The 133350-nt window shown below is 42.3% G+C and overlaps 7 protein-coding genes across 14 annotated transcripts in view; 2 read left to right on the top strand and 5 right to left on the bottom strand.

The window, feature by feature from the left end:
- The window catches only part of trib1 (tribbles pseudokinase 1), an 8082-nt gene extending 6461 nt beyond the window's left edge, over positions 1-1621 (top strand). For both annotated transcript variants that reach the window (XM_030412645.1, XM_030412646.1), the window contains exon 3: positions 1-1621. This exon is cut by the window's left edge and continues 979 nt beyond it. The gene's annotated coding sequence lies outside the window, so the exon portion shown is untranslated.
- A 26515-nt stretch (positions 1622-28136) lies between these two features.
- On the bottom strand, positions 28137-33720 carry lratd2a (LRAT domain containing 2a). Its single transcript, XM_030412996.1, has one exon. The coding sequence runs from the start codon at positions 33175-33177 to the stop codon at positions 32356-32358; it is 822 nt and encodes a 273-aa protein (XP_030268856.1). The 5' UTR covers positions 33178-33720; the 3' UTR covers positions 28137-32355.
- Positions 33721-37222: 3502 nt separating this feature from the next.
- Positions 37223-64286, bottom strand: fam91a1 (family with sequence similarity 91 member A1). Of its 4 annotated transcripts, none has more exons than XM_030412373.1 (24): positions 63817-64286; positions 61601-61685; positions 60903-61054; positions 57775-57832; positions 55703-55770; positions 55452-55565; positions 54884-54974; positions 53575-53637; positions 53184-53290; positions 52976-53014; positions 50906-51018; positions 50357-50466; positions 49784-49893; positions 49603-49689; positions 49386-49515; positions 47188-47336; positions 46129-46263; positions 45149-45262; positions 44122-44194; positions 42404-42550; positions 41862-41981; positions 41553-41676; positions 41352-41421; positions 37223-39624 (listed from the first exon to the last, which is right to left on the bottom strand). In XM_030412373.1, the coding sequence occupies exons 1-24, from the start codon at positions 63886-63888 to the stop codon at positions 39439-39441; spliced, it is 2517 nt and encodes an 838-aa protein (XP_030268233.1). In that variant the 5' UTR covers positions 63889-64286; the 3' UTR covers positions 37223-39438. The 4 variants fall into 4 exon arrangements, with proteins under 4 accessions (XP_030268233.1, XP_030268232.1, XP_030268235.1 ...); XM_030412372.1 differs by having other exon boundaries at positions 49784-49896; positions 63817-64284; XM_030412375.1 differs by having other exon boundaries at positions 39439-39624; positions 41862-41966.
- A 4090-nt stretch (positions 64287-68376) lies between these two features.
- klhl38a (kelch-like family member 38a) lies at positions 68377-76154 on the top strand. The gene is made up of 4 exons (XM_030411501.1): positions 68377-68600; positions 70352-71708; positions 71906-72011; positions 72710-76154. The coding sequence occupies exons 2-4, from the start codon at positions 70353-70355 to the stop codon at positions 72997-72999; spliced, it is 1752 nt and encodes a 583-aa protein (XP_030267361.1). The 5' UTR covers positions 68377-68600; position 70352; the 3' UTR covers positions 73000-76154.
- Positions 76155-77623: 1469 nt separating this feature from the next.
- On the bottom strand, positions 77624-114114 carry spire1a (spire-type actin nucleation factor 1a). 3 transcript variants are annotated; one of them, XM_030412305.1, is made up of 19 exons: positions 113536-114114; positions 108871-108902; positions 94895-95164; positions 92814-92939; positions 90613-90684; positions 90328-90492; positions 90113-90199; positions 89633-89762; positions 87605-87652; positions 87198-87352; positions 83971-84052; positions 83510-83652; positions 82478-82501; positions 81926-81955; positions 80653-80790; positions 80468-80538; positions 79958-79985; positions 79673-79833; positions 77624-79568 (listed from the first exon to the last, which is right to left on the bottom strand). In XM_030412305.1, the coding sequence occupies exons 1-19, from the start codon at positions 113879-113881 to the stop codon at positions 79310-79312; spliced, it is 2367 nt and encodes a 788-aa protein (XP_030268165.1). In that variant the 5' UTR covers positions 113882-114114; the 3' UTR covers positions 77624-79309. The 3 variants fall into 3 exon arrangements, with proteins under 3 accessions (XP_030268165.1, XP_030268166.1, XP_030268167.1); XM_030412306.1 differs by lacking the exon at positions 82478-82501 and having other exon boundaries at positions 113536-114113; XM_030412307.1 differs by lacking the exons at positions 81926-81955; positions 82478-82501 and having other exon boundaries at positions 113536-114113.
- A 2079-nt stretch (positions 114115-116193) lies between these two features.
- LOC115578340 (brain and acute leukemia cytoplasmic protein) lies at positions 116194-120619 on the bottom strand. 2 transcript variants are annotated; one of them, XM_030411251.1, is made up of 3 exons: positions 120190-120619; positions 119791-119945; positions 116194-117595 (listed from the first exon to the last, which is right to left on the bottom strand). In XM_030411251.1, the coding sequence occupies exons 1-3, from the start codon at positions 120326-120328 to the stop codon at positions 117479-117481; spliced, it is 411 nt and encodes a 136-aa protein (XP_030267111.1). In that variant the 5' UTR covers positions 120329-120619; the 3' UTR covers positions 116194-117478. The 2 variants fall into 2 exon arrangements, with proteins under 2 accessions (XP_030267111.1, XP_030267112.1); XM_030411252.1 differs by having other exon boundaries at positions 119791-119915; positions 120190-120610.
- Positions 120620-121691: 1072 nt separating this feature from the next.
- atp6v1c1b (ATPase H+ transporting V1 subunit C1b) lies at positions 121692-129712 on the bottom strand. The gene is made up of 13 exons (XM_030412949.1): positions 129534-129712; positions 127945-128126; positions 127787-127854; positions 127617-127702; positions 127349-127443; positions 126984-127075; positions 126760-126858; positions 126328-126396; positions 124805-124897; positions 124332-124425; positions 123891-123988; positions 122707-122830; positions 121692-122521 (listed from the first exon to the last, which is right to left on the bottom strand). The coding sequence occupies exons 2-13, from the start codon at positions 128074-128076 to the stop codon at positions 122423-122425; spliced, it is 1149 nt and encodes a 382-aa protein (XP_030268809.1). The 5' UTR covers positions 128077-128126; positions 129534-129712; the 3' UTR covers positions 121692-122422.
- Between the last annotated feature and the right edge of the window lie 3638 nt (positions 129713-133350).

The following is a 133350-nucleotide window of genomic DNA, read 5'->3' as shown; positions in this document are numbered from 1 at the left end:
GACCGGCTCGAAGAAGGCCTAGTAGAAGCTTTGGATGTCTCGCAGCAGGCGGTGTCACAGAGTGAGAAAGATGGTTTAGCAGAAGACTGATGTGTCACCCTCAGCGGGGGGACGCTACGAAAGGTGTCTCGCTTGCCAATCTGGCGACGTCTCAGCAAGTGGAAGAGCGTTTACAAATCTCACACCGCGCGCAGAAGGTCGAGGGAAGCAGGGTGGCACTGATGTAAGGCTCGCAGAAAAAGAAAAGCTCACTCGACACTAAGCAGTGGCACCGGGCTGACAGCGAGAGGGACGTTTTCAACGGGTTTTTTTAAGCGTTGAAAGTAAAACGTTTTTTTTGTTGTTTTTTTTCAAAACATGCACAAACAAAGCTAAATGAATCAGATAAAGGTTACATCTGAACAGGAAGTGTGCATTAACAGTCTGGCCTTGCAAAATCTGATTGTAATCAATCTGTGTGTGGAGTTAGCCACAGCTAAAAACTAACACTGACGCTATTGGTGTGAAAGAAAGAAACGCTTCCAGGGGACTCACATGTCTTTGCAGCAACCAGACACGGTTGGATAATTCTCATGCCCAGGGGCATGCTACAGTAGGAGTCCTACGACAAAAGTGGAAATACACAGAATTTCGAATGGCACTTCCTCCTGACGCAACATGCATTATCTCTCAATCCAGTGTTGTTTGTTTCTCTTAAGAAATTTCCAGTGAATGAAGCATCAAGTGACAAAAAGAAAAAAAAAAGGAAGACCTCTCAGCTGTTTTGTTCATGTTTGTCGGAACGTTATGTCAAACCGCGTCGCTTTAACAAAGCCGAGCTGTGCTGAGTGTTCGTGCCCGTATCACTGTGTTTCATAAACTGAACGGCTCTGAATCAGTCGCAGTCAGGCGGTGTTTGATGTCGATTTGTCGGATGATGACTCAACACTCGAAGCGTGTCTGTGGAGAATGGTCCTGACCTTGGCTGGAAGAATCTGTTCTGACTGTTTCACCTCTTTAATGGTACTTTTTTCTTCTCCCCCCCCCCCCTTAATTTGAAATGTTTCGCCGTTGAAAGCTGTGGGGACTAGTCATCATAGTTAGTGACATGATGTACCGTGCTCGAAAAAAATCTGTGCGACAGACAGATGCGGTCCGCAGCCAGCTATCACATTCTGGCACAATTGTTTTGACAATGGTACTAAATCTTGGAAGCGCTGTGCATCAAAAGTTTCGGGTCACGTGGTTAGGCTGATAAAAAAATTTAAAATAAAAAAAAACAGTTGCAGTTCTTTTAAGTATTCCTATTCTTATCTGCTTGAGACACCAGATGGGAGCAAATGTGTGACAATCTGAACTTGTTTCTCACAGAAAAAAAGTAATTTAAGAGATATATGGTTTTCGTTTCTGGTTCATACATGTAGAGCGAGTCACACCTTCATGTGACATGTAGAGTAAACTGACACGGGTGCACAAACTTCATATTGCACTGTGAATTATGTATTTGTGACACAACCTACAGGCTACTATTGGTCCAAACAGGTTACACACAAGAGATATATTCATTGTACAAAAGATGTAAATATGTATATTTGAAATATGTGTGGAGACGTTGAATAAAGATCACATTTTTTCATATTCACACGGCTGTTTCTTATTCATTTATGCCGCAGACACCTGCGCGTTGCACATGCCTCCGAGGTTTTTTTTCTCCTGCAAGAATCGCTCCACACAGCTCTTCATGACCAAGTCTATACACTTTCTCATTTTCCTCACTGCTTTCAATTTCATTCTTGCGAGCGAATAAAAAAAAAAAAAAACTCTCCCTCTCTCTCCATCTCTGCCTCCAACCGTTTACTCTTCTCTGACCTTTGCGTAATGTAACATTTAACTCCTCAAACACACAAATGTCAATAGCGGGTCGGTGTCTTTTCCTGGAATACGCAAAGGGGAGCACACACACACACACACGCGCGCCACTCTTCTCCTCGGCTTCAGGTGGAACACGAGGTCAGCTCATAAAACAGTGAATACCATCACTATTTAAACTCAAATGCGTATATCCTTCTTCATCTCATCCGCATTTGCTTATGAATCATTGTTTGACCTATAAGAGCTTAGCATGTCTCCACCGTCTGTGTGTTATGACTACCTCAGGCATGGCTGGCTGGGGCTTGCGTAAGTGATGTGAGAATGTGTGTGTGCGTGCGGGCGTGCGCGTGCGTGTGCGTGTGTTCATGCGCATACCTGCCTGCATGTCTACATTCGTGTGTATGTGTGCGTGTGAGAACAAGAGTCAGATTACGTATCAGCAGGGTAGCTGGAGTGTCTCAGCTGCTGGGAAGACGCCAAACCGACGGTTACCCAACACATCAGAGCCAGGTTTGCTCCGGGGATGACAAGAGGGCCCCCAAAAGAAGGCGAGTCGTAGGTCAAGTAATGCGTGTGTGCGTGCGCGCGCGTGTGTGTGTGTGTGTGTGTGTGTGTGTGAATGGGTGTGTTTGAGAAGGGAGGTGGTTGTGGGAAAGTGTGTGAGGAGGTTGGTTTTGTTGACATGAAGAGGTCTGTCATTCAGACGTCATTATGGATCCCACTGCTTTTTTGGTTAAGACCCACCCTTCTCCGCGTCTGATTGGTTGAGCGTGTCGGTTGGGTTGGTTAGCTTCAGGCAGTGCCATAGAGAGAAAGAGTTGTGACACAGTTGTGATGTCGCCGCCAGGGCAGTCACGTGGTTCATGTAAGCCCCAATAGTTCCAAAACACAGGCTGACTGTCATGTTCTTCTATGGGACAGACAGCAGCGATTGCGTTATTGAACGGTCAATATTAAAAAAAAACACACACACTCAAAAACTTTTTCAGCTGTTATGGCATTATTACATATTTTTTAATGTCAGTTTTGCATTTTGAGAGGCAGGGTGACAACGAAAAGCTGTGTATTACTTAGATAACTTTTACATTTTTGGAGGGAAAATCTTAGTGTTCATGTTTAACTTTTCTTTTCATTATCATTCATCTGATGAAAGACGTCTCATGATTTTAATTTTAGCGCAACTGGCCTGTATTGTTGATTCCTGTGATTTGGCTTATAAATTCCAATTCAGCCATTAGCTTACCTTTGTGGTAGCACTAAGAGGTCTGCAGTGGTCCGTTCAGCATTCACCAAGCAGCTAGCTCACTTCTTCTGATGAAAGTGGCCACCCCCAGGACCACAAACTCAGAAGAAGAACCAAATTAGCAGCCAATTAGCAGTCCATTAGCAGCAGCCACCGCAACCATCGTCAGCCGCCGTGACCAACAGCAGCCGCCGCCGTGACCGCCACCATCGTCAGCCGCCGTGACCACCACCAGCAGCTGCTTAAGACAGAGCGCAGTAGCCTACATGAAAGAGAGTAACCATGTTAAATTGAACACGGAACAGTACAACAAATTAAGTGCAGCCAACAACACGTCACATATTGAAAAGTTAGTATGTCCCAAAATCCAATGAAATATTAAATGAAATATTTATCACAAACGCCCCCTTATTTCTGCTAGTAGCTAGAACTAGTCTTATATCACACACGTAAGTGACTAATGATGGCTGACAGGTTCAGCAGATAAAAGCCAAAATAAATAAAACCCCTTGATAATAGTGTAAATCCTGCCTGTTAGTTACCAAACATCATTAATATAAAAGTTGCTGGCGATTCATTACCGGACTCTTACGTTACCTTTACAGCTGGTGAAGTCGCGCTAGCTAACTAGCTAGCAGGCAATGCCTGAAAATTGGTTGTAACAACCAAGATAAAATATAGATAATTACGCTGTGCATATACAAATGAAGACCAGTATAAGCATCACAAAGGGCCTCTGATACAATATAGACAGTTGACAATTCAAAAGAGGTCGATATTTCAGCAACTTATCTCTGGAACTATTCGATGCTCAGCAATGTAAGTGAATGAGGTCCAGCGCCCAAATGACAGTGTTTGGAACTAATCCGAGCTCCATAACCCGGAAGTAGGCGGTAAAAACCGCAGCCATTTTTTACAACGGAGGTCTTTGGGAGTGTCGCCACTCTGTTTACTCTATCACTCTGGCTTCAGGCATGATGAGTGACTTTGGTTGGAGTACAGCAACATCAGGGTGAGTTAATCAGAGGCAGAGGGGAACCAATTACAATGTTTGCGTTATTTCAAAGTGTGCTCATCCATTTATTTCATTCATTTAAAAAGCATGTTCGATACTATCATATCTTATTATGTCAACACTTTACTGACGTTAGCTTGAAGATCTTGTTTACCTTTTGGGCCGAAAGTTGTCAAAAACATCAAGACACTTAAACTGCTCAAGACGCCAGTCTGTGTCTGGCCTCCTACCTGCTGATTAAAGTGAAGGGGATTAGCCTGGCACAATGTCAACTACACACACAAAGTTTCAACTTTCCTGGCAAATATTCAATGCTGTGGCTACAAGAATGGTGTAAAATGTCAAGGAGTTATTGTAATTAAAATGCTAGTTGGGTCATAGACTAATGAAAATTACAGCCTAACTGTACCCAAAACGAATAGCTAGTCCAAGATGTCGCTTTTGTATAGATATCAAAGATGCTATCGATGCAAAATTAGCACAGCAGACATCTAAGACAGGTCAGACCAATGTGTTTTACTATATATATGAAAATGATGAGCAATAAAGACGTTTTTTCGGATTACAGATATCTCTAATGTAAATCCAAATTGCCTGTTGTTAGCGTGAAGGCAGCGAGCAGACTGCTAGGTTGGCTCTTAGCAAGAAAAGTAGCGGGATCCATAATAATACATTGTTTTGGGTTAACAAGATTTAATGTTAAAGAAAATGATTTATATGTTTTGGAAAATATGCCTATTTACTTTATTGCTGCCAGTTTGCTGAGAAGATTGATACCACTGAGTACACTTAATGTGAAAGTGGCAGCCAGTTAGCTTAGTTTAGCTAGCATGAAAACTGGAAACATGGGAAAACAACTAGCCGAAATATAACCAATTTTGCAGCAGCTTAAAAGCAGTCTGACACACACGCACACAAAAACACACACCATAAAAATCACAATTTCTTGTTTTTACATCTACAGATACTTGACTCACCTATGGAGTTGCCTCTTTCGTGGAGTTGTGATGTTTAACCTATTTGCTGAGAGGCCTAAGTTTAGCTAACCCTAACCCTAGAGACAGGAAATTTTATCGGTAAAATTAACTGTATCCAAACATTATGTCATGTGCGTTAGGCAAATTTTGTTACATTTTGACGGATACATGCCAGCTGTTTCCCTGTTTTCAGTGTGCTAGGCTAAGATAAATCCCACACAGTTATGTAAGCTGAAAGTTATGGTGAGAACTCTAACAGAGGTCTTATGTGGTGAGAGGTAAACAGAGGTTAGGCTTCAGGAATTGCTGTCAGGTGTATCGTGTGTCTCTGTGTGACCTCATCCTGTCCTTTGGCCACAAGTGGTAAACGTTATCCTTCCTTGTGATCCGGGATCATTAAAAGTTTCCCCACCACATAAACTTTGAAATGACTTCACAAACTTCCTCTTGGATCGCACACGGCGGAGCGTCATCAGATACTTCCTTCAACCTCCATGACCTCACTTGGTACAGTTGAAATTACGGAGAAAAGCAGTTACTCATATTTAAAGGGGTTGTTTCTGATGTTTGAAGCTATTTTAAGGCTGATTGAGAAACAGTGGGGCTGCAATCACATTCATCACCATGTACAATTGAGGAATTTAAACTACTACCATACTGGGAAAGGGTCTATCATGCGTGTCATCCCGCCCTGTTCCTCCCTCAAAAGCCACACAAGGAAGTGAAGAAGCAGATCTGATATTTGACAGTAAACCACCTGGCTCGGCGTCTGCGCTGAGATGATGTTAAGCATTGTTCTTCTACCTTGAACTCTTTGGCACAGGCGAGCGCTCCCTTTGATGCAATGGAAACCATCTGTACCGTTTAAATGACTCCCTGACCTGATTTATGTCACAACATAATCCCTGGAGGAATGCGAGGTATTGTGTTGATCATAGTTCAGTGAGTGAGTCCGAATGCTCGTAATCAGGCGAGTATTTTCGACGGTCGTCTTAAATCACAAAGGCATACCTGGAATTCATTTGAATGGAGTCAAGTTATGATCTCTGCTGCGCCCCTGTGGACCCAGGGTAAACTGCAGCGTTGAGGCTGAACCATGCTGTACTTAAACACATGAAACACATGAGGACAATACTGTTACATTCCTTTAGCTTTCAAAATAAAACATGCTACCATTTTATAACGAGAATAACAGCTTATTGCAATTCCAGACAGGCTAACTGGCCAACAGTCGCAGGCCTTATAAGGTGAGAAACAAGTGGAGAGGAGGTCGGGTGGCTGAGGTCCTATGGAAACTTGTGAGAACACAACTCATTTGACCTTTTATGGTTGATTCTCTAAGTTTCTTAGTGAATAGTTTCTAAGTTATTAGTAAATGGATTTCAGCCAGAATGTTCTGCACCGCTGTAGAGCAGTTGGGCCCAAACCTTTTCCCTCAGGCGGCCAATACGGAAACTTAATGGTGGACCACGAGCCAAAAGCAAACACCTATTATGTTAAGACGGAAAATGTGAGAGTGCTCTGAGAGGCAAGTGAGGAAGAGTGAGGAAGAAAAAAAAAGTCTGATCTAAATTAATTAATTAATCAAAAACTTTATTTGAACAGGACCCTTCAAACAAACCAGCATGCAATTCAAAGTGCTATTACAAGCGACTGAAACCGCGTGGGACTTTAAGAAAACAAAAATGGATTCAGCACACTAACGGCAATGACACATGAGTACTTAGAATAATAAAAGACACAGAGTAAAGATAAATACAGGCAATAAAATTAACAATAAATAAAATACTCCACTTTAAAGTTGATTAAGAACAAATGTTCATAAAATATAATATATCAATAATGATAAACAGTAAAATATAGATTAAACAGAATAAATAGTTTATTAAGTTCCTTAATCTTTTATTCGTCTTGCCTCTCATGGCCCTGGATTTACTAACTTCCTGCACACAGTGTCATTTTAAACAGCATTTGTACTCCTTAAAAAAAAAATCAGCATAAAAATGCATTCATATCATTATGTTTTGTTTTTATTATTATTTTTATCGGGCCGAATCTAACCTTACAGCGGGGCAACTTTACCCTGCAGGCCCCTCCCTGCTGGGAAAACCAGCATAGACCAGCTCCAAAACACAACATATGCTGGTCTTGCTGGTCACCAGCAAGACCAGCATATGTTGTGTTTTGGAGCTGGTCTATGCTGGTTTTTCCAGCAGGGTGGTTTGGGCAGCCCTGCTTTACAGTAAGAGCAGGCTGCAAAGACCACATAGTTATGGAGGAAGTATGTTTACTTCCTCCATAACTTGTGAGTTTCTCTCTTCATAAAACAAAGATTTTTGAAAGTTTTCAAACCTTCATTGTTTACATCCATGTTGACTAGCAAACAGTCACAGTCTCTGGTGGCACATTTCTGCACCTCTCTGCAATTGACCGCCACCTGTCGATCAGTGCAACGGTGGCAAACCGATGGCAGGAACGTGTGTTGGGAACATGCGTAAGAACAAACCGGGGACCCACTTGTAAAAAAAACACTGCTGTATAGTAGTACTACTAGTGTTTAAAAGCTCCACGGGACACCTTTTAAAAAAAAAAAAAAAAGTCTTCAGATTAATCAGCAATCCAAACGATTGTGAGTTTCCGCCCTGGTAATAAACAGTTTGCAAAAGATGAAACAGAACAAAATCATGTTTCTCTGGCGGCGTGACTCTCCACTGGAGGTAAATGGGAGTCTTAAGCGTTGTCTGGGTCAACAGGCTCTTGAGCACAGTCAGGAGGGGAATGAAGAGTGTTTCTCTGATGAGGTTATTTCAAGCAAAGTGGCCCCTCAGGGCTCTGTGTTATCATCATGATTGTTTTCAATCCAGACAAATAAAGCGAAGCTGAAAAACATTGTTGAGAAATTAAAATATGCTGATGACATGGCCCCCGGTGGCCTGATTTACAGGGTTTGATGTCAAGACTTCTGTGACTGATTCAAAGATATGACAATCTATCAATTAATATTTATCTGCCAGCAGAGATCTCCTATTGCTAGATGTGCCGAATCATTTAAGACAAGAAACCTTTCTTACAGGGGCCTCCTAGGAAACAACTTACAGTCCACAACGCCCTCCAAAGTCAAATTCTGACCTTAAAGCTGCTGATTAACTGACTCGCCACCCATTAAAGATTTGCTTCACTGCTCGGCAAGGTCGTCTGTTTCAAGGCCCAGCATCCTACCTGGAAAATATAAATGACGTAGCACAAGCCTGTTCCTCTGAAGTTTAGAAAATGTGTTTGTATTAGTGTTTACATCCTTAAATGGCAAAGGCTCACATTACACAACGCTCACTCCCTCTTGTGTTTTATGGATTAGCACTGTGATGACCTGTTGGAACATGTCCCGACAGGACCAGTCCAGGAGAGGGCAGTGTTTATCATGCACCTGTCCAGGTTATTCTTCTTGTCCTCGTTCACACAATGAACAGGTGGATCAGATGTGATAGATCTTTGATATTATTTGTCCTTTTCACAGATTAATATGCAAGTGCTGAATCTGAACGGGAGCAACGCCTCTGAAATCTACATGACAAAAGCCTATCTGATCACTGAGGGCTTCAACATGATACACCATTTGGCCCTGAACAACAGACAGTCCCATCCTCATGCATCAGCCCCCCCCCCCCCACGTTTTCATTTCAGACAAAGAACATGGAACAACCTCAGATTCAGGTTTTATGAGGTCTTAAACAGCAGCGGACCAGAATTGTTTAAATTGTTTGGGTGTAAAATCACCCATCTGTCTGTGGAACCAATCAGGCTTCCCTGGCCTGAGCTCAGACTGTTAAAGATGTCGCCAAATTAACCAGTCAGAGTAAAAACACCCATAAGATCTTAAATTGTGAAATGCGCAACAGCAATTCTTTTACAGGGGGTCCGCAACCCCTGAGGGTCCTCAGAGCTACTGCAGGGGGGCCAACAAATGGTTGTTTGATGACATCTTGAAAGGTTTGACTTTTTTTCAGAAGCATTGGATATGTCTATAAACAGATTAATATTAATGAAACAAATTAGCAAAGATTCATTTGTAGTGGAAAAAATAAAAACATTCAAGTGAAAGGTCAACCTTTCCTCCCACAGCATTTCCAAGGGGTATTGCAAAGATAACTGGATCACTTTCCACTGTCATCAACCAAAAACAACACAGGACATAAACATGAGTTTATTCATTCATTTAGTCTGTAATGACATGAAAACCGTTAGAAATGTCACCAGGCTGCCAGCCTGACTGGATCATCAGTAAGCCTTCATTTCCCAGAAGATTTCATGCCCGATGGCAAACAAAATATCACGGTGAAAGTGAGCTTTATGGAACCAAACCAAACGCTGACAGTGTTGTTATTGCAGAGCAATTACATTGTGCAATCAACATTTCCTTCATAATGACAAGTTAAAACAAATAATCGTCTGTTGCCAGTTTAATATGCTCAACAATGATGAAAGTCTGCGCTTGACTCTTTATGCAATCATTTGAGCAAGCTCACAGTCTGAACTAAAAGCACACATCCATAACTGCAAACCAGTCAGCTTGTACTTAAGTAAAACTTTGAGGTACTTGTACTTTATTTGAGCATTTTTCCATCTCTGCTACTTCCACTCCACTTCATCTTGGAGGAAAATATTGTGCTTTTTACTCCAATACATTTATTTGATTGCTTTAGCTACTAGCTAATGTGCAGATCACATGTTGCACATTTCCAGATTGTTTTGTCAATCAGATTAAAATAAACAGAAAAATGCAGAAAAATTGTCTGACCTACAGCACACGGAACATGTAAATATATTTAATATCTACTTTTAAATTTGATAGTTTAGTACATTTGATATCAGATATTTTAAGTATTAAGTATTAAATATTTTATAAATATTTCCACGTTATCTTTACTTTTACTCAAAAATGATAAAAAAAAAAAAAAAAAAAGTTTTGTATTAGCTTCCAGTGTACTGAGTTGCATTCAGTCGGTGAGAGCTATGTGAATTATCATCAAAAGCGTGCAGACAGTCTTGTTTTGTAACTTGTTGAGCAACAGGCTCTTACACACCCTCCACCTCAGAAACCACTGGAGAGTTTGCAGAAGGTGACGTGTCCTAACATTACAGCCACGTTACAGCTGCTGTCTATAACTTGTTCATACGTGGCACTATGGGTCGCTCTACACGTCGGTGTAAGCCCTGTTTGATATGCAACAGAGTGCAATTCGGTGTATGTAGTAGAGGGTCCGTGCTCAGTCACTCAGCTAAGGAGTCCTTGACCTAAAGACCCCTGATATAAATTCTTTCTCGGTGTTCAGCTGTTGCACGGAAACCCGGAGCTCGAGTCGAGGATTGGTTGGTATACAAACATCCGCACATCTTACCGTTTTAGTTCAGGTCAGAGTATGTGATGAGCACTTCCTGGCACTAGCCTTGACACAGACTGAGATGAGATGAGTTAAGTTGCACACACATGCACTGTTATGAGTGAGCTACATACATTTTCTGTGAGAAGTCACTTTGGATGGACTATTTACTCAGTGGAGACATATTAATGCCTAAAGAGAGTCTTAGTAGAGTTACAAGAATCAGCTCTTTGGCTACAGTCACTGAAAGGTACAAATGGAGACAGAGTTTAAACTTCTCCCCCCTTTTGTCTTAGCCAGGAGTCAGTTTCCTTCTACTTGGATTGAATGATTTAAACGTTACACTGTCTGTTTTATTCACTGTCTTTCTTTATCAAAGGACATTGACTGGCAGCGTGGCAGTTCTAAGTGTCAAACATACCCGGCATGTTCCCGACATCGTTACATCCATTTAGCTCTGATAGCAGCAGCAGAACAGGAGAGCGACTGCACGTCCTTTCATCCACGAGTTCCACTGTATGTTTTCACCGCAGTTTCCTAGAAATGTGTTATTCTGCCGACGGCTTTGTCGGGCTGCAGCGCTAACAGTGACATCACTGACTCACGGCCGCGGCTAATGGGACCGATGAAGTGAATGAGTGTTCCCTGAAAGCTTTCAGTCATTCATGAAACAGTACAGACGGACAGAACTGAAAAATCTGGTTTTTTTTATTTTTTATTCAGACAGGCTGCATTTATAGTGCCAACTCCTAACATGTCTGGTCGATATAATGCACTCAGCAGAAGGCGAGGAAGCCCCATGAAGAAGTTGCAGAACAATCACAAGCTAGGACAGACAGACGACCTCAGAAAATGTGATCTGACTAAATCTTTTGCGCAACCAAAAGAATGGGAATATCCAAACTCCCCACAGGAAAAGACAAAATCACAATATTTCTCACACTGAAGCTTACGACAACCAGGTCTCACATCAAAATGTGCATTGGGTCCGTCAGTTCACACCCCAAAACGTGGTAGTTTCACAATAATGGCTCTAAAATTGTGAGATTCATGCATTTTATTTTGTCTATTATTTTCTATTGTCCTGTGTCCATGTCACGTGACTGTCGAGTTTCGGCCTGTGAAGCATTAAAATACATTTATGTGGTATTTTTGGCAAGAAACTTTTCTTTGTTCAGTGAGTGTGCATGATCTTTACTTTGTTATCATGAAGAAGTATCCTGGTTTCTCCAGAAAATTGTAAAAAAAAAAAGCAACATTTTCTGCTGTTTGCTATGCTGGCTGCTGTGGACTCTATCACTGAAATGGCGTGGTCTCCTCGTAATTGTTGTCTTTGTATTGTGTAGTTATCAGAGCTTTCACGTTATTTGTGTTGTGTTATGTACCTGTTTGATAATGTTCTTTCAATAGAAAAACGTAGCTATTATACATGTTGACTGGGTTACTAACCGCTACGACACCGTGCTTCCACATTTGCCTTTTGTTCACGTGGAAGAAAATCCTGCAGAAACTCTCTTCTGCTCTGCCGAAATTGCAGATGTGTTGAGTGTTTATTTTGGTAAAATAAAGATGGAAATTAAGATAGAAAACAACGAGACAAAAACAAAATGTTCCCTTCCTCTCCTCTCCTCTCTTCTGCTCAAGTACTTTTGGTATTTTCCTCTCGTGGGAAATATTGAAATGAAGCAGTTCTCTCTGCTGTCATCCTGTGGAGTGTTTTCACTCAGAAAAAAAAAAAGGAAAAGCAACCCTCTCTTGCATGTCACTCATGCTTCAAGGGGCACATGGTAGCTTGTGCTTTCAGGGCTGCCTTGTTCAAAAGGCACCGAGTCAACCTAATTCCCGACTTTTTAGTTTCCCCCCACAGACACGAGTGCTCAAACACAATCACCGCCAATCTCCCTGCAATAGACCCACATCTGTGAGGAGAATAGAAATTAGGCAACTTTTGTATTTTTCATCACCCACGGTACGAATCGGAAATTCAGCCCAGCCAGGAGTTGATTATTTCTTGTGGGAAAGTAAAAAGATCCGAGATTGAAGATCGTGACTGACACCGAAAATGTGTAGGTTCCAAACGTGACGTCTGTACGTTAAGTGTGAGCGCGCAGTATGCACATGTATAAGCTGATTAAGTCCTGAACTACTCCAAAATCATAAATCAGCACTTTTTCTTACTGTTCGCGGTGGAGAAAATAGTGCAGCGGCCGAGGAGATTATCCGAAAATTAAACAAAGAGCACAGTGTAAAGGGGATTTGCTCTGCCACACGGCGCCGCGTTGACTAAACGAGTATACAGTGGCTGCGGCTGCGGATTTTGCAGTCTTTCATGCCACTGAGCTTTTGTAATGATTCTTATTCTCCCAAAAAATGCTCATTAGCCAACTTGCTGCTCACTTCGAAGCCCCGTGGATAAGATGTTGAGCACATTGGTCCCATTGTGCGTCGGGGGGGTATACAGATCAGTCATAGCCAACGGCTCGAGAGGAAAAGAGCTGGAGTGCCACAGTGTCCAAGTACCTGGAATTCACATACGTATCTCACATTTATGCCGCCCACAAGTGGTGTATACTACTTTCATTGCACTTTTTACTCTACCACAGTTTACCGGTTACTAGTTGCAGGTTAGGATTTTTATTAATTCATATTTGCAACAAAAAAGAAAACGAAAAAAAGAAACTTAAAAACTAATAAAGTTACATTAAAACTAATGACTAACTGAACTGAATCACCCGACAGTTTATGGAAAAGTTCAAATTGGCACCTGACAACTAGCTAGGATGATTTAATGTGGAGAAGAATTTGCATTGAGAAACAGTCCTGCGAAAGAATATCTTCCTTTCTGACTTTCAGTGAGTTTGAACTGTACCACGGTGGCACAATGGCCTCCTTCCATTCTCTTCCATTCACTCTGAGTCCCTCAACGGGCGGAGCAGGGAGGTTATGAACGGGGGGCTGGGGGGGGGGGCAGTGAAAGGGAGGTAATCTTTCGCAACTTTGCATAGCATAAAGGCTTAGCTGGAGATCAGCTCACACTCTTCGGCACGCACGGTCGAGTAACACTAGCCAGCCCACCGTTCGCTTTAAAAGGAAAGTTGGTCGCAAATCAGAGATCTGAGAGGATGTGGATGAAGCAATAAATTAAACATGCGGAGAAAACACAAATACTGAGTTTTTCACAGTCTCAAACTGGGGTTGTGTGTGTGTGTGTGTGTGTGCGTGTGTGTGTCTGGCACGGGGTCGAGGGATGCTGTGGTCCATTTATTTACTGCTTTTGCACATGACAGGCAGCTGCTGCGTTCGTGAGTCAGCGGGTGATGGATGGAGAGGCAAAAAAGAAAACCAACAAAAACACTCACACATAGGCTGGAGGAATGATGGACAGATGGAGAGAAAAGCAGGACAGGAGTTTAGAGGGCTTGGAAGGGGCAACAGAAAAAAAAGAAATGCAGCAGCAGGATGTGGGGGAAGATGAAACAAGCGCTCGCGGGGAAAGGGGGAGAGAGAGAGAATAAGAGAACGGCGAGGAGTCAAGAAGGGGTGTTGGGGCAAGCTGGGAGAGCAGTTTGCATGGCTCCACTCTGCGGGTGACTTTAATTACTTTTCAGCGTCGCTGCCTTTCCTGGTCATGAGCCGCATGCTCCGATCACCAGCCCCTGATTATCTGGCCTTTGTGAGGGCCTCTGCCCGCTGTCAGGCCGTAATTACGTTTTCACTGGAGAGCATCTCAGCACGTCAGAAAGCTTACAAAGCCATTATCCGAGTGCTCTCCTTCTCCGGGGGTTTGAAGTGCACGGTGCGGTGGAACTCAAAGGTTAAGGCCGGTTCATACATAAATTGTGTTAAATGATGTTTTTCATGGATTTAAAAAATATATATATATTTGTGTGTAATTATTTGCTTTTCTATCCATTCTCAGCAGGTTAGGGTTAAAAGCGAGTCACTTTTCAAGGCTGGCAGCCAACGAGAGGGTGAAAAGAAAAGAAAGGGGAACCGTTTGTGAAAAAAAGGGGAGATGATTCATAATGAGACGGCAAAATAAAGCTTCCGACCGTCCAGCCACTGCAAAAACACTTATCTACACACTCAAGCTTCCTCTAACAAAAGGCGAGCGCTGCCTCGTGCTCCCGTCTTCACCATGTAAGCAATGCAGTGGTGCCATAATGAATATCAGCCTCGCAGGTGAGAATAAAGCACCTGTTTCCCGGTCAACACAGCTGTCCCCATGGTCACCATGGCCGAGCCAAATGGACGCAAGGTGTTTATGTGTTTCCCAGGTGCTTTCTCGGCGACTCGCCAACCTCGCTCTCGCCCCACCCTTCAGAAAACCCCTCCACGTTCACGCGTTTCTCTTTCAACGTGAGTGCGTTAGCATGCCGCCATTCGAATTCAGCTCAAATCACACATTTCTGCTCATAAACTGACTAACCCTTTTTCGCCTCTCTTCGGTCCATCTCTCTTCCCATATCCCCTGTCAGTGATCTTTGTAAAGCCGTATATCCCTGCCATTTGCTTCCCTCTCCCCTGAAATCGCTCTCCACTGAACCGAAAAAGAGGGAATGAGATGGCGTGAGGAGAGGGAGCTGCAGGTGGCTATTGAAGTGTTGTCCAGCCGGGCAGCCCACCTCCAAGCGTCCGCATCCCATGAGCTCACCATCACCTGCGTATGTCTGAAGGTCGCAGCTCTCCAAGCCATCGCACGCAGCTGCCTCGGGCCCTCTGAGCCCCCCGTTCTCATCTTGCAGACCAGCGCCTGCCCGCTGAGCTAAATCAAAAGAGCCGGGACAGACCTTCAATCGCACCAAAGTCGAAAAGGCCCTGGGTTTGATTGTGCAACTATCAAGAGCGGAGCTACGGAACATCTCTGCAGGGTGCTCACCAACGTGCTATCCGTCCGTGTTGCCTTTTCTGCCTTCTTTTCATGAGAAAGACAGCAGAAAAGAAAGATTACGGGGAGAGCAACGAATAGCAAAGGAAAGTGGAATAGCCTGGCAGGAACATGCAGAGAGAGGAGCGACTGATATACATTCACAGCAGGATTACATTACACATCAACATTGCTCTGAATAAAGACAAGTCGAGGAAAATAATATATCGGATGCCGAATACATCATTTGTTTCAATTTGGGACAGATTCAACTTTTAATGACGACATTCCTCCACAATTCACCAGCTTCAGGCCTGAATATTGTGATCCTGCGTCAGATCCAGTGATTCTGTAACTAAGTCCGACTGCAGACGCCTCTCTCTCTGAGAGACCCTGACAGGACCTTCCTTTCATTCTGCCTGCCAGAACCCCCTGCCACGTGACAAAGAGGAGGTCCGCCTTTAATTAATAGAGTTATGACTTCAAGGTTTCGTAACATAGGACAGAAAGTATTTGTCGGCGGACAGAGGAATGTCAGTCTCCCTGTGCACCTTGAGGCCATGTAACCACTGAGCAAACACCACTGTGAGGATAAAACAGGATTTAGGACCAAGCAGAGGTCAAGCTGGAAAAGTAACCCATACAGGTTGTGGGTTATTAATAAACATACAATCTTTCCAGGAAGTTGAAGACAAAAACGAATGCAGAAGAATTTCTTGCCCAGGGCTCAAGATATGATAAAATGCCATTATAAGTTACATTTATGCAACTTTAATTGAATTGTTTGCCAGCAGAACAAGGAGAAGACAACACTGACATTTTAATAACCCATAAAGCCAATCAAAAACCAATGATTTGGTGTCATGTTTACGGCCTCTAGGTATATATTAGTCACAGCTAAATTCTCCGCTATGTTCACCGGCTAGACAATGGCTGTCTTTACTTTAGGTAGATCGTACAGTGTGTTTATCAGAGCTGCGACCCAATCACAGGATAAATGTTGGCAAGGTACGTTTCCTGCAAAACCACATGAGTTAGAACATGAAGTTTCTTCATGTTGTGACTTCATGTTTGTTTGTTTAGGTGTGTGCTTTATGATCTGGTTAGGTTTAGGCCTAAAAAAAAACCACTCGGTTTGGTTTAGGAAAACAAGAAAACAAGCTTAAGTTAGGGTTAGGGTTAGGGTTAGGGGTTAGGGTTAGGGTTAGGGGGAAGTCCCGATGTTTCATTAAAAACACCCAGTTTTGTCGGCTAAAACACGGCTGCCGATGGTCCAACTTACTGTCAAAAACATAATTTTTTTGGACACCACAAACGCGGCCGTCTCAAGGTCTTCTCAAAGATATCCAGTGGTGTCACACTTACAAATGCTTAAAAGCAGACTTGCACAGCCGTCTATGGCTTGGCAGCCTTGTCACTACTTACCAGCTAACTTTGAACATTTCTGGCATTTGCAGAATCACTAACTGCTAACATTTTTATCCTGGTGACTAGGCTGTCCACCAACAACAGCAGTCTGAGATGTGAAACAGGGCAGATAAGAGCAGTAAAAGTCACCCAATCAGTATAAAACCAATATTATTGAGCAACTCTAAAAAGCTCCGTACAGCAGAGGTGAAACTGCAGAGTCTGCCGATAAATGTCTGGCAATTTAGCATTGCCCTTTCATGACACTATCAGAATTTCAGCCAAAATTGCCTCCAGACATCGCTCCTTCTTGAGCCAAAAACAAGAGGCATTATAAAAACTTTTTTCTGACAGACATTGATGTGTGAAATTGTCACACTACCCCTTTCAACCAAGGAATATCCGACATCGTAATTGGCGGCATTACCGCACACCAAACTCTAATTAAGATTTTGGCCAACAGCCCGACTTTTCCAGCACATTTCGCGAAAAATCTGTTAGCTAACTGACGAGGAGGCAAACACACTAAAGGGACGGGAGACATAACCCTCCTCGCTGGAGTTAAAACAAGGAGATTGGATGTGAGGTGGTTAACTAGCTGCCTGATTTTCACTACTTGGCTCAGCTGTCTGTTCATAAAGCCTTAGAGGAGCCGCTCCTTATGTGAAGGTCTGTATCCTGGCAACCATAGAATTGGCCTTGAAATGTGACTGGGAGTTATCCCTGGCCTGCAGCTAAAACATCTCCAGGGGGGATTTTCTAAGGCACAAATATGTCACATTTCAAACCACCTCTTCAGTTATACATATCCATTGTTAACCGCAATAAAACTCCAGGCCGGGCCATCCTCTAAACGACCTTCATTATCCCCACGATTTACACCACAACCGTTGCCTTTCTCCGAGGCACTTTGGTGGCAGATAAAAAGCTTCTTGCGTGTCGTGGTTATTTATCTGGAGCAAATATTGTCAACAGACTTTGATTGCTGACGCGCCTGATCGCGCCTCTGTGTCTCTTTCATGTGCTGTCGCGCTCAGCATGTGTGTGTTTCCTTTTCCAGCACTGCCAGCCATCAGAGGAGCGAGAGCCTGCACTCCCCGAGACCAACTTCCCCTGACACATGGCAAGATTTTTTTGTCAAGCCTCTCCTAGAAGGCAAGCAATGCTACCAATTACCTCCGCGGAGCCAGCCAGCCGTCTCGCCGGTTTGACAGATGACTTTGACCTCGGCAAACATGAGGACCTTCTCTTGGTTGACACATACGCCTGCCGCTGAAGGGAGAGAGGTTGATGGGTGGAGGTGTGATGTGGAAGATGCGAGGCTCATTCTCAGATTGCATCCTGTGGAGCGCGAGCCCTCAGGCAGGCAAGGACAAGTAAATTACCTTGATGGCATCGTTCTGCGCGACCCCTGCGAGCGCACCTCCGTGCACACATACTCACAGTAACATTTTTCCCCCTGATGATAGGGTTCATAACCTGCTCCCTGCCGGGCCTGAGAGCTCAACCACACTCTTACAGAGCTGCGAGGCCACGAATGCAGCTTCCTGCGATAAGAGGCACTTAACTTGACAACTGACACGTTGGCGCGAGGACAATGATAATACAACAGTGATGATGTTTATATGGGAGGATTTATCCAGACAAACATTGCAAAGCGCTTTTCATAAAGCTGAACGAACTTACTGGAACACGACCAGAAAGCAAACAATAACAGGACATTTCCTTTCTCTTCCAAACAATGTAGATGACTGAGCGTCTGACTCTGTAACCTCGCAGCCTCCCTCGTGTTTTTTTGATGGAGCTGATATGACTCGGCAAGCGTGCTCCCACGAGATGGAGAGTGGATGTAAAAAGCTGTGTAACTATTCAACTTAAAGAGGGCACTGTGTAGTTTTGGAGAAGAAATTGATACTAGGAATTTTAATATTTACAATATTAATGTAAAAGCAACGATACCTACTCAGAAATATCTATCTTTTATAACTGAATAAACAAGCTGTTCTCAAAGGAAATAAGGTCCCCAGAATGCTGTTTGAAGATAGAAAGATGGCAGGGTCCGCCACAGATAAACAGTATGAAATTGTGATGTCCTGTAAGGTCAGTTTGTTTGTTCAGTTTATTCAGTCATGACAACAAAGAGAGTTTGTTCTTTTAGTTTGTTTAGGCATAACTAAATTAATCAATAAAATATATTTTCCAAAGCTACATAGTGCTCCTTTAAAGTCTCAATATATCAGTTTAATATCAACTTTAAATGCATCCAACCACAGCAGAGTATGTAACACCCAGATAAGCCGAATGAACTATATGCACTTAGCAGTGTAATTAAAGCAGACTTGTGTTGTTTTTCTAACAGTGGCACGACGTGACTCTTCACGCTGTTATTAACATTCCCTCTGAAATTACATGCTGCTAAAACAGCCTTGTGTTAATCAGAATAAGGCTCTCGAGCCTTACGCTCCCCACGCAGCTGACTTGATCCTTTGTTTTCGGCTGTTGTTATCGTAATCAAGCCCCTCGAACCGCTGGAATTTCCTCTGCTTTGGCTGACCCACCAGGCAGAGAGTGATGAAAATGCACCTCATGAGCGTGAGCTCATTATTCTCGGCTTTACACACACACTGTGAATACAAATACAGAGTGCGTGTACCTCGGCACCCCACCTCCGGTAACTACCAAAGTGAATTAGAGTTGATTTGCTGGGTTGGCGAGCTTCTTCGGTTATGTTCAATTTCCCGAGGATGGCTGCAGAGATTGCTTTGTGATTCACACCGCTTCGTATTATTTTACCACTCCTTTGTTATCCTCATCTAAAGTTTCTGCTGCAGACACAGAACCCACACAAATACTGGATATTGGAAACAGTTCAATTCACATTAATAATGTCCTCTCAATAACCAAGTAGTTAAGATACTGTAACCATGACCTCTTAACCTTTTCAGATTCTGTCCCCTTATAGTCACATCAGTGTCCTGTCCTGTCCTGAATGGTGCACAGGAGATTCTTTAGAAACCGACACTGAAATATGTAACACATCAGACAATGCCTCACTCATATTCAACTTTGAAAATTGCATTACTCTCAGTTTGAGTCGTAGCTCTTAATTTCCACTCATCAAACACATTATAACTAGTATTAGTATTTAGTATTTCAAGGTGAGGACATGAAAAGGGCTCTGCACCCGCCTGGCAGCTACTGCAGTGTGGGAGCTGAGCCACCTGGTGAGCACCAGAGGCAGGAATCTAAAACAGCGTCTCTGTCAGCATATCCTCTCTCTTAACACAGTTTGGATCAGGAAATAATTAGGTTCACGAGTGATGTTTAAAAGCAGCTGAGCCGCCTGTGAAAGCCACGCTGCCGTATTATCACCTTTCGGGTTGATATGGCGACCTTGTTAGCATAGAGTTGCCTTTTTTTTTTTCACATCATGCAGCCGACACAGCAACATTAGCATTCATTTGGTCACCTGATATATCTGCCCAGCTCACCAGAAAAATGGCTGTACAGGTCGTATTGTGTTTCAAGGTGGCGACGTTGCGCAGCTGCAGTGATTGAGAGGTGTGCAGAGGAGGAAATCACTTTGAGTTTCACGTTTTATGGTAAAAACAAAAAGGAAAAATGTGGTTAATGTTGTGAAACAAAGGCTCAGGCTACACAGTTATTTGGTTTGGTTTACTTGGTTAAAGGAAAGATCATGGTCTGGGTTAAAATATGTTCCAAATAGTATTTTAGTATATGACATAATGGTGTCCCCTGACTTACCTGTCAGTATTGATTTTCATGCTGTTTCTTCAACCGGAAATTGTTTTTGGACATATCCCGACTCTCAGTGTAAGATAGAAGAAAAAAATTAAGAACCTTAAGATTATCATGGCAAAACTTTTTTTTTCCACCAGTTCTCAAATCAGGAGAGAAAACAACTGGATCATAAGTAAAAGAAAAAAACATTTCTTCACTTGCCCCTCAGGGCTTCCATAGATTGGCGTGTTACATGGATCTTTGCGTATGTGCTGCGTGCAACTTTAAAGTCTAAACCTGTGTGATTAGTGCGCAGGGTGGAGAGACTGGCCTGAGCTGCTTTTAAAGTACGGCTTTTAAATAAATAAAATCTCGGACACGGAGACACCAAACCGGAGCCATAATGGAGGTCAGGGTTCACTAACACATGCCGGAGAGGTGACCCAGCCGGCTGTTATCCCTGCTTGCCACACTCGTGACATCTGGAAGCCACACAGTTATGCAGATGAGCAGCAATTAGTACGTGGATGCTCATTTGGCCTAATGCACTCCCCAGCCAGACCTGACCTGATCAAGGAAAGACAGAGTCGGGGGGTTTGAACAGGAGCGGGCCGCATTTCATGAATATTGATATGTCATGTAACGCGCTGGCTGACTTCCCCGCGGTCAAAACTATGCAGAATTATGTACAATACCAGAGGAGTCAATTCTCCCTTTTGGCAAAGCTGTTAGTGACAGCAACTCAACCGCCTGCAGAATCATTAGCAGAAGAGGCTCAACATACTGACACCGTATCTGAACAAATGGCCTCTCTGAAGAGACAGGTGAGGCTAAGCCCTTAACTCTGCGGAGAGAGACAAGACTGCGAGCTCCTGGCGCTGATTAAGTCACCGGGGCCACCTAAGTCCCGGGTGATTAACAAGCCCAGAATTCAAATTCCCCTCTTTTCCGCACACAATGAGTCCTCTGTTTCTGCTCACCCCAGCTTCCCCGAATCCTGACCTCCCCTGCTGAAAATCGAACACGAGATTAGCTTTTTTCGAGAGCGATCGATTGTCGTCCTGCTGTCGCTTTCACAATAAAGATGACGGGGACAGGCAGTTGGAGCGACACCTTGGTCCCCAGATCTCCAGACAGATGGCATGTACCGGTTTGGAGCTTGCCCTCAGCTGTCTGCAGCAGCCCGGCAGACAATCGCTCGACAATCTACCCGTCTACTACACTCCACCCGCCATCAAAATTATATGACCAATATGCTCCGTTTCAGCCGAGGCTCAGGAGAATATCCCATTGTGGCCTATTTGCACTCTGCCAATGTAATAAAGCAGAATGTCTGAAAAGCGGGGGAATGTTCGGGCAACAACCTTGAAAAACACACGAAGAGCACATTTGCAAAGGAACAAGTTTCTCTGTTAAAGGAGAACTTCGGTCGATTTAAACATGCAGCTTCATTGCTCAAGCTACCCTTGACTTGCCAGTACCGAAGACGCGAACAAATTTGGTCCAGCCATTACAGAGCTCCGTGAACGGAGACTTAGCATTGAACGCTAACAGCATGGGGTCAGAACTTTGCACTGTGTTTTAAGCGTCTTAACATGCTCCACATCTCACACCAGAAGTTATGCAACATCAGCAGACACCTTACAACACAGCACTGTAGCGTGTATGACTCAAAATGATTAAAAAAGTAGTTAAAATAGTGTGTTTGTGCAAGGAGCTACTTACCTGTTTGTTGACATCCGTGTGTTCCCGTAGCTAGACCAAACTAGCATATCCATCGAGTGTGCACTTAACAGGCTTAACAGACTATTGTAAGGCTCATGGCTCATGACAGGCTGTAACATGGACATGTACATTATGAACATAAACACGAAAATGCTGGATTACGTTTCCGTCTCCGCCAGTGAGGGAGTAAGTGCACGCTCGACGGATTGACTAGTTTGGTCTGGCTACTGGAAGACACGGATGTCAACAAACAGGTAAGTAGCTCCTTGCACAAACACACTGTTTTAACCACTTTTTTATTCATTTTGAGTCATACACGCTACAGTGCTGTGTTGTAAGGTGTCTGCTGATGTTGCATAACTTTTGGTGTGAGATGTGGAGCATGTTAAGACACTTAAAACACAGTGCAAAGTTCTGACCCCATGCTGTTAGCGTTCAATGCTAAGTCTCCGTTCACGGAGCTCTGTAATGGTTGGACCAAATTTGTTCGCGTCTTCGGTACTGGCAAGTCAAGGGTAGCTTGAGCAATGAAGCTGCATGTTTAAATCGACCGAAGTTCTCCTTTAAGCTATAACGAGGGTGTACTCTTCTTCAAATCAGCTGTTTAATAAGTGCAGACAGATATCCATCATCACTTCTGCCAATAGCCAAAAGCCAGCTGATGTCACAAGGAAGGTGGCGCACAGTCGGGCGAGCTCCCAAAATTACCTTTTGTTTGAAAACAACAACAGAGCGCGGGCGGATGACAGCCATTACAAAGTCTCACACGCATTTGTGACTAATATGAAAATTGGCAATGTGGCGGCGGTACAATTTTCCGTGCTTTCAAGAGCATCGCACTTTGAACAAGTAATTACCCGGGCGGCCTCATGAAACTTGCCGTTAATTTATTTGCTGAGGGGGGGGGGGGAAACTGTAGCCGCGCGAGGAGGAGAGGCAGAATGCAAATCGATTTTGGAGTACCTCCTTCCTTCTCATTACCCTTTTCTTGTAAGCTTTTCTTCCCCTTTCTAAACGGCCTCTGAAGACTTCTCAGAGAGGGCTGATTATTTTTGACAGTGGAACAACGGTGGCCCAGGAGGGATTCAAACTCAACTCGGGCTGTCACATAATGAGGATATAAATGCAGGAACGGCGCCAGAGCGGCAGAGTTCAGCGGTAATACGTCCCCAAGATCTGGCAGATGCACTAACATATTGCATATTTATATCTAATTCACACATCGATAACTGTTCTGATCTGGGATTTTTTTTATTTATTTTTTTTATGAGCTGAGCGGAACAGACGACACCTCCAGTCCACATGGTCTGGGATTTATGCAAAACACCGCTCATGAGTCAGAGTTTTGATTCATCTTAGGTGTTATTCAGCACTCGCAGCATGCAAATGTTTCTGCGTAGACTTGCGGCCAACAACGGATGAGCTAATACTTACATATTAGCAGACAAATGACTGACTAATCTTCGCCTGGCACTGTTTAACACGCGGCTCGACGGAGCTGAGGAGACATGCCGGGTGAATGGGGGATAATTGGAAATAAGGCGAATGAAAGAAAATCAGCACTCGACTGATGCAAAATAACGAATCCACAAATTGGGGAAATTATTGTCACTTTAAACGATATAACCATCCAGATGTTCGGATAGGAGCCACTAATTGGATTGATGAAGGGAAAAGTCTGGTGTCCTTGTTAAATAAACAAACGTAATGAAAAGATAATGAGAGCCGTTCGCACAGAGGAGTTTGTCTAATTTGTTGTGCCGTTGTGCCCTTTCAGAGCCAAACTCTGGCCTCATATATACAGCTGCGCAAACAGATAAGGGCAGCGATAAGAAGAAATCGTCGGGGGGCACACTCTGCTCCCGTGTGCGCCGGTTTAGCGGCTTAATGGTGCGTCAACGCCGAGGAAAGACGCCTCTGCTTGTTGGGTTGCAGTATGTCAATTTGCTTTTGACTCCTGATTGCCTCGCAACGTACAGCAGAGTGACTTTGAAGTCAAGTGTTCCATAGCATGACTGAACGTACCTGCTGTGACATAACAAATGATACTGTCCACAGCTCATGTTGGTCAAAGGCGTGTGGCTTTAAACAAACCTGCTTTGTACAAACATGACTTTAATAGCTGGTGTTGACTGAGCTGACATAAAGGACCTGGAAGCCGACTGGGAACGTTTCAAACTCCTCAATTGACGTGACTTAGGTGCCCCCCCACCCCCATCCCCAGCCAACACAGACCCTGACATCTCAAAGTGAGCGGTTTAAAGAGGGACAGCCAGCGAGTGGCACCACGGGGGAAAGACCAGGACAAATTGCGGAGATAAACAAAGCCCGGGCAAACAACAAAGCTACGTGCCTCCTCTCTGCAACATTTCAAGGCAACTCGAGTCCTGACCTCGAATTAAAGACCGCCACTTCAGGCAAAACACTCACACAAATAATGGGAAATGGGAAAAGTTTAGAGGGGGACAAATTCAGTCAGTGTCTGGTTTGTCCATTCAGGGCTACCGTACATGGTGGTGCAACATGGTGGATTCCATGGACAAAGCCCAAACGTATTAATGAGAGGCTCAATTTATAAAAAACAAACACAGCGTTCCTCAGTTCAATCTTCCTTGGCTTGATAACGACAGCTCACCTCAGCAAACTGAGCTAGATAGCACTGTTTCAGGCAGATCACTGATTCTTCACAACTCCTCTCTATTTGTGTTACACTGTTTCACCTTCCATCCTGTAACCTTGCGTCCACAGGAGCTGCTTGCACTGCTCTGTAATAAAACGTTGGATCCATTTCTGAATGACCACCTCGCAAATTCGATTTAATCCCGTTGTTTTGCCTCACTGCAATTAGGGTTTTGTTTTTTTGTTTTTTGGCTAATGCAGATAAAACGTTTAGTCATTCCTCCTTTTGAACCTACCGGGACAAGTCGCCCATGACATCACACTGCGATAATTGTCCTCGAGACTCTGGGGAACTTTCCTGGTCTGACTCGAGCACAAAAAGAGAGGCTGTGTGGCTTTTGTGCGTGGCTATTAGTCACTCTCCCAGCATGGCAGGTGTAATCACATCATTCTTCACGGGAATCTTCTCTGTTTGTCCGGACTGGTCGTGCCAGGAAGGGAGCAGGATTTGAATGAAGCATTTGATTGTTGGCATGCGGTTTAAGCTTTTTAATGAGCTTAGTCAGATGTGATTACTTGTTAGCAACGAAACCAATGAGGGGCCTCCATGTGGTGTCCTAAACTGGGTCTTTTGTTGTGCTTTTTTTGTTTAGGTGTGTGACCTTGACCTCTGGATTTTTAAAGCCTTATTGTACGATTCATTGGGACGGGGAAGGATGCAGCACAGCTTTTATTATATGGCAGCAAAATAGAAATGAAACTAAGTTATGCTTAACTATTGATATTTTTCTTGATCATTGGAGGACTAGTCCAGCTAAATACGCTTAACTGCTTCCTTACCAAGAGTTAGATTAGAAGAACAGTGTCTGAACATGAGACCCAAAAAAAATCAACCTTTCTTTTTTAGCCCCTCAAAACTTCTGTTTGGGACTGAACTTTAGTCTGTGGCTCAACATGTAAATAAGGTCTCCGGCCTAATGTTATTGAAAGGGGTTGTTATGAATGAGACATGAAAGTGTCAAACATGCATTTTAGATGAAGTAGATGTACACACTTCATGAAAACAGAAAGCTAAACTCCATGTAATCTAGTGTGTGACACGGTGGTTTTCTAATCAGTTATCGTACACAAACATTGTGATCGGGTCTATACTACAGGTCACAGAGAGTTCTGAGGGCAGCAAAGCAAACTGTAGTCTTTTTTAATAAAGGGATCAGGAAATAATTGGTCTGTTCTCAACAATCGGTGATCTGATTCTGTGCTGCACATGGAATAGATCTGCAAACAGCAGGGCACGCTGTAAGGAGTCTGATAGCTCGCTGAGGGGTTGGAGGTGTGCTGCCTGTCACCTGCAGCTCTTCAGCTAACAGCACACTGTGACTGGTCCTTCTTTTCTCATTACTCTGCGGTAATAAAAAAAAAAAAAAGACTGTTTTCTTGTTTCCTAGGTGCATTTTCTGATGAATGATAGTGGTTAATGACAAACATGTTGCATTTCCTGTGACTATTTCACAACTTTCAAACTTGTTGCTCAGTCGACGAAGCAGACGTTTATTGAACCGAACATTTTCCAGACTGCCACTTTAATGAGTTAATGTGTGTTGAGGCTCTCTGTAGAACTTTATTATTGGTGTAATGGGGGTTGTTTAATAGATGTGTGAGGACAGTAAACAGATGGGAAGAAAAATGTTTGACTGTGAGTTTAAAAATTGTGAAATACAAGGTTCCTTTCTGCTCCTCATCCTGTGCGCACACTGCTGTATTTCGTCTACAGTCGAACATGAAGTGCAATTTCTCCCCCTCCTATACAGCGACTAATCTCATCGCGTCATTAGCACTGTACGGAAAACAAACCTACACGGCAGCAGGAGGGATGGTACCTGTAGGCGAGCGCTGACAGTTGATTATAATTGGGTTGCCTCTGCCATGTCCGAGCTTTCACATCCCATCAAGAGGAGCGGCCTGGGAGACAGTTAAAGCTGGATCACCGCTGCCTGACTGTGAGAGCTGTAAGGGCACAGTGCACCCTCCACTACAAGAGGAATGGTCTGTGGAAAAACAGAATACACTCAGTGATATTCCAACGTGCAGCAGGAAGCAGGAACATCCCGGGGGCAGGAGTGTCACTAACACATTCAGTGAGCGATCTACCTGACCCCCATGTCTCAGGAAGTTCAGAGGAAATTCATTTCTAAAGCCCCTTTTTATATAAAGTGTCATAAAGTACACATACAAGTGCACATACAACGTCGCTGAGAGGCCCGCCAGTACATGGAGGCGTACACATGACATTTACAACTTTCCTGCTTCCGGCTGACCTTATGTCTTTGAAGGCTGCTGCAGGGCCAGAGGCCACAGCGGCTAAACAAAGTTATGGGTCTGGGTGTTGAACACTGGTGATGACTGATGTCCAGTACGTGCTATCAGAAAGGGCGCGGTCACATGACTGACTGCCCACAAAGAGGGAGGATTTGGAAACAAAAGCCGAGGTCCTTTCCCAGATCAAATTGAGTTTCACACACTTTGTCTCTGCTGCAAGTACATTTTAGGAGCATTTTTATTGTAAATGCTTTCAATTTTACTTTAAACTCTCTGGAAAGAACGCAGAATAATTTGACCCTCTGAACGAATTTGACATTTTTTGTGCACAGTTTTACAATCACTTTATCAGTCATTTGGAGTTCCGTCCACCTGATGAATGTAAGTCACTCTCTCTTTCAGCTCTGGTTTTGGTCACCATCAGCTGCTGACGTCTCTCTGAGCTCTTTGGTCATTAAATGCATCACAGCGGTCACCAGCGAGTTGCTTACGGTGTCTGTCTACTGTTTGCTCCTCGGCAGGTACTGTCATTCTGGGTTTAAGAGCTTTTTTTGTGCTGAAAACAGCCTAAATTGATGTCATGAGAGCACAAAGGTTGTACCAGTGAAGGTGTGGGCCTAGCAGCTAAACACTGAGCTGAGACTCACAATGAAGTTTTGTCAAGCTGTCATTTGAGACATTGTTATTGTAAAAACATCAATTATAAGTGCTTTAAAGTCTGCTATTCTGAACACAAGTGAAACAATCATCAGCGAGAGCATTTCTATTCATTTCTGACGTAAATCTATTCTGATGTAACTGCCCATTTAAGGAAACAGATGGAAACTTTCAATGTACCTGAAGAAGTTTCCGCTTTGTTTGTGGAAAATAAGATTTGTACTTTAGTTTTTTGATTATAGACAGAGATGCTTTGATAAGGTGAAGATTATGATGTCATATATAAACTACATTTTGTTCATTTTAAGCTGCCTTCCTTTGAGTTTTTTTTTGTTTGTTTTTTTTAATTGTCAAATACAGCATGCTTCCGCCTCCTCAGGCCTTTACACAGCAAGAAAACTGCTCACTGCTCGTTTCCACTCTGGGAGAACGGAACCTGTAACGAGGGCTCACGACTGGACATCGCTTCATTTTGAGAGCTCTCAAGCCAAAAGGTTGTGCAACACATCCAGAAGCTCGAAAACTGAGCTGAGGAAACGAACAAGATCATCGCGGAGGGAACCAGGCGCTGACCTGACCTCCCTGACAATCGAGTTCACCTCTCATGGAGTTCAAATTAAGCCAAACAGCAGAAGAACCAGGACCTGCAACATCGACTCAACTCACGTATACACACTTCTCTTCACACCGGAGGATATAAACCCTCCGCAGCCACAGCAGAAACATCTGCACAGCTGCACTCATGTCTTGTTAAATTACTTTTAGTTCAATATAAAATCGTCGGACAGACATGAACTTGACAAGACCCTAAGGAGGATTTACCATGTCTTAATTTGATTAAAGTGCTGCAAGCAAAGAGCAGCACATGGGGGCTGAAGCAGCCAGCGTTCGTACTGTATGTGCCACATACAGCATCCGATTTAAGTGCAACCGTTCCCTGCAGCCATAACGACAGTGTAATCGTAGATCTGACATCCTGTCGTGGGTGGTTTCAAGTTAAATGTCTGATTTATTTGAGAGTGTGGATCAGACAGCCGCAGGTCTTACACTGTAGTTTCACTGAATCCACGTTCATGATAAGTGGGACCATTTTGAACGTCTGAAAGATTTCTGAGGCACAAAGAATCGGACAAAGACATGTGGAGGACACGACTCCACCACGCCGCGGTACTGTGTAAGTAAAGTGAAAATACATCAGACATCAGAAGCTCTGAGCAGGAAATCAAAGTTAGAGTAACATTTCAGTTTGCTGAAAAAAAAAGAACAAACTATTTTAAATAAATCAATTTGACTCAAAGGCAGCAGATGCTGGTGGAAAACTGCAGATAGCATTTATAGACTGCAGGCTTCTACAACTGTAAGTACACAGGCCTATCACCGCCATCATCAGGGCACATTGAGCCTTTTTGCCCCACCGATGTGATGTCGTTTCATCACACCGAGGCTGTAAAAACCCCGCTGTCCGTCTACCAACGTTCCCCTCGTGTTCTTCACGGCTGCAGAGAAAAAAAACGATAAACAGTTTGGAAACCTCCAAAAACGACGCAGTGGAATTTATAATGCAACAACAAAATGTGGTTTATTGCTTTATGGCTCAACTGACCACCTGTGGTTTTTTGTTTCTACTTGAACAGTGAAGGCTGCCGACGGCTGTAAAGTGCTGTGAACACTCACTGTAGCTCTGATATAAACCACCGTGGAGGAGTGTTTCTAACTTGAAGTCATTTCACTTTTCACTAAAAAAAAAAGATCTGTGAAGTAGATTTAAGGAAACTAAGGGGTTTTAAGTTCCACGTAATTAATATATGACGGGGAAAGTTGGCTTTCAGTTGTTACAAAATTACTTCAACTTCTCTGCTCAAACAGGACAAATAGTTTCGAAAATCACTTGTCACTTGTTGTCGAAATGCAGAAATGTCTGGATCCTGTCTGCAGGACAGTCTTTGACCGGACAAAATGGCTTCACCTGTACAACATTTTTCACAATCAAACCACAGTCCAGTCGCCAGGATAAAATGTCGGCAGTCAACGTTTCCGCAGACTACTAATAGGTTCACATTTGTGCGTGTTATACGCTTCACGTTTATCCCAAACGTGTTACATCACATTCTCCATCTGACTTTCACATCGGGGGGTGGATGGCCGCGTCGATGGTGTAATCACAGGCGACTAGTTTGCTGAGCCGATCACCGCAATTCCAGGCGTTCCAGGATTTCAACATTTGTAAGCGAGACCAGTGGATGATTTAAGGAAACCTTCCAGACAAGGTAAACAAAATGCTCTAATCTAAAGAAACCTAAAGCTGCAACACAAAGAAATGTTAAGTTTCAACATACGGCTGGTTTTCAGAAACGTGCATTGCCAATATTTATTCTGCCGACTGGGCTGCAATACATCTGATGATTAACGGTTCAGTCAGCGCCCATCGCCGTTATCCACGGTGATGCCTTCAAATGTCTTGTTTTGCTTGTCCAACATGAAAAACCCCAAAACATCCATTTGACAACAATATTGAACAGAACAGAACTCCTCCATAACGATCAGGGATTATTGGGGTTGCACAGCTACTTTGATATACATGGAATGAGCATTGACAGAAATCAACTTTAAGGTATTGTATTTTAAAGTTTATGGTGAAATTATAAATTAACACATTTCAAGTTCATATGAAGTTTTGTGTCTGTCAGGACATAACATTTTGTGAAATTATACTTTAGCGTTTGTTTAGCCAAAAACAACCTCCTGTTTTTCATTTCCGTCAGGGGCTGTTGTAACTGATAATAATAAGTGTGTAACACCCTGAAACTGTGGTATTTTCTGAGAGGGATATCATACTGTGTAAATGTGACACAAGTGACTAGTTGTCCGATGGTGAAGCAGCTGTTCGGCCTGTAGCGGACAGCAACAAACACCACGAATATAAACCCCAAGAGAGCACTCAACAACCCATAAACCAGAGCCTCAGGGTCGTCTAAAAGCTACAGTCCATTACTTTGGCAAATTTTGGACAAATATTTTAACCAATCACTTACGTCAATAGCAGAAATAAAATCTCTTTTTTTTTCTGTTTTAATAACACTTAGAGGATGAGTTCACCTAAAAAGATCCAGTCAATCTACTCACCCTCATGCTGATGGAAGGTCAGCTGAAGTTTCGTAGTCAACAAAACATTTCTGGAGCTACACAGCAAAACAGATTTGCAGCCTTCTAAACAGATGGGGACTCATTTTTAAAGCTCCAGCAAACAACATGAAAACAAAAATACAAATGGCTCTGTACAGCTCGTCTGGCGTAATCCAAGTCTCCGAAAACCCCCGAGATAGCAAAATGATTTGTAAAGATGTCATTTACCAGCTTTTCTAAGCCACAATCTTCACTTTAGCTGAACTAAAAGTGTTAAAACTGCGCATTAAGGATGTAAATAACGTCCTTTCTAAACTATTTGGCATCTCAGGACGTGGATTACTCTGTACACGCTGTATGAAGTCATTTATGTTCTTACATGTTCTCTTTTTTCAACATAAGAAAAACAAAAAAACAAGTCCCCATCTATTTAAATTTCAAAAGTTGTAACATTGTTTTACTGCGAAGCTCCAGAAATGTTTTCTGGACTAGGAAAAACCTCACTCCACTTTCCATCGGCATGGGGGTGAGTAGATAACGACTGAATTATAACATTTTTCGGTGTAATTATCCTTTAAGTGTCTTCTGCAGCAGGTCAAACAATTAACCTTTAAAACCAGGGGGGAAAAAAACATAAATACACTCACTTCCGAGAGACACTTTGAGAGAGACCTCATGACGATGACAGGAGGAGCATTTTTAAAAACACACTCAGTACGAGGAGAGAAAATAAAGTGCTCCGTCTCGCCCCTTCGTGCGTGTGAGTAAAACAAACGTGACAGAAGACTCGTTTGAAAAAAGAGAGACGAGGATGGTTTACTTGACATCTGAGTACATGGTTAATGACAGACTTTGATCAGTGTGACACAGACACTTCCTTCAGGTGTGCTGGTGAGAGAAGTACCCTTAAAAAAGGCAGAGGAAGAGAAAGAGAGAGAGAGAGAGAGAGAGAGAGAGAGACTCCTTCTTGCATTCAGCCAGCAGCTCTGACACTCTGCTGTCTGTGCGAGCTGAGGGATGAAGTTTGAAACCACACAAGGATCAAGTAACAGGACACACTGTGAATAGAGAAAAAAAAGTTCCCCCGGCTTACGAGAGAGACGGGTACACTTTAAGACAGACGGGTGAAGCTTTTTATAAAAAAGAAAAAACTATACATTCAGTGTGGAGGGGCCTGTCAGCTGACTCAATCCAGTGTCTCAGATAATTGAATCGTGATTGCTGAGGGCCCACTGAGCTTCAGAGGATGCTGAGGATTGTGGCTTTAAGGCAATAACATGTGAGAATCAGACAACTACAATGAATGACTGACTGACTGACTGAATGAATGAATGAAGGCTTGCTATAGATTAAAAGCAGGTCGTTTGGTAAAAGGCTACTCTACTTGCAAAGCAGTTAAGTTTCTGCAGGGGCACCCACAGGGCGCCCATCAGTCAGTCCCCTGGCTCACTCCTCATCTCCTCCACGCTCCTGAAGTGGGTGGCCAGCTCCTGCAGCACGGCCGTCCTGCCCAGGTGATCGTTCCTCCTCTTCTCCATGATCATGTCCTCCAAACTCTGAAACTCCAACACGTGCGAGTGCTTGTCCGACATGAAGACCTTGAGTCTGTACGGCTGCTTGCCTATCCGTATCTCCCCGCCCATCTTGAACTCCCTCTTGCCGAACATGCACCAGGCTGCGAAGCACTCGGAGTTCCTCCAGCTCAGCTCTCGGTCCTTCAAGCCCACCTGCTCCATCGCGTTCTGCACCACCATGTCCGGACCCATGGCTTTGAATTTGTAAAAGTCGTTGACGATCCGGCACCTCCTCCCCTGGCTCGCATCCGTCAGGAAGCTGTTTTTCACCTCGGCTCTGTGCAGGTGCACCACCTGGAAGTCCCCCACGTACACGGCCCAGTGCGGGTACTGCCCCGTGGCCACGAACTCCACCAAGTCCCCCGCTTTGCATTTATTGAGCAGATTCTCCGGGGAGTACACCTCCAGGCTGGCGGACTTGGCGCTCTTCTCGTAAATGCACTCGTCTCTATTGTAGACGGCGCATTCCACCTCGTCGCGCTGGTCGTAGTGCTTCTCTTCCTGATTCGGGTCCCTGTCCGTGCCATCGACGGCGCAGCTCTCCTCCAGTTCGTCGTCGTCGTTGGAGAATATGTACGAGACGCCGATCCGCGGGCCGTCCTCCGTGTCCACGCCGTTCGGGTCCACCGTGGGAACTTCTGCGTAACTTAAATGCGACAGCTTGTCCATCTGGTTCCCCATGCCGCTGCTCACCTGTGTAAGCAGCCTGCGTAACACGATCTGATGCCGAAAGGCTGTTACCGAAACATCCCCACCATCTGCCTCGAAACCTCCGCCGCCGCCTCAAACTTCCTCCTCCCTGCCGTCGGACAGGGGGGTTGTATCCAAATTACGCATAGGACTATCTCCGTGATGCGGAGGCTGGTCGAGCCTGTTCGCGCCCCATCAACAAGTGGAGTTCGGAGGAGGAAACAAACCGGTTTCCAATTCAGACGGGAGATAATATTGTCCCTCAGGTGCAGCCTCGTAGACTCACCTGCTGTTTTCCCTGCGTAAAGTTCCGTCCGTCCAAACCAGAGTTTGAAAAAAAGAAAAATCAAAATCCTCAGCACACAGGACTCCTCGTGTATGCGTGTGTTTGTGTGTGTGTGTGTGTGTACACACGGCAGATAAAGTAGTCCACTGCGCTGCGCACTGTGCCAGCGCTGAGCTGGAGGCAGGTCTGCGGCTCGGCGTCGCCCCAGCGACTCTCTCCAGCTCCACGCAGCTCTCTCTGCTGCTTTTAAAGCGGAAGTGCGCGTCATTTTCATCACCGCACCTCTGACATCCGCTCCTCACCTCCACAGAAACCTCACTGCTGATGGAAATACATCATAACATTTGACCGACTGGAATTAAAGTCAGATACAAAGTGGGAAAAACATTGTTTGTTTGGGTTTGTTTTTCTATGTATACAGTACATAGTGTTCTAGAGGATTCAATGTTTTAGTTAAAGCAACATTATGTAACTTTAATACCTTAAACAACTTCAGATTCATTTTGATGGCACAGTGTCTTGTAACAGGCTGTCACTTGTTTCTGCACTATGTGAGAGGTGTGGGATCACAGCCTTACACACGTTTACTCCAACACACACATAACACGTAAAATTGTTATGATGTAATAAGGTTTGTTTGTAGTTGGCACCCACATAACCTCTGACAACCTGTCACAGACCTGTTGTTTGTGTTCACGACAGTGGCGTCACACTCACACACTGTAGGGGGCGCCAAATTAAACAAAATACCAATTTCTACATTATGTTGCTTTAAGATAGTTAATTACATTCGTTGAATTTCAGTTATTTGTTTGGTTAATTAAAAGCTTCGGCATATTACCTTTAATTCTATACCAATTTTTGCTTAAATTCTTTTATGTAAATTCTTTTATGTTATTTTCCTTTGATTATTATTTTCTTTTTATTTATTTCCTTATGTAATTAGTCATTTTGATGTTATTTTATTTTGTTGGCAATATTTGTGTTTTAATTTGCTCACTTTTCAATTCAGTTGGTTGGTAGTTGAGTTGGTTATCTTTTTTGTATTTCATTTTTTTGTTTCTTATTTTATCTATTGATTTATTCATGGACTCATTTTTAATGTATTTTACTTAACTTAAAGGTCCAGCATGTAGGATTAAGTGCCATCTAGTGGTGAGGTTGCATATTGCAACCAAGTAAATACCCCAAAAGTAAGAAAATCGCAAAAGATCCTCTCTGGAGCATGACAGACTGACGCACGATTTTATTTTATTTTATCAATTGATTGATTTATGTAGCCATTTTTATTTTATATTATTCTATGTGTGGTTAAAGTGCAGAGTAGAATAGCCTCCATGGTGGGTTTCATGGCTGACCTTATTACATGCTACAGATCTACGCATTGAGGAGGACTGTGAGGGGTCCAACATCTGCTGATGTTTTACTGTTTTTGACCACCTGTCTGTCCTTGAGTGAACCAAAACTGCAGAGTCATTTGCTCCCTCTCCATCTCCTGGTGGGACCATAATGTCTCAATTACGTTTGTAGTGGCTGGTGGCCCTGCCTCGACTCGCTCTCAGTTATGGGCTATTTTCTCACCACTGTATCCCACAGGCAAGCAGAATGTGCTCACTATGCCCCAAAAATGGCACATGCTGCAGCAGCCTCTGCGTGAAAACACCTGTCCCGGAAAACAGTATTGCTGTGAGTGAGAGACTGGCAGAGATGTTGAGAGATTTCAGCATGTTTGACAGGCTGTAAATGGAAACAAATGTTCAACTGAAGGAGCGAGAAAGACAGAGACTCAAACTTTAACCGAGTGGATGAACCTGAGTTTGACCCCGGCAGTGAGCACAGTGCCCGCGGGAGGGACTGATTACAAAACGACTGCAAAGTCATCCAGTACAGATAATGATAGAGGACATGTCTCGACAGAAAGAAATACTTTCTCTGATCCTTTCATCAAGTTTAAACAGGCACAGTGGCCACTGTGGACTCAGCAGATTAACAATGGAGGACTTCAGAAAGCACTCCTTAAGACTATCAGGTTAATTAAGAAACAGCTTTCCTCAAGCTGCGCGGGATCACGTCGTGCGATTTCCAACCCCATGTAATCCAGATTGAGCGTTCTCCCTGCTTAGTAAGGTTTGACCTGGGTCACCAGGTTCAAAACAGGCTTCTACATCCAGGTTTCCAGGTCAAGATGGAGTCAGCATTAAACAATTGTAGCCACACTAGCAGTGCAGCACTTTGGAAGGTCTTGTCTGTTGGTCCATGGTCATGGTTCCCAGAGGATAAACCTTCATGACTTTGTTTATGCCCTGATATTTCCCTTGGCACCATCAGCACCTTAAAAACATTGACCTGTCCACTAAACTTTTGCATCTCATTTAATCGACCAGCATGACATTTTGTTGGATATTCATGGCTCCCAGCCGATGTATCCCACTGACTTTGTTTCGTGATGTGCCAAAACCTCAAAACTTTAACTCATCCACTGTTGGATCTCATCTAATCTACAAATTGGCATGAACATTTTTTCAGACATTCATGGTTCCCAGATGACTTATGCTCAGAGAGTATCTTCTAGCTCCAACATGATGTCAACATTTGTGGTTCTGAGGAAGAAATGTACTAAATATAGTCATCCGCTGACATTTTAACAAGCGCCATCCTCTGTTCTAAAGTTTAACACATGAGCTAATACTAGCATACCAAATTAAGAATAGCAAACATGCCTCCCAGAGCTCCGAGCATGGCTGTACACTCAAAGTACTCAAACAGAATTTGTGTTTCCATGTTGTTCCAAGTTTGGCTGGCGTCCAGGTAAACTCAACACAAAAGTTATTATCTATAAAAACAAGAGGGGCAAAGTGTGGCATGAACTGACCTGATAGGAATGCAACACAGTTCAAAGGAACAACACCAAAGATGCAGATAATGTCCTGCCAGTTTCACTCGAAATAAGATAAAGACGTTGAAGTAGCAGAGAGCAGTGTGTGAGAAGTCCGTATTCACCAGCACCTTCAGTGACCTTTCATCAGCTTTAGCTCAACTTTCTGCGTCTGCTATGACTGCGCACAGCCATTCCTTTGCTGTGTTCTATTTCAGCCCTGCCTCGGAGCAGTCCCTGTTCGCATGTGATGGAAGTCAAAAATAACAAATCTGCAGAATGAATTCAGGAAATGTATTACACGTTTCTCGCGCATCACTGCAGGGCTGAGGGTGTTAGGAGACAAATGAACTGCTAGAGCGGTGACACACAGCCCATTTGACCGTTTCTTGGAGCTTCTTATCCTCGGGTGGCATGACCCAGTTTACGCCCCTGGTGCCCCCCTGTAATTTGCGGTGCTGGGAAATTACTGGAGCAGGGAGGCCTGGGAGACATAGTCAATTAGGCGGGGCTCCACCTGTCCGGTGGGGGCACAGCCAGCCACGGACTGACACCTTAATCTTCCCCCCCAAAAATGTGGGTTTTTCGTAGCTTTTCAAAGGCTTCGCTCGCATGCACGTATCAGACATTGTTTTTCAGCTCAGCATCCATTTAAATCGACATGGGTAGGTGAACAAGTGTGTACTTGAGGCAGATGGACATAGCATCCGGAGCGCTGCGTCTTGCGCACCATCTGTTCCACCTGGCTAGGAAAACATCCACCGAGCACGGCTTAATATCATGTAATGTGATTGGCCACATTTCAGAGGCAGTTGGGGCTGGGATCAGTGATACAAAACCATGTTTTGGGAAAAACAACACTAGGAGACATTTTCAGGGAGGAAAAAGTTATTACATATTTATTTATACTTTCATATACTTTTTACATATTTATTTGTAATAATAATAATAATAATAATAATATGTATCTGGAGCAGAGAGGGGAGATGGAGCAAGGATGGAGGAGGGGCATGTTGAAGGAATGTCACTTTGTTTTGTTTTTTTTAACCCATTTAATTACATCATTATTAACTCAAGTCAATGATATTCACAGTCCCATTAAACAAGCTACAACAAAGATTTCCTAAAATATAGGCTGACATATAAAACTAGCATTTTTTTTTTTTAAACACTGTGGTGGATGTATACCTGGGAGAGGATGGGGGAGATCTGGGATGTACTGCAACTAGATAACAGACAGGCAGGATTGGGGGAAGGAGGGGAGAGGGGCTCTTATTGTGAAAGGTAGGCGTGTACGAAAACACACCAAAAGTGAGGTGTACAATACACACGCATACACAACATACACACAATAGTTTTCTACACAGTCGTCATGCTTCAACGGGACCTCATGGTAAGTCTTGTTTTATTTTTTTGTCTATTTCAGTGTCACGTTATGAGAAACGACAACCACAAGTGGGTCAAAAAAAACTGCAGCTTCATTCAAAAGAATAAAAACCTCAACAAAATGGGTCATCACTCTAAATGCAATGCAAAAGCATTCTTGGAGCCACACTGACAATTCGTGACGGACTTCACACACTTTTTTGGGGCCATCAAATCTCGGAGAAGCTGGGCAAAGCATTAGCGTTTCCATCCCATGGTCGTGTGACAGCTTTCACAGCGAAAGTTCTCCTCTCTAGACTACAAACCGGCTTTTTTTTTTTTCTCAAAACACGATGTAAACAGAATGCCATGGAGAGTGTGGCGGGCCGGCCAAGAGCGCACTGCACACAAACTGGAGGCGTTCCAGGGAGAGATGCTGGCAGGCAGCAGTGGCAACAGGCCCGGGTCAAACACACAGACCTGACTGTTCCCATTCTATGCAATTAGGTGCACTTGGATAATCTTGGTGAATTCTTGAACACGGGGTCAGGGTTTGTAGTTCGTGACCCCAATCATGTTGCTTTTATTGGTTATTTACACTCATTCAAATTCAAAATGCACATATAAATCTAAGAAATCTAAGAAAGGCAAAAAAATAACTAAACATAAGCAAATCAAATCCAGGGATTTGATCAAAGACCTGGTGGTTTATGATTGGCTGGCTGGCGGTAATAAGGCAGCAAAAGAAAAAAAAGGTAGGAGAGTAAAACAGATTCAAGATTAAAAAACTCATTATACAGGAAAAGAAAATGGTCTTTGGTGTTTCTCTTGTACTGAGAAGAAAATTATAACAAAGGACTAAAAAAAAAACAGCAGTATCTCTGATGCCCAGTCAACTTCTAACAAGTTTCCAAGAGGAAACACTCTCTTGTTGCAAACGTGAGCTCTAACATCATGTGCGCACTACGACGAATCCAATGCTTGGAAAAAAAAAAAAAAAAAAAAAAAAAGAATGACTTTTACTTCATCCACAGGTTTGGAGAAATCCTGCACAGTGCAAATAATAAATGCCCCCAATATTGATTACAAGTAAAGAGAAACGTTTTCTTTTTTATGGTATGACTTGTGCGACAGTATCATGCATCTGATCACTTAACATGAGACAACACGGGGAGGCAGCGGGGTCTGTATCTGGACTCCACACTTGGTCCTAGAATATGCATATTGTCGAAATGATTCCTGAAGAAGTCTGTTAAACACTTGGGTTTACTTTGTGGGTCTTTTTTTTTTTTACAACATCTATTCAATATCGAGCACTTAACACTCCGCTCCCGAGGATCACAAAACATCCAGTGATTGAAGGGGAAGGGGCTGGTCAGTGGAGGACAGCGCTCGTGTTTCCAGTTAAATGGTGTTCCAGGTTATAATGCTGTTTAACCTGCATCACTGTTATATAGTGTGATAATAGCACCAACCCAACAGATAACACTGCCTTACTACAGATACGAGGAATCACAAAGGGGAAGAGCAGGAAGGGGGTTTGAACTAGTGTCAGAAGGATGATTCCTCATACAGTAGGTAAATGACGAAGTGCTGGCGGGGCTAATTTTCCCATGAGTGGACACTGACGGACACGAGGGCGAGGCTTCTGAATGAGTGCTTCCTTGTGATGAAGATGCAGGGTTGGTCCTCGATTAAGATTTCCCTCAAGACCAAATCGAGAAGTTTATGTGGGTTGGTCCTTCTGCAGAGCTGAGATGTCTAAGGGAGGAGGGGCCCGCCCACTCCACTCCTTCAGCTGCCCGTCCTTGAAGAGGAGGTTGAGAGCGGGCAGGGGGACACCGGACTCTGCGGGGGGTTGACTGAGAGGGTTCGACACACCGCTGTCCATGTCAGAGGGCTGAGCGGTGTCCTGCAAACACAAGGGGCAAATGTCACAGATCAGAACATCAGGCAGAGCAGATGAGATACGTGGGGGAAGGATACATCTCTCCGGGATAAAATAGTTTCAGGAAAGGCGAGGTAGAACGGTTCCTGTCTGATTCATTTCTGCTTTGGAAAACATCCAAATCACATAGACTGGGCTCCAGAATAACTTTTTTCCGATAGCAGCACTGGTTCTCCCTGCTGCAAATTTTAAGAGCACCACTTTTTTCATGAAACGAAACATTTTAACTGCATCACAGATGAATGCTTTGATGACTTTTCAGTTTTTCTAATTGCTGTGGCAGCCTTGGCAACATGTGACAAGCAGAAATGTTGCCGTTTCACATGATATTGGATGATGATTTTAAAAAGATAAATCACACAAAGTAGCACAGTCTAGTCATAAAATTTAGTTGCCACATCTCAAAAAAATGGTCCCAAGATGGATGCACGTACGGCTGCGACTAACAGTTATTTTAATTATCAATTAATCTGCGTATCATTTTCACAATTAATGATGTGATTTTTTAATCTATACAATGTCAAATACTGTGAAATTGTGAATTGCTTATGACAATTTCCCACAGCTCAAACTGAAGTCTTCAAATTTCATTTGCTATCATAAATGACATAGAGAAGCAGCAAATCCCCACATGTGAAGAGCTGGAACTAGCAAAAAATGACAGAAATAATTGATCTTTTTGATTTATCATCAAAATAGTTTGCAATTCATTTCCTTTCGTTTGATAAATCAAATAAACAACTAGTCGTTGCATCTTTGAAATGATGAGGTTGAGAGTTTGTGTATAAATATAGCATGCAGTGAAGTCTGTGACATGAGCAGACGACACAAAAGAGACAGGATGTTCAAACTTTAAACTAAAACTACATATTCACCATCCCCTTCCATTTTCCATTAAATTGCCTTTTCTCAAATCTTGATAATTCCTCCTCTTCACACTCACAAATGAGCTTATTTTTCATTATTCTTTGTTACTGCTCTCAATTTCAAGGATTTCATTGTTTTGCATGCTTTTTCAAGCTTGCAGTTCTTTCTTGGTTTCTCGTCTAACTTTCAGGACACTACAAGCGTGATACACGGCATCTTTCTTGTTCCAGTAAAGTGAAATAAAACATTTTCGTCAAACAATGTACATCCAGTTAGAGGTCTATTGTGGATCATGTCATGGTAACGTTATGTTTATGAGGTTGACGAACTTATTAGGATACCTGCTAAATAAAAAATAGCTGACTGGTGTAAGAATCATTTACTCTATTATCGATCGATTAAGAACAAAAGGTTTACTGAAATACCTGGCAGGAGCGGTCTTGGTCGCTGATGATTGTTTAAAGTTATATCACAATCGTGAGATGAAAAACTACACTTAAGAGTTGCTCATACTTATTCTAAATAAAAGATTTAATTGAGCTGTTTTCTCATGTGAAGCTACCTTTCAACAAGATCACAGCTCGAATATCTCATTATCTACAGAAAACAAATGTATATTATTGTCCTTGTTGACCTTGACCTTGTTGTATCTAAACCAAAAATTTTATGAAATACATTTAGATCTTTTTCACCAGTCTTGTGTTGATGATTCTAACCGACATGATTTAGAAAATCAAACTGCTGATATTTTCACTGGTCGTTGTCATTTCTTTTCTGCGAATATTCTCGAGTGGCCGCCTGAAGAGACGGCGGAGTGTTTTTACCTGGAATGACTGAACGAAGCTTAACACCTTCAGCGATAGCTTTCGGCTTGAGTGAAGTAGCTCTTGAAGGCTGTAAAAAAAAAAAAAAAAAACACAATGCTGGAGCACGGCTTCAACACACAACTTTACACATTTCCCAGTGTTTTTATACAAAAAGTGAATTTTTTGAGGATGCTGGCTGTTTTGTATCTTTTTTTTTACCTTTCGTTGCAGCACAGTTTGTGCGAGGCGATTTTTCGACACACTTTGCGGTTAAGCTCGGAGCTGAAGAGGGGCATGCCAAAGCACAGCTCAAGAGGGACCCACTCGTCTTCAGCGTTAAGGGCTGAAAGAAACGGATCGGAACATTCAGTGCAGCGTGAGGCATATGTATATATACCATTAACTGGGTTTGAACCCAGCATGATACCTTTGTCACAATTTCCTACGTCTTTCCCATCTTTACCGTCTCTTTAGACCCTCAAACAACTCTTCAAAGTAAAGTAACTAGGAGATCAAAAGTAGACTTACTGTCTGTCTTTACTTTACTGCCGTCCCCGTTGTTTTCTTCTGTCACAAGCTCAAAAGACTCCGTGCTGCCGTTCGTGTCCAGGCCTCCACCCAGATGGGTGTCCCCTTGAAAAAAAGTGTCTAAAATAGCATCAAGATTGTTTCTAGTAATCTGATCACAGCTCAATTACATCTTGGAGACCATTCAGTTAAGGACCTTTCATTAAACTTTTTAAGTAAATATTAATCAAAAGAAACTGTTCACTGTTTTGTGCATGAAACTCGTGTAAAACAAAATGTCCTCACTGAAGTCGGCAAGATTCAATCTAAAAAGTAAAGGCTAACATTGATCGATCCACATCCATTAGCAAAGGGCTATCACAATGAGGGACACAATTATGCAGACAAACAGCATAATTAAACTGGACTGTGAGCAATCTTTATCCAATTTCCACCATCAATGCCAATAGCCACCAGAGGCGAGGACATTGTTACTAATTCAACTACACATCTCTTCTCTCAAACGCTCGCATACACATTTCACTTGCATTAAGCGCTCCTACCTCTGCACTCGGTGCTGTCGCTGGGCCTGCGACGGTGCCTGTTGTTGGCGTTGAGCATGGTGATGTAGCCACACTGATGCTCCAGGTCCACGTGCTCCTTCAGCTTCTGCAGCGACTTGTGCGTACACATGTTGGAGTAGGAGAACTCTGGAGAAATAGCGGTGTAGGAAAGAGGCGACACAAACGATGTGAGTGATGCTTCCGATCATAGATACTCCGAGTTGCTTTCAAGCATGCAGATTAATGGCATTTTGGGTCATTATTAGTATGATATAAAGGACTTATTAATGCCTTATTCTGCGGCGTCATTAATATCATCCTAATTACAGACAGCAAGAAAACTGTACATGAATTATGATCTTAATATGCTTTGCTCAGTGGGGTCCCTACCAGCTGGTAAGTAAGTAAGTAAGTAAGTAAGTAAGTAAGTAAGTAAGTTTTTATTTATATAGCACTTTTTTCAAATAAAATTTGCAAAGTGCTGTACAGAGTACAGTAAACATAAAACATAAGTAAAAACATAATAAAAAACGAGCATAAAAGTAAACAAGATAAAGCAAAACAAACATACATGAACAATAAACATACATGAATAACAAGAATTAATATTCTCCCGTTCCTAAATAAAACTAAGTAAATATGTTCTATTATTATGCAACAACACACAAAGCTGCAAGGATCTCATCAGAATCTCACTTCCTGCGCTATTTGCAAAAAAACAAACAAACAACGGAAAGCACTGAAAGAAGGAAATAACTTCAAATCAGGCAGCGTGTAATCCATTCTGCCTGTCGTTGTGGCTTCTCGTTCTTGTTTCATAGAGGACGTCAGTGGGCGTCCTGTCTCCATAACAACCATCACGTCCTGCATTTATGACAACCTTGTCGGGAATGCATGAGGACAATCAGCGTTTCCACTCCAAAATACTTTGGTCAAAAGCTTCCCTGACCAACTCAACAAGTTGTTTAAATGATCAAATCATGATGGTGGTTGTTCACACTTGTATTTAGAGCTGTCCAATTGTCTTCGTATCACCCGGTGTTAACAGCCGTTAAATGAAGTCTTTTAAACTCACAATATGTTCCCCATTCAAAAGTGAGGTTTTGCTCAACTCCCTGGTAATTTGATAGTAATGTTCTACTAGTTTGAATAAGGCATTAGTAAGTACTTTTTAAATACTAAACTGATATGCTCCCAATATGCCTGCTATTAAGCAACTAGTTAATGGTTTATATGTACCCCCATATAAATTGTTAGGCATACAGAGTATGTTTCTCCAGAGGATGTGATGTATTTAATGTATCAAGAGGATGAGACTTGGGTGTTAGTGTTAAGCTTGAGAAACAAATTCATGAAGAAAAGGATTTCAGAGGATTCAGAACCCTTTCATGATGTTTGACAAGTTAAAACCCTCAAAGCCACCAGAAAAAAAGTGAGCCACCAGGAAAAGAAACAGCGGCGCTTGACTGAGTTTATGTTAAACGTTAGCACACATCATGGCAGTGATGTGTGCAATGTGCAAATATTGATATTAGTGGTTTACGATTATAAGATCATCAGTAAGTGATTAATCCTGCTCTGTAAGAGTAAACAATTAAATTAGATGTATCTTTAAGACTGAATTATTCTCCTTTACCCAACTTTTTGCATGTATTAGTGTAACTCACAGATTGTTAATGAAAATGATTTTATAGCTTTATCCACGTTTATTAACTCACCTGCTTTCAGATCTTCCTCATCAAAGGGGAACGGGATGTGAACTGTTTCTCCATGCCCGTGCATACCGTGACCCTGAGGGTTGACACACACACACACACACACACACACACACACAGTATAGTTTATCCACACAAGGAGACTTAGAAAGAAATATGTTATCATTGAAAACTGGAGAAGAGGAGCAGATACATACAGTTCAAATCCAAGCATTTAAAACTACGTCCTAAAGCGTGTGTGTGTGTGTGTGTGTGTGTTAGGGCTGTAGCGATACACTAATCTCACGATACGATACGATACACGATATTCAGCTCACGATATGATATATATCACGATATTCAGCCAACGATACGATTCGATACGATTCGATACACTTACATCATTTTCTGAAAGATTTTAAAAGGGACAGTGTGATTTTGGTGACATCTTGTGAGTGAATACGACAATACAACCATTGAATTAATTGTAGGGCTGTGTATCACCAGGTACCTCGCGATACAATACATCACAATATTTTGCCCTCGATAACGATAATATCACGATACAGCAATTCTGCGATAATCAACATATTGCAAGAAATTTCATCCACGATACGTCACGGTATCTGTGTCACTGAAGAAATTCAGAATTTATTGACTGCACTGAATCCATTTCACAGGAATTACACAACATTGTCAATCAATTTCACATGAATGACAGCCAAGTAAACAAAGAGTATATTGCACAGTGTCTCTTCTTAACACACACACTGACTACAACTATCATTAAATATCTATGTGTGGGTTTCAGCTCTACTTAAACCATTTTTTAAATTTTATTTGGTTGTATACCTATGTTTGAATAAAGATAAAGCTGTCCTCCGTAGAGGGGTGGTGGTGGTGGGCCAAAAAAAAAAACACAAAAACAATTTTACATTTTTAAATATCGATATTTGGCACCAGTGTATCGATAACATACCTCAAGACGAAATATCGCGATATATCGTAGTATCGATATTTTGGCACACCCCTAGTGTGTGTGTGTGTTTACCTGGATTAGTACAGCAGAGTGTGTGAGAGCATCGTTGAGCATGGTCAGCACGTTGGATGTAGGCACGACTCCAGGGTCGTGACCCCAGGAAGTGATCAGCAACCTGTCGTAGACCTGAACAGAGACAAACAGACAGGTCAGCTGAGGACTCTTTTACAGCTGCTCATCACTGAAACCATCAGGTCTGCGATGTAATGCTCTATAGCATCATGGGACAGCTCGGTACTCACTGAAAATGGAGTAATGATGAATAATAAGAAGGAGGCTTCTCATATTATATAGAGCATGTCATAAACACTTTTGACGTAAGGTAGCGGAAAAGAAAGCCAGCAAAAGCGAATGAAAACAAAGTTGAAGGAGAGGAGGGGAGACATCACCGACATGCTGCTCCACCCTGCTGGTGTATTCAACCTTCCATGACTTCCACATGGTTTCTCCCTTTAAAAGGTATACAAACGAGAAGTAGACAACAAGTAAGAAAGCTCTACCCTGCTATAAAAGTGACCCATTTGCATGATATTACCTGTCCTCCCCTGAGAATTTACTGCATGAAACTATCTTTCGTCCCCTGTCTCACATTCCCAGGATAGCTAAAAAAATTCCAAGATTACTGGGAAGCCTTTCAGGAGGAAAATGCAGGTGCACGGTGTGATATGACTGCGACTGTGATGCACCAGGTGCTTTGTAGAGAAATGAGAGTTGATGAAGGGGGACGGAGGAAACGGCCTTGAATTTAACCTCCCTCCAGCGCTCTGATTACATGTTCCACCAAATGAAACAGCAAGGTCAAAGCTGTAAAAGGGAAGGTGTCGAAAGGGAATCAAAAAGTGTCCTAAGTACCGTTTTTCTTATCACACTTTGGACTTTCCTTATCCGGCTTCAAAGACATTTCTGTTGCTTGTACAGTACAATCTGTATCACCATGTATTCACTTACGCAAAAATGCACCTCCACTTGATTAATTATTAGTTTGGGCTAACCTGGAATATGTCCGGTAGTTTGCGGAGCCTGGAGCCTTTGGAGAGCAGCAGAGACGGCGGGCCTTGGCCGGTCACATGGTACAGGTACAGCTTGAACCAGATGGAGCTCACCTCGGGGATGGCCGGGCCAATGTGCTGCAGGGAGAGTCAAACATGCACACATACATAAGTGTGAAGGAGTGAAGCTGATGCATACACATGTACACATCCTTGGACATTTTTCCCTCATTTCGTTTTTTACATAAACACACACACTCAAAATGAAGACGGACAAAGGTGATTCCATTTGTTTGTTGGTTTGTGAGCAGGATCACACAAAAACTACGCATGAGATTTCCATGAAACTTGGATGGAGAATGGGTCTGAGCTCTGAATAAACCCCAAGATCCTGGATTTTTTTCTTAATTTCTTTAATATTGCAAGATTTTTGGACTTTTCCTTAATATCTCATGGAATAATGCATGGATCTTGATGGAAAAAACACAAGGTGTATTTAGGAGTTCTATGAGTGAGTACAAGCTGATGCAGATTGAATTAAAGGGGAATGTTGGACCTTGGCAGAGGTTTGCGCTCTACTGAGTTGCATTCTAGTTGTGCCTTTGTTGTCGTAGAAGCAGAAATCGAAGCTGCTATTAGAGATGCAAGCAGCAAACAAAAGAAAAGAAAAATTCCACTCCGGTGAGTCCCAGCAGTGTGAGAATAAACAGCAGCATGAGTGGCACAACAAGAGTTTAACTTATTTCCCTCGGTCTCTCTGAGCTCAGCTAGAAAGCTGGACTGTGGCCAGGCAGGGGAATTACTCATGAGCCTCGCCTCCTCCCTGTCTCTCTCTCTCGTTGTGCAGTCATGTCGTTGGGGGGCAACTGCAGGCTGAGCGCCCACAAAGCATGCACACAGTCACAAATCACTCCGGGCACACAAATGTGAACACAAAGCAAGACCAAAAAGGCAAAAACACAAACTGTCGATTAAATCACTAAAACACAGATCTAACAAGTACAACATCACAACATGCCACACACTCTCCTCCTCTGCCCTCCCTCACTCCAGTTGTCATACCTGAGGCGTGCAGCTGCTGATGGGTCTGATCTCATTGCTGAGCGGCGCCATTGAGACCAGCAGCTTGTAGTTCTTGTTGAGGACGCGGCTGCAGGTGGCCTGGTCCAAACCCAGCAGGCTCTCGCAGCGCAACATATCCAAGGGGAAACCTGGTTCAGCAAAAAACAGAGACGGTCACAGCTTCTATAGAAAACAGGCCAGGAACCAAGGGTGGTGTGATGTATGTATGTAGTTTGTATACTTGAACCCTCTATGATGTGACTAAATTACAACATAATCGCAGCGAAGGACAGCGATGGAATGTAAGTACATTTACTGCACTTCAATATTTCTGTTTTCTGCTGCTTTATACTTCCACTCCTCTACATTCTGTAGTACACAGCATATGCATACATGTTAATTCACATTTATTGCCAGAAAATTGCTTTTGATACCAACATTCATTCAATATCAGATACTTTTACTCAAGTACAATTTGTGTGGATGAGTTTCACTTTCACCAAAGTAATAATTTAAAAGTTGCAATATGCAAGTTATTTAGCACACAACCTTCAATTACCAAAAATGATCAAGAGAATGGGAAGAAACAACAGTGTTGAGGTCATGAGGTCTGTGTGTGGATAAAAAAGGGCAGATAAAGCTCCTGGAAGTTAATCTGCCAAGTGTGAATTAATCAGTTTGGTCGAAGAGTAGTGTATCACATCCAGAACACACAGTGAGAGAAGTCTTTCTTTGTAGCCATGGTGCTAAGAGGAGTTCTCTTTCCACGGTCTCTTGTACAGAAGGTCCTCTCAAAGGACACAAGTGTCAACCTGACATTCTCGTCAAATTAATAATCACCTCTCTTGCCTTCTAAATATAAAAGAGGCGAGAGGTGTCTACGAGTTCCTGCATGTGATGATTAACAGATAAATTAGTGCCAGAGTTGAGTATCGCAGATGTAAAAAAAACTGACTGACACTCAGATGAACAGGTTATAGTGAGCATTAGGATGGTTGTTTCTGTTTGGTTGTCGATTTTTGAGAGGCAATATCGATTTAACTCGATAATTTATTCTGGTACTTTCCTCTACAACAGCATTTATGTTATCAATGAGAATTCAACTTTCCATCAACATGTGTTGCTGCACTGAAGAGTCGCAGCAAAGCCTGTTAAGAGATTTGTTGGCAACGAAAATGTTCCTCGCTTCCTAAATGAACAATCATCAGGATCATCACAAGAGTCTTGTATCGCTGTGGGCTTCGTTTAGCTTTTGCCAGCAGGCTCTCAGTGCACTCACTCCTCAGCGGTCGCCTGAAGCAGCAGCTGAGGAGGACGGAGAGATAAGACAATCAGAAGTCAGGCACGCAGCCAAGCCAAACAAACGGCATCTGGTGGCACAACGGTAGCTACATGGAATCTCAGAGATTTGTTTTGTGCTCACTGGAGGACTCGATCTCTGCTGCTCCCCCTGGAGACGCAAGTAGAACAAGACAAATTTCCTCTCACAGAACCCCTTTGAGTCAAGAAATGCGTGACCAAATTCAAGCGGGGCCACTGACGCAGAGACCTACCAATATAGCAGCACAAAAGAAGATCAACTGGAAGTCTACAGCCTTATTGAAAACTTTTAACATTAATTAATTATTGATTTTGGTTTTGAGACCACAAAAAAAGGTTAAAGAGTCAGATTTGAATGTTGAAAAAATATCTCATAATATCTTTTGAAATATAGAGCGAAGATGAAAAGAAAGTGTTTAAGAGCCACTGGTCTGCTGAAACGTAGCCTCAGTTACTCAAATATTCACTGCAGATATTTGTATTTTTTTTTTTTTACTTGAATTTCATGTGGTTCTTATTACCAAAAAATCTGTTTTCCAATGAAAATTATCAGCCATTTGTGCTTTAAATCATTCATCCAATAAAACACACTCAAATTTCTGTCTTAATGATATGTGCAGCTTTTAAACTGATTTTGAAATAACAAATACGATACGAAATGCAGAAGCAAATAGAACTGTGGAGAGACAACAGACAAAAATATGACTTTCAGCCATTAACGTTGGAAAGGAGGTTGAATCAAAGTCAGCGCGCCAGGTGAAAAACACAAAAACCCACCTGGCCTGCAAGCTGCTTATTTACCACATGCACAGACATGTACATCTTGATCTTGCATATCCATGAAGGTAATGACAAAGAGGATGTAACTGTATAATTACCTATATTTGGGATATCAGGTCCCTGATCCTGAGTGAGTTCTTTGTTATAGCGCAGGAAGAGGATGGTATTTTTCAGGGTCAAAGCGTGGTCAAAGTAACGCTGGGCCTCGCCCTCTGCTGTGCTCTCCACCTGGAGACACAGACACACGAAAAAAAAAGTGTTCGTGAGCATGTACAAATGACCACTAGCAAGTCTTTATTTTCATTGTTTTCATACCTTCTCCAACTCAGCCAGGAAACTGTCCAGAGTCTCATCTGACAGCTTTCCCACCTCAAACATGGTCACTGCATGACTCTTCAGGTTCTGATAGTGGGACAAAGACACAGAGGAATCAGGATGTACAGTAGGTGTTTCCATTAAGTTTTGAGAATCTCTGCGTTCACATGCAGTCACTCACCGGAGACAGGTTGCCCATCATGAGGAAGGCTGTGAGGGTGGAGTCAAAGAGGAACGCGATCCTCTTTGTTGGTGCTGCTGGGATGCTCAGGCTGCTTACGCTGGCTGTGTCTGCTACGAAGACGTTAAAGAACATCAACGCTTGGAATACAAACTGCATAATTCTTAAATTGAAGATAAAAGCTTCTGCAAATGAAATGGGTTTACAAGGACCAAGCCAGACCATGTCTCTTACTAAAATAGTTTACATTTAATTGATTATTAACATGTAAATGTGGTTGATGTGCAGCCACTTTGATAACATCCAATTTGTTAATCCGAGCAACTCAACGTTGCTGCCTCAACATGCATAAAGAAGTTAAAATTAGACTGAAAATGAGACCCTTTCAGGCAAACACTTCTGAGCTTTCTGAGGGATTAATTAGCCAGGCTGCTTCAAAACTTCTCAAGTAATGTTCAGAAAGTGCTTTGCATGCATACATTAGGATGTGTATCTATCTGCTTACACTGCAGAGTTGTGTATACTGTACGTGGGTGTGTGTGTGTGTGTTTGTGTCTATGAGGCCAGACATACCCTGGTCTTCCAGACTGGTGGTGTCGGTGTCGGTGGCTGAGGAGCCTCCCTCCATGACAGGACTTCCCTGCTCCCAGGACAGCAGCATCTTCTGAGGGTCCATGGTGCTCCTAACACAGAGGAGCCACAGTGATATAAGGATGAGGGGAAACTACATTCAAGTGTGTGAAAAAGGTCTTGGTACAGTACTACTGCATATGTAAAAAAAAAGGTTAGCAGCCTTCTGGGCTCCTGAGGAAGCTGCACGTAATCTGTGACCTTTAATGCTGGATTCTACTGTAACTGTTTTCCTACATGAGAGTAAATATCCTAATATACCAATACGTGTAAGACTGAATCATTCAAAAGCAACTGAAAAAAAATAAAGTTTCCCTTACTGCTTCATCAATTTTAAGATTTTAAGCTACTTTTTGGTGGGAAAATGCATCAAAAAACATAAAACAATGCAAGTTAAAAGGACACGCAGGGTTCAACACATGGCGCCACTGCAATGACAGCATGCTGGCTGAAACTGTTGACATTGGAGCCTTCTGCACGGCCAGCACTTACTTGAGTCTGTTGACAGATGGAGCGTTCTTCCAGGTGGGGTGAAGCTGTTCTGAGTTGAACACCGTGCCTTTCTTGACAGCGAAGCCGAGGCGACAGTACATGGAGACTGCATTCTGACAAACGAACAGTATAAACACAACGTTTGAACCATCTTTGACTACATTAGTCTGAGGCAGGTAGATATCCTCAGCCTCAAGGACTTTTAGTATGGAGGCGAGTTCGACTTTAGGAAGAGGAAAGAGCACTGATGAGGGAATGAGAAAGTGAGACAAAAATTGGATTGCAGCATTCACTCACAGTAAAATGACTTAAGACTGTCGCCGGAAAAGTTGGTAATTTAAGGATTTCTTCCTGAATGAATGCTGGTGTGACATCGTGTAATACCGACTCAAATGGTGAGAGGCCAAAACCCTACCTGATCTTTAATCACAGACTGTGATTCAAATTTAACAGAATTCAACTCAAACTACATTACATTCAGTCATGTATGCACAGGAATAAAAATACATTATCATAACATATTTATAAAAATATGTTTAAGTGTTCAAAGTATATTGAAGCCACAAAAGAATCAGTGTCTGGTGAAAAAGGTTTCAGGTTTATCTATGCAATGAGGGATGACAGCGTAGTCCAAAAAATGTGACCACTTCCCTTTGTCACATGATCAGATTCTACTGAAACCAATATTGCCTTGTGAGGGTCTAAAAACCACCTGAATACTCTTGAGCGATGCCCTTTTAATGCCCCACAGGATCTACAATAAAAAGTAATTACTACATGTCTGGTTAAATTTACCTTATAAAAAGGAATAAAAAAGGTAACACTGTGTACTTTCTACCAAACTGTCAGACGACTTTTTCATTATTTCCTTAATTCATAGTGGTCAACTTGCTTTGCCATTAAATCTTTTATTAAGACTCAACAGCACACCTCAGTCAAGAATGGCAGGCCTGATTGCTTTCAACACCTTAATGCCCCGCTGGTGCATGCTGAGGTCTACTCTTAGTCACCCTCTTATCATATCAAAAGAGGCTAGGCGAGAACATTTTTTCAAGTGACTCAGGCCATGAGGAGAAAGTAAAACTCGAGTCACGACGGGAAAAGTTGGGCACAAAGGAGACCTCTCAGACATCTCAATCATCTCTGAAGTTACAAGGTTCTCTCCTGGGAGCATAGTTGCAACCGCTGCCTTCTTCTCTTAAGTGCTACTTTTCAGCAGCAGCAATGAGACAAGACCGAGAGTAGGGGGTGGGGGGGCTCAGCTCCTCGCACTGGAGGCCATAACACCAAGAGGGAGTTTTGCTCCATGTCTGATGGAGAGTGAATATGAAACTGAGGGAAAACCTGGTCAAACTCGAGCACCAATTCAACTGGACAGTGGCTGCTCAGCCCTCTGGCAGAGTTATGGGTTATGCATGTTGGCTCTAATCTGAAAAAAACGTGTGTGCACATCTGTGTGTATGTCTGCCTCTCAGGTGTACATCTGTGCAAGTATGTATCCAGAATGAAACACACAAATTGTGCAGAAATATCATCTTGCAAGGATACATAATGTCCCCGATTCTCTCTCCGATTTCAAACTATTTTATTCAAAATGCCTACAACAACAACAAAAAAAAACAGCAATGTCATTATACTACGGTAATAAATTGATGTAATATAGATTCATACAACGACCTGCTGGAATACAAAGTTGTTGTTGTAGGCATTTTGAATAAAATAGCATATAGCATGATTTTAATCGCTCAGATTTGATGCCAAACTTAAATCTCAATTATCTGGCTCCAAAACATAAATTACAAAAAAAACAAAACAAAAAAAGGCTGTTATTTCTTTCTACTGTCACACTGTATGTTTCCAAGCATACAGAGAGAGAAAAAGTACGTCTCAAAATCTCTTCAAATCCAAAGTGGAAGCAGAGAAAATTACCTCTGCATTCTGTCAGTGCCAATTTTAAAAGTGGGGCTACATTCCCCAGACCTGCCATTTCTCCCCTCTTCTTGTGAAAAAAGTACTTTAGTCTGTACATTATATTTGGAGTCACACATTCAGCAACAAGTGGGTACCCACCTTCACTAAGTCCAAGTCGATCTCCAACACATTCGCCAGCTGAGACGCACAAGGGGAGGAAGGAATAGGAGAGAGAGAGAGAGAGAGAGAGAAAAAAATTAGGTCTCAGTTGAAAAGCTGATCAATAAACACATACACAGACACAAAGTCATATTACATTCCATAAGCGCAGCGGGTGGGGACAATAAAACACATTTCTAAAGCCTACCTCCGCTACGTTCGTCTGCTCATCAATGGACACAAAGATTTTGTAGAGAAGCGTTTCAAAGTAATCGCCCTGGACACGGTTCATGACAAAGCCTTCCAGCGGGGGCACTGAGAGACACAGTGAGGAACAACTATGAAAACATTTCACAAAGAAAGCATTTTTTTTTACATTGTTTAAACTTGAAATAAATACTGGATGTACAGACAGTATAATGACACTAAGAGGCATCATTTCAGATCAGTCCATTACCCACGATGCTCATTCAAGCTCCCAATGTTCTAATTTGGGTACATACATTGTTTAGTCAAAGTAATCACACACACACACACACACACACACACACACACACACACACACACACACACACACACACACACACACACAGATCTACCTGAGATGCAGCTGTCATCAGATATGGGAACATCCAAGTAGATGAAGCCCCGGTTGTACAAGCCTGGAGTACAAAAACAAACACAATACTACTTAGTGAGAATAACTGACATAATTGAAGTTATACCCATTAACATCATGTTCACAAAAACAATCCTACGGTTCAAAATAACTAGTTAATGTGGAACATTGTACATGTAGTACAAGAATGGCGAAATAAAATCCAGCCAATCAAATCTCATTAAAACAGCTGCTTTTACTCAAACTGCTCTGCGTCACCTGTGTTTAATTTAATTGTATTTGTTCTCAGTCACCAGTTCTCCTGAGGAAGAGGTTCATCTCTGTCAAACTCCACCCTAATTAACACATAAAGTGCACGGACACAAATTCAGTCCCTGTGCTTCGTCTGAGAAATCCACACCAGCAGCAGGCTGATGTATCAGCTTTCGTGTTCTTTCAAGTTCATTTGGTTTTTTTAAGTGAGGTGAATTCATGTTGTACCAGCAGACAGATATAAAAAGTCACACTGATGAATCCATCAGCATCTTTCTGTCTTCAACGTCAGTCGCCTGCATTTATATCTTGTTACTGATACGGCATCTTGTTACTGATACGGCAGTATATCATGATACTTCCTCTTCACATATGATCAGTGTGTGTGATAAAGAGGCACCAAGCAAAGACTTTTTTCTGTACATTGTTTCATCACAGTTAGCATCTGTGAAACTAGAATAAATACATCATTAGTGACAGATATCGTGATGTATCATTAGATGATTACTGTATCATGATGTTATCATTATCACGGGCGATGTATCGTGAGTTGCAGGGACTACCACTTCCTTGGTGTTTTCAGGACAACATTTTGCAATGATCACACACGTCTGTTTTTAAAAAAAGGAAACATTAAAGCAGCCAGCTGGTAACAAACAATATCGTATCACAAACACTACAGTAAAATATTTAAGGTGGAGAAACAGGCAGCGTAACAGAATTCTGTGACAGAGTGAAGGTTTGTAGTCTATCAGCACTGCTTAGTTGAGACAGTTTGATCGAAGTTTGGGGGAAGAGGGAGAGAGCGTGAGAGAGAGAGACAGCTCTCATTCTCTTGATCCAACTAGCTTCTTTGTGTGTGTGGACAAGCATTCGAAATGCAAACAGTCTTTTGTTGATACAACAAAGCTGGTTGAAAATTGGCAAAGTTCTAGTTTAAATATGCAATATTGTGCCAAAGGATGGGATGGAGACGGGGATTGGAATTTAAGGGTACGTTAGTTAGCAATGGTGTTTCAAACATGACAGATACTCACTTAAAACCACATTGTATTCCATTGATCCAGCCAGCTGAGGACCAGAATCGATCATCTTATCAATGGCTTTTTTCTCCGCTGTGGAACAGATCTGTAATAACGCACACCAAACATTAGAGCACACCTGTACATGTGGGTTCGTATCCATGCTGCAATCTCTAAAAGAATGAAGCATTTGCATATTATAACTATCTGGAGTACAGTTTTCCAGTGTTTCTAGTGTTTTCATGTGAAGAAGAAAAGAAGTGTTGGAAACTTTGGCAGGTATTTATTTTTAGGCAGGTGAGATCTCCACAAGCAGTGCAGGGGCTCATGGGATGAACGACTGTAGCTTGGCGGGTAATGTGCATGAATTTCAATGCAAGCTCCAAGTAACAATCCTACCGACCCACATCATTCTCTCACTAATTTTGTAGATCGTTGATTGGGATGGATGACATCAGCACAATATCATCCAGCCCAACATTGATCCCTGCCTGCTATCACTAAAGTCAAATATTGAAACACACATCTACTATCAGATTTGACAGAAACATGGGAAAGAAAAGACACAAAGCTCTTATCTCACCCTGATGTCATCCTCAGTGATGTAGCCTGTCTGCGCAACCCACCACGGCTCCACTGAGATTTCCACTGGTTTGGCTGGCAGCAGGTCCCGCGCCGACTTCCTGCGGAAGAATTTCTGACAAGAGAGACAAACAGGGAAGCGGGTGACTTTGAGATTGAGTAGGCTTTTTGACAAGATAACCAGGGCAATGCTATCTTCCTGCCTACAAAAACACATCATCCCTGTTGCTCTCTATTAGAAACACTTCTTACTTTGGAAGACCTGCACTGGTTCATCAGGTCGATGTACTGGTTTCTCCCAATGCCGAGCAGCCGCAGACCTGTGGGAGGAGAAAGATAGCGAGTAAATAAAAGTCAATCATGCTTCAGCAAGCGGCCATGAACTTGTAATTGCTGCAAATTTACAATGAGGCGAATAAATCAGACTGCTGCAAAAGTGTCTCTGGCCTTTTTCAATTTTAGCCTCTGAGGCTTATGAAAACAGAAGAAAGAACATTACAGCAAGAAGCACAGTTTGAGAATATGTTTTTTCTGGATGTTTCCATTCTCATATTAGAGATTTACTTTGCAGAAAGAAGGAGCTTCACCAGCGGTGACAGTGACTCATCCAAATTCTGCTGAAGGAAAACGTTCACACAAATACGCACACACCCTCCCTACACGCACAAAAGCACCAGTAATCCATCTGACAACATACAAAGACGGTTCTCTGGGAATAATAACAATAGGCATGTGCATGGTCAGGGTCAGAAAACAGTGTGCCATATAGAAACTTTTATGGCCTTCCTAGTGCAAAGCTGTGCACATTTTGGCTCCACATACCACCTTGTCACCTCCTCTAGGCTATGATGCAACGGCCTGGAAGGGGCAGGGCCAACTGTGCTGGGATAGCTGCCAACACAAACAGAGACCACTAAGGGATTTCGCATTTTCGGCATCCTAACGCAGCACAATCCTACACGCGAATCATGCTGTTTCACAGAGTCTCAGACACAACACGCAAACATCCGCCCACGTAAAGCTCTCGCTCTCACAGCCACTCCATCCACCCACTTCTGCATGACACACTTACACTTCCAAAGCTCCTCCAGGGAGATTAGAGGAGAGTGGCCCCTACGTGCACGGCAGCCTGCCGGCAGCCTTCTGTCTAAACAGCATGGAGGTCCTGTACTGCCAGGACTCTGTCACTCAGAAGGCCAGAGCCAAGGCCTGTTTCACTCAACAGCCAAAAGTCAAAGGATGCCTCCACTGCCTTTAAACTTGACTTTCAGCTTCGACGCAGTCTTGATCTGGTTTTGTGATCAATTCTGAGGAACACAGCACCTGCGTGATCCAGTAACAAATTGGTTTTGTTTTGAGAAGGGATTCTGATTTACCATGTAATGGGATTTAAATCAGCTCATCCAAAATCCACTTGGCCGGTGCTCTGGTTACAAACAAAGAAATGTTCTATGTTTATTAGAGATGCTCAGCAGCTTCAAGAGAAGTAGTAGTGGGTTTTTCTCCCATCCCTCCAGTATTTAAAAACTACAACACAGAATCGAATCAAAAACATTTGGAAGAAAAAAAGATTCGTCTGTCAGGAAAACTGTACAAACAGCAGGCACATGCTGCATCTGCCAACAGGCTGGCATCCAGGTGCCAATTTTAAATCTTCATCAACACACAAAAACATTACCTTACCTCCCGAAAAAAACATTTAGACACATTTGGATTTACTTTGTTAGTGAAGCCAAAATTGTAAATTGGACTCTGCGAAAGGCAGTTTTGCAAAGATGAAGAAATAAAAACAACAAAGCACAAATTGAGAAAATGTATATACCAATTATTTTCTAATTAATTGAAAAAAGCTGAATGTGGCATCTTCCAATAGCTTGTTGTTGTTCTCCCGACAGTCCAAAACTCAAATACATTCATTTTAAAATGAGTTAAAACACAGAAAAGCAGATCATTCTCGCAAATGACACTAAAACACTAAACAATTTACCAAATCAGCTGCCAATTCATTTTCTATCAATCAAATCATCTATTGTATCAGCATTAGTTTAATGACAGTGCTGCACCATGATTAAATAAAGAATGTCAGGTATCTCTAAAAGATCATCTTTTTAAAGTCTTAAGTGCCCCTCAAATGACCTCATGACCCCCATTCAAATCCCTAAGCATCCCTAAATATTTTGCTACTTTTCACTGTGACTGCTCCATCACCTCATACACTGACAGCCCTTAAAAAAAAAGAAACAGAGACACAGAGAAAGCAGGGGTGGGAGTAAAGTCATTTCAACATTGCGGATGAAAATGAGGAAAAAAGGGCAAAAACTCACAGTCAGCAGCAGTGAAATTTGGCAAGGAGTCGTAACTCTTCTCACTGTTCATAATATCCTGGAGGTGCAAAAAAGAAGACAGAGAGAAAGAAGACAGGGGAAAGAGGAATTAAACTCGTTTTTTCCACTCCCTCTTCTTGTGTCCTCCTGCCTCTGATTAATAACAGGATTAGCAGATCTGGGCAGCCGTGCTAATTTCTACTCCCTATTTTCATTAAGTGCTTAAGAGGGATTATCAGAATATGACATAGCCTTCGGCGAATTAGTAGCCACAATTAAAGCTCGGTCAAGTTTGGTTTGGCCGGCCTTGATAGAGGGGAAGCCTTTTTAACGGTCTGTAGTTATTTCTGTTTATGAGATAAGTCATAAAAAAAGAACACTGCTCACATTAGTCATGTCGGTTCTGATGAAATGGGAAGTACGCTAAATGTGGAACAAGTAAATGCGGCAGCTAACGTTTGCATAGACACATGGCTGTAAAGTAATGGAAATACATCCACAGATATTATGTAGAGAAATTGAAATCATCTGCAATCTGGACAACAGAACAGATTACAGGTGCATCATTATTTTTACAAAATCAGACGGGATGCAAATATGGATTTTTTTCAACCGATGCTGATAAGATAAACAATAGTTTTACATTTCTGTATTTTAAAAAGAAGTTCATACCCTCTAGTTTATACACACCTGGGAGTAAGAAAGGAAGAGATGTGGTGAGCAAAGATGGGTGATTTAATATTCCACAGTTCTAAAAAGATTTGTTGTGTTGAATCTCATAGACGTTATCCTCCTCGCAGAACTTTTGTTGAAAGAAATTTGCTGCTACACCATTATATCTATCCATTTATCTATCCATTTATCTATCTATCTATCTATCTATCTGTATTGAAGTTACATGTCATGTGCATGTAAAGGTAGAGGGAAACTGTTGCTACAAAGCCAATAGAGCCGATAATACACGGTCAAAGCTTTCATTGACAGGTGCAGTATTAAATAACTGTGAGACAATAGGTTGTGGTATGCACCTTTAAAGTTGGTTTGCAATCTGACATTATACCCAGAGAAGAAAGAAAGACATTTGACATGTTTACTGTCGATAAAATGTTGTCTCCTTTTGTAAATATAGGCTATATGAATGAGTCATGCACTCGAAATGACATGATGATGTTATTTGCATGGGAAATGGTTGCTATATAGCTCTATACTGTAGCTATACACAGGTTGATACAGTAGGTGGAGGTATGTACCTTTAAAGTTGGTTTACAGTCCACCAGTAAACTCAAAGAAGAAGAAAACAACAACAACAACAACAACAACAACAGCTGCAGCACACTAATATAAATTTCCTGTTATGCGGCAAGTTCTATGCATCACTAAAAATCAGAATAACTCTATGTAGTATGGCAAAACAACACTCCCAGCCGTGTGAACACATGGTCTCAGTAATCTCATTGAGAATGTCAGAGTTGAAGGAGAACCCGGCTGATCTCTGACAGACTGGTTCTCTGCGAGCTCGGTTGTGCCAGCCTCAGACTACACACTGAGCTTCATCAGCGAGAGTGATCCCAAACTGACTGCAGAGCTAACACAGAAGATTTTCTCTGGGTGATTTTTCCTGTCCTCTTTGTCTCCCTTAGCTGAACATGATACTCCAGCAGACACTGACTGACACCTAGTGCCTGACTGAAGCCAAGTCTATCAACAGAGGAAAAACACGACAGCGCATGCTCTCCAAAAACTGCACAATGTCCGGATATATCTTAGAAGTAAATGTTCTCTATGGTGAGGTGGTGTTTGTCGTGTAAACTTAAGTGCATGACTCACTCGTGCTAGCTAATGAAGTACACAGTTTCCTCCTTTATACATACTTATGAAGGTCTGTTGATACAGTAACCACTTCCTGTAAGATAAAGATAATGAGGCAGCCCTGTCTGCTTGGCAACATGCAGAGAGCATGATCCTCCTGTTCTGGTACCAACAGCAGCGATGGTGGAACAGAGAAAGCTACCCATGCCAGTGCTCCCAGGGATGGCTTAACGTACCAAGCAGGCCCAGTGATGAAAAATGCTTGATGAAAAGAAGAAGGCAATTTTGTCATTGTGCAATTTTGGTGATACAGAGAGGAGAGGATTGCTAACTTCAAAACAGACACAACGTCCACTAAACGCAGCTTTAATATTTTGGCCCTTTATTTTGACGCTCTTCTAGTCAAGTCGATTGAACATTAGGTAGTTCGTAAATTTGCGTTGTAAAGCACAAAAGAGGGTTAAATGATGTTGCACTGAAATGCAATGCTCCTTTAATTTATAATTAAGCACACGGCTTGAATAGGCACAAGGTATTGTGTTGTTTCACTGGTTTTACATGCAGTGATGCACGTGATTTTGTGGCTTTGACAGTGAGAAATTATTTTAGAATTTCTCTTTAATGTTAGCTTTCTAGCCTTTCCATGTCTCTATGCTTAAGCTCATGCGCCTGTAAAAATTTTTATCATGTTTATGTTTAAAACTTTAGATACATTCATATAATATTATATTCTAATAGACATTTACAGTTGATTGTGTGTTTGTAGAAGCTTGTTTTATCTCATTTATCTGTCCTTTAGCTCTTACAGTGTTTTCTAAAGAAAAGAGTGTAACATAAAGGAAAGTGAATATGATCTAGAACTATTCTGGCATACCATATGATATGGTGTATTTCAATAATCCAGGTAACAAAGAACACATTACGCTAACAGCAGGGAGCTGTAAAAGGCTCAGATCCTTATGATAATGGGTTCTGGGATTCCGTGTTTTGTTGGAAACTGCCTTTTCTGCAGCAGTTTCCAGGGATGCTAAAATTGAAGACATTGTTCAATTTAAATTACTGCATGTTTTCAAACCAATTAGAGAATCTTTGCCGCTGCACAATAAGAACTCCAGCTCTGTGCCTTTGAGTTTACCCGGCTCATTGTTTTGAAAGCACAGATGCAATTGTGGCTGTTATTGTCTAGGGTTTCAGATGGAAGCAGCACTGCACTCCTGACTCAGATGCTCCGGTGTATGAGAAGCTTAACACCCGCCCACCCCACACATCACACCCCAGTCCTCCCTACTCTGTTGTGCAATGCGTCAGAAGTTGCTTACCTCCATGATTCCTATGTAATACGAGAATGGAGTGACTCGCAGCCCTTTGACCATGATGTCAGACAGGTGGTAGGGGTACAGCATCAGGTGATCCCGGCTGTACTTCAGGAGCTCCTCATAGTACTTGCGCTCATCCTTCCTCACGTGGCGCACTGCTCATAAAAACACACACACAGCACTCAGGTCATGGCCAGGGGTCAATGCGAGTGTTCATACAGTAACATAATCTATACCAGATCAATCCAGGTTAAATAAAGGAGCATTGATCCTGAACAAGCTCCAGAAGGTCACAATCAATTACATTAAGTGATTACTATTACACAGCTATTTAGAGACTGTTACTTCAGTTGTATTATTATCAGTGTGATGGTTACTGAAGACAAAGATGTTTAAGGACAGTGTCAATATTAGTAATCCATTTTGAATGACATAGATGTATCTACTTGTTTATGACACACCTAATGTTTGAATAATGACATTTATCCCACCATGTTGCTAGTAGGATTTACTGAAGGGCTACTGTATCATAATGCATTCTTTTTGGCGAAATGCACCTGATACCCTGCCCTATACAAGAGCCATAAAATGCAAGAGGATCTGTTCACCCTTTTGTCTTCAACAACATCGCACCTCATCTTGATGTGCCTTCTAGTAAAAGGTGTTTGTTAAGCGCTGGCTTGAAGAACAAACTTCCTCACCTAGGTTATTGCGGAATCGCAGCTGGTGGCGGATGCTGTACAGCAGCACATATTTCTCATATTCGCGCTGAGAGTTCCCCAAACTCTGCAGAGGAGAAAACACAGCACACAGGTGAGGACCATGTTAGATTAACCTGCAAGGAGGCAAAATTAGTTCAATTTTCTATGCAATGTGTACAGTTTAAAGACAATTCAAGGCAATGACATCAAAACAATTTAACTCAGTGTGCAGTTGTGCTCACTGAGTGTTAATTTAATTTAAGTTAGTTTAATCCTGCTTTTTTTGTGTATCTCAACATCAATGCAAATGTGGAAAACCTTAATGATTTCTTGAGACTTAAATAATGATTTGAATGAATGAATGAATAAATGAATAAATGAATGAATGAATTAGTGCATTTTCTGGAATATTTCCCAAGCCCAGATTTAATGTGTGGTAAGTCAGTTTGAGAATATGCAACCTACAGATATAAAGCTAAAACAATGAAGGTTTGAAAACAACATTTGGACGCAAGAACCCAAGACAGCGACTCAAGGTCAGGCAATAAAGCAGCATCTTAAGGCTACTGATATTGTGCTAGTGCCAAACAGATTTTTAAAGAATGCACCAATCAAAAATCCCAACACTGACCTTATTAAGTGGATCAGGTACCAAGTTTGATGGTGCTGATCCACTTTAAATTCACCTTCTTTTAAAGAATGACTGAAACATAATTTCTCGGGTCAATATAGATATAAAAAAGTCTGATATTCATATACCATCAGATAAGACACATTCTTTACAATGATCCCTCAAATGTGGTTATCAAACACTTGTGCCAAAGGTATGTAACAGAAGCAGGATCTTTTACAGTTGCTTCTTGCTTTTTCATTTGTTGTTTCCTTTCCCTCAGTGTTTATGGGTTCTTGTGCATGTAGAAGATCTTGAGAGCTGAAAGGTCTCACCAACAGAAGCTCCCCTCTCCCACAGAAAACACTGCTGCTGAAAAGCCTTGTCAGTTGTCCCGCCTTTAATTCTGTGGTTTTGTGACATTACGTTGCGTTACCACTCATATTTGCATTATTAATGCCAGGCAGCTAGTTTGGCAAATACTAAGTTATTAAGATCAGCTCATCTGTTGATGATGGCATTGCTGGGTCAGGCATGTATGAGCTGACCAATCAGAGTACACCTGGTATTAAGGAGGGGGGGCTGAAAGAGACAGGAGGGGAATACAGTGCTGCAGCATTGGACAGTGTGAGAAAACAGATGTGTTTTTCTGGGAACTAATGCATGTAAAGCTATTCTAGTAGTAATCCATAACAAAATTATGAGCCTGGAAATAAGCAGAATAGCATCTTTTTCATAGCATGTTTTTTTTCTGCATTGTAATTTCTATTTCTAAGGAAAGGTTTTCATAAAATCTGCATTAGGACAGTATCAGCTGATAATGGCTGCAAATTGATATATAAATTTGGGTTCTCCTGGTTTTATCACTGTCATTGTAATCTCCACTGTTTGCCGTTACTGCACATTCGCTCAGTCACAGTCCTATGAGAAACACATACAAACAGTGAGGAAAACAGATTTTCAGTTTCAGGGATAAAGACACCGAGAAGAATTTGGAAACTTGCACAAACACTGGAGTTCTAGGGACACCTGGAGGTCTGGGACACTAGGACAGTTTCTCATTGTTTCTGCATGGTAATCCAGTTTCGGTCAGGATGCACACGGATGCTCAAACAGCAGCACAAATCTCCTGTGTGAACTGTAACATCCACCCGTCTCCACTTCACCACGACATGTTGGCGTAATGGCTCAACGTTCATGCAGGAGGATGGATCTCTGCAGATTACTGAACAGCGAAACATCCCTAATATGTTTCGACACTGCATTTATATCACACACCGTGCACAAAGGACTGAATGTACGAATTTGCAGGTGACATCCACGCGCTAACATCACGTGGCACCATCTATCAAACAATCAGTCATGTGACGCCAGTGAGGTTCGGCAGAGGCAGCTTAGCTTCAATGGCTGTAATGTAATGATGGTCAACTGTGGCTCCGGTGAAACCCCTGCCTGCAGCACAGAGGAGGTTAGCGAGCGGTGCGACCCTGACAGCTGCCTGTATGACAGAGAGCACTGCGGTGACATTGACAGGTTCACCCCCTCCCCCAGGACACAGCGGTGCCCCCCTCTCACCCTGCCCCGTGGGAACGTGAACACACCGTACCTGTTTGACATTAGCTGGGAGCTTGTTCCAAGGATAATTCTGCCTGATGTGAAATTCCACGTCCGTGTTCATCGCTAGCTAGCTAGCAGGCTACGAGCAGAATCCCTCGAGACGATCGGAAACGGGCTCTCGGGCAAGTCCACGGTGACTTCACCCTCCCCCGACACCCAACAAGCGAGCGAAGCGTCCCCCCCGATGTGAAGAGATGTTTTTATGCGGTGGTTATTTTCCATACACAATAAACGTCCACTTCCTTGTTGTATTTTCGAACAAGCCGTTCGTCACGCTCGTGGCCACGTTCGTCACTTCCTGTCGAGGCGTGACCGGTCGCTGTGAATGGAGCTCGAGAGCAAGGAGACGGAACACAAGTGATGGGATTATCAAAACTGATCAGTGTCATGGGATTTCGAATTTCGCCTCGCTCAAAGACACACGGCTTGCTGTGGAAGATGTCAGGGGTTGTTGAGATCATGGACGTATTAACCTGCTCCAGGCCCCCAGGGCAGAAATTAGCCGCTGGCCCCCTGCAGTCAGACGAAGACGAAGACACGCCCATTTCCGGTTTCCCTCATTGGACCTTCTTTTGGAAAAACTTTGTATGGTAGTGAATGAGTAGAGATAAATTATGTGGTTTGATCTCATTTGAATTGTGCCATGAATCACACATATGATGAAAAATAATTTTCCAAGTCAAGAATGTCATAAAACTAATTTAATATAAGGCTTTGAAAACATGTAATTATAAAGACTACACAGCTAATCGCCCATAGTGATGTTGCTTCGTTGAACAGTCACCAAAACAGTAAATTAAACATTGTATAGCTGCTCCTGTATATTAGCAGCTCACATAACTAACAAACTACCCTTTTACACATTCTGTAGTTGTCAATATGACCAGATTTGCTTTGATGACTATCTTGGTCAATACTTGTTCAGTGCAGAGTTTATGGCCCTGATGGTGTTGGTGACGTATGTTGAGCGAGACGATGTAATTCACTTAGTGGTTTAAAACAAAACTAGATGATATTTTACTTTATTATGACAAACTTCATCTTGATTGACTTGGAAAATTATCTTTTAAATGGAGCAATTCGTCTTTCTCCATTCGCTGCCATGTTGCTGCCCAGTCTTCCCCAAATAAGGTCCCATGGGTTCCACTGGACGGGGTGTTTGTTTATTTAGTTTGTTTAGGCATAAAAACAATAAGTCAATGAAGATCTTTAGCTTCTGATAAGAATCTCTTTCTCAAAACTACACAGTGCACCATTAAGATAAAAGCATCAAGCAACGGGTGTGGTGCTTCAACAATAATACAAAGTAAGATATATCAGCCTCGGAAAACCGTTGTTGTGTTTATAGCACAGGTAACAGTAATTCGATAAGGATAATGGTGCCTCAATAGATCTTAATTGAATCATATCTATCATTTGAAATAAAGCTACGACGATCTATATCAAATATTATGTGTATGCAGGATAAGAGTAATTAATGTCACACAATGTCAAAAGCAAACACAACCCATTCACATTTTCTTTAAAGCAGAAATATATTTTTCATTTGGCTTTTTCAAATTGCTTCCAATAAGTCAGACTTACATCAAGATTTACCGCTGCGCACTTTCAGTCCTGAGCTCTGTCAGCGCATTTAAATTTAGATATAAGTCCCCAGAGCCATGGATTTTCTGCAGCAGGGAGTTATCGCTAGATCAAGAAAGTTAGGTTTTAAGCTGGTAAGATAAAGTGAAAGTGGAAAATTCAAACCATCATCTTGCACCTGAGCCTTCATTTGTTAAAGAAACTGGACACTGCCAGATTTCCACCAAAGGAGTCCGTCAGACAAACCATGACCTATGAGCGTTAAGCTGTCACTTGGTAACTGGTGACAGAGTGTAGGATTTCACTGTGCGTGTGACAAAGTCCATGAAAGCTGTGTGCGCTCACATGTCATGATGTCTGACCTGCTGACAGCTCACTTTCTTGCAGCTATGTCATTCAATCCGTCCAGATGTAACTCCAGTTCCCTGCCATGTGCCGCTAAGCAAACATGACAATATTTCATCTCACTGCCTCTGGAGCTGCGAGACGTACAAGTGCGAGATAAGGCCCGCCGTGAGATAAAGAAATGACAACTTTGAGATATCAGTTGAGAGGAAAAGGAGGTTTAAATGCCTCAGAACCGTATCTGTCTCCAGAGGTCATGACATAAAAGGAGAAAACATTTCATTTTCCTTTTAATCTCGGCCATCAGTGACTTCAAATAATGTTACAAGAGATTCTGTCCAGAGTCATTTTTACCTTCGGCAAGGTATGATAATCTACTGCTTGCTCCTCTGTATTACTGTTTGGCTTGTGATCCCTCAAAATGAAACAATATCTGCTTGTGGCCGCTCATCAGAGGCTCTGGTTTCAGCTCCAAGGAGTTTTTCCTTTCTGTTTAATTTGAAGGATTTTTCAGGCCTGCAGCAGTAAAGGGAGAATTTATATAACCTCACACAACATCTCGAGTGTATCAAGGCACTTTTGTGTATTCAGTTAATTAGTCAGGATTTGCAAGAAATTAGTGTATGTGTGTTGAAACAAGAAAGAAGACAAGAAAATTATTATATTCTCATGGCTTTTCACTTGAAGAACAAAAGAGTTAAAGTTTTAATGATCAAACATACCACGAGGAACATTTTACTGGTTATGAATATGGTTGTGTGATTTTAATACGGATGTCTCTATATGACCTACGTGACCTACGTGACCACATGTGAGAAGAACTGGCCTTTTCCATAAAGTTATTAATAATGCCTGTCATGGTGTCGGATTCCAACCCACCTAGCTAGCATATGTAACAACATTTTTTCTTTTTTAACGGTATGGTAGAGTGCTGAGAAGGAGTCTCACAGGCTGAGGACAGAAGCTGCTCTGTAGTCTGGTGGTATGGGTACTAAAATATATTACTCTTTAGAGCTAACAATCTTTTATCACCACAAATACACAATCTCATCGCCAGGCATCATTCAGACAGCTGTGTTTGAAAAAAGAAAAATAAAGAGTATTAGAGGTATGTTGTGTCTTTCATACACCCACCTTCAAAACTAGTCAGATTAAGATCTTTATCATTGCAGGTGTTGTGCTCATATCACTTTTAACCACAGGGGCCGCCAGAATCAACACAAAATAAAGCTCCATCTTGCTGCTTTAAAAATCTTCATGAAATCAAGCCTCATTTTTTAACAGGATTATAATCCTCATTCAAGAGCGATTGGTACGATTTATCAATCATTCATGAAGATCTAGGTTAGCAAATAACAACTCTATTGATATCGCTAGGCCCACTTCAATAACACTTTTGAAACCTTGAAAATGTCACTTATTGCATCAGTTATTTGAGATACTTTGTTACACTCGCTAATTCTGCTGAGTACTGGAACTATCACCCATAATCCTTTCATATAATAATAATAATAATAATAATAATAATAATAATAATAATAATAATATTTATTCATATAGCCCCTTTAAAAACAGGGTGACTTTAACAGACAAGCAAAAGCAGGAAACTCTGAAGGCCATATTACAGAATAAACACACAACCGTCAAGCCAAACACAAGGAAGTCCAGTCTAAGGTGAGTTAAAACAAGAAGGCAGAACACAAAGTCTAAAAACACACAAAAGACAGTATGAGTCATTACAAGTAAAAGGAATAAAAGCCATAAAAAAGGGCAAATCACAGAAATAAACAGAGAGAGGAAAAGCAATGCAAAAATAGAGACCAAAAAGAAAATTAAGGATGATAAGAGACAACATCACGTCAGAGGAACAAAGAACAGATACAAAGATTAAGAGCAGTAAAAAGAATAATGAATAGATTATAAATCAATAAAAGCAGCAAAGGACGGCAAGAAAAAAGACATCACATGAGAGGAATTACAACCAGATAAATAGACTAAGAGCAGTAAAAGGGATAAACAGATAGAAAGATGAAAAATCATTTTAAAGGGTACCTCATATCAAAGCAAGACTATAAAAGTGTTTTTTTTCCCCCCAGCAAACTCCTCACTGACTTCCCCAGGAAACTCGAAGACAGTAGTTTTCACTCAGGATTGGTGGTCATGGATGCTCAATGGCAACAAGGTAACAGACACCTTAGACAGGTGTAGTAGTAGTAGTAGTAACAGTAGAGTTGTGCACAGACAACACACAGTAACACAGCCCCACCTTGACTGATCCCAGTTCTTACAGCTGTTTCTCCTGATCAAGCTGTCCCATCAGCGCTGCTCTATATATACCTTCATCCTGAGTTACACACACATGGGAAGAAGAGGAGGAGGAGGAGGGCTCAAACAGCGCAGCAAGATGGACAGGGGTTAGCTGCTCAGGGACACTTTGATTAAACACCAGCCTGGGTGGTCTCGATGGCTGAGTCAGGACCTTGTGATGGTTCTCCCTCCCATGGCTATTGTAAACACTCTCTCCTCTGGACCCTGGCAGAGCTGCTAAGCCGGCAACTGGGTACCAAACAGCTCTGTGTCACATGAGAGGCCTGGCTGGAGTCACAGTGGCCCGGGATACTATTCTTAGTCACAGGAATGTACACAGTGGCCTCATGGCGAGCTCCACAGCGCCTAACTGGAGAGCCTCGCCGTTTCTCTGTATCATGCTCTTTTTCTCTCCCTGACTACACTACTCACTCAGTCTCTGGATAACGTTTTTGGTCTCTTTCGAGTGGAACTGACATTTTGTCTGACCGGACTGACTAGACTCTTTGGATAGTATTGTTTTTCTAAGGGCAGGAGGTAAGGATTTGTTCCGTCACAGATGTTGCTGATGAACTGGCAACAGGTTCATCAGCCAGACGTTTGACACAAATATAATATTTATGTGCTTCAGCACAAAGTTTCTTATTGTAAAACTGCACAATTGTTCAATTTGATTAGTGATATCTTCTGTATCTGCTTCTCTTGTATTTATTTCTTGATCATTGTGATCATTAATGCTCTCTTTCATGTTTCAGTGAGTCAGATGCCTCCGATATAATCCAGCTGTGGCACATTTAAAATTCCTTGTACCATTAATTTATTTATAAATCAGCAATTGCAGCAGAATTAAGCGTTAAGAATATGTAATCTATCCATAACCATAGTATTTACATGATAAATCTTCAGAAACATGATTGATGACTAACTAGTAAGAATCCCAAGTAAATTCATATAATTCATATGAGACTGAAGTGAGATGTAATTTCTGATGCAATTCATCAGAAGGAGCTCTTGGCTTCTACCAGAGTTGTGAAATGTCATTCACAGTCATTGGCATTTTTTTAATTTAATATACAGTAATGATCAGAGGTCCAAATATATATCAGACAGGGACCCCATAAGTGGGAGTAAATCAGTAGCTGTCGTGGGGGTGATTAGAAGACTAAGTGTTGCTAATAGCCCAATAAAATTCCCGCTCTTTAAATGGCAGGATCATCACAAACCCTCCACCCAGGGAGAGACAGACTGACACTGGAGAGGAGGAATATGGTGGAGTAAAAAAAAAATAATACATATACATAGAAAATAGAAACAGAGACAGAGAATGAAGGCGATGTCTCGAAAGAGAAACTCAGGGGGATGAAGAGACAAACACAGATGGTGTGTCGACACAGTTCTGTCGATTATTAGCAGTGATGGGCTGCCTGATAAGGGAGATGTGGCCTAATGCTACATGGATGCATCAAGATAATTTAGAAGGGGTAAAAATAGAAATCTGTGAGTCAGTAATCGTCACATTTAGGACAGCTGCTCTGCAGTGAGTTTTAAGTGTTTGAGAGAGGCCTAATGAATGAAAGAGTTTGCTATCAGAGGGATCTGAGGGCACAGGTGTAAGTCAGACAAGTGCACAGATTAAACTAATCCATTTCTGTTAGCACAATTCAAAATAACCAACCCCTTATGCCACTGAGATCTGTGTGGGTGCAGAAACTAGAAAAGAAAAGTAGCATTGTGGGTTAATTAGCCATTTCTTTGTTGTATTTATGGATTTGAAGATCCTTTTAAGAGGCATCTGGTTCTACTTTTGGACCTTGAAGGAGTTATTTCAAATTGTACACGCTGACGTCAGTTTCCGAGTCCAGAACGGTACCTCGAGTAAAACCACAACATGTTTTTACACTTTGTGGTTTGTACGGATTTAACAAATGAGATACAAGGTGTTAATTAGTGAGCTTTGCAGGTGCGGCCTTGCAGATCTATGACATCTGAAGAGAGACGAATTGGCTGATTCCCCTGTTTATAGTGTTTGTGCTAAGCTAAGCTGTCACCGGCCGCATATTTATGTACAGACATGGTAGTGGAATCAATCTTCTCTAACTCTCAGCAAGGAAGAAAATGAGCATATATACAAACTAAACCTTCAACTCAAACAAAATACATTGTTTTCTATCCTCAATTACAATATCCATGCTATCAGGTCATTGCCATAGCTTAATCAGTGTAATGTCATCAGACCCATCACAATATGATCTCAGAGTCTCTCTTTTCACTCGCCTCTCTTTCCACAGAATGGCCTGCAGACCACGAGAAGTTTTCTCCTTCAAAGACTCAGAACTTCCCTCCCATCTTCTCGCCCAGCTCAACATCCTGCGTCAGGAGCGCATCCTGACAGACGTCCTGCTCTGCACGGAGCACCAGGAGATCCCCTGCCACAGGAACATCCTGGTGTCCAGCAGCCCGTATTTCCGAGCCATGTTCTGCAGCAACTTTCTGGAGAGCAGTCAGGCGCGAGTGAATCTGAAGGGAATCTCCTCAAATGTCCTCAGTGGCATCGTGGACTACGTCTACACAGGCTGCATCACCATCACCATGGAGATTGTGCTTCCACTCATGCAGGCGGCATCCATGCTTCACTACGGAGGTCTCTTCGAGGCCTGCTCCATGTTCCTCCAGGAGCAGCTGAGTCCGGAAAACTGCCTGAGCATGATTAGACTCTCTGAGATCCTCCACTGCGAGAGTTTGAGGGAGAGGGCAAAGGAGATGGCGGTGAGGTGTTTCTCCGACGTCGCTGCCACAGAGGACTTCTGCGAGTTGTCTCTCCCTGAGCTCATGTGCTACCTCGAAGACGACCGACTCTGTGCAGAGGAGGAGCAAGTGTTTGAGACCCTCCTGGCATGGATCCACCATGACCCGTTCTCAAGACAGGGCGCCATCCACGATCTCTTCAAGAAAGTCCGTCTTCGCTACATCCACCCAACCTACCTGTTCCAGTTTATCGCCAACGACCCACTGGTGCAGTCCTCCACCCTCTGCACTGAGATCATCGAGTCAGTGCGTCGCCTCATGCTCACGGTCAGCACCAAGTGTAGCCGAGAGCTCAAGCCACTGTGGACCACGCCACGACGTTACACCTGCAGGGAAACACTGGTGGTGGTCGGAGGACGTAAAAACAATGAACAGACCTCCCGAGAAGCCTTGCTGTACGACGAAAGGACTCACCGTTGGCAGTGGTTGGCTAAGCTCCCCCTGCGACTCTACAAAGCAGCATATGTGTGTATTCATAGCATCCTCTATGTGCTCGGCGGGCTCAGCCTCTGTATGACATCAGGCGACAGCTCGGTCAGCGCCACGGTTTACACACTCTCACTGAAGACCAACCAGTGGCGGACTGCTGAGCCCATGTTGGAGCCACGATACGCCCACCAAAGTGTGTCGTATCTGCACTTTATATTTGTGTTGGGAGGCATCGGGGTGGACAAGAGAATCTCCCAGTCAGTGGAGAGGTATAACAGCATGTTTAATCAATGGGAGGCCATGGCACCGATGCCCACAGCGGCCCTGCATCCAGCTGTGGCAGCCAGTGATCAGAGGATCTATGTTTTTGGAGGGGAGGACGCCATGCAGAATCCAGTCAGGCTGATCCAGGTAGAGACAACTTCTCATTTTGATTTCAATCACTTGCCACACCAACACAGACATGGCCTTGAATTTAATTTACTGTTAGTATTTGCGGGCAGAAAATGAAAAATCAAAGGTAGGAAACACGAGGATGTCGCACAAGTAGACATCGAACTACATTCTCTGATGAGGGCCGTCTGCTGTTGTTTGTGGTGTGTCAACAGGTGTATCACATCTCTCGCAACCTGTGGTCCAGGCTCGAGACAAGGACGGTGAAAAACGTTTGCGCTCCTGCTGCTGTTATTGAGGACAAGATCTACATCGTAGGAGGTGAGCTCAAAATAATCGTTTTCCTGAGCCGTTTCATAGTTTTATATTACAAACGCAGGGACAAGTAACAGAAAACAATATCAAGAGCAGCTCCTGAAGGGTTTTTGTTTGTTTCGTGTCTACAACAGTGAAACTTTGGTGCCGCCTGTCTTGACCAGGACTTAGGCACGTTAGTTCTTTTTCACCGAACACTTGAAATACTGTATATGCCTTTGAGTAGGAGACCATGTCATCTGATGTTCAACATGTGAAGTAAAATGGGTCGTTTGTTATTGGAGGTAACGGACTAGGTGCTAGTTATATAAAATCAATATCTTAACTAAAGAAATGATTCAGGTGTCGTTAAAGAAAGAATCATGAAAAAGGCTCACTGAATTTCTAAAACAGCTGGATACTGTAGTTTTTCACAAACGTTACTCAAACAGGTACACATGGAGCACTTGTTTGGGACTACTTTCAGCTGCGGATGAATAAACATTTGATGCACTATTGAGTATTTTCATTAGCAGGTTGATGTATGTGAGAACAGTGAACAATGGCTCATTAATCTGCTTTTGAGTAGTTTTTGGACAGCAGCAGAGCTAAATCAGGATTTGGATGCACAGACAATACTTGTTGATTTTGGTCTTTAATTTGTCTACAATAAAAATAAAAATTTTAAAACGCCACAAATTCTCCAATGAAAATCTAATTTCCAGGATACACCAGGCGAATGATCGCCTACGACACCAAAGCCAACAAATTCGTCAAGTGTGAGAACCTGAGGGAGCGGCGGATGCATCACAGCGCCACAGTGATCAACAACAAGCTCTACGTCACCGGTGGACGGATCCTCAACGGCCACGACGTCATCGAGGACTCGGACTGCTTCGAGTGTTACGACCCAAAGACAGACGTTTGGACCTCGAAAGGTTCTTTACCGTACAAGCTGTTTGACCACGGCTCCCTGCCGCTGGTCTGCGTTTCCAACAGACCCAACCCACCATGACCTGCCATCCAACCAGCCACTTGGCGGGATGCTATGCTACATGCTCGTCACCTCCCCTTTGCCATGATTTACTGGCCTCTAATTACACAAATGGGAAACCATTTCAACCTGACTGCATTCCGTCACGCAGCTCAGTCTCTGCCACAACTTGGCGGCATGTTAGGCCACGCTGACGTTCATCTGAATCAAAGGAGAGCTCATCTGACGGCCAGAGGTGTCGCGTCTGAGGCACCTGGGAACTGTGGAACCGAACTGAGGACCCACGAGATGACGAGAGGCAGAGAGTACTTACACAACAAGCAGCTGTTCAGACACATACATAATCCAAAAAGCTCTTTCCGCAGATGGCCACACTCGTTTGATGGTGACTAAAAGTGTTAATGCTTTAATTTCCCAGACATTTAGACACAGCATATCATTGCCTGGCAGCTGTAGCAGACTTCCCTGCAACAATTAAATACATCGGGAATTACATGTCTGGCTGCTTGTTAACTCTATGAGCTCTGCGTGTCGTGTAAACCTGAAGAAAATGACAGAACAGACAGATATACATTTGCACTTTAGAGAGAAATACATTCCTCCTTGACCCACATGCTTCGATCAGAGTGCACTTGAGAACAATGGTGACAAACTCCCCATGCAAAGAAAGTCTATCATGTTTGCTGAAGTGTTGAAAAGTACAGTTTAACTTCAAATGAGACGATCCGGTCCAACTCTATTCCACTTTATTTGGCTAGATTCATGACTTTGAGAACTGTCTCTGCAACCCCCTGCTAAACATGCTCTTGATTCATGGATGTTTTCACTTGCAGAATATGTAGTGCACGTAATAGGAAGAAGAATAAAAAGAGATGACATTCAAGTGCAGTTGTTAGATAAGGTAAATGGCTTCACAGGCAGCTACGTTGATGTAAGGACATGTGACAACGCTGCCTTTGAGGGACAATGCATGGCAGGGATGCAGAGACCTACTGAGGGCAACTATAACTGGAAATGTGAAGGGAAGGACTGTCAGAGTCTGCAGCCTGCAGCGTGCTCATGGACACATGTAACCTGCAGGTGGTCTCTCACCCAGCTGAATTATATGTATATGAGAAAAAGAGCTGTAACGTACCAGAGAAAGATGTAACACGATGTGACTGTGGGTCCTCTTCTGGGTCACTGTTGCGTTCCAGCTCCTCTAAGACTACATCACTGATCAGCTGCATGCCACATGCAACCACTGCTACTTGCACAATTGACTTTCTCTTGTATTCTAAAATGTTATATTTCCAACTGAACAATGAACGTGTATTTTGGATAAATATTTCCCTTGGTTTTTAAAGGAACACTGTGTATTCATGTGTATGTATGTGGGGCAATGCTTTACATGATGGTCCTTATAATACATTTTAATTAACAGGTAGTTATGCCCTTATCAGTCCTTATAAGATGCTTATAAACATTAATAAGCTTTAGTAATAACATCATAAACATGTTTATTGTTAGATTATAAGACATTTATAAGAAACTTGTTAACAGTAAGACTGCATGCACGGAATGTTGATATAAACCTTACATTCTTATAATTGTTCATGTTATCATTACAAATTCACCTATTAAGTGTAACATACCTACTACATCATCGTAAGACTTCTACTGAGCATTCTTTGCTGCTTTATTAAGATTGACACATATTTCATTATGCATTTATAAGTATTTAAAGGGGCAACATGTAGTTTGGAAAGTCAGAAATTAGAAAATAAGGTCCCCAGAACACTGTTTAAAACTAGACAGGTGGCAGGGTACTCCACGTGTAAACAGTATGAAGTTACACAGTTTGACACTGGGTTGTCCCTTCAGGTCAGTTTGTTTATTCAGTCATGAAAATGAAGAGAGTTTGTTTATTTGTTTCTCAGTCAAAGAAGATCTTTCCCTCCTTTTTTTCTATAAAAATGTCCCCACAACTATGCACTTAGTGACTGCAGAAACTTATTAACAGTAGCTAACTGTTAATAAGTGTGTAGTTAAAGGTGCAATATGGAAGAATTTACATAGTCAGCATGCTAACCGGCTAACATCAGCTCCTGTAAGAGTGATGTAAACACCAGCTCTTCCTAAGCTCCCTGTCCTGATCGCTAGCTGCACAGCTAACTGAGCTAACCAGCTAACTAGCTCTGTTAGCTGCTGTTAACTCCTAAAAAGTCTATTTGATGTTAATAACCATCTTAAAATGAACTTGTAAGGGCATTTTCTAATGCTATACAATGGCCTCAGTGTAAAGCATTACTGTATGGGGTAATACTGCAAAGAAAATCCCATTTCTAATGTACTGCTTTGAATTTCTCTGCACATAAGAACAAAAAATAGAACCTGTTATGGGCAGCCATACCAGACTGATTGTCTTTGGTTGCAGATTTAAATGGTTCTCCGTTTGTCTGCAGACTGGCTGAGTCACTCTCCCTTCACTCTCAAGGGAACATTGTTGGCATGGACACAGAAACATGTTCACCGGGCTATCAGGTGGCACATTTGTTCACCATAGATCATTAAGTACCACTGCACGAGAACACTACATTATGTTTTACTTACATTGGAAAGCAAAAACAGTTTGCCTGGTGTGAAATGAAAATATTGTATCACGTTACAGTATGAATGATATATGCTAACCTCTTGACCCTTCGGGCCGCATTCTCATCGTAAAGCGTCCGGCAGGAGGGGCTCCACATGCAGGCTAAATATCTAGTTTCCCCCTGAGAGGCTCACTGTTTGGATGGCCTACTTGTATGAAGCCCTCCGCTGAAGTTGACATTAGGGGAAGAGATGTGGCGTCAGTTTTCACTCTTACATTTTAATCCCTGCCCATTAGTGGGGAAACAGTGAAACCTGCCCAGGAGAAGTGCCCAAATGGGAATTTCATCACACTCCACATTAGCAGGCCGAGGCTGTCATGGAATTAAATGGCTCCTTGTTAGCCTGATCACTGAATGCCTCACATTGACACTCTGTGTATGTGTCGATTCAGTGCCTGGATCATTGTCAGGACACACATATGTACAAGATGACACCCAGCGGATTGTCCAAACCTCTAAGTTTTAACCCCTCAACAAAGACTGCGACAGTTCTGGATAATTTGCCTTCAGCTGAGTCAGATGTCATATGCTCGACTCAGTTAGCCAGAGCAGCATTTCAGAACAACACCCTGTGAAAGTTTTTATTGAGCTGCTGCTAAATACACGGCCTATTCAGACTGTTTATTGACTGTGTGTTTGCTCGCTGTCTTTCCATAGAAACCAGTGTGTGAGGGTCACCCTTCAGGGAGGCTGTGGCCTGGCAGGTTATTTTCAGTGTCTGTTACTAACCCATCAAGGGATAGCATTTCATTGCTAGACCCACTCTAGCAACACACACACACACAATTGTGGGGAGACAACTATATCCATACGGGAGCCATCGGTATAAACTTTATCCTAAGTAAATCTTGAGATTCTTTTAACAAGCCCCTTGGAACATTTTCAACTAAATCTGAAAAATCCATCAAGTCTAAGACAGGATCCTAAATGGCCCTCTGTATTCTGGGCAAAGACCCATCCTCTATCCAAGTTTAGTGAAAATCTGTTCAGTAGTTTTATGTGTGATCCTGCTGACAAACCAACCAGCAAATGGACAGAGATGGGGGAAAAAATGCCTTAAAATGAATCAGTAACATTTATTTATTCTTTTCAAAGCAACTTTTTCAAATTTTAATAGACCTAGTACTGAACAGCTAGCAGATATAGATGAGTTTATTCTTTTGCTTGAAAAAGTCAACATCCAGGTGCACCAGATTGAAGTAGTTTAAAACACTAAAGCTGTGGGAGGGCTTTTTGCCAGTCTGTGAATATACCCTCCTGTGTTAATGTGATGGACAGAGGGATTAAGAAGGTTTACAGTAGTAGTAGTAGTAGTAGTAGTAGAAATAAGAGATTCTGACTTTCTCTTTCACACAGGTCCTGGTAACAGACAACATGCATCACCCTATTCAGATGCAATGTGAGGTGCAAGCTACCAAAGTTGTAAAACGCACCCAAAAGTCACAAGTGGACAATGTGGTGGAGTCGATGTATGAAGTAGCAGAAAGAAGATATAGTAAAGAACAATTCCCTTAAAATGATATTTAAGTCCAATGCTTTGGTAAATGTTCATTACATTCCATCACTGCAAGATAGAACCAAAGATTTTCTTCAATAGTTCAGGTAATTAGGTTAAAATGCCTACACATTGTGCATGGTTGCCTTTTTTAACTTACCTTTGCACTGGAGTTATACTTAATATAAAAAGGTCAAAGAGAGAAAGAAGAATTTGATGCCAGATCACAATTTCTAATGACAACTACTGCAGCTGGTAGACTGCAAGGTAGTAAGTGCATGACAAGACTTTAATGTTATATTAAATACAGATGCACAAACTCTGAATAATGGGCGTCACTTAACATAACCTATAATACATACGTTCTACCACCAGAGGTCCTCAAAACCCCAGGGTGTTAAAGAAGAGCAACAGCCAGATTTCCTTTCAATGCACCTCTATCGCCCTCTGCTGTCGTCTGACGCGATGCTGCATGTGTATTGATTTTAAATTCTGTAATAAGAAAACTGCGTCCATCTTAAGAATCATGATGATTTTATTATAATTTCTTTGATAAAAACAAAGAGATCACAGAACAGCATGCATACATTCCTTACAGAGATCTAAACTGGTCATATGTACGGTTCACTGGAACATGGCGTCGGTATTTAACAGGCTGGTTAGGCGTCGTGTTCATTTTTGTAAAAACTGTCACAAAACACACTATATGAACTTAATGTGTGTGTGTGGCTGGGTGAGAGACAGACAGAGAACAAGAGAGGCAGAGAGAGACAGAGAGAATAAAAGTTCATAAAGTATATTCAATGACAGTTAAACACTTAAAATTAGCCTACATTCAGTTCACTGGAGTGTTTTGTTTTGTTGGAGCCATTATTCCACCCTTACAAACAACCTGTAACCATTCACACAAACTTTCATTCATGGGGAACCCTGGGAAATGGCACTATAGACCCCCCCGAGAGATGAAAACCAAAGACTTTTAATAATTATTATTAATTAAGACAAAAAAATAACCCCAACATAAACATTAAATCGGTCCAATAAAAGTGCGATTTAGGAGTCTCTTAACACTGAGGAGTTTATAAACTATACAATAGAAATAAAAATCTTAATATTACATTGAAACAAACATAATAACACTAATGATAAAGGTTTCAGAGATGAATTTCAGATAAAGAAACTCCAGAGGCAGAAATCTTAAAACATGGTAAAATTATACTTCTACTTCATTAAGGTTTTTTTTTTTTATATTACATTTGGAACAATTAAGATATACAGCATGTACACATTCATAAACCAACATTTCTGTGCTTCTATTGCCCATCTTGGAACATGGAGGGGCAAGAAACCAAACCTTGGATTACCCTAACGTCTCCCGTTGAGTCTATCACACACTATGTACAGCAGGTCCGTAACTACAAAGGCATTCAAAGAAAGAACTTACATTTTGGCACCAGGCACAGAATTGAATATACATTAAAAACTAAATTGCTAAAACTCACCCAGAAAAGAAATAACGTGACTACCATCACCCCTCAACGTGTCGTCCCTACAACATGAGAGGACCGTGAATATGCTATTCAAACTGGCTAAAAAAAAACATTTGGCATAAGTGTTGCTGGAAGAATAAGAGGAGGGGCAGGGGAGTGGCAGAGATCTACCCCAACAGACCTGAAAGCAGGATCTACAGTGCATTTCTGTCAAAAAAGACAATCTATTGTTCTTCCTGAGTGCTAGAAGTAAACAGGAACTGGAAAACGGATTCATAGCTAAGATTAGAGATGGGCCTTCATACTATTTACACGTCGTTACTGCAACTTTTGGCTTTCTGTGTCATCTGATCCTGCTCTTAAGTCAAATATACATTCTCTCTCATCCGGTTCACGACCACAACATCAGCAGCTCCATTTATCCATTCTACCCACCATGTCCTGAATTATCACTGACTTGTACAAACATGGCTCTCCTTTGTTTTCTGGCAGCTACTCTCGAGTCCTGACCAATCATAGCGTGCCAGCTATTCCTGAGACGGGGGTAAGGTATAAGAACCTAACTTTGGGCCGGGATGGACTGGCTTCATGGTCACAGTGGGCCAAGTCAGAAACTAGAATAAGAGGGGATTTATTTTTTTTTTATTCCTTTTTCATTGAACACTAAGCTCTGGGGAGAGGCGTGAACAAAACTAGACCAAAATCCCACGTCCTTACACCTCCTTGATGGTGCGCTCGGACGGCCTGAAGTTGACCGAGCTGGACGACGACATGTAGAAGGATTGGGTTTTGCGATTGAGGCGCGCACGCTTGGTGGCCACGCACAGGCTGCGCTTGCTGGAGGAGATGATCTCCGTTATGAACTTTTTGCAGTCTACGCAGATCTCCATGGTGACCCAGTCCTCGGTGAGCTCCTTGGGCAGGTCCGGCTCGTCCTCTGACTGACCATCTTTACTGCTGTGCTTAGAAAACCTGAGGACGGAGACAAATCATGAACAACTCGCATGACAAACCGTGGCATTTGGACTGCATTTTGCGCATTATTTAGAAGAAACAGGAGTTCTTCAGACACATACCTCATACTTCTGCGCAGGCTGTGTCGGCTATGTCCAGACCCAAACGGGTTCTTCTCTGGCTCAGCAGAGGCAGACGCTCCACCTGCTTCCTCTTTAGCCGCAGCAACAGGGCCCAATGAATAGATGGGCAGGGTGGAGTAGGGCTTAGACGGCAGCCTCATCTAAAGTACAAAAGATACGTTGAGTGTTAAAAAAAAATTTTTTATGGAGTTTATGGAGCACCTGTTCATAGAAGTGAGTGTTCAGCAGTGAAAGTGAATAAAATGTAAGTCAACAGCCTCTTACCTTTTTAGAGCACTGGGAACACACAGGCCTGGAGAGGATTAAAAGAAACCGTTACAATTCAATATTGCTAAAACAGATGCAAACTTAAAGGTCATTAGATGCTTTTCTTCTTAAATCATACATCTACAGAGCCCATCTCTCCTCCGCCGCCACATCCCTGGATTTATTACATTTTAAACCTTGTAGTCTTCAGACCTAATGACACTGACTCAAACGACATCACTTGAGGAAATGTGATCTGATCTCATGCTGCTACCCTTGTTTGGTACAAATGTGGATGTCTGATTTGTCTGTTCTGGGCTACTGTAAAAACATTGTGGTCTTACATATTGGACTCTATAGAAGAGCACTCACTCCCTCTGTCACTCAGATATTAAAGGCTCATTCTAAGCTATCCAAACACAATTATACTTAGTTTGAGGTGATTATACACTCGTGAAAACTACAAACCTAAATCTTGCAATCCGAACCTTTAAATTGAGTAGCTCTCATAGTAGAGAGTGAACTTACCTTTTGCAGAACTGGCAGGTGTAGGACCAGGTGAAGAAAGAGAACCTCTTGGTCCGACATGAAAAGCATAGCTAGAGAGGAAATCATAAAGTGAGTGAGGTGAAGAGTGTAGAATCTGTTGCGTTTAAGTGATGACTGAGGAAAATTAGCACTCTGACAATAAAGACTCTGCTCGTGGCGTTTACCTTTCCTTTTTTGAGGGCGGTGTAGATGTCTTTGTACTGCTGGAACTTCTCCAGCTCGGCCTTGACCAGGACCTGTCTGATGTGCATCACCTCCTCCACTGTGAGAGCCAGACACTCCACTGGGTAACAGAACTCCTCCTGCGGGAAAAGCACACATCACATGAACAAATCTACCCATACGTATGCAGATCAGGAACCAGATAACCCAGAAGAGAACAATAATGGGATCTGCTGCAAACGAAACTTAACACAATGTGAATGTGACAATCCGAGCAATACGTCCATACTAATTTCACCAAAAACAAAAAGCACCGAACACCACTTTACCAAAAGACCAAGCATGCGATGAGATGGTTAAAGTGAAAACACCAGTCTTCAACAGCATGAATGGACTGTATGATATCTGTGAACAGCAGATGAAGAGACATGTGGACTCAAGTCAACTTAAGTCACTGTTTTGATGACTTAGAACTTGACTTGACCGGAAATAAATGCCATGAGACTCAACTTGGAAGTTAAGGACTCGTGACTTGATGACTTCAATGACTTTGTGTTCATTTGCAGATGCTGAAAGTAGGAAAAGTGACTTGACTTTGGGACTTGACACGACCTGTGACTTGACTATACCAAGAAAAATGACTTGGAACTGAAGTCGCACATCTGCAAATGATGCTTTCACTGACATGACGGCATGAGAATGAAAAGATGTACAGAGAATCCTGGCGATGTAACACACCCGTCATGTTGGTAGTCCACAGCTTTTGACATCAGCTTACTTTAAACGATTATTCCATTTGACTTTTTTGCACCATGTTTACTTAGAGTATAAAACCACTCACAGCACTATGTTTCCATATGAATGTTTTAGAAATATTATTCCTACAAAACAAATTTGCAAGTGGACCCCCAAAATGGCACAAAGGGTGGTCACCAGGAGATAACTGACATATTTGACGATCTATTCAACATTTTCAACATACTCATCCATTTTTTGTCTAAGTCAAACTCTGCAGGGATGAAAGTCGCTCAGGGAACTTTTTCAATGATCATTTACTCTCAGTCAGCCTCGATAAGATAATGTGGGCTGTTAATGTTTAAAGATCGTATCTCAACACTTTACACATTTTCTTTAGAACCTTCCCTGAGCTATTTTCAACATGCTGCAGGTCTCTTGTTTACACAAACGGTCCCATTCATGTGAAACAAGCCTATTGAGTTATAGGTTTTTCTGGGAGGGTTCCCCACACCGTGTTATGCAACAACAGTGACATACCGTGCCCCGAGCACCACTCGCGGCTTCCACCTGACCAGAGGGAACAAGAGATTCAAACACAAGCAGGACCTTAAATTCCAACGAGCTAATGACAAACGGTACCTTGATATAATTTAATACAACAACGAGATGAATCTATTTGAGGACATTGAGAGTCTGCCAGATCAAAACAAAGGAATGTGTACAGTTTTGAAAGAGTCGTAAGCGTTCATAGTCATTTTACAATCTTTCAATTTCCATGAGCCCATAACTGTAATATACTGTTATTTCAGGTCACTTGTAGCATGAAATTTAATCTTATTATCAGCACAACTTCATAACAGTAAGTCCCATGACAGAAAAATCATCTGACAGCACGCAGGTCAAAAAAGAAGGAGACTTTTATGAAATGGCAGATTCATCATAGGCACAAACACCTCAGACATCCCTCCTGTATCTTCCCTAATCGATCCCACTCTCAGGTTTTTTATACTGTTCTTATGTTTTATATTTATCACGATGCAAAATGTAAGAATGGGTTGATGACGATGGATAAACAGATGACCAAGTTACCTTGGCACCGGGATCCTCCATCAGCTGCAGCATTATGTAAAATGGGAAATGACTGCACGTAAGTCTTTGGGATGAGACAGCTGACCGGTGTAAACATTTTAATGAGATACAACAGGAGTATCTGGGGGGGACTGCAACAAGGAATCCCACTGTTTTCATCTACTAGAGAAGCTCAGCTCCTATCTATACGAGAAGAAAATCATGTTTGAGCATGTGCTTTCATCAAAAAGGGAAAAGAATCTTGGCTTCTCCTTAAATACAATTACTCTTTGATTTTATTATAGAAAGGAGGACTAGAAAACCAAAATGTGTTGCTTTTGTTTACTTCAACCCGTAAGGAAAAAGAAGTTTAATTATTCTCGTTGTTAACAAGCAAGACAGGATGTATTCACTAACATAAAAGGCATAAAGGTAAGTTCATATTTATAAATAATGCTTTTTAAAGGGAATCAATATTAACTCTACTTTGGTTTTTAAAATAGCAGCATAATAAAAGTTGTCAGTAAATTAAAGTATCAAAATATCCCCAGGAGAAATCTCCATCACAGTTTTACGCATACATAATCTTCCGTTGGTAGAAACTACTACGACCTCTGGCTTGGCGCCAGAAGTCTGCTTTATAATCTACCAGGGTGGTGAGAATAACCCACTTCGATTTAAATCGCCCTCATACAGCAGCCTGTCCTGTGGTTTCAATTATGTCCATCATCCTCACTCTGAGAACCAGTGACCTCATGGCAAACAAATGACCAGTCACAGGACGGGAGTAAATCAACAGATATATTATTGTATGTCCACGGATGTTTGGAGGGTTAGTCAAAGTTCCTTCAAATTGTCCATGTGTGTTATTCCACAAACCAACAATGCAGATGTTTACATTTTCTGACGACACTAAAATCAGTTATATCTGTATGGCATTGTTGATTAAATTGGGTGGGTTGGTAAATATCCATCATCAACGTTAGACACTTATTTTATAAAAAGGCCTGTATAAGCGATCTCAGAAAAAAAAAGCTTCTATAGTTGACGTACCAAAGACTTGGAGGTTTGTCTGGAGGGAGGTGCAAAGCCGCGAACACTGGTGGGGGCCTCCTTCTCGATGGAGTGCCGCCTCTGTGGAGACTGACGCTTGTCCGGCTGCGGGGTGGCCGAGATGGGCAGGAACTTTGGAGGAGCTGAAGATACGAGACAACAAAAATAAGCACCACATGTAAAGGATGGCTAAAGAATAAATATGATTTTTTAATGTAATTTTTTTATTCAAATGGCTATTTATTGGCGTGTTTTTTTATATTTATTCTCTCTTAACTAGTGGAGCTGTAAGTACTCTTATTATGTTTTGGCTTTTGTCAGTGTTTCTGTAAAATGTGTGTCAAGATGGATCCCTCATCTTCTACTGCAGACCACATCTACCTACAGCATGGGTACAAAATAAACAAACTTGGGACTTGGCACCTGACGTGCTGTGTGAACAAAACAATGTGAGCTCTTACCCTTCTTCCCTACGACAGACTCGGGTGACGTGTCGTCTATCAAAGACGTGGACCTACTGGAGGTGCTTCGTGTGCCCTCCTCCTGTTAATCAGAACACAGATTTATTTAGTCACGGCAAAACAAATCCAGTGTATTTTTCCCCTCGGAAATATTGTAATATAATATAATATACTGAATATTGTATTTCAAATCATTTTTGAAGAACTTTTGAAAAGACTGTTAAAAAAGGGAAAGAGCCTGAGCTGGTGCGGGAGGTTGAGCGGTACCGACTAGAAATAGTCGGTCTCACCTCCACGCACAGCCTGGGCTCTGGAACCCAACTCCTTGAGAGAGGCTGGACTCTCTTCCACTCTGGAGTTGCCCGCGGCGAGAGGCGGCGAGCTGGTGTAGACTTGCTTATAGCCCCCCAGCTCAGCCGCCATGTGTTGGAGTTCTCCCCGGTGAACGAGAGGGTCGTTTCCCTGCGCCTTCGGGTCGGGGATAGGGCTCTCACCGTTGTCTCGGCTTATGGGCCGAACAGCGGTGCAGAGTACCCGGCCTTCTTGGAGTCCCTGGGAGGGGTACTGGAGAGTGCTCCAACCGGGGACTCCGTCGTTCTCCTGGGGGACTTCAACGCCCACGTGGGCGATGACAGTGTTACCTGGAGGGGTGTGATTGGGAGGAACGGCCTCCCCGATCTGAACCCGAGTGGTGTTTTGTTACTGGACTTCTGTGCTAGTCACAGTTTGTCCATAACTAACACCATGTTCAAGCATAAGGGTGTCCATATGTGCACGTGGCACCAGGACACCCTAGGCCGGAGATCAATGATCGACTTTGTGGTCGTGTCATCTGACCTCCGGCCGTATGTCTTGGACACTCGGGTGAAGAGAGGGGCTGAGCTGTCAACTGATCACCACCTGGTGGTGAGTTGGATCCGCTGGCGGGGGAGGAAGCTGGACAGACCTGGCAGGCCCAAACGTATCGTGAGGGTCTGCTGGGAACGTTTGGCAGAACCCTCTGCCAGGGAGATCTTTAACTCCCACCTCCGGGAGAGCTTTGACCAGATCCCGAGGGAGGCTGGGGACATAGAGTCCGAATGGACCATGTTCTCCACCTCCATTGTTGACGCGGCTGTCCGGAGCTGTGGCCGTAAGGTCTCCGGTGCCTGTCGCGGCGGCAATCCCCGAACCCGATGGTGGACCCCGGAAGTAAGGGTTGCCGTCAAGCTGAAGAAGGAGTCCTACCGGGCCTGGCTGGCCCGGGGGACTCCTGAGGCAGCTGACGGGTACCGGCAGGCCAAGCGTGCGGCAGCACGGGCAGTCTCGGAAGCAAAAACTCGGGTCTGGGAAGAGTTCGGGGAGGCCATGGAGAAGGACTACCGGTCGGCCTCGAAGAAATTCTGGCAAACCATCCGGCGCCTCAGGAGGGGGAAACAGTCCTCCACCAACACTGTTTACAGTGGAGGTGGGGAGCTGTTGACCTCGACTGGGGACATCGTCGGGCGGTGGAAGGAATACTTCGAGGATCTCCTCAATCCCACTGACACGCCTTCCATTGAGGAAGCAGAGGCTGGGGACTCAGAGGTTGACCCATCCATCACCCAAGCCGAAGTCACTGAGGTAGTCCGTAAGCTCCTCAGTGGCAAAGCACCGGGGGTGGATGAGATCCGCCCTGAGTACCTCAAGTCTCTGGATGTTGTGGGGCTGTCTTGGCTGACACGTCTCTACAGCATCGCGTGGCAGTCGGGGACAGTGCCTCTGGACTGGCAGACCGGGGTGGTGGTCCCCCTATTTAAAAAGGGGGACCGGAGGGTGTGCTCCAACTATCGGGGGATCACACTCCTCAGCCTCCCCGGGAAAGTCTATTCCAGGGTACTGGAGAGGAGAATTCGGCCGATAGTCGAACCTCGGATCCAGGAGGAACAATGCGGTTTTCGTCCTGGCCGTGGAACACTGGACCAGCTCTATACCCTCCGCAGGGTGCTCGAGGGTTCATGGGAGTTTGACCAACCAGTCCACATGTGTTTTGTGGACTTGGAGAAGGCATTCGACCGTGTCCCTCGTGGCATACTGTGGGGGGGTGCTCCGGGAGTACGGGGTCGGGGGCCCTCTGTTAAGGGCCGTGCGGTCCCTGTACTGCCGGAGCAGGAGCCTGGTTCGCATTGCCGGCAGTAAGTCAGACCTGTTCCCAGTGCATGTTGGACTCCGGCAGGGCTGCCCTTTGTCACCGGTTCTGTTCATTACTTTTATGGACAGAATTTCTAGGCGCAGCCACGGGCCGGAGGGGATCTGGTTCGGGAGCCAATGGATCTCGTCTCTGCTTTTCGCGGATGACGTGGTCTTGTTGGCTCCTTCGAGCCGGGACCTCCAGCATGCCCTGGGGCGGTTTGCAGCCGAGTGTGAAGCGGCTGGGATGAGAATCAGCACCTCCAAATCCGAGGCCATGGTTCTCGACCGGAAAAAGGTGGCCTGCTCCCTCCAGGTGGGAGGAGAGTTCCTGCCTCAAGTGGAGGAGTTTAAGTATCTTGGGGTCTTGTTCACGAGTGAGGGAAGGACGGAGCGTGAGATTGACAGACGGATCGGTGCAGCGGCCGCAGTAATGCGGTCTTTGTATCGGTCTGTCGTGGTGAAGAGAGAGCTGAGCCGAAAGGCGAAGCTCTCGATTTACCAGTCAATCTACGTTCCGACCCTCACCTATGGCCATGAACTCTGGGTCATGACCGAAAGAATAAGATCCCGGATACAAGCGGCCGAAATGAGTTTCCTCCGCAGGGTGGCAGGGCGCTCCCTTAGAGATAGGGTGAAGAGCTCTGTCACCCGGGAGGAGCTCAGAGTAGAGCCGCTGCTCCTCCACATCGAGAGGAGCCAGCTGAGGTGGCTCGGGCATCTGTTTCGGATGCCCCCGGGACGCCTCCCTCGGGAGGTGTTCCTGGCATGTCCCTCCGGGAGGAGACCCCGAGGAAGACCCAGGACACGCTGGTGTGACTATGTCACTCAGCTGGCCTGGGAACGCCTTGGGGTCCTCCCGGAAGAGCTGGAGGCAGTATCCGGGGAGAGGGAAGTCTGGGTGTCCCTGCTCAGGCAGCTGCCCCCGCGACCCGGCCCCGGATAAGCGGAAGAAAATGGATGGATGGATGGATGTTAAAAAATTACGATATGCTGCCTCCACATTTTTCAAGTTGCTAAATTGAAATCGGATTAACGATCATTTTATGAGCAACTTCTATAAGAGTCCGATGTCTTACATCAGATTCGGAGCTGTCCAGCTCGGCCAGTGTGGGCGCTCTGAGCAGCCTCTTCCTCTGGCTGAGCGGCTGCACTCCTCCTTGGTTGGGTCCCGTGGTGCCACTGGCCAGAGACTGGGTGCTGACTGCCAACTTCCTTGATGCATCTGGAGTGTCTGTGGGTGAAAGGTGTGATTTTGGTTATGAACAGTGTTGCATTATGATTTGTCTCCTTATCTCAACAGCTGGCATGCCTCCTGTGTAAACTATTGGTATCTTTGTATTGTTACTTTATGATTACCACGGAGTCAGTGTGCGCAGACCATATGGTAAAAATAAGCTCCATTAATCTTATGTTACAGATTTTCATTTCTTCAGAAGTCAGTGATACCATCTTTATTTTCATGAGACATTGCTACATGCCTTACCTGAGCTGCGGAACAAGTCTTGAGGCGTGCTGATGCTTTTCCCTGCACCTGTAAAGGAATCAAGCGAATATAACCTTCAGAAAGAGCACACACATTAATGGACTGGTATCATAGGGAGGACTTTTGAACTCAGACCAGGTGTGAGTTGAGGGGAGGCTGTGTAATAGTGAGTTACGTTCACACATAAATTAAGGGTCAGGGAAGTGAAGGGCAGTGCCGGGGGAGCAGAGAAAGACAACGAGTGCAGACACGGTGCAAAAGGTTATTCCCGTACATTTATCTGGATTATGGTCATCCTTGTGCTGCATTCAGACCGTCATCTGCCATTCAACTATTTATCTGAGGTAGACTGATACCAGTGTTACGTAATTTGTCATATTCCACAGAGAGAGCGGATTAGGGTGACAAGCAGGGCAGACTGATGATCTGTAATCTCGCCCTACTGGCTCTGGCTCAACGGCTGTCCCTCATCACCTAGACCACCTAGTCCCTGTGAGTAACAGCTATATCTAAGGCACAATGTTTAACATACTATATATATAAATCAGAACATTCCGATGATAGTGAATCTGTCCTCTATAGCCGATTATATTTTTCAAAGACCTTTCAACAAATACCAAGGTCTGAGATTAAAAAGCAGCAATGTGTAAGAACTGGCCACCTGTCAAACACAATTAGGGGACAGTATCTCACCAGAGTAACCACTGCCAACTGCAGCTGCCGATAGCTAGTTAGCTCAGTTAGCCGTGCAGCTAGTGGTACGGACTGGGTAATCAAATCACCGGAGGAGTGTTTGTGTTTAAAAACTAACTTGGTCTACCAACAGTAGCTATCTCTGCAACACAATACACAGATATCATAAAGTCAAAGCTGTAATTTCTTTATATTCATTTGCCAATTTTAGAATGTTTTTTGTTGTTTTTTTACATATTGCACCTTGACGTTGCACTGTGTTGACTGATCTCCTCCTCAGGGCACAGCCTGTATGTGACAGTAGTGTCACAGGCATGAAATAAAAAAAATAAAAATGGGGTGTGTGTTAAAGTCAGGAGCAAACCCTAAAAGAGCCTGGAGTGAAACACAAGGTGACGACACTAGGGAAACAATTGGTGACGTGAAACTTTACCTGATGAGTCAAAACTGTAAGACATGCTAAGAGGTCGCATGGCTGACAGATATGCCCATGTTTGGAAAGAGGAGGGGAAAAAAAATGGAAGCAAAAAGGAGAAAAAGAAATCCACGAGAGTTAAAATGGATGGTGTAGCCAATGAATCATCCAAAAAAACATATTCAGAAATTCAAAGATTATTCTTGGCAACAGTTTCGGAGAACCCGTATAGCCGCCCATATGTGTGATTATGCAACATCTGCTCCGCATCACCCTCCAAAATCCCCTGACAAAAGGTGTCTGTGTAAACTGGATAGAGGCACTGTATGGTATAGAGTGACAAAAATATTTGCTTATTTTGATCTGATTAAAGCTTTAACTGGTTTGAAACATTCCAACCCACTGGAGAATTATGAAAACTCCATACCTAAAGGATTGTCTACCTCCTGTGCGCCGCTTGCGCTTATAAAAAGGAACAGGCAGGGCAGCTTTACATACTGGAAACTCTATTAGCAGGAATGTTGATTTAGTTCAAACCAATATTATAATCAGTATCCACAACTGTGACTTTAGCAGCGCAGGTCTACCACACAACTGAGGGCTCACAGCAGCAGTCAAAGTGATCCTTGTTCAAACACTGCGACACTTCTGATTAAGTGCAGGAAGAGGGCTGTTAGAGCTATCACGATGAATGTGGTTAAAGGAGGCTAAGTCATGGGTTAATGGTTTTTGAGTGGAAGGGTTAGGCTCATTAAAAGCAGCCATGCAGTAAGTTAGCAGTCGAAGAACTCCTTCAGAAAAGCACAAAGATTGACTTTGATGGTCTGGACAGTTGCGTAAGTCTCATTGAATTATGGCCACTTGTGCATGCATGTCAGCAAACATCAGCACGTGTATGTGTACAAATGTCAGCAGCTTACCCAGGCGGCTTCTGCGGATCATGTCTGGTGATACCGGCCTGAGCTTCCTCTCAGCCTTGATGTCCTCCAGCAGTCGCTCGTGGAGGCTCCGCGGACGTACCGGGTGGGGTTTCAGTTTGCGGGCTGCGACCTGACATGGCAACCACACAAGTGAGCCATTTTATTTCATACCTCCCCAGAAAGAGGGAATGTTTTCTGATTGCATCAAGTCATCTGAAAATTTGGTTACTTACTTATGTTAGGTTTATCTCTTTAGATCAGACACTATGTTCTGTCATTCATGACAAGTCATGTGGCACCTACTGTGACTACCAGTGTGCTCAGATAACTGAACTGTTTTCCCAACCAGACTGAACATGGATGATAATTAACATGTCAGTCATTCTGTAAATGTTTCCTCGTGATATCATTAAAAGTTTAAAATCGGGGGCTGTGATGGGGAATGGACAAATCGCTGGCATCATGTTGTACGCTACTCACGGGGTTAAGAGGCGGTCGCGACCTGATGAATTCAAGAATGATCTCATGCGCACTCTTCTTTAACCTGGGTGGGATGTCTCCATTCACCTGGAATGACATCAACATTAAACGTGACGTGGATTCATGACGATTAAGGCCGATTTCTGTCACATAGAAAACAGCTAAACATAAAAATATTGTTATACTGGGCCTGTGAAGGTTTGTCAAATCCTTACCATGACTTTTCGCAACTTGTAGCGCTTGGAGCGGATGTCGTCCATCAGCATCTCGTACGGTGTGAGCTGGTATTCGATAGGCAGCGGGTTGTACTGACGCTCCTGAACCTTCTTCAACTTCACACCATCCCGAAGATCTCGCATCACCTGCACCCAGAACCGTGCCTGGTGGGAACAACATTTTAAAAAGATGTATTATGATAATTAATGCAGTTATGATCAGTACAACATGCAAAGTCATGGTCTCAGAGCGGAAGTAGTGGCATAGACGGACAGTCTTCTTACCCAATCTGCATTTTGCAGCTCATCAAGGTCTTTAACACGTTCCTGAGTATCACCTTCCATTCTCCGAAGGTTCTAGCCAAGAAAAAGGGACAGCAAAAACATTAAGAACAGGAGAAGTAAACAAATAATGTTTCCCTTCTTTCATAATACTGCATTCACAGCACTGGCTAAAATTAAATTGAGGTCAATGGCAAACTGCCTATAGTGTCTAAGCACTCCGTTTAACTAATCGATGTTGTTTCACATGAGCTCTTCAATATCCATCTCATCCTATATTGATGGTGTTCCAGAGGGAAATAAAGAAGCCAATACTCAACTAATGGCTGCCATTGCTATTAATTTGTTTGTCTGGTCATGTGAATGCCTCCAATTGGCTGTGGCTACTATATAGGTGGGGCCACATTACGCTGTTTGGAGCCCTGATGATGCTGATTATGTTGTTTGGCGCCCTGATAAAGACGGCTATCTTGGTGGAAACATGTTTAATGATTTAGACACTATAATAAAAGGCTTTTCAACATTTCTTGCCTCGTTTTGACACTTTCTTGTGGGAGTGCCTGGATTGCTTGGCACATTCTTTTTCCTAATGGTTTGTCAAAGTCAGATGCATCTAATATGATCTATGATATCACTCTTAGATCAAAGAAGGTATGCCTTAAGGCTCCTCTGCTGACGGCTGCTTTCATCACAATCATCTCCACACCCATGTTTACAGTTGAAACACATTCCCTCTTCCCAATTCTGTCCCAATCCTTTTTTTTCTGCTGATCTGATCTTTTTCTAATATATCCAAGCGCAGTTCTGTTGCCAATTCATCCTTCACCTTTAGTTACCAAGGAACTGGGAATGCCAGAAGAAGACGCTGATAAACAATTACAGCAAAGGGACAAAAACAACGAATGTGAGAGCAACTGAAAGAAAGACTCAATGACTAGCCTCCTAATTTGTGAGCATGTGTGATACTGTGCATGGTTGCTTATTAGCAATTATCCAGCAACATTCAGTGCTACAGGAGGTGAAACGCGCCTCCTATAGCCGGTTGGCCCCCTCCTGTAAGCCGCTTAAATTCTCGTAATAAGGTTAAACTTGATTCTATAACCATACTGTATATTACATAAGACTGTTTGCCTGAATCCTGCCTCCTGCAGAGGCCACAGCAGGCATGTGTATCAGGGGTGTGTACATGCTGTACAGTCAAGCTACACCGTATGACAAGCTTTGGAATAAGTCATGTGGTTACAAACTTCTCCAAACCAGGACATTACTAAAACAGTGCAGGAATTTCATCTTAAATGCTTGAGTGGGACAGAACGAATGTTTTTTCCACCAGCACTATACAACACTTTACAAATGTTGTGTGTTACAAGAAGTAAGTAACAGCTAGAAACACAATGTGATACTAACATTATTTTCTAAAATATAATATCTGGGTCTGCTCAAGCTGCTCATCTTATTTTTCATGATTTTTAATTAATGATTTTAACTTCAAAATGGCAAATTCCAGCACATCTTGGTGGTTCATGGTTTATAAAAGTCCGTCGCCAACAAGCATAAGCTCTATAGGGACTCTGTTACGCATCATACTCATTTACTACAGCACCAACACTTCACTTAAAGAAATAAATCTCCCAATAAGCTAGTGAAATGAGATGTGAAACGAGACGCTAGATGGATGCGCGTCCACGCAGGAGTTAAATCCTGCAGAGTAGTATAAAGCGATGTTGAGCTTCCAACAGGCCTGACGAGGAGGTCAGACAGAGACACCCAAACAGCCTCCGTCCTCTGAACCATTACCACTTTGTGAGCTGTTTTGTTGCCATTGTGCAGTTTCTGGGCACAACCCTTATCGGCCTGACAGATCCTAATTCAACCAATTGAATTTTACGCAGTGAACCCACACACCAAAGCAGACTCGTAAATCCCAGGTTGAAGAGGTTTTGGTACTTTTTTGTTATCCTCCTATCTGTCTTTTTCTTCTGTAGCCACTTTCAGTTTCTTTTTATACTTTTAGTTGTGCAACACAAATTATTCAGATGTTTGGAGTCTGACTCATGGACAAAATTAACCAACTTTGGGAAGGTGGGCGAGCGACAATTAGAGGTTACTTATTATTTCCAAATAGGTTTAGGTGACTCACTTCATGATGTCAGTGGACCAGATTTATCCAGAACATATCAACGTCACATGTTAGAGATTCTCACCTCTTTGGCACTCTTGATCTTGTCGAGAAAGGTGTGTAGTTCTCTCGTCTCAGCATAGAGAGCACGACACACAGCCTGGTAATGGTTGGGAGCGTCGGATGGGCTTGGCAGATGGGAAGAACATATCTTCAGAGGCAAAAGGAGAAGGAATGAGTGGCATGTAGTGGTACAGAATAATCATTATTGAAAATGGACAATGAAAAGTACATATAGTTATAAGTGTGGCATACATACATCTCAAATAGTTAAAAGCTAGATGGTTTTCTACTGTGACCAATTATTTCTTACAATTTGAAAGAAACATACATGTAAAGGACTCATATACACAGAAGATTATTTTACAGCAGGAAAAGAAAAAAAAGGCATAAATAAAAAACATGTCTTCTTACAAAGATTTCATACATGGTTGAAGACATGCTGTTAAAAAGGTCCACTACGTAAGATTTTGCCACCTTTCAAACTCTAAGCAAATAGAGGGCAGCATATCACCAGAGTGCACACTGGGAGAGTTTTGTTTTTTTGTTTAGGAAAAAGGACGGGGCTGGGCTAGCTGATTAGCGTGCCAACTTCAGTAGACATCTCTGCAACACAATACATCAATGCATCATGTGCAATTTTGTTGATAATTCTAGTTAGTTCTTGAATGTTTTAAACCTCACATCTTACATATTGCACCTTTTACAAATTCATGATGACCACACTTTTGAACCAAGATGCCTTTTTTCTGCCAAACACTTGTAATTCATAAAAACAAAAATGTCAGCTTCATGATGGTGTTAGCGGAAATGTCAGAGGATCACTAAAGTGGTGGTCCAACATATGACACTGCCATAGCGGCATCCATAGAGCCATGACGCTGCTAAAAAAAACACACAAAAAAAAAAAAAAAAAAAAAACACGAAACCATCAACAGCATGAACCTGATTGTCCAGTCCGAGCCACATTGTCTGACTAGCGTCACCTGTACACCACTTAAAGCTCTGACCTGTATGGTATTTGATTGTAGGTGATAATAAAGGCAGCTTTTTCAGAGTAATGGGTGAGCTGTCAAATCATCAGAGACACAAAGGAGAAAACCAGTCCAATGACATAGTTTCATGTTCTCCTGATGGGTGTGGCTAGCCACAGGAATGCTCAGCACAGCAGAAAATGTCTTCTTCCTTATTTACTGAAGGGAAAGTCACAGGTAAATGTATATCTGAGCAGTGAAATCCTCTATTGTCATGCTTAAAATACAGCTGCATCAGTGGTCTCTACCATTTCTGCTGGAAACAATGATCTGTATCAAGCACACCTTTTCTATGAAAAACTGAAGGAAAACTTTGATTTTCATTGGCACAGTATGGACCAATGTCCCAGTTTAGTTTTAAATAATCCTAACTCATGTAGCCACTCCTTACTTCATTCCATTTCACTAAAGCAACGAGGAAACCCATTCAGCATCTAACTGTTCCTGTTTTTGTGGGATGCTGCAAAGCCTTTCATCTTGTGTCAGCTAATCGACTCGCTGTAGCCTTACCCACCCAATTTAACTCTGACAGAACAGCAGAGTACAAGCAGGAAAAGGAGGTCAGTCAGGAATGTGCAGTTATCCAATCTAGCCGTGTCATACCAACATATCGCAGTTTACACTCAAGAGGATGATTGTTGGAGGAATCAGGGGCCAGGCTAGATACGCACTGGCAGCAAATAGCCCAGACATTTGAGTTCTACACCAGGTTCATTATGTGGAGGGAACGGGCTGTAAATGTTTTTTAAGCCTATTCCCCAAATACCGGTGTGTTTACACTGCTATAATTACCAGTCTCATATTCAGAAGGTGGCTGGGGAATTTATAGCGTGGCGGCCCGCATCAGGGGAATTTGCTAGGAGCCGAGGAGTGATAATGATGTGTGGATGTGCTGCTCTGTTAATAGACCTGATGTTAAAATGTGGGGAAAAGGCGAAATGTGCAAATCTTGATCTGAACAATCTAAACACTTAATATGCCATTTGCACTGAGCACTGTCTGTATTTTTAACAAGCTTTAAAGAGGGAAACAAAAATCGGGCATTTATGAAATGCTCCGCAATCCGACCTACCATGATGACGTCTCGATAGCTGCGAATCTGGCTGACTGAGCTGATGGTGCTAGTGGAGACGGGCTCCTCTTCCTCCTCTTCTTCCTCACACTCGTCCTCTTCCTCTGTGGCTTCGTAGCCCTCGTCGGGACAGGGGTCGCTCTCTGTTTCTTGGGTGTTGGTCATCATGTCGATCAAGCGCTCGAGTGGCGGGCTCAGTTCCCGCTCCTCGTTTTCTTTCAGGCCATAGTCCAGAGCTTTGTAGATCATGACACCCAGTGAGTCGATAACCTGTGGGAGAATGGACAAGTGGGACTGAGTTTCTACAGAGAAAGAACAGTGTCAGACTGGCTTTCGTTTTTTTTTTTTAAATAGGAGCCATCATCACAGTAATAGTCTAAAAGGCTTTCGTGAATCCACACAGCCAGTTAAGATGGACATGAAAGACAAAGAATAAATAGAAAATGAACATCATTGTATTTATTTACTGTCATACCGGCTCAGCGTTATTTTTTTTATTGTTCGTTGTGGTGCCGACATGGTGAACTGGGTCAAATAGCTATATGTACATAATTAACTGTCCTTCAGCTTTACGATAAGGTAAATATATTTGTTCCAACCTGACTAACCTTTCTGATTTAGCTAAAGGTAGTAATCTTTTTTGCCGTTCATGGACATTTATTTACCTGCTGTTAGGTGTACCAACATTATGTTCTTTCCAGCTGACAAACTACACTCTCTTCCCCTGCTGCTCTATAATTAACGCACACCAGCACATCCTTGTGGATGAGACCCAATTTTATCACACCGGTCGTAGATAAACAACTCTATCCAAAACAACTCAATTCACCTGAACAGACAAGACGAGGGTCCATGTCCTCAAACCAGATGTGAAACGAGGCCACAGTGTTCCTCCAAATAACGTGATTATTACCGTAATCTGGGGATGATTCCATTTCATCACTTCCCCTCATTAATAAGTTGAGTATGACCCATGTTTTTTTTGCAGTTTTTTTCCACCTCGTCTTCATGTCACAAACCATCACTGGGCTACGATGAGACAAAGTTGTTCTTTCACCATGTCCAGTTGGCACTGCTGTGCCATGTCATGTCCTGATAACTCAATCTAACCCATGTCCTCAAATCAATAAGGGTTCAGAAGCGAGATAATATAAAAATGCTACACAGGACAGCAGATCGGATAAAAACTTTTGGAAACATCACATCTGTAAGACAGGACAAAGCTGATTTCAATTAGCTCAGGGGTGAAGGAGATATCTGGAAATAAAGTACTAAATATTCACTATTAACCAACATCTTAATCAGGATAATGCTTTTGAAATATGATTACAAAGAAGTGTCTGTCAAAGAGTTGTTAATGTACTTCACAGCACTCGTTATGATGGGGTTGCTTTTGGTTTCTTCAGCGTTGTGGCTACAAGGTTTCACTGGATGTGGATGTGATAATTTCTTTCACATTTTTATGACTGGCTGCAATCCATGTAGCCACTTTGCAGTCGACCAAGTCCCTGTGTTTGCAATGTGGAACAGGTTCCAGTGTTTTTACACAACAACATGCACACAGAATACTGCAATGGTCTGCAAGAAAAAAATCAGAATTAACTTCGAATTGGATTTATACTACAGCTAATCCTGGGCATTTGAACAAAAAATGACTAGGTACTTCAGATAATCACCTTGAAATATTAATTACTTTGGTTGTCAAAATGCCAGTGTTTGCCAAGTCTACATTTCAACCCATTTTAACTGGTTAAGTTGAAAAAATACTCTTAATCACTTTCCAATCACATTTGTAAATCAGCAATACAACATTTTGCAGTGGTGGTAGTGTTTCACACTGAGGCAACACCTAATAACACATCTCGTGACCTGCGAGCAGAGTCAACATGTCTGCCAGCAATGTCATTCACCAAAACAGTCATGAGATGTTCCTGTAATTGACCTAAAATGTGTATAAAGCATCAAATCGTCCCTATATCAAAAGTGTCCCAAAATATTACAGTGTTGTTACAAGTGTTGACTCCTAATGGCTGAACGGTGCACTGTAGGGTTTTATATCTTTTAAACGACTTGCTACATCATCCATCACAAAGCTATTAATGAAAAAGGACTCATCCAGATGCTTACATTGCTTTCACGTCTGAATGTTCTAGGGCGCAGCATAAAAACACTCGTGCACTGTACCTCAGCTGTATAATAGCAAAGAAAACCCTTTGTTTATACCAATGCCAGCAGCTCTTAGACAATAAGACATGTATTTTTAAATACCTTCCACAATCCTTATAATAACATGGTAGCACTGCAGGCCTAAATGTGGTAACAAGCAACACCTCACAGCTATTATGAAATGGCTTTTGTTGAAGTAATGACATGATCAGCTCAACGTGAGTCATTTCTGTACTGGTAGTACTTATCCGGAAGGAATGGAGCGACATTGTTTTAAAAGGGAGGTGTCCAAATAAAGCGCAGGGTTGATGCAGATGAAGCTAGTGTTTGATGGGCATGGTTAGCTATGGTTTGGAGCGGTGCCAGGGATCAGGCACCTGGCTGTCGTTTCTGGGAGTGGAATGCAGAGAAGGGAAGGATGTTGACAGAGCAGGTTTGGGCTCACTGACTTCAGCAGAAGAGCTGTAAAATCATTAATGACATAAAATAACTCCACATAGAGTTTAAGTGCCACTTTCACATTTGGACCAAATCCAGTTTACTTTGTTTTTTCCCCAGTGATCTCTAAGAAAAACGGATTTGTAACAATGTTTTGTTCAAAACAATCCAACATTTATTAATTTATGGATCAAATCCCTAAACCAACAATTTAACTCGGCTCCCTATTCAATGTCTTTCTTTAATAATAATAATAATTCATTTAATTTATATAGCACTTTTCAATGACCCAAAGTCGCTTACAGAGATAGGTACACAGATAGCAAACAAAGATAATACACAAATAGCAAACAAAGATAACAAAAGACAAAGCACGACAGGGAAACAAAAGCAATGGTGGGGCGTGGAGTAGATAACACTGGTACAGACAAACAGACAAAACAGGTACAACAGTAGTCAAGAGGTGGCAGGGGTGGATTGAAGAGCGGTGGGGGGCTGATGAGTGAGGAGAGTGGAAGGAGAGTGTAGAGGGGCGGGTCAGGGGGAGAGGGCAGGAATGAAGGTGGTTTTGAGTAGGGGACATCGTAGGCTTGTGAGAAGAGGTAGGTTTTTAGGCAGGATTTAAATGTGGTAAGTGAGGGAGAGTCACGGACGGGTTGGGGGAGAGAGTTCCAAAGTCGGGGTGCAGTTCTGGAGAAGGCTCTGTCTCCGAAGGTTTTGAGTTTGGATGGTGGTATAGTCAGAGTGAGAGAGGAGGAGGATCGGAGGGCTCGGGAGGGGCGATGGGGGATAAGGAGGTCAGATAGGTAGGGTGGGGCCGGGTGATGGAGAGCTTTGAAGGTCAGGAGGAGTATTTTGAAGTCAATGCGTTGTTTGATAGGGAGCCAGTGGATGGTGTAGAGAACGGGGGTGATGTGTTCACGGGACCGGGTGTGAGTGAGGAGGCGAGCAGCAGAGTTTTGGACCGTTTGAAGTCTATGAAGGGAATTAGAGGTGATGCCAGTGAGGAGGAAGTTGCAGTAGTCAAGACGTGAGGAGATGAAGGCGTGGATAAGGGATTCAGCAGCAGGGGGGGAGAGGCAATGTCTGATTTTGGCAATGCGGCGGAGGTGGAAGTAGGAAGTCTTGACAGTGGAGCTGACATGGGGATCAAAGGAGAGGGTGGGGTCCAGGATAATGCCAAGGTTGCGTGCCAGGGGGGAGGGAGAGATGATCAAGCTGTCAATGGTGAGTGAGATGGGTCCAGTTTTGTTAAGACTGGATTTGGTGCCAATGAGGAGGAGCTCTGTTTTGTCACTGTTGAGTTTGAGGAAGTTCTGGGACAGCCATGTTTTTATTGCAGAGATGCAGGTTTCGATGTGGTTGAGGGGAGGATTTTGGTTGGGTTTGGTGCGAATGTAGATCTGGGTGTCGTCAGCATAACAGTGGAAGTTGAGTTTGCGGATGTGTCCAAGGGGGAACAGGTAGCAGATGAAAAGAAGGGGGCCGAGGACTGAGCCCTGAGGGACCACCTGCATAACAGGAGAGAGGGTGGATGTGTGGCAAGAGAGGGAGGCGAACTGTTGACTGGCTCACGTCCTATCTCAATGACAGACAAGAGCAGTGCTCTCGACACCCTGCTGGCGCAGCCGTTTAAGGAGGATGGAATGATTGACAGTATCAAAGGCTGCGCTGAGGTCTAGTAGCAGCAGGATGTTGAGGGCACCGGAGTCTGCAGAGGTGAGGAGGTCATTGACAACTTTAACAAGGGCAGTTTCGGTGCTGTGAAGTGGGCGGAAACCAGATTGGAGGGGTTCATAGAGGTTGTTTGACTGGAGGTGGGTGTGAAGTTGGGCGGCGACAATGCGTTCCAGAGTTTTGGAGAGGAACGGCAGGTTGGAGATGGGATAGTAGTTGGAGAGGTTGGCTGGATCAAGGGTGGGCTTTTTGAGGATGGGGGTGATGGAGGTAAGTTTGTTGATAGAGGGAACAAGACAAAGGGTAGGGCCCTATGATTTCGCGATCACAGAATCGCGGACGGAATCGCGGAATTGGCCGATTAAAACAGAATCTATAGTTAAATGCGAAATTTGACATAATTTCACTGAAATGCTGTTTTCGTGTGGAAGAGGAACGTATGTCTGAGAAAAACTGCACGGAGGGAAGCAAATTTGGGTGGCACAACAAGTCCCCACCCCCCACCCCCCGTCAAAACAATGTAAGCATGGAGAAGCGGCTGCCCACGGCTCCGTCTTCGTCGGTGAAAAAACTGAGAAACTTGACGTTAACCCCTCAGTACAGAGCCGAGCAGTTCCCGAACAACTTGTATGTGTCAGGTGAACTGTTGTTTTGCAAAGAAGCAGACCTGAGAAATCATAATTAAAGTTGTAATGCGTGAGAGTTAGCCACCTGTCCGATTCATATTATCGGCATATCACTAAAGTGACTGTTAACTGCTGCTAGCACTAGCTGCTGTTAGCTAGCTAGCCCCGTTAGCCACAGCCCTCTTAGCTGACTCTGCCTGGGCTGGAAGCTCAGAGGACAGGGGGAGGGTTGGTGTTTTCACTGCTAGCTGGTTAGTATGTTATTGACATAATGTCACAAGTATAATTTCTGATTTTGCTGGTCATCTTTGCTAATTTTTTTAATGTTTACTACTGAAATTTTCAGAACAATTTTGGTATGCAAACATTTACTGCATCTGTCTGAGAGCTGACCATGTTTTATTCAATGAAACCCAAATTAAATATACTACTGTATGAAGACATGATGAAATCAGATGTTTTTGATGCACTTTAGTGTACTCTACGGTACAGTATTGAGGAAATGTGTTTGTCACCTCAATAAATTTAAGGTAATTTCTATTTAATTTGTGTACATCTTGTCATTTACATTAAAGAAACACTGTTGTTGTAAAATAAGAGTAAAAGGTAAAAAGAAAAAAAAAACTGGATTCCCAAAATTTTAATGGACAAAACGGAATTCCCCAAAATTAAAACGGAAAAAACGGAATTTGGGAAATAATAAAACGGAAATTGGCAAAAAATAAAACAGATTTTATAGGGCCCTACAAGGGATAGAGACTAATTGAAGAGGGTGGTGAGGTCGGGGATGAGGACGGGGAGGCAGGCCTTGGTTAGAGCCGTTGGGAGGGGGTCGAGAGAGCAGGTGGTTGTTTTGGACGCAGTGATGATGTCCAAAATGTGGGAGGAGTCAATGGGGGAGAAGGCAGTGAGAGAAGGGGGGGGGCAGGTGGTCTGGAAGGTGGAGGGGGACTGGAATGGTGGTGGTGGTGGTGGAGGAGTTGACGACGGCGGCAGTCAGGGAGCTGTTGATTTGGCGGCTGGAGCAGTTTGTTGACGGTGGAGAACAGGATGTGGGGGTTCCGGTTGGTACTGTTGATGAATGTGGAGAAGCGGGCGGATTTAGCAGCTTGGAGAGCATCACGGTAGGAGGAGATGTGGTGTTTGTAGGCTTCAGCGTGAACAGTGAGGTGGGTTCGTTTGTGAAGTCGTTCGAGTTGGCGGCCGGTCTGTTTCATGGTGCGGAGTTTGTGTACCAGGGGGCAGAGTTGGTGAATGAGACAGAGGACGTTTTCCTTTAAATAAAAATACAGTGCTTAAAAACGCAACAAAAGTAGCAACAGCCTCTAATTTGAATTTTCCAACACCAACCTATTGATCTCATTCTTTCCTGGGAAAAGCTCTGCCCATTTCATGGTGTTGAGCCACTATCGCTTATCAACAACCATCTCTGTGTGCAGCTGATAATCCTGTTCCGGGGCTAAAATAAATACTCTATTCCTTAGTGTCTTATTATGCAACTTTATAATCCATCTGTAGGACAACATGGGCTGTAGTGGGCGGAGATACGTGGGAATGCTGGAGTGACAAGAAGACGGGAGCAAATTTCCCTGCCAACACAAAATGGCTTGTAATAATTAACTGGCCAGTGGTTCAACAGTAGCCAGCAAAAAAAGGCTCACTGTTCAATGCATCATTAATTAAAGCCCTCTGAGCAATAATCTGGTTTATGTTCTCCAAGGTTTAGATGCGCCGGAGCGTAAATAATGACAGCTTGGGCTCAAAGTTGCCAGATAAACAGTTATGTCCGGACATAAATGGCGAGGAAAACATACACGCGAAGGCTGAAGGAGTACAAACTTACGAGTTTGTCAGATGGGATGGGGGAGAGGCATCTTAAGTATCAAAAGCAATAACAGGAAAGAGAAAAATTACATATCACTCTCTTATTCAAAGACTCGTGACTTAGGAATGAGGAAAAGCAGAGGAGCAGGAATGAGGAAGGGGGAAAAGGTAGGCAGATAAACAGTCAGGAAAGCCTGTCCAGAAAAACCCACCGCTGGGTTCCAGGCACGGGTGGCAGAAGTGTTTCGTAGCAAATGGCTAATTGAAACCAGTTTCCACTCAGGCAAGGAGGAAACCTGCTGAGGGGGATGAAACACACATATGTTCCCAACGCCGTGCTCTAACCACAGGTAGCCGGAAAACGCCTACATTTTCAAATGCTTCTTAGGAAATGCAGCGGGATGAGTCATCTGGGTGTCAAAGACAAAAAATAGTATCACTGAGAATAAATGTAGTGCTCAGCATAACCAGGACAGACTTACTGTGTACTAAATACACAAACATAACATTCACATTCTACAAATAATCCATTCAGAATGGGCTCCATCCTCCCTCAAAAACATCTTTTCTCAAGCTCCACAAACAAATAGGGGATGCTAATCTCTTGCATGACATCACTGCCGGAGTAAGAAGTGCTTCAAGCTTATGTTTTCCAACAATGACTTGATTTATACAATGAAGGCCAGTGTCAGAGACATCATCTAGAGAATCAATGACGAAGACGAAGTGAATTTTTTACTCATGAATAACCTTTGTCTCCTGCAGGAACGCTGTTTTTCATATCAAATCAAGAATTCTTTGACAGAGTTGGTTACCAATAGTACAAAACAGCTAATACATTATTAGTAAGACTTTTAAAACAATTTTATTTCATTGAATTTTTTTAAATAGAACATGGAAAAAACCCTCATGTCAAGTAGACCTGTTTTCTCCAAACATGAACTTGTTTGAGCTTTGTGCCCAATCCACAAAATTAAGAGTAGTCTTTCCACTTAACCAGTTAAAATGGGCTGAGCTGTACACTTAGCAAACACTGGCCTTTTGACAACCCAAAAAAATGAAGAGGGACACATAATTAAAAACATCTGCTTGGTCTGCTTTTGGGCCAAACAGCTCAGACGGGCAACACTGGCAAGTTTAGTCACTCAAGAGTCCCTGGTGATGCTAAAACTCATCTAACCTTTGGCCCCAAGGCTGCACTTTCCCACCTGGAACTTGCGTGGAAAAGTGATTCATTCTCAATGTGACCACCTCTGGTTAGATGAAGGTTAAATAAAGTTAAAATAGTACCTTTTCCACCATTTCTTAAGCATTTGGAACTACTACAGTTTTCCATTACTGAGCCCTCTCATTGAAGGAGAGGTCAGGTATGCTTTTAAAAAAAGACTGTTGTAAAAATGGACATATGCAGTACATATTTTTAGTTACATGAGCTGTACAAGAGGAGCAACCACGATAGGGGGAAAGCATCAGTGAGTCAACCAGTACGCAGATGGGCGAAGAATGAGTGGATTGTGTTAAACAGCACTATGAACACTCACACAAACACGTGAGGAAGGAGAAAGTCAGGCGTATGTGCTGTGGAGTCTCGTCAATTCAAATCAGTTGTCTATGAATATGCCAGTATGTAATATAGCTGATGTACACTATCAGGTGACTTCAGATTTAAGATGGAGTTAAAAGAAATACTCAACCTTTCTGAAGGGCTACTGACGCATGTTTTATGTTGATGCAGGCGCCAAATGTGTACAAAATGTGTACAGAGATGGTTCGTTTGCTTTTTGTCTCGTTTTAAATATCTGTATCACAATTACTAAGGCCACGATAGTCATAAAATAACATTTTCATATCGTTCCATGCCTTATCTATGATGTAATTGATCATTTTAAACTTGTTTTTATTTTGTACTTTGTTTAAAAAAGACTATAAAAGACATTTAACCAGAAAAAAAAGAAAAAAAAAAAAAGATCTGCTTGTGTTTATTTAAAAAAATGCTTGTCAACTCTTTTGATTTGTTTTTTAAATATATTACCAGTATACAGCTATTCACTTGAAAGCAAAAGTCTCTATGATCTGTGGCCTGACATGATTTCTGGCTCACAGTTAACACGATCACACTCTTGCAGCCCAAGACATCACTGCAGCCATCCGAGTTCACAAAGTACTCCACTAAGCAGGATGGCAGGAGTAGAGCAAAGCCATCACAACACAGTTACATAACCACGGTTAAAAACCCAGAGGTCTTCCACTGCATGAGCGGCTGCTCAGCCTCCTCCGGTCTGCAGCATCCCTACCCGTGGTTCATAGAGGGACAGAATGCCATGCTGCTGGTCAAAAACTGTCGAGTTTGCATTTATCTATGAAGTCAACTGGAAAATTGCTGAGGACTGAGGAAACTTCCCTCTGGATCAAACAGCCATCACGGAAATTATGTGTTATCATCTCAAGCCATCACGGTGATGGACATAAAAGCTGAGCCTGTCACAGAAAAAAATGTTTCCTTCAGATAAAACTCAACTGCTTTCCAAACACTAAGAACATATACAGAACACATGACACTGTGAAGAATCTGTTTAGCAAGCATAAAAAACCTTTGAAAAACATGGCTGCAGTTATCGTATGTTGAAAATAAACCAACAGAGTTTAGTGCATTTCAATACAGCCAAAATTCATCAGCTGCCAAATGCTCTTCCCGCTGAGTTTGAATTAAAATGTCTCCATCCCCACAGGGACTCTAAACACCACACAAATCTGACTGACGGCTCGACAGAGAGGATAAAACTCTCCAAACAAACTAGATTTATGTTTTTCCCAAAAAAACAAACAAGACTTTCTAGCAGCTAGTGACAAAAGATCCAATAACTTCATAAAGTTGACAGTCTAAAGAGGATACTCTATTCATCTACCAGGCCTGAATGGACCAGAATAAAAAGAAATAGATCTCTTATGTGGTGGATATATATATATAGTGTAATTTGACTCAAAAAGCTTCGACTACTCAATTAATTGCATTCCTGTGGCTTTGTGCTTGCTGTGAATATCCCTACATAGGCAGAAATTGAGCCTCGGGGGCTGCAATATGAGCCGCACGGGGGCTTTTTAGTGAAGCGTCAATGTCACAAAAATCAATTGATTGATAAGGATAAAAGCAGGATGTAACATTGAGGTCACTGGAACATTTCTGGCATACAGGGATCAAACTGGGCGCCAGTCTCTCACTCCAGGGGACTGTCTGAACTCAAAAGCCACAGACAGCTGACCCAAAAAAAAAAATCTTTGCTTGTTTGTTACCCAACGCGCATTGAATTGACACACATTCATAAGAATCTTCCCTAAAATTTCTAAAGCAAGTCTACAGACATCTCTTCCAATTAAAATTTGCAGTCTGATGTCAGAACTGACCAGAGTGAGAAACAGTCTTTGTAGAGACGGACCTTATTGCCTGCAGTGACTGGTATACACCATGCACAGAGGCCTCACATGCAGACATATGCAGCCCCTGTTCAAGCAGCTGTAGGGCGGGGGCCCGTACTGTACACTGTTTATATGCAAAAACATGCACTACTTCACTGAATCTGAACAAAACAGCCAAATGCATGTAACCTCTTACTATCTGGAGGAGAGGATAAGTGAGAATTTGAATCCATAATTTAAAACAAGAAAAAGATATGTGAGTGAATGTGACACGAAGGGTCCATATTATTTGGAAAATGAGAACAAAAACACACTAACCGCCATTTGCTGACTACCTTACAGGCAACTACAATCCAGGCCATTAGAATCCATTTCGTGGCCAAGGCTTTACCTCATGCGTGACGTCGGCAAACCAACTGCCTTGGCCCAAAGTTGACCTGCAGGGACCTGAGCAGAACTGGCAAACTGGGGAACCTGTAATAGGATACTACAACTAATCTCACCTTAATCTTCAAGTGAGGACAAAGTGGGTTAAGCTTGTTCAAGGCGTATGTCACACAAATTATTTTCCTCTAAGAAACTTTTACTACCAACCGTGAAGATAACAAGAGAGCACTACCAAGAAAAAGCTCTGCCTGCATGTAAAGTCTGAATATAAAAAGGTAGCGTATCAGTTTGATATTATTGATGGTTATCCTATAACACATCTTCTGCGGTAGAAGTGAGGGAAAGTGGGTCACCTTAACACAAGATAATGATTAGCACCAAAAGACTTAAGGGTGTCGAAGCAGAGATGAGTATGGGAGAGTGGTTCTGGTTTATTTTCTTGTTGGTTCACTCACTTAGACGAGGAACTGAGACAACTTACACCTATGAGGCTAAAACACAAGGGACTAAAGCCAAAACGTGCATTGCAGTATATTATCATGTAAAAGTGTAATCATGTCTTTCATGGATTTGATTAGCATGTTAGTGTGCCAACATTTGATAATTAGCAGTTAACACAGAAACAGCTGCAGCTGAAGTGAATGTCTTAGTTTTTAAGGTATTTTGATCATAAATTACTTAATAAATTACGAATAATGGTTGATGGAAATGTCATCTTAAATAATGCTTAAGTGGACCTGAACTAATTCATGACTCCTCAGGTTGGCACTTTGGATAGAGTTAATGAAAGTTAACCGACTTCCAGTAAAGAAGAGGAAACTCACTGGGAGTGAGAAATGGCCGACAGTGCTGAGTTGCACAGGTGTAATTATCTCATCAAGGCATGGTTGTATCCTTCCGTTACAGCCCTTCTACTTTCGCGCAATTCTGCGTTTTGCCAGTTTAGGGCTATCATACATCAGAATAACGGCACACATGGACAAGTTAAAGTTATTCTGTTGGCATGTGTTAAAGAGGCACTAAGCTGAGAATCTTTGCATTTTTTGTACATTGTTTAATCTCAGTTGTCAAATTCTGTGTAACTGACACCACACTGCAGTGAATGACTATGTAATTCCTGCTTTTTGCCTTTTCAGGGGCATTTCTTCCTCAGTAATGAAGACATTGTGATGTATTGCTGATGATCGTCTTGCAGTGTACCAAGTATCGCAAAATTGCTGTATTATGATACAGTCTTTATCCTGGCCAACGTAACATGACTAACAATGTGATTCCCTCGCCTAGTCCATCCAGCAGTTGTTGAGACATACTAGTGTGGACCAAACTGGTGGACTGACCAATAGACATTGGCATCCAAATTGCTGCCGTATTTTTTTAATGTGCTTAGTTAAAAACAAATTTGTAAAACAAGCCACTGTCTCTCACGTCGAACTCACATGTGACAAGTTTCAGCCATCAATCGAAAAAATAACACCCAACAATAACAAGGTGTGGCATCCAGCTTAAACCACATCGTCAGTTCTGTGGGAAATAACCATTATGCAAGGTGTCACGTATTACCAAAGAAACAACAAACACACCCTGTTTATTCGTGGCACTGTGGTGTAGGCAGAAGCCTGGGCTTACATTTAGGCTGAGCGGCTCACAGTTCAACCATGAGATTTCATCCGTGTTCTGACCGTCAGCTGAGGCAGAGGAATTCTATTTCCCACTAAGCCATGCAAAAACACACACATAGTGTGCATGCCTGTGATCACATGAACTACAAGACAAACACGAAGAGCGATCGCACTGCTCCGAGTTGACAGAGGACTCTCTGTGTAATTAGTCTGTGTACACAATAAAGCTTCGAGGGAGGCTTCTCCCACCGTTATTATACAATATACCTAGCTTGGCCAAGCACACATTGACCACATGCCATCTTCACGTGCTTTTGTGATGAGCATATAACGGTGTAAAAAGTAATGCATTTATGAACAAAGAGAGAAGAAGGACGAAGACGTGTTCTATTTCAAGTGCACTCCCGCATTGGCGTGCAGCACACACAATAACTGCAGAATGAAGTAAATAGCGCTATTCGTCCCCGGTTAACTCCCACTCACTCATGTTTAGTGCATCGCAGGTCAGGGCTCAGTCTCTAGAACAAAACAAAGATGTAATGAATGCTGATGTATTTGGATAAGAAAAATGTTTTAATAGATATGGCCTCATGCAGGTGCTTTCACCCTGTTCCATTTCAGTGAGAGGTTATCATTTTGTGTGCACGCCTACACACATGGACACTCTGAGGAAGCACATCTTGTTTTCATCTATCTGATGGGCAGGGCCATGTTCACGTGTTGGCTGCATTGACGTGACAGGCAGAGCAGATTTCTACCAGGTTCTGCAGAGAAAATAGTCCTTGCACACGCCTTTGTTAATATTAATCTAAATGTTTTGAATTGGTTCAATATAGAGGAAATAATCTTCTCACAATATTGCATCACCGTGGCCACATCAGCCTTCTTGTGGTGTAGTTACTCACAAACAGTGTCGGCTGTGGGCAAGCTGTGAAAACACATTCTGAAATAATTTCGTCTGTGTTGACACGACAAAAAAAAAAAAAAAGAAATGCATGGGATGACAAGAAATCTGATGGCTGAACCCATCATATTCTATTTTAAGGGTGACAGAACTGTTAGAACTTTGCTTTTTATTCAAGAAACTACTACTCTGAGTTTATCATATCACTTCCCAAGAGCCTCCCTGCCAGCTGAAGATACGCAACTTTGGTAATCCCTGCCAACAGTTCACCAATTAAAAAAATACACTCAACGTGTGACATGTAAGAATTTTAGTTGGGAGCATTCAAAATGTTACCAAAAATATTAATAAAATGTGAATTACAGTGCAAAGATATATACCAAATTAAGCATGCTAACCAGCTAGCCCCGACCTGTCCCAGTCTGAAAGCTCATGTGATAGCTATGTATACGCCAACACTCTCCGCGTTCTCCAAACTCCCAGTCTGGACTGCTAGCTGCGCAGCTAACTGAGCTAACAGCAGCTACAATTAGCAGCAGTAAGCAGTTACTTTAGCAATATGGTGCCTCCATTTGTTTTGTTTTCAACAGGTGGTCATTTTTACATGTTGCATGTTTAAGTCTAGCAAAGTAAAACTTTATATTATGTTCACTTGTTGAAGTGTTACTGATGTTACAACAGAGCTGCCTTGGTCGCTGTCCACCACTGTCTGTTAATTTGTTGCTTTCATCCCTTCCGCATTATATTGTGGGATGTTTATGCTCCCATAGGATCCAGTGCTTGCATACAGTAATATTTCCCTGGAAAGAGTGTGCATTAGACTACTGGCTTGATATACATTTAAAAATCTCACACACTGTTTTGGTATACTAAAAAGTCTGTTGGAATCGGAGTGACAAAAGACCGCAACGTAAAACTCACCTCTAATGATGTGGGGGCTGATCCATATTTATCTGTAATGACAGAACACAAAAAGAAAGTTATTATCATTCAGACACTGTGGTTATCATTTGTGCAAGTGCTTATCTGTAACAGACAATCAGCAAACACACCCGCTGAATTATTTACGTGCGTGCACTGTGCAGCTATGCACGACATCTTGAAAATGAACTGACAGACGCACACCTCACACAGTGTTACAGAACATAAAATATTAAACTTATAGCACTAGGAGTGAGAACAGAGAGGAGACTAAATGTGGGGGCAGCAGTAAAGCATTATTACCCGACAGTACTGAACATGACTGTAAAACTAGTGAGTGAATAAATGACAATGTTTTCTCTGCAATAACTGCCTGAGGCAGTTGAGCTGTCAAAACCAGCCACTCGGGGCTGGTTATAGCATTAAGGCTGTAGATGCCCCCTACTCATTCCCATGAAGCTTCCTCTCAAAATGCAAGTCTTAATAATTCACTGAAAACTTTTGCTTAACAACACAACAAATCACAGAAACCCAAGTGGAGTGGAAAAACCTAAACTTTCTCTTCCATTTATTGGAGAAAAAATAAAGCAAACCTGAAAACACTTACAATCTTATCTCGTGTTCTTATACTGGCTCTCTGACACACCTGTACTTCTAGATTTTTCCTGTACGACACAAAGTTGGTCTCTTTACCATACTGAATAATTTCCATTCCCCAACTGAACAATATTACATTTGTTACATACAGTGTTTACTTTAACCTTTGACAGCAAATCACTTGCAAAATGCGGAATGGAACACAAGGTGCCGATGACACCAACGTCAGGGGTGAAAGTACAAACACAGCGACAGATCTGCAGACTTTAACACCAGTCCGGAGTGTGATATTAGGTCACTGCACATAAATGAGACACTTTGGTCCGATGCACTTTGGTCATCTCTCTTACAAGCCAGCGCCTTTTCAGTTTTAAAATTCATCAATTGAGTAAATAAACTTCTGATTAGATCGGACTGCTCCGACTTCTATAGCTGCATTTGTTGACATTTTCTTGATACAGAGCTGGAAAATACGCGTTTCATAGCGTGGCAACAATTCTGGGCAGGTCACTATGAATAACAGCTAAGACGGGAGGAAAAAATAAACAGTCACCCACCAACACTCATCTGAGGAACACTGGGTCCTCTGTTTGTCCCAGCCGATCAGAGAGGTCTTGGCCAGGGCCCTTGTCTCTCCTAGGGAGAGTAAGCCACACAGGGCATATATGGAGTAGTGTGCAGAGTGACCCGGAGTCCCCTATTCACTAAAATATTAACCTCTCTGCTGCAAAACGGGTTTTATGGAAAGTAGGAAGGTTTTCCTCCCAGATTACATGTTAAAATAGTTGAAACTGCTCTCACTGGCCTATAATCTAATAAACAAAAACTGGAGCGCTTATTACATCCTCATTTCAACCTATTCAGTAACAAAATTTACCAGATTAAATGTGTGAATAACATTCCAGTTAAAATACTGCATGCACCAAATGTCTCTGTACTGTAGGTATGAATCATTGAAAATCTTGGGGTAAACAAGTGTCTCATCTTGATGCAGCATTAAGGCTTGGCCCTGCTCAAGGCTACGCAGAGTGGGAGTGAATACATTCTCCTCCATGCTTCATGTGAATTGATCTGAATTGAATTGACGGCAGCAGGAGCAGCAGCGAGCATCTATTCAGTCTAAAATAACACTTGACTTGGATTTGGTGCTGCTCATTAGCCCGATTCTGTTTGCCATGCATCACAGAAATACACTCTTGTGTTCCCTTTCTAGCCGCGGCAGCAGTGTAGGAGTCCAGACAGCATCCTGATACTGGAAGAGTGATCCCGTGTTGGCCGAATCAAGCCTCTTCCTTTTCACGAACTCATGCGCGGGCCATACGCAGGTTGCATAAGCATCGATTTTCTGCTGGGGGGAGTAGCCTCTTGAACTACCCGCTGAGCTACCAAAAGCTTAATAAGTCTCACGTCTCTCTCATCGCCAGACTTAATGAGAATCAGGACAGCTGTCCAAAAATACCTCAGCCACCAGCCAGAGGAGCAGCAGAGGACTCTCCCCATAATCTCCAAACTCATCTGCAGTCAGACTTTTTAAGTCTGTGCATCTAATCATCACGTTTGTTCTATTTCAAGAAGTGCCAAGATTCTCAGCAGCACTGGCTGAATGTGTTTATACCGAGTGTGTAATTTCCACACAAACTGCAAACACTGCTGGTTGGTTAAATATGCTTAGATGAAGGAGAGCTGCTTGGACTGAGGGGTTGGCTCAAGAGAGAGAGGTTTGGGGGGAGGGTATTAACCGAGGGGGAAATAAGAAGAAAGTGGCTAATAAGTTCCCAGGAGAGAGAGGACATAACCTCGGTGCCGGAGGCTTTAGGTGAGTGCTGACAGCCACACCTCCTCCTCCCACACCCATCTTTATCTCTCACATATTAATGGAATGCAGTTAAAGGGAACAAGTCTTTGAGACATGCTGTACATCTTTCTAAACACCTGAACAGGCGTACTGGAACAAGCTTTGCTCGAAGCTGTAGTCCTCTAATCTGGAACCATTTAACACCAGAGTTACCAACCAGCCCTTGAGACCCAGATGTAATGCTAGTTTTTCCAGTAGGTGATTGCTTTAAATTTTCAGTCAGTCAAAGTGTACATTTATGCAAATACACCAACATCATTTGGTCTGGGCATTATGATACAGTCCATTAAAAGGAACATTATGTAAGATTTGTCAGTTGCAGTTTGTAAACACACCATTCAAAGTTGATTGCCGAGTCAGATTCCCAGGTCAAGACGCTTTGGTTTGGCAAGCCACCAAGAACCACCTGGTCTCCGCCTGGGAATGTGACTCAGCAATTACCTGTCTTACTCCAGAATCGTTGACGCCAAGAACAAAGCAAAAGCATGAGAAAATAAGACGATACAGGCGTCGCAGTAGCTCACTTGGTAAAGCACGCAACCCTCTTATATAGGCTGTATCCTCACTACAGCGGCACAGGGTTCAAGTCCGACCCGTGGCCCCTTGCTACTCGTCATCCCCCCCTCCCTCATCCCCTTCCCTGTCATGTGTCATTGATTCTGAACGAGACTTTTTCGCAGTATCAACACACAAGTACTAGCTGTAGTTTTTTTCAGTGTCCTCTTTCCCAGCAAGTTGACAAGTCTGACGGCCTTGTTATAATTATCTTTAATCAGAAATCTAAACGCCAATCGCCGCCATATTGTGTCAAATTTCCCCGCAGTATCAAATATTGATATATTTCAAGGTACAGTATCAAAGTTAGAAATGTGCATGCACTGCTGTAACACACAGTTTTACAAGCCTAATTATAATAGTCTTTAAATAGAAATCTAAAAGCTAATCGCCTCAATGTTCTGTCAAATTTTTGGAATGTTTCGAGGTACCATATCAAAGTTAGAAATTCCAGTATCGTGACACAATTTATACCTTTAACTGCCTATCCCTCTCCATGAGTCTAGAGGTAACTTATCGTCAGGTAGAATCGGACGGAAACTGATGATTATATTTAGTAAGTGTTGGATCATTAAAATGTGAAAATATAGTAGATATCCCTAAGGTGATGACTTCATAGTGCTTGACTGATTCAAAAAACAATCCAAAAACAAAAAAGGACTATTACAACTACAAATGTTCACATTTGAGGAGACATTACCATTTAAATGTTGGCATTTTTGCAAATTAATTGTCAAGATCTTATGCTTTGATCATTACCAAAGATTCATTTTCTGTCAGTCCATTAATAAATTACACCATTAATCAGCTCCGAGTCCACGTAGAGCACAAACCTGCAGAGAAGTGGGCCTACTCTATGCTATATGCACATGCAAGCTTCCACCTTACCATTTTCTTTACCAAACTATACATTCAAACGTGTTTCCATCCTGTTAAAACCTCCCCCAGGTGCATGCAACCAACACAAAGGCACCTGCTCCCCTCACACACAGACACATGAGTTTATGCTAGTGCCTTTACCCAAAATGTCACAACACACATAATGAGGCTGTTAGCAGCAATGTGACTCATCTGTGTCTGGCTTTTTGCCCAATATTCGCTGTAGCCTCGGTGCTAGCTGCTCGTATAGGTTTTCTCTGGACTGGACCCAAGGTGCTCTGCGGTTTGAATGCATCACATGGTTCATTGTTTACTGTAGCTAACTGACCGCTGCAGCGACACAATTTTAAAAACCCAAGGAAAGCAGCCATTCTGAAACAAGCCTGCCAACACACAACACATGAAGCTATATAACATGAACTGTGTTTGTAATGTAAATGTAAGGTTCTTTTGTACGAGCAACCCCCCCGTCTGTTAATAATTCATAACACAGCTCCTTTGGTCTTTCATCCCCAGCAGCTATGCGGTGATGATGTATTATTAACAGCCGCATTGGACGTCTGTAAACAAATTCACCACATGGCTGGAAGCAGACAGCCACAACAACATGGCCTCTGTATGAGGATGCTCCGCTTGGCCTGTGAGGGATGTGGAGGAAAAATGCTTTCATTCCCGAGGAGAAAGCAGTCTTTGTCGCTTAGCTGCGCAGTGACTCAAACCAGACAAAATGTCAGTAAATCCAGACAACCTAGCTTGTCAGCTGGTGTCGGTTCGTTTACCTGTGCTGCCTTCAAAGTGCAGTTTGACAGTCCCGTCTCTCCAGATGATCACATCCCCGGGTCCCTCAATCCTTCTCGGATAGCCGACAGCCGAAGCCCCGGCAGACTTGGAGCTTTTCCTCCGATGTTTCTGCGCTAAAGTCCGACAGCACTGATAACACACCGCCCATGCCTGCTCCTCGTTTATCGGCTGGCCGTACAGTTTCAGAATTTCCTCCAAGGAGACGTCCGCGGCTCCGTCGCCGCAGTCCATGCTCACGTCCCCCGCGTTCAAATCGGCGGCGAAATTCCGGAGAATGGTCGGCGAAGTCAACATCCCGTCGTCAGTCCCCGGTCGTTTGGCCATCCTCACCTCATTATAACCACATTACGTAGAGAGAAAAACAACGAAAGGGAAGTGTCAGATAAAAACTGAGAGTCCCTCAGAGACACAAACCGACGTTAACCTCCCGATAACTGTTTAATCTGTTGAGGAGGACGAGGAGCAGCAACGGCTGAGTGAGCGACGTCTGCCTGACACAGCGCTCCGCGTGGTCCTAGTTTCCACCCGTTAACTGCACCGTGGCTGGCGGAAATGATCACAGCTTCAGCCGCAGGTGTGTAAACCAAACTCCATATAAAAAAACATCAAATTAACACACCTGCAATCACTGCGCTGTGAGCCAATATATTATCATTGATATATACTGAGCGAATACCAGTGGTATATCTTTAAGCATTTTAAGACATTGACACCCTTCTTAAATTATACTGGTTAACAGTGAAATTTTGGGGTTATAAGGTAGGATATTTATTAATTAATATATTGAGGATATTTGTTTGTATTACTATTTATTCTTAAATCAGCCCGTATTGGCTGGTAATCAGCTCTTACTTCTCTCAAGGTGTGTCTTTGGTTGCATCTTCCAGGTTAATACAACTCAAAGAAAGTTAGGGATATTGGGATATTTTAGTGTTTCACTCGCTTGTTTATTCTGTGACATATCTGATTTTTTATTTCATGTTTTGTAACTATTTTTTGTCCCCAAAAATAATGCAACACATTTCAATTCTATTGTATATCAATGCATGTGCATATATCCACCCATATCTCAATATCCCTAACTTCTTTTGAGTAGTTTAGTTCTTGTGGCCAATGTGTATTATTGGTATTTTTTGAATCTGTCTGTTTGTGTTTATATGATGAAAAAAAACACATATTACACATATTGTTTTTAAATATCCCCAAATATTGGCCATGTTGACTGAGTGCACCTGGGATTAAAATGGACATTATACTAGGGCTCATAAAGGTGGAAAAGTAACTTTTTACTTTGTCATGAAACTTTGAAGTATAAGTTATTACATTTCCTGTTACTTGAAACCTCTGCTCAGATTTTATTTGGCAGCTGTACTCTTCAGGCTACATGATATGGGATTTTTTTTTTTTTTTTTTTGTACAAATATTTACAAAATCAGCTTATAGTGTAAGGTATTGGAATTTATATGAATATATATAAATATATATATATATATATATATATATATATATATATATTTATATATATATATATATAATATATTATATATATATATATTTAATGTTATCCGTCCAATTTACTTATCTTCAGTTCATTCTTTATAATCTAATTCAAAGAGCTCTCTAAAATGTTATTATCCTTTTGACCTCGGAACTACTGTGTTCTATTAATGTCGACCATTGTTAATGAATCATCTACCCAAATTAACGAAGCCTATTAAAAGTCTGTTTTAAGTGTTACTTTGAACAGTGGTTACAACTAGCCTGAATCTCAACCATCTATTCTACAGCATTGGGATGGTACTTAAATGTGAACACTTCATTGAAATTAAACAGCTACTATAACGGGCTACAATGAATAGCCTATATCAATATGACAGTGACAGGGAAATGAGCCTGATTTTGGTTTTGAAACCTTCACTGTGAAAACCTAAAATAAACTTTTAAGTTTCAAGTTTCGACAGCAGGAATTTTGAACGATATATATATATATATTTTTTTTTTTGCAATACTGCTCCAGTTAAGTAACTACAGTATGTTTATACTTACCATTCATTGTCTCTGATTAATATCCAATCGTGCTCATCAGTGTTGAAAGTGGGTTGCGATCACTACTTCTCTTCAAGTGACACATATTTTCTTTACCACAGCTCCATCTTCTGCTGACTGTGATGTAGCTCACATCTGATGATCAAGGATTTTATGTCGGAGTATTCAACATAAGTGTCAACAAATATTTATCTTATCATACTACATTATCAGTCAGAGCTTACAGACAAATGGCTGCTGTCCTGTTCTGATAGACCTAACAAAGTTCAGAATTGTTAATATTTCACTGTGAACAATGAAAATAAAACTATTAGGTAATGGCTAAAATTTCACAAAAGGGATGTCAGGTGATGTATCTTACTTAATGCAAACAAAATACAGTATTACGCTATTATATAGCCAATTATAGATAGGTATTTGTCTAATGTCTACATATTCAGTGGAAATTATGGATTAACCTACAATAAATACATATTCCACTGGTTGAAAAATGATTGTCATATCCATGCTCTTGGTACCAAGGTTTGTGTCTGTAGGCTTATTGATTCTGCTGTAGCTCATGAGAAATGACTGCACATATCACTCCGTCCTGGGTTTTACAACTTAAGAAGCTGACAACAACTTTAATTCAAACAAGGAAAGAAAACTTGGCAGATCCTGTGTTAAAATGCTTTCCATCACAAAAGTTGGCCTTTACACATTTCAACTCATGACAAGCAACAGTTATCAGAAGCATAAAATGTTTTTCCCTCAGAATACTCTAAAGCAAAATCTGTAACATCCTTTATCAAATGAATGGCTTTCTTGAGGCATTTGTCGTCAGTAATGATCCTCTTGAGGTCCCAGCTGGTCAGCTGCACCATCTGCTGGCCACAAATGTCACTTGCATCCTGAATCACCTGCTGAATGTACTTTTGTAGTGCAGTTGCTGTATTTTCATGTGTTCCAGCAAGGGCAAAATATTTTATTTCAGACAGATTGCTTCTTTTTTCTTTGTTGCTTTTTTTCGTAATGCTCGGCTGGATTTGTCGCAATCCAAGAATTTCGCTGAACCAAATTGAGATTAATACATGCAGATCGGTGTAAGCCACTCAAATAACACATCATAATAATCGTATAACACAACAGAAACACGTAACACTAAACAAATTTTAAATAGAAAAACGTACCGTGAACACAGGAGCGGTTCAGATCAAGATGAACTGTAGGCACATGCGGGTGTGTTTGTTTCTTTTTTCTTGCAAAGACTGAAGAAAAAAAAAGTCTTCAGCCCTCAAGCTTCAAACCTCTAAATCTCAGTTTCTAAACAGCACTTCAGGGTCTTCTTAAAAGAATATAATTTACAGCATCGACTGAGGTTAAACAGCATCGTCATTGGTTCCCACACTATCGTTTCTCATTCTCAACAAAAGGAATATACTTGCACACAGAACTGAAGCAGGCTCACTGGGACAGCCCCACACAGAAAACATTTGATGTGCAGATTGTGATTATCATGTGCATATGGGACGGTCTCCTCTTGTCTTTCTCAACACTGGCTTGAACACAGTGACACAATCCCCTGACCGGCACCATAAGCGTGCGGAGAAAAAGCATGGTGGAGGGCATGAACACTGTTTGTGACCCATTCTCTGCTTCGCACATGCATTTGCAATGGCACAACAAAGATGCAGCATCCCGAGATCTTTGGATGGAGGACATATGCAGGCGCTTATGTTGTATACCGCTGAGGTCGACGGACAAGAATCCTGCAACAGGTCCCTCGCAAACATCATCCACACACTTCCTGTAAATCACCATCCGGTCTCACGGTGAACTGCTCGCAGCTCCGGCCACCTTCCTCCTCACAGAGGCTCGTCTTGTCTTCGTCTTGCATCAGACACACTCCACCGGTTCAGCATCTCCACTGCCGCCGATGCTGACGGGCTGCCCGTCCTTAGACAGAGCGCCACCCTCCTTTGATGCCCTCCTTTTGGAGTCGCGAGCAGTTTGCTGTGAAAAAGATTTTTGAATGTCATTTAAATATCACCACGCTGGACAAGGAGTGAGTGGGCACAGACGTCCAACCGAGCACTGAGTCACTGCGGCTCTGCCCGTAAGGTGAAGGTTAAATAAATGAAACACAACAGTCTAGCTCCTGAAAATGTCTTTTCTTAGGTCAAAGGAATCTATTTCTCAGATCTGTGTCTTTCTCAGTGTGTGTGTGTGTGTGTGCACTCAAGTGTCTTTTCTGTAGTTAGCTCTCATGACAGAAGATAAAGCAAACAGAAGATGTCACGGCAAGGCACGTCCCTAAGAATCATGAACATTTTCATATAATTCATCACTCTCAAGGCTGTTTCTCACAGTGTAAAGCCTCCTTACAGATCTACAATATCAGTATTTAAGATGTGCGGCAAAATTGCACTGGGTGAGCTGTTTGGTCGCCAAAACGGGGAAAAATGTTTCAAGATGACCTCCGCGAATGTCTTGTTCAGTCCACACCCCAAAGATGTTTCATTTGCTGTCAAAGAGGGGTAAAGAAACCGGAAGATATCACGGTTTAAGAATGTGGGGTCAGAGAACGTTGACTTTTTTTCTTTGAGAGAATCACTCAAACCAGTTAATCGACTGTTTGAATTGGTGGGGATTCATCTGATCATTGATAACCAAACGATCGATCAATGCATCTCTTCTGCAATCAGAGGAAATGAATAAATGCATGTGAAACTGAGTCTTCTCCTCCTTATGGATTAATTCCATAATATAAATCACATGATTTTATTATAAAATCTAAGATAAAGGGAATTATAACTCTCAGTCTTTTACTTCCATATTTCATCCAATTGTTAGCCTTACACAAAGAGATGTTCACTTAAATAATTGACGATGGGGTGGCTGTCGTTTATTTTTGCAATTAATCATTAAGTCATCATCTTTGGACGCTCACCTTTGTCTCCACTGAATCCAAACATATCCAGTTTCATGTCACATATGACAAAAAGCAGCAACTCTATAATTTCATCAAACTAGTTTGCACGTGAACACATAGTATACAGTGATACTGAAGTGTTTATACTGTAGAATACGCATGGTTGTAGTCTAGCTTTAGCCTGTTACCTGCCATCCGTCCTACCTTCCCTTCCCTCATATTTTCTGCTCCTGTTATGTGTCTTTGTGACGACTTTTTTATGCAGCCTTTTTGCCAGATCTGTTTTGGAAAAGTTGGGGACCTAAATAACCTGCTTAAATAAAGGTTAAACAAAGGTTAAAAAATGTCCACTGCATTTAAATATATTAAGGGCTACTCTCTGATTCTGCAGAGGAATCTGACTTTTTAAAGGACGAGCTTACCCAAAAATGAGTATTCTGTCATTATCTACTAGTTTCGTCATCCACAAAACATTTCTGGAGCTTCATGGCAAAACAGCGTTGAGGCGCTCTTCTTAACCTCTGAAGTAGACTTTTCAGGACTTTTCTGAGACTTGAATAACACAGAACCCATCTACTTCAGCAGTGATGTGCACAAGGGGGGGGGGCTCAATTGTTGAAAAACGCGCACGTGCCCTCCTGGTAACCAAAACGTGTGCTAAAGTGCCCTCTTGGGAGCCAAAAAAGCGTGTCAAAGTGCCCTCTTTGTTGGCAAAACACACTAAACTGCCCCCTTGGCTGGTTAAAACATGATAAACTGCCCTCTTGGGAGCCAAAACTCACGCCAAAGTGCCCTCTTGGGAGCCAAAGCTCGTGCTAAAGTGCCCTCTTGGGAGCCAAAACTGGGGCTAAAGTGCCCTCTTGGGAGCCAAAACACGCACTAAAGTGCCCTCTTGGGAGCCAAAACTTGCGCTAAAGTGCCCTCTTGGGAGCCAAAACACGTGTTAAAGTGCCCTTCTTTTCGCCCCTGCCCTTCAAAAAGTCTGTGCACGCCACTGTACTTCAGTAGTTTAGGAGAATGCTGCAACACTGTTTTGCTGTGAAGCTCCGGACTTGTTTGTGGACTACGAAAGTTTACCCGACTTTCCATCAGCACCTGAAGGGAGTAGATACTGACTGGATTTTTTTTTATTTTTTTGGGGGGTGAAACCTATCCTTTAAACAGTGCAGCTGACAGGTTGTTATGTCCATGATATTACATATATGTAAAGACAGAAGCTGATGGAGTTGGTATGGAGCGGTCACACATGCTTATACCGGCTCCCAGTAACACCTACATCAGTGATGGAGCGCCTGGGTCTCCTCTGGTGGTTGGAGGCGGTGGATGCGAGGGCCTGCTTCCCACACTGGGTGCCTGTGTTCACCATCCTCTTCTCCCGCAGGCTGGCCTCCAGAGCTTTACCTTTGGACGACAGTTGAGCCTTGCTCATCACTTGAGACAAAAACCAGACTCTTAGAGGCAAAGAGAGACACGGTACCTGCACACACTGCTCAGTGAGGGAGCTGTCAGTTGTGTTTTGAGGGCTTCATTTCGCCTCCTCATGAGCCCTGCGTGTGGTGTGTAGTACTGAAAGAGCTTGTGTTTTGATTTGGAGTGTGGCCTGTTAAGCATGCAGTGGATATTCTGTTGTATTTTCAAGGTAACAAAAAGGAATAAAAAGGCGAGTGGCTCTTACTGGTAGCTACTGGTAAAGAGGTCTCCACGTCCGTGTTGGTGAGCCACGTCGACTCCGTTTCCCTGGTCCAGCTCTCATGGTACCTCGGCTCGATGATCGCGTCCGCCCGACTGCCTCCGCAACCCATCGGGAAAATCATCCACGGCAGGTGCAGCTGACACGGGCTAAACACGGCTCGGTTCCCCTCACAGCCGCCGCAGCATCCTCCCCCGGCGTCTCTACTGCAGCTCCATCCGTGTGTCCGTCTCCATCATCAGTCTTTAGCTGCTGCCGCTGCTGCTGCTGCTGCTGCTGCTGGAGGAGGTGGTGGTGTTGGTTGTGGAGGTTGGTGCTGCTCTCCACAGACAGCAGCTGACCAGCATTAACACACACACACAGCAGATATCTGCGTCATCCACAGATGAGGAGAGGAGGGGAGTCAAACCCGCTCCCAAGTCTGGCCGCTGATTGGCTGAGAGGGGAACCAACTCCATCATCATCAGCAGCAGTAGCAGCATCATCAGCATCATGCAAATATGAAACAATACCAATCAAAATCATAGTCGTAACATCACAACACCTTACTTTCCCCCCTCTATATAGTACCATCACACATGATTAATATCTATAATTTATTCCACTTTAATGTAGATGTATGCAGGTATAAAGATATTTTCGGAATGCCTGTTTAGTGTTTGTCAACAATTCTCCTATGAAGAAAGATTTTATATTACCCTCATATTACCGGCTGAGTACATATAAGATATGTAAAATATAAGTTCTATGACATACGTTTAATGTAAAGGGTCACATGTAAAATGAATGAATGAATGAATGCTTGAAAAATATATTACACTTGAAGCACTAGTCATTAAAACCCTTTGTATGTTTGAAAAGGAGTAGGAAGAAGCCCAAAACAAAATGTATCGTCAACATTTTTCTATCATGTTGAGCCAATGTGTATAAAATACCTATTAAACATATATAAATGAATAAATGTAATTAAATAAATAATAAAATAAATACAGAAATATAAATAACGAGAGAAAATTATATAGAAAAATAACTTAACCATAACATTAACTCTGATTTAATTGCAGGGGAACAATTGAGGAGAAGCAAGAACAAAATGCAGGGCTTTTACAATAATTGATCCAGCACGTTATTGTCAATACTAATAAGTTGGTCATCAATGTATTTTGGTCCAGATGCTCCGAGAACTCCTCCCTGAAGTGGTCCATTCACGGCCCATTGGAGCAGTCTTCCAGAGGAAGAACAAACAAACACCAGCCACGGGGATTTTTTAAGACATCAATTAGATACAACTTAATAGAACACTGTAAAGGGAGATCTACTAGTTAGTATTACAAAACAATCTATTCAATAAGTATCTAATGGAGTGAAATATACAGATTGGGAAAAGAGAAATTATAGAACCATTTGAGGTTGTTGTTTTTTATCAGCCTGAGGAGGTTCACAAACCTTTATTCTGCAGGTAAGAAGCACAGTGAGTCAACTGTATGTATATTTCACATAGAGACTTTATTTTTCACATGTATTTAAATATGTGGTTCAATTCTCAGTTATACTGACAATACAGTATTTGCACATAGACCTATAATTATTTTTCTCAAACTGCTTAATATACAGAAATCATAGGAGCATACCATCAGCGAACATATTGCTCTTATATACTTGGGTGGGGGAAACGATGGTCAACATCTACTTGTAAACAGACATCTCTTACATGGAGCTAAAAACACGTCACAGACCAAAAGCAAACACACCGATTTTAGAGGCTTTAAATAAATACTATACTTCACATACATTTATTTTTTCCCCCTTGTTTTCCCCTCACATGTACCGTTTCTGTTGCATTAAATAAAGAAGGGTGACCGGAAGAAATAAAAAAAAAAAAAACATTTCATGTCATGACATGTCCTCTGATGCCATGAGGGAATGCTAACCATTATGGAGGGAACAAACTGGGAAGCGATTCACCTCAACAGCGTGGTACAAAGATGAGCGCCCGTGCTGGTTGTTGAAGAGAAGTTCGACAACCTATTTAACATGGACAAGGAATGTAACAGCAAGGGAACGAGGATGAGACCACAAAAGATGGGGAAAAAAACAGGATGAACACAGTCATAATAAATTAAAGCTTGGGGATGTGAATATGTCACATCAGTTAGACTGCACTCAAAGAAACTGAGATGATGATGAAGATGATGATGATGATGATGATGATGGCAATCTAGACTTTGAAGTCCAGCAGGTTGCAGTCGATCTTGTAGTAAACATAGGGGTAATACTCCTGCTGGCTCAGATTCAGCCCTGGGATGTCCATAGAGGCCTGCAGGCAAACAGAGACGCACAGTTTCACACACACACACACACACACACACACACACAGTGAAAAGTTAGGAGAATGTAGGTTTAACAGGCCTATGATGTTAAGGAAGAACGATCAGGACAGCCTGGGATAGGATTAATATAAATGTTACACAGCTAAATGCCCTCCAGTAATTTTAGACTTACATCAATGATGGCAGCACTGCTGTCCAGGTGTTTGTACAGGTCGTACAGCACCTCCCTCAGCTTCTTCATGTTCTTTTTGTTGGGCTGGAGAAGCATGGCCTGGAAGTTCACTGGCAGCCCATATCTATGATCACAACAAGTTTCACACATTAAACACATTTCATATTAAAGGGACAGTGTTGGTCATTTGCAATGGGGTTATAGGAGGTGCTTTTCCATTGTTGATGAATGACATGGACAGGCTCAGCAGCATATCAAATTCAAGCCACCCTACAAAAGACCCCCTTAAAAACAAAAATCAACATTAGTTTAAGTGTACGCTATTATTAGAATATTGTCATGGTATGTCTAGTATAACTGAAATGAATTTGTAATTTTATGGATATTTTTCGCTCTCTATTTGTTTATTGTGTCTTTTCTTTGTTTCTTTCCCTTTTTTGCTTTTTTTTCTCTTTTCTTTTTCTATTAGTTAATCTGTTTTAGTGATTTTGTATTGAGGGGGAGGATTTTATAAAAGCACTTTGGGCTTCTTTTCCTCTCCTTCACAAATATTTGCCTTTGTATTATGAAATATAATTCCTGTTTTTATCATTGTGCATATGAATAAATCAAAAATAATAATAAAAAAAAGTTTTATCTTGCAATCAGGCAGCCTTCTCTGACAGGGGTCTGAAGCCATAATACCGCTCTCTCAAAAGCCGCCAGACTCCTTTGACAAATACAGTAATTTTGCTTTGCAGAACGCAAGAATTGCTGGTCTACCACTGCCTCAACTGCTTAGTTTGTTAGTGTTATTGTGTGACTAACCGATTGCTCCTGTGTTCGTCGAGGTACAGTTATTGTTTATGGCAAAGGAGTCTGGTTGCTTTGACGAGAGGCTAGACGGATAGAACGGCTTCAGTTTCACGTCTACGAGGGCTGTATGACAGCAAGGTAAAGCAGTAAAAATATCATAAATAAAGTGTACACTTTAACTGATGCTGATTATTTCAGGAGCACATTGCTTAGCTTCCGTCCCAGTGCTGCTGCTGCTGCTGCCCCCTTACAACCCCACATACAAAAAAAAAAAACCCTGAACTATCTCTTTAAAAGGATGGATGGATGGATGAGTGCAAAAATGATTGAAAAACATCAAACTTGCCCTCACCAAAGTATGTCAAACGTAGCAGGTCTAGTTCGCTTACCTCAACACTGACTCCACAAACACACGCAGAGCTTTTATGTGAATCCAGGCGATGAAGGCTTCGCTGAAATTCACTTTCAGCCATCGTACCAAAGGCCCCTGAGTGGACAGACACAGCATTTTGATCATTTGTCATAAAGATAAAAGACCTGTCAACTTTCTGAAACATAACATTTCCATTTTAATTTAATTCTAATTTAATTTAATTTAATTTTAAATGAATGAATTCCTTATAAATTAACAGCATGACAGTTTCAGTCTTTCATCCATTATTTAAGACTGGCTGCAGGACCGTGTGTGCTCAAATCAAACATCAATAACAGATAAATATACATCTGTAGCCCAAACACTTATGGAACGAAGCATTCTTATTGAACTCCATTAACTTCTTCCTACCCTACTTAGTCAATAGCTCAAATTGTTAAGGAAACAACAGTCGTACAAACTGTTTCTTCTTGTCAGTGGACAAACGTGTCATCTCCTCTTTGTCCGCCTTCATCTCCTCCTCGTTGTACTGGAAATCACGCACGGTAAATCTAGGTTGGGACACACAGCAGAGGGCTGGCAATCAGCTGTCAGCAGACACAGACATGAAGGACAAACACATTCAAGAGCACTCCTGATAACAGGCTACATACGAACACACGGGAAACATAAAGACACAGTGAGATCCCCTCCGTCATGCTTATTGGAGACAGTCGAGGGCCGACACAATCGTGTTCATTATGGGGTCTTTTTATAGAGCCCACTTATATCATGAGGTGCCATTACTACCGTTTATCTAAAGGGATTTAAAAAAAAAAAAAAAAACACAGCCCACAACTGAAACACAGCTCAATACTACCACTAGCAAGTTTCACACATCGCACTCTTTTTTTATATTCTTCGGGGAAAAAGTGGAATTGAATAATGTACTTGTTTTCTCTGGCCTTGTGCTTGAAGTCATCTATAGCCTTCCTGAAGAGAGTGACACTGAAGAGGCCGCTGTCGTTGTCTTCAAACAGCAGCCTGGAGGACACGAGAGGACAGATCAACACGAGAGCTGGATACGCTCAGTACGGTTGACACATTTCAGCAGGTTCTCACATACAGAATGACATCCTCACTTCGGTTTCTGGTTACTTCACAGATTTTGATTATTTACACATAAAATTGGATAGAGGGAGACAATTAATAACATGGGTTACTCAATTTTCTCTGTTCCATTTATCAACACTGTAAACGATGGTTAGGAATTGGTCAACGGTGCAACTTGCAATTGGTTGCCAAAGATAAGTCTACATGAAATTACAGTTAAAATTCCATATCCACAAACAAATCCACTTTTTTTTTTTCTTTTTTTTAGTACATTTGGTGTCACCAGCTACTCCATTAGTACGAGTCACTAATGCAGAAAAATGTACAAGATCTCCCTCCCTCGCTTTCCACTTACAAACACTTTATTGTTGTTGTTATATATTGTTGCAATAAACGCAATAAATAACCCAACTGTTCTTTCTGGAACATAACCTATAGATATTATATTACAAGTATCTGCAATTAAGGCTGGAGTTTTCATTACCAAACTCTGTCCCGGGCTCTGTATGCACAAGCCATTCTCAGAACCTCTGCTGCTTTAGCTGGTCCAACTTGTTTCCCCATTTCCAGATCATATTGGCTAGCTAAGTCGCTAGTGTAAAAATGTTGGCAGCTTATGTTTGTGCAAACCACTGACCACTTCACATTTCTACACGTCATGGACTACGTGCCATTTCGACATTTCTACGAAACGTCTCATATCACGTTCACATTACGTGTGTAATACATGACTGTCATGTCCGGAGGTGGGTGGAACAGTGTTGGATTTTACAGGTGAGAAGGCTTCGGTTGGTAGAGTGGTAAGTGTGAAACCGCTGGACATGTTTGACAAAGGACAACGGCATTTAACATTTGTAAATCTGACATCGCTGGATATTTTTAAGGAGACCTCAAGTTAATCTCCAGACTTGCTTATGGCCGTCAAAACAGGTATTTTAAGTCAAAATGTGATCTTTTCCTACCCCTAACCAAGTAGATTTACACATAGAAATGTATCATTTCAGTACATCTGGGGTTTGCAGAAACATATATTGCAACATTTATTCTGGCTACCGGGTCACATCAGTTTACTTATACAGGTTAGACCTTTACTGTTGCCTATTTTCAAATCCATGTGCTTTTTACAGGTAAACCATTGTGATTTATATGGACACAAGCAACCATCTACACATTCCAAAAATAACTACTGGCATTCAGCTGCAGTGGCAGATTAGAAATGTTTTATAACTGTCTGTATGTGGCACATTGCACATGACATTAACCAAAAAAGTATAGACACAGAGCAAAACTGCCTCCTTCCTATAGACGATCATTCATGCATCTCGCAAAATAAATGAACTGAATCATCCGTTTGTCCTTACTTAGTGGAGCGTGGCACCACCATTTCTGACAGGGTTTCATACGTCTTCTGCCAGTCTCCATAGCCTGTCCTGGTGACGTGGGAAAGGGGAAAGATGACAATAATAGATTATACATACTAACTTTCAGGTTTATTTCAATATTGATGTGTGGAAATGTTATTCAGTGCGGTTTGATCATTTCCATGGCCAAAACTCAGTCAGTTTTAAGGGTGACTGTGAAATTCTTTTCACTGGAAGTGAGCTACCCATTGTACCTTGCATTACACCTTTAAAGAGATTCATTATCAGAAATATTAGATTCCTGCAAAATAATGTCGCTGTAGTTAGGAGAAGAGCTCTATCAGATCTGCCATGGATACAATGACATTGAGAACTGAGAATTGCCACGTCACCGCATATTGAATATATAGATACTATAGATACTCTACTTACTTTGGGACAACCACCAGCATGGTAATCAGGTACTCTGAGTCCAGTACAAAGTCCTCTTTCTTCACTATGTCAGCCAAACTCCTGGTCAACAAGCTCCCCCTAAAGGACGTCACACGCAGGTCAGACTGTTAGGCAGCTTTGATCCAAATAAAATGTTTCCTACATTTATAGGAACATTTCTAAATGATTTCCAAACTTTTGAGCAGACTTGCAAGATTACTCACGCATTCTTCCTCTCCAGGTTCTGCAGGTTTCCCTTCAGGTTGTTGTAGGCTGAAGCTCTGGCCTTCAGGTCGTTGTCGATCTGAGTTGCTTGCTAAAAATAAGAGGATGAATACAATAGAGCACTCTTTCTGGTACCGAACATACAGGATATTATATAATAATATAATAATCTAACAATGTCGATATATTATATGTTTACAGTGTTTGTCTATGTGCTGTGGTTTTTCTCTGTAATCGTCTGCTCAGCAAGCAAAGTGATCTTAATGTCAGTAATACTGCCCGATTAAAAATATATATATACACACACACAAAAGCGAAGAATATCAAACATCATGTCTACAGCTGATCAGATTTGCCAACATACCTTGGAGATGATCTCAGAGATGTTTTTCAGTGACTGTTTGATTGGATACTTTGCCATGTCCCACTGAAATCTGGTGATATAGGTGACGAGGTCGACTGAAGAGAGTGAAAAAGACAAATTACAGTCATCAGCATTAATCACATTCATTCACTGTGTTGTAATGATGACTGTATATCTGTATGCGAGGTAATCGATCATGTCTCTCTACCATCTGCTTCACCTCATGTCTGTCAGCTGCTGAAGAGAGCGAATGTCTGATGATTATTACCTCCATTAGCAAGCAGGTTCTCCTGGACTTTGTCTCGGCTGTCCTCCAGAACATCGGCCATGTACTGAGCGACCTTCTTCACCACGCTGAAACACAACACCGGGTGTGGAGAGATCAATGCAAGGGGTCAGAAGTAAACACAGGACCATCTTGTTAATCTCAAACCTTACCTTTCCACAAAAGTGTCAAGTTTAGCGAGTTCGTCCGACAAACCCACCAAGACGTCTAGTGTACCGACCTGTTTGAGACAAAACACACAAAAATATGAACCACTGCGACTACTTGTGGGTGGACTCCCTGTGGTGGGCGCACAGATGACATGTCTGACCTTCAGATCGGGGATGTTGAACTTGTTGTTAACAGACAGGTTGTTGGTGCGTGTGGTGGCCACCATCAGCTTGTCCCAGGTCTGCTGGCACGTCTTCTCCCCCGGAGCGGAGATCAACCAGAATTCTGTCATGGCTGCTGGTCAAGAGGTTTGTTTACCGAGTCTTTGATGAGAGGAAGTCACTGAGGGTGAAGTAGGAGAGAGAATGTTGGCAGAGTTCTATTGTGACTTGAATGAATTTTTTTTATTTTTTGGAGGGATACCAGAAGATAATAAAACATTTTCAGCCATCAGAAACCTTGCTGTATAATTTAGTCATGGTCGCTATTCCTTGAATGTCTCCAGATGTAAAAAGTCATTGTTGGGCAATGTTTACAATCCCTGGGGAGGAATTCTTTATGGTCAGTTGGATTTTTATATGATTGAATGAATTTGTTTGTTTGAAATTTAAGAAATTCATTCTTGACATGTATTTTAACCAATAAAGAGTTCCTCAACTGATATTCCAAATATATTACTTTATCACAATATAAAAGATATATTGTAAAATGATGTACCTTGTGTATATATATATATTAACAGATGTCACTTCTGAGTATTTGAACAGTGTCAGTACTTATTTTCCACATTGATATACCAGCTGGACTTACTCGCTTTTTCATTAAATTTACAATACGTTATCATAAGACACAATGTGCTGCGCTGCGCTTCATTGTTCTCGTAGGGAAATTTGTCCTGGGCATGACACATGCAACGCTCCAATGTACACAGAGGCCCACCACCTCTCACTACTCTCCTAACTATGGTCAGAAGTAAATTCACTTACTGACACACAGTACACAAGCATATTTATATCACTCTTTCTAATACAAATCTAAAATGTTTTGCTGTCAATGTTGCAACATTTTGCCTCTAGGTATCAAAACTGGACTGAATATTGGTGTTTTTTTTACGGTATTGTATATAAGTAGTAGTAACCACACTAGTATGGTTGTAGGATTGTATTTGCTGCCAATACTGTGGTCCACAAACTTAAGCAACATTTCAATTTGCATGACTTTTTTGGCTTGTAAGTAGAGTATTTTCCACATTATGCGCTTACCACTGTTGCTGAAGTCAAGAGTACTGTTCCACTTCTGCATAAGGTTTAAGTGTCCCTACGTGAATCAGAGTCATAATATGGAGCCCTGTGTTCCTCTTTTGACTTCTATTTTGCCTCTGATTCATGAACTTCCTCACATTTACCCACGGCTGGAATATGTACCCTGCACTTACTATCTGCATAAAGACAGACTGAACAGACAGACAGGTCTCCACGTCTGCTGATTGACTGTCATATGATCAGTGTCTGCTCTGTACAACACATGCTAATGAAGCTCCGCCTCTTAATTAAAACACAGAGAACATCACATGACAACACACTGCTGCTCTTTAGTTTTGATTTGTCAATTATTTTCTGTTAAAAATCCCTGACAGGCAGTAAAATTAACCTGGGTCATACATGGTTAAATCCAGTGTTAGCATGCTGCTGACAGCATTGCAGTCTCACGCTGTCACGACGTCAATACTCGGTGTATTCTCGTACTCACCGGCGTGTTTAATGTCGTTAGTGTTTGGTCCACACGGTGTAATTCAGTTAAATTGTCGCAGTTTTCCATACATAGCGCAGACAACAGCAGGTTTTCGTCTCAATGGTCCTTCAACATAGCATCTCACTCACAGTCAGCTGATCAGGCCAATAGTTGTGCGCCTGCGCAAACGCTTCTGTGCTGCGCACTGAGCTGCCTTCCCGTGACAGAAAAGGCCTCGTTAGGTTCAATGTCCGACTGTAAAATAATAATAATAATACCGGAATATTCATGAATATATAAATCTATGGGCATAATTAGTAGGTTCAGTTGGCTAAAGTGATGTTTTATATATATATATATATATATATATATATATATATATATATATATATATATATATAGATAGATAGATAGATAGATAGATAGATAGATAGATAGATTGATATAGATATAAATAGATAGATAGATAGATAGATAGATAGATAGATAGATAGATAGATAGATAGGTAGATATGTATGTATGTATGTATGTATCAAGTTGCAAGTAATGTTTAACATAGCTTAAAGCTTAAATGTAATGAATAAAGTGTTGAATTTGTTAGAAAAGCTTCATATGTTATACAAAAAGTCATGTTCCAAATTTGGAAACGGTACAGTACAATATATTATATTACAGACACATAGTGTTAATTAGGCTGTATTGTAAGTCACATATGTGAATACGAGAGAATACTTTTTGAGAGACCTAATAATTTGTTAGATTCATATGATCTGGATACATTTCACCACTTATTATTTGATTATCTGCTCTCCACTTTTTTACAATTCTCTCACAATCCCATAATTATGATTGATATATCAGATGTATCGTCTTGTAGTATTTCCGATAGTACCTAAAGGCAGCATGCTTGTTTGTTTTGGCAGCTCAGTCAGTGCCTCTCAATATCGACCTCTTCTGGTAAAATCCCACTACTACATTACTAACAGTTGCTGACAGGGTGGCAGTAAATCAGAGCCTATAAACCAGCAGTTTCATTAGCTGACTAATCGAGCATCTTTCTCAGTGATCCCCTGTCCACTATCCTGATATGACTTGGGTGGTTAAAGGTTAGTCCGCACACAAGTTTTCTTGAGGCTGTTGATTAAAACGTTTAAACGCTAAAACACGGAGGGCAATTGAGAACAAGACACTGACGCCCTGTGGGTTAGGGTTGTGGCTCAGTGGGTAGAGCGGGTCGTCTAGTGATGAGTAGGTCACCAGTTCGAATCCCAGCTCCCCCTAGTTGCATGTCGAAGTGTCCTTGAGCAAGATACTGAACCCCAAATTGCTCCTGATGAGCAGTTGGTGCCTTGCATGGCAGCCTCCGTCATCAGTGTGTGAATGGGTGAATGTGGCATGTGTTGTACAGCGCTTTGAGCTGTCGTTAGACTGGAAAAGCGCTATAAAAATGCAGACCATTTACCATTTAATGCAACAGAGGTGCACGGCAGACATATACACACGTTTCATAGCAAACAGGCCAAGGATAGCAACGTGAGAGACAACATCAATTCAAATAAAACGCTTACATTCACAACATTATAAGTCAATCAAAATATATCTAAATGTATTTGTTTAATCTGGTTTTTCCAGTAATTTAAGATCTATTAAAGTCCACTGTGTGGTACAGAAAACAAGATGCAAATGTTATGCCAACTGTTAATTCAGCAAAAAATAAAACATAAATTACCCAGATATGATCTTATGAGTTAATACTGGCAAGCTACTTTAATACCCTTATCACTCTCATAGGTTGCCTTACTTAACTTTTCACAGTTTGGAAAATGTTTTAATTTTTGCAACTTGTGATGCTGGGGATATTGAGAATTGTTTATCTATGCGGTTGTTTGTTTGTATCCTTTTTTTTCCAGCTGCAAATTGAATTTCCGCTCTGAGGACAGTGAATGCATTTAACTGAACTCAGCGGAACTGAAGCGAAAAATCGAATTTACTCCTGCCGTCACAGACCTTGAGGCACATACTTTACTTTTCAACAACTTTATACTTTACACTGTTGGATGGTTGATATTAAAGAGTGGCATTACATCTATCAGGAATAATTGTCACAGCTTTAATATGATGACTGTCATAGCACAGTCCGAAACTCTGTTATCTGTGAAGTAAAACTGTTCTGAATGCACACATGACTCTCAAAAGACTTAATTATTTTTGATGGAAACAAGAGGCTATCATGATATGATAGATATCATTTTATTACTTTCTCAGCATGCAAACCTAGATTTAATTGCAATGTGTCACCTCTCTATGGCTCTGTTAAGCACTTCATCTTGTACCTTGTATTGCCCACAAGTACTTTACAAACACACTTGTCCCACTAGTCCCAAATTGATCTAGGAGGCCGTCTTAATAAATGAGGAGGCTATGGCCCAAATGAGTGAGCTATTCTTGTAGTTAGTACCTCATGCCCATTAGCATGTTAAGCATGAAACCATACATTTAATCTAGTCACTTGGTTTCTAAACATAGTTAAGAGGGCCAGCCAGCTGAGAGCCTGCAAAATATCAGAGCCAGAGAGTGCTACCATATAGGACTTCCCTTGTTGTTTGTGGAGTCCAATGCTTTCTAAGCCACGTTGTTTTGTGAACACAGTGTCCCTCGGAGTGACTGTCATAAAACAAAGATAAGGGCTGTAGGAGAGCCAGACAAGCATAGACACACAGATGAAGCCATGAAGTGAGTTGCTGCAGTGCTCCAGTCCTCCAGCACAAGTCATACGACTCAAGGGGGCTCCAGGCAGAGTTTTAATGTTGCACCAAACTCCTGACCACCATGCTTAATGAGATACATTTTGCTAAAATGAATTTCTCCCATAATTGTCTAAAACGGTTCCGTTTCCGGAGTTGAAATAAGGCTAGAAAGTGTTACAAAGGCTTAAGGACTAATCAACAAAATATTCAATAAGCTCTTGAATCTGATAATCTGCCAGATTCCACGAGACACAGACAGAATAAAGTATGTCAACGTATCCACCACCTAGACAGAGGCATACTTTGTATGTTTTGTCTTTGCTGTGTTGTGAAGGCTTGTCAGTGCCACACGTGTATAGCGTTTAACGAGAGGTCAGCAAGGCTGTAAAAACAGTGAGTGACTGAGACTGTTGTAATTAAAAGGCTTTTGACCCACTGACTATCCCTCATAACTTTCCGGGTCATAATTCAGGTGCTTATGCTCACAAGTATATTCAATGTTCATGAATGCTGTATTTAAAAAATCAAGGATGAAAGTATTGGCTCTGCAATTACTGAGTGTAATTCCAACTCGTGAATTTAACATCATGGTTGATGTGGGACCATATCATTACAGAGGAAACCGTTTCAAGCATTTAACTAAAGTAAGGCCACCTGTCTTCTTGCATTTTCAGAGAGACATGGAAACAAAAATCAAAACAAGGAAAAAACAAATATCCTCAAAGCATCCATGAATGCTTAAAAGTATTTTTTCAGTACCTTTATGCATTTTTTGTTTGTTTGTTTGTTTGTTTGTTTGTTTGTTTGTTTGTTTTATGGATGGTGGACAGGAAAGGAAGCAACTGAGGGTAACTTATTCTTTACAGATAACTGAACTGAACCAGTACCTGCAAGCAGTGGAATAATAAAGCAAAAAGGTCAAATGGAAAAGAGAAAAACATTGATAAAGAAATAAAAACCTATAAAAAAAAGATGTTATCAAATAATTATAGATTGAGAAGAAAAAAAAAGAGTAAAAAAGACAACAACAAAAAAACAAAACAAAAGAAAAAAGCAGATATGTGTCCTGACACTTAGGTTGGGAGGT

The sequence above is a fragment of the Sparus aurata genome, chromosome 3 (assembly GCF_900880675.1).
Source record: "Sparus aurata chromosome 3, fSpaAur1.1, whole genome shotgun sequence".
In the NCBI taxonomy this organism is placed as follows: Eukaryota; Metazoa; Chordata; class Actinopteri; order Spariformes; family Sparidae; genus Sparus; species Sparus aurata.
This window is presented reverse-complemented; position numbering and strand designations above follow the sequence as displayed.

What these genes read in the sequence shown, in the direction of transcription:
- lratd2a (XM_030412996.1), bottom strand. Translation starts at nt 33,177, where the DNA reads ATGGGGAACCAGATGGACAAGCTGTCGCATTTAAGTTACGCAGAAGTT.
- spire1a (XM_030412305.1), bottom strand. Translation starts at nt 113,881, where the DNA reads ATGGCCAAACGACCGGGGACTGACGACGGGATGTTGACTTCGCCGACC. An exon ending in CCGCCCTCAAAAAAGGAAAG is followed by an intron (nt 80,539 to 80,652) that starts GTAAACGCCACG and finishes TTTCCTCTCTAG; the next exon opens with CTATGCTTTTCATGTCGGAC. An exon ending in GTTCCCAGTGCTCTAAAAAG is followed by an intron (nt 79,834 to 79,957) that starts GTAAGAGGCTGT and finishes TTTGTACTTTAG; the next exon opens with ATGAGGCTGCCGTCTAAGCC.
- fam91a1 (XM_030412372.1), bottom strand. Translation starts at nt 63,888, where the DNA reads ATGAACACGGACGTGGAATTTCACATCAGGCAGAATTATCCTTGGAAC. An exon ending in ATTACATAGGAATCATGGAG is followed by an intron (nt 57,833 to 60,902) that starts GTAAGCAACTTC and finishes TTGCACCTCCAG; the next exon opens with GATATTATGAACAGTGAGAA. An exon ending in TGATGACAGCTGCATCTCAG is followed by an intron (nt 53,291 to 53,574) that starts GTAGATCTGTGT and finishes TGTGTCTCTCAG; the next exon opens with TGCCCCCGCTGGAAGGCTTT.
- LOC115578340 (XM_030411251.1), bottom strand. Translation starts at nt 120,328, where the DNA reads ATGATTTTCCCGATGGGTTGCGGAGGCAGTCGGGCGGACGCGATCATC. An exon ending in CTCTTTACCAGTAGCTACCA is followed by an intron (nt 119,946 to 120,189) that starts GTAAGAGCCACT and finishes TTTTGTCTCAAG; the next exon opens with TGATGAGCAAGGCTCAACTG. An exon ending in CCAGGCGCTCCATCACTGAT is followed by an intron (nt 117,596 to 119,790) that starts GTAGGTGTTACT and finishes TCTTTTTCACAG; the next exon opens with CAAACTGCTCGCGACTCCAA.
- atp6v1c1b (XM_030412949.1), bottom strand. Translation starts at nt 128,076, where the DNA reads ATGACAGAATTCTGGTTGATCTCCGCTCCGGGGGAGAAGACGTGCCAG. An exon ending in CTGACAAGAAGAAACAGTTT is followed by an intron (nt 123,989 to 124,331) that starts GTACGACTGTTG and finishes CTGTCCACTCAG; the next exon opens with GGGCCTTTGGTACGATGGCT. An exon ending in TTTGTGGAGTCAGTGTTGAG is followed by an intron (nt 122,831 to 123,890) that starts GTAAGCGAACTA and finishes TTGTGATCATAG; the next exon opens with ATATGGGCTGCCAGTGAACT.
- klhl38a (XM_030411501.1), top strand. Translation starts at nt 70,353, where the DNA reads ATGGCCTGCAGACCACGAGAAGTTTTCTCCTTCAAAGACTCAGAACTT. An exon ending in ATCCAGTCAGGCTGATCCAG is followed by an intron (nt 71,709 to 71,905) that starts GTAGAGACAACT and finishes GTGTGTCAACAG; the next exon opens with GTGTATCACATCTCTCGCAA. An exon ending in CAAGATCTACATCGTAGGAG is followed by an intron (nt 72,012 to 72,709) that starts GTGAGCTCAAAA and finishes TCTAATTTCCAG; the next exon opens with GATACACCAGGCGAATGATC.